This window comes from Solanum verrucosum, unplaced genomic scaffold (assembly GCF_900185275.1).
Source record: "Solanum verrucosum unplaced genomic scaffold, falcon-dt-bn FXZP01000255.1, whole genome shotgun sequence".
Lineage (NCBI taxonomy): Eukaryota > Viridiplantae > Streptophyta > Magnoliopsida > Solanales > Solanaceae > Solanum > Solanum verrucosum.
Genome location: NW_026020006.1, coordinates 130,966 through 251,701, shown reverse-complemented (window position 1 = coordinate 251,701; position 120,736 = coordinate 130,966). Strand labels below are relative to the sequence as shown.

At 32.6% G+C, this 120,736-nt stretch overlaps 13 protein-coding genes and 2 non-coding genes across 16 annotated transcripts in view; 9 read left to right on the top strand and 6 right to left on the bottom strand.

Moving 5' to 3' along the window:
* The first annotated feature begins 16,979 nt into the window (after nt 1-16,979).
* Nucleotides 16,980-26,656, top strand: LOC125819413 (scarecrow-like protein 13). Its single transcript, XM_049498846.1, has 2 exons — nt 16,980-17,081; nt 24,631-26,656. The coding sequence occupies exon 2, from the start codon at nt 24,770-24,772 to the stop codon at nt 26,447-26,449; it is 1,680 nt and encodes a 559-aa protein (XP_049354803.1). The 5' UTR covers nt 16,980-17,081; nt 24,631-24,769; the 3' UTR covers nt 26,450-26,656.
* Nucleotides 26,657-29,720: 3,064 nt separating this feature from the next.
* On the bottom strand, nt 29,721-35,526 carry LOC125819412 (ras-related protein RABA5a-like). Its single transcript, XM_049498845.1, has 4 exons — nt 35,302-35,526; nt 31,806-31,860; nt 31,089-31,718; nt 29,721-30,156 (listed from the first exon to the last, which is right to left on the bottom strand). The coding sequence occupies exons 3-4, from the start codon at nt 31,426-31,428 to the stop codon at nt 29,816-29,818; spliced, it is 681 nt and encodes a 226-aa protein (XP_049354802.1). The 5' UTR covers nt 31,429-31,718; nt 31,806-31,860; nt 35,302-35,526; the 3' UTR covers nt 29,721-29,815.
* A 1,093-nt stretch (nt 35,527-36,619) lies between these two features.
* On the top strand, nt 36,620-36,700 carry TRNAL-CAG (transfer RNA leucine (anticodon CAG)). Its single transcript has one exon. It is a non-coding gene; the product is annotated as a tRNA-Leu (tRNA).
* A 787-nt stretch (nt 36,701-37,487) lies between these two features.
* Nucleotides 37,488-42,335, bottom strand: LOC125819411 (uncharacterized). 2 transcript variants are annotated; one of them, XM_049498844.1, is made up of 7 exons: nt 42,153-42,323; nt 41,069-41,220; nt 40,227-40,336; nt 40,057-40,142; nt 38,932-39,033; nt 38,684-38,857; nt 37,488-37,812 (listed from the first exon to the last, which is right to left on the bottom strand). In XM_049498844.1, the coding sequence occupies exons 1-6, from the start codon at nt 42,260-42,262 to the stop codon at nt 38,722-38,724; spliced, it is 696 nt and encodes a 231-aa protein (XP_049354801.1). In that variant the 5' UTR covers nt 42,263-42,323; the 3' UTR covers nt 37,488-37,812; nt 38,684-38,721. The 2 variants fall into 2 exon arrangements, with proteins under 2 accessions (XP_049354801.1, XP_049354800.1); XM_049498843.1 differs by lacking the exon at nt 37,488-37,812 and having other exon boundaries at nt 38,663-38,857; nt 42,153-42,335.
* Nucleotides 42,336-47,519: 5,184 nt separating this feature from the next.
* Nucleotides 47,520-54,454, bottom strand: LOC125819562 (putative MO25-like protein At5g47540). The gene is made up of 11 exons (XM_049499008.1): nt 54,102-54,454; nt 52,979-53,140; nt 52,603-52,721; nt 51,166-51,240; nt 50,829-50,922; nt 50,335-50,394; nt 49,526-49,594; nt 48,680-48,778; nt 48,104-48,148; nt 47,914-48,016; nt 47,520-47,744 (listed from the first exon to the last, which is right to left on the bottom strand). The coding sequence occupies exons 1-11, from the start codon at nt 54,222-54,224 to the stop codon at nt 47,668-47,670; spliced, it is 1,026 nt and encodes a 341-aa protein (XP_049354965.1). The 5' UTR covers nt 54,225-54,454; the 3' UTR covers nt 47,520-47,667.
* A 2,567-nt stretch (nt 54,455-57,021) lies between these two features.
* Nucleotides 57,022-57,567, bottom strand: LOC125819715 (cysteine proteinase inhibitor 5-like). The gene has a single exon (XM_049499191.1). It carries the CDS (start codon nt 57,523-57,525, stop codon nt 57,124-57,126), a length of 402 nt encoding a protein of 133 aa, XP_049355148.1. The 5' UTR covers nt 57,526-57,567; the 3' UTR covers nt 57,022-57,123.
* A 1,920-nt stretch (nt 57,568-59,487) lies between these two features.
* On the bottom strand, nt 59,488-64,419 carry LOC125819714 (rho GDP-dissociation inhibitor 1-like). Its single transcript, XM_049499190.1, has 5 exons — nt 63,706-64,419; nt 62,368-62,434; nt 60,964-61,182; nt 60,745-60,869; nt 59,488-59,782 (listed from the first exon to the last, which is right to left on the bottom strand). Exons 1-5 carry the CDS (start codon nt 63,916-63,918, stop codon nt 59,705-59,707), a joined length of 702 nt encoding a protein of 233 aa, XP_049355147.1. The 5' UTR covers nt 63,919-64,419; the 3' UTR covers nt 59,488-59,704.
* Nucleotides 64,420-65,966: 1,547 nt separating this feature from the next.
* On the top strand, nt 65,967-70,110 carry LOC125819713 (uncharacterized). The gene is made up of 8 exons (XM_049499189.1): nt 65,967-66,242; nt 66,331-66,424; nt 68,228-68,347; nt 68,461-68,509; nt 68,653-68,752; nt 68,867-68,928; nt 69,106-69,164; nt 69,698-70,110. Exons 1-8 carry the CDS (start codon nt 66,088-66,090, stop codon nt 69,800-69,802), a joined length of 744 nt encoding a protein of 247 aa, XP_049355146.1. The 5' UTR covers nt 65,967-66,087; the 3' UTR covers nt 69,803-70,110.
* Nucleotides 70,111-75,473: 5,363 nt separating this feature from the next.
* Nucleotides 75,474-76,617, top strand: LOC125819716 (induced stolen tip protein TUB8-like). Its single transcript, XM_049499192.1, has 3 exons — nt 75,474-75,488; nt 75,901-76,207; nt 76,490-76,617. The coding sequence occupies exons 1-3, from the start codon at nt 75,474-75,476 to the stop codon at nt 76,585-76,587; spliced, it is 420 nt and encodes a 139-aa protein (XP_049355149.1). The 3' UTR covers nt 76,588-76,617.
* A 1,900-nt stretch (nt 76,618-78,517) lies between these two features.
* On the bottom strand, nt 78,518-86,442 carry LOC125819712 (E3 ubiquitin-protein ligase UPL5). Its single transcript, XM_049499188.1, has 3 exons — nt 84,490-86,442; nt 81,459-82,048; nt 78,518-79,021 (listed from the first exon to the last, which is right to left on the bottom strand). Exons 1-3 carry the CDS (start codon nt 86,303-86,305, stop codon nt 78,758-78,760), a joined length of 2,670 nt encoding a protein of 889 aa, XP_049355145.1. The 5' UTR covers nt 86,306-86,442; the 3' UTR covers nt 78,518-78,757.
* A 5,359-nt stretch (nt 86,443-91,801) lies between these two features.
* Nucleotides 91,802-93,516, top strand: LOC125819560 (60S ribosomal protein L6-like). Its single transcript, XM_049499006.1, has 2 exons — nt 91,802-92,393; nt 93,215-93,516. Exons 1-2 carry the CDS (start codon nt 91,860-91,862, stop codon nt 93,368-93,370), a joined length of 690 nt encoding a protein of 229 aa, XP_049354963.1. The 5' UTR covers nt 91,802-91,859; the 3' UTR covers nt 93,371-93,516.
* A 162-nt stretch (nt 93,517-93,678) lies between these two features.
* LOC125819730 (small nucleolar RNA snoR109) lies at nt 93,679-93,774 on the top strand. The gene has a single exon (XR_007442477.1). It is a non-coding gene; the product is annotated as a small nucleolar RNA snoR109 (small nucleolar RNA).
* A 4,075-nt stretch (nt 93,775-97,849) lies between these two features.
* LOC125819668 (UTP--glucose-1-phosphate uridylyltransferase-like) lies at nt 97,850-108,572 on the top strand. Its single transcript, XM_049499134.1, has 21 exons — nt 97,850-98,040; nt 98,988-99,035; nt 99,306-99,397; nt 99,653-99,743; nt 103,805-103,865; nt 103,945-104,022; nt 104,121-104,171; nt 104,282-104,355; nt 104,946-105,018; nt 105,132-105,189; nt 105,331-105,377; nt 105,469-105,534; nt 106,062-106,094; nt 106,778-106,830; nt 106,930-107,005; nt 107,089-107,145; nt 107,284-107,367; nt 107,464-107,565; nt 107,656-107,760; nt 107,911-107,982; nt 108,427-108,572. The coding sequence occupies exons 1-21, from the start codon at nt 97,955-97,957 to the stop codon at nt 108,451-108,453; spliced, it is 1,434 nt and encodes a 477-aa protein (XP_049355091.1). The 5' UTR covers nt 97,850-97,954; the 3' UTR covers nt 108,454-108,572.
* Nucleotides 108,573-112,851: 4,279 nt separating this feature from the next.
* On the top strand, nt 112,852-117,233 carry LOC125819688 (glutamate decarboxylase-like). Its single transcript, XM_049499161.1, has 7 exons — nt 112,852-113,055; nt 113,521-113,725; nt 114,568-114,768; nt 114,964-115,178; nt 115,943-116,196; nt 116,420-116,472; nt 116,567-117,233. Exons 1-7 carry the CDS (start codon nt 112,970-112,972, stop codon nt 117,044-117,046), a joined length of 1,494 nt encoding a protein of 497 aa, XP_049355118.1. The 5' UTR covers nt 112,852-112,969; the 3' UTR covers nt 117,047-117,233.
* A 1,030-nt stretch (nt 117,234-118,263) lies between these two features.
* Nucleotides 118,264-120,736, top strand: part of LOC125819681 (transmembrane 9 superfamily member 4-like) — a 5,130-nt gene continuing 2,657 nt past the window's right edge. The window contains exons 1-3 of the mRNA XM_049499151.1: nt 118,264-118,455; nt 120,225-120,265; nt 120,350-120,736. The exon at nt 120,350-120,736 is cut by the window's right edge and continues 199 nt beyond it. Coding sequence (XP_049355108.1) covers nt 118,289-118,455; nt 120,225-120,265; nt 120,350-120,736 — 595 coding nt within the window. The 5' untranslated portion in view covers nt 118,264-118,288. The remainder of the gene's footprint in view (nt 118,456-120,224; nt 120,266-120,349) is intronic.

The window sequence follows — 120,736 nt, the reverse complement described above, 5'->3', positions numbered from 1 at the left end:
TCATATTATAACAAAGAATTATGACTTTGTTTTTTCATAAATCATCTCAAATATATTATATTAACGTCTTATACAAGTATAAATATCTAAAAGAAAGTACAAGCAAAATCATTAGTTAATCAATAACATGAAAATGACATTTTAATCAAGTTAGAGTAGTCAAAATTTCAATATATGAATAATTAGTTTTGTATTTGTACTATTTTATATAATTGCTAGTATATACAACAATATACTTTGGTACTGTATTCATTGTTTTAGTTTATAAATACCGTATAACGTACTAAATATCCAAAGAAATTAAAATTAAAATACATATCAAATATCATAATATTGAAACTGTTATACCAAAAAATTTTATTCGATATGATAATTAGGCGTCAGACATAAACCTTACTTTTTTTGTGAAGCGATTTGAAGTACTTGATTAAAGTACTAATTTTTTTGTATGAGTTAGAATACAAATACATAAAGTTTTTTAAGGATATAATTTATAAGCTAGTTCCCACCTATACAAAGGGATCGTTACACCTAATGAACGCTACTTGTATCTTGACCAAACGAGCAAAATTGGGGTCCTCAGAGAGAATAGTGAAAAAAAATAGAATGTGAAGTAATAAGCAAACGAATAAGTCGACTCATCGGGTCCATGAGCTGAAAATTGTTGGTTTGAATCATGTTTTTTACCTAATCACTTAAAATGTACCTTTCGTATCAATGGTATTGAATAAAATCTTACGAAATACTTATTTATTTAGCTCAAAATGAAATAAAATATGACAAATGGACAAGGAGTGTGTGTGTATTGATAATCAAAAAAAATTTGAAAGTCTATGACACATTTATGAAATTCGGGTATTGATGGGGGCCGTTAAGATTAGATTCATTTGTCTACGACTCGATTTTGGTACAAATCCATAAAGATCAAAGTTGGAGTGTCCGCCTTGCTTCTCCTTCATTTTATTACCAGATCTATGTCACCGGCATAATTGAAACTCATTTTCATACATCTAACACGCACATCACAAGTTGTGCTCGATCGAAACCCTATACAGAAAAAATGTATATACGCAAACATATAGATCCCCTTTCTTCCCTAAAATGCATCTTTATTCCGATTTCACAAACATTCTTTTCAATTCTTTTCATCTCTCGTTTATTAGATCCTTTTTGTTATACTCGATCTTGATAATCAAATAGTAAACATTCTTATTCGTTCTTTAGCACATATATTTATTTGTTTATTAATCTTTTTTATACTTTGCATCAAAGAATAAAAAATGAAAAATAAATTACAACTCAATCAAATCAACAAATCAATAAAATTCTTACCTCCATGATAAAGATGATAAAAGGAATTTGGGGGATAAATTGAGGTGATAGAGATGGACTCTTGTGTGCTAATTTATTTTTGCCAATGTCCTTTGGAATGAATAGTGAATAAACAAATGTAAAGTTAAATAGTAGGGCAATTTTATCAAAAGACAAAAGAGCCCTTAAATTTGATGTAATGACAAGGACATTTAGGAGAATTAAAGTAGATGTTTCTAAATTTTGTTATTTTATGATTGCTCTATATTTTGTAAAGATGTTTCTAAATATCAAAGTTATATAAAAATATATGTGCATAAGATTATCACGTATTTATCATTAGAAAAGAAATCATTTGGAAGCAGTATCACAAAATTATTTATGGGCTAACACACACAAAATTAAAAAAATCGCTTGTTTTTTGTAAATTGGTCCCTTTATGTCATAAATGGACTCTAAAAATGGTGAGACTGTACGTACTATTTCACCAACTTCCTACGGAGGGTTCCATAATGGTTTCGCAAACATATCGTCCTGAAGTCATATCATCAAAATAGTCATGGGCTAACACACACGAAAAACTGAGAAAATCGCCTAATTCCTATAAATTGGCCCCAAATGTCCAAAATGGACTCTAAAAATAGTGAGATCGTACGTAGTGCTCCCCCAAATGCCTAACGAGGGTTCCGTAAAGGTTTCACTAAGACAACGTCCAGAAACCATATTACTAAAATATTCATGGGCTAACACACATGAAGAACTGAGAAAATTACCTAATTCCATTAAATTGGCCATAAATGTCCAAATTGGACTCTAAAAATGGTGAGATTGTATGAACCTCTCCCCCAACTTTCTACGGAGTGTTCCGTGAAGGTTTCACAAAGAAATCATCCGGAGTCATATCACCAAAATATCTATGCGCTAACACACACGAAAATCGAGAAAATTACATAATTGCAGTAAATTGTCTCCTAAATGCCCTAAATGGACTCTAAAAATGGTGATTTTGTACGTACAGCTCCCCCAACTCCCTACGAAGTAGTATGTAATGTTTTCACAAAGAAATCATCTGAAAGTCATATCACTAAAATATTTATAAGCTAACACACACGAAAAACTGAGAAAATTACATAATTCCTGTAAATTGTTCCCTAAATGCCCAAAATGGACTCTAAAAATGGTGAGATTGTACGTATTGCTCCCTCCAACTTCCTACGGAAAAATATGTAATGATTTCACAAAGAATCATCCGAAAGTCACATCACTAAAATATTCATGAGCTAACAAACATGAAAAACTGAGAAAATCAATTCTTGTAAATTGATCCCTAAATGTCCAAAATGTAAGAATGGTAAGACTGTACGTACTGCTCACCCAACTCCCTGCAGAGGGTTTGATAAAGGTTTCACAAAGAATCCGTTTGTAAACCATATCATTAAAATATTCATAGGCTAATTGAAAAAATCGTCTAAGTCCTGTAAATTGGCCCCTAAATACCCAAAATGGGCTCAAAAAATAATGGTGAGACTGTATGTACTGCTCCCCCAATTCCCTACGGAGGGTTCCGTTAAGGTTTCACAAAGAAATCGTCCATATCACCAAAATATTTATGGGCTAACACGCGAAAAACTGAGAAAATATTCTAATTCCTAGAAATTGACCCCTAAATGCCTAAAATGGACTCTAAAAATGGTGAAATATAAGAAAATCGCCTACTATTTTCCAATTTACAAAAATCTCTTAAATTTGGTGAAATCGGGATACATCCCTCAACGTCCTGATACATCGCGTCTCATTTTCCGATATATCACTCAACATCTCGATACATCGCGTTCATCCTGAAACATCGCGTAAAGTGATGTATCCAAAGATAGGAGAGAGTGGAATTTTTGTACTTTCAAATGGTAGGAAATTTTAGAGAATATATATCGTAAAATAAGTTGTGTATTTAGTTATGTATGGTGCCATTAGTTTGTCGTGTACTTAAATGAGACTTTTTCTTCCTCTTTTTGTCGTTTTTTTTTCTTTTTTCTCTTTAGCTTTATTTGTAGATTAGGTTAAGGAATGACTTATCATGTGTTTAGCAAAAATGCATTTTATTTCACTTCAAATTTTAAAAAATTTCTTTTCCTTTTTAAATTTCACGATGAGTTAATTTATGTCAGATATTAAAACGGGAATTAAGTACATTTTTTCATAGTGCAACTCATATACAATTTAAACAGGGTCTTTAATTTGCGCTTTTGCCCCTATTTTGTGTTGATTTTTAATTTTTGTCTCTCGAGGTAAATAATTATTTGCGGGCATTATTCTATATTTTTGTGTTATAATATATATGTCACACATTATGTCTAGTGCCCTTAAATAATGTATGCCTCACTAAACATAAGTTCGATTGTTGAAAACAAAATTAAAAATCCACTCATTTAAAGAACAAATTATGCAATTAAATATTTTAAACTATCAGGTCATGCATAAGATATCTTTGGTAATAAAAAACAAAGAGATGTGTTAAATAACATGATATAACGAATAAAGTTGAGTTGATACGGTAAAATTCCTTTCATACATCCTTCGTGTATGTATATAAGTTAAAACTTTCTTCACAACATGCATGAACTCTAAAAGCCAGTCAATTATAAATAATAGCTTGAAATTAATAATACTGATAAATATTTCAAGATATGTATATTATATATAGATATAGATATAGAAGCATACATAACTAATCCCAAGTTTTTGGGTTTTTTTCTTTTGGGGGAGAGGAATATATAGCTAGCTATATAACCATATCCTAAAAGTAGCTAGTAATATTTTTTTTTCTTCCTATTCAAAGATGTAGAGAAGTGAAAGGGAGTCTTGGAGTAGCGACAAGAGTCTTTTCACCATATGATTAAGTGGTCACATGCTCAACTCGTATGAAAACGGTCTCTTAAGTCTGTGTAGAGCAATCCCAACGTGATCTAACCCTTCATCGATCGTTCTTGCACATGACAGAAGTTTAGTACATCAAGTTGTTTTCTTCTCTCTTTCTAAAGATGTAGAGAAGTATCAACATCTGAATGAGAATTATAATCACGTTTGAGCTTAGAGGTACTCCTCACAATATTCCGCGATTTAATATCTGGCCATAGGGAGAGAGAAAATCGAGAAGATGACTTGTCATTATTTTTTGGAGAAACCATGTTTAATTCAGAGTGGAAATAAAACTTATTATTATTGTATGACTCCACATCATGATGATCAAAATGCATCAACATATTCTTCAATAGCTCTTTCTCTTGCCTCATCTTCTTGATTTTTTGCAATTGTTTGAACCTTTCTTGTAACAAAGAAATAGAGGACTTAACTTCCATTTGATCACTAGTAGTGTATTTTACCATTGAACTTATAATATATGATAGATCAAAATTTGAAAGAAATGAGAGATGAAATTGTTTTTTTTGTTTGTGGTATGAGTTTAAGTTGCATGGCTATTTATACAAAATTTTGTATAGGGGTATTTTGGTCTTTTGACATGATTTTTTTCTTGTTCAAGAATCAACAAAAAGGTACAAAGTCCAAAAGAAAAAAGATGTTTAATTTGGTCATGGCTAAGTAGTAGTGATAGTTTTTTTTTGTTTGGAGTAATATGTGAGGGTAAGTGGCTAAAGTGGAAAAGGGTGAGAAAAAAAGTCCAAAAATAGGTTAAAAACTAGTACATGGAATTGTGTGTTTGAAGGAATAATAATAGGTTATGTGCCAGATTGGTCCTCTTTTAACTTTTTGGGGAAAATTGGTCCCTTTTTTGGTGTCTATTTGGTGCACAACAACCATTTTTTATTATTCAAATTTTAATTATATATACCTTTAATATTATCAGTGTATTTTAACATGTTAATAATAGATTGAATGTCTTATTTTCTAGGTGATTGAAGTTATGTTTGTTATGTTATAATTACATGTAATCATATTGAGATAGTCGCAGAAATAGAACTTTCATTGAATATCACCTTCTTTTGTTTATGCATCTAGGATTCGACTCGTATTCAACCATTTTGACAATTAAAAGTTTGATTCAGAGGAAGAAGAGGAGGCAAACGTTGAAACAAAAACTACATTCGATTAATCCATTCTAAAAAAAAAAAGGTTTTTGTTGTCGAGTGACAAGTGAAAAATTTATCAAAAGTTACAATTCTTACCACGAAATAGTGTACCTACATACCTTCATTGATGTTGTTTTTCATCCTCGATTGATACCTTTTGACGTGGAACATATATATGAGTTCAATTATGTGTATATGCGCATGAGTATTAAAAAAATCACTTAACTTTTAATATGAATTTAAAAACCTTAAAAATTGAATCCTATTATTATCTTCTATAGGTCTGTATAAATGTTAAACTATTTCTCTTTTATTTCCAATTTATTTACCTTTTTTCTTGTTTCTATGCTAAAAATAGCTTTAATTTGTACTATATGAAACTTTTATTTCTAGTTATTGTAACATTGGAAGGTAGTGTTTGGAGGAGAAAATAAAGCATAAAATGCCAAGCAAATAGAAGTGGGAATTATCATAGGAGTCCATGATTCCTTACTTATACTAAAATACAATTTAAAAAGTCTGCCTAACATTCTTTCTCCCTATATATATAAGTTATATTATATAGCTTTGCTTTTTTGTAATATAAAAATATAATAAAAATAAAACCAAACATTCTTTCTTGCCTACCTAATCCCAAATTTTGGGGTTTTGTCTTTAAGTAATTGGATGATAGTGGCATGCAAATATGAAAGCTGCATATGCTAATGTTATGTTTATATTGTGGATGTGTTATTCGATGTTCGATGTCTGTTTTGAAATTCGATAGAATATAGAATTTGTAGGACTCATTTTTAAGGGTATATCAGTGCTCCTAACAAGATGTATTCCGCTTCAAAAGCTTGAGTCAAACTTTTGACTAAGGGAAAATGATAATGTCTATGATAGGATGTTTTCTTTCTTGATTATCTATATGTTATATTCTTTATTTATTTTTCCAACATGAACAAATGACAAGTTACAAGTATCTTCTTGGAATGTTTTGCTTTGAAGAAAGTAAATAAAGTGTGTTTTTTGAGAGTAGACAACGCGTGCACTTTATATTAAAAAAAGATTAAAGAAAATGTTAAGTTATATGAATTGGATAATATAAGAAAAAATGTTATACTATCGATGTAATTTAACTTGTAATTGCATATTAATTTCTCATTTTATTTTAATTTATGTAATATTATTTGATATTGGTACGAAGTTTAAGAAGAAAAATAAAACAGAAGAATACTTTTAAATTCATGGTCTAAAATAACTTTTAGATTTTTGTGTTGCTATAAATCATCTCATAAGTGCAAAATGAAATTTTTTAAAGTTAAATTATTTCTAGATATAAACAGGTGGATAATTCTTTGCAAAACTAAAAATACGAAGGGGTATCATGTATATATTGAGACAAAAAGAATACTAATTTTTACCAAGTCAACATTTAAATTTATATAACTTCATTAGATTACATCATTAGTCATAGAACTTAACTAAGCTTACATACAAATGATTGTGCAATCAACAAAGACGGATTTAAAATTTAAATACTAGAAACTAGAAAACATAACCTACTAAACTCTATGTCAGTTTGATCAATATAAATGAATCACAACATAAGAGGTAAGTTTTGTTTATTTCAATTTAGTTAAGTTTTCAATCTATCTTTTGTATTTTTTTGGTATGAAATATAAACTCGATTCATTCAATTTACTAGAATTAAAAATAGAGTTCATTTTAACCTACTAGAATTGAAGATAGGATTTCAACCACAAATATTGAAACAATCCTGACAATTCGTCAGAATTTTATCGTCAAAATCTTTTCGATCACCGCAAGGCAAATCGTATGACTGAATACCTTATTTGTGACTAACTTTGAATTCTGATAATTTTCACAACTTGTTATTAAGATAAAGCTTGCACAATATCAAATAAGAAATCCTATCGATCCTCTAGGCTTTTCGATACAAATCCTCGCAAAACGGCTATTTTGAAAAAAAAAAATAATGAGACCAAAATTGAAATAATAGCCCCAAGATCCTATTTATGCAAATCACCCCATCGACGGACCCCCTGCTGTTGGCCCAATAAGGTTTTATTGGGCCTAATAATCCTGCAGGTGCTAAGTAATCAAATGCAAGTCAGCCCAATGTATGACATTGTTTGGGCCCAATTACACAGTGATTGGGCTCAAATTATCTGCACTGTCCATTAATGAATCAAGTTCTCAACTATGCAAATTTTTTAGGAAAAACTATCTAATTATACGAACATTCCTACCATAAATACTAATTCACTTGATAGTTTGAAATAATTACATATATTTTACTAATTAATAATTTCTTATCAGATTTCAAGTTAGATACACCAGTATATCAGATTTCCAGTTGGATATATATATATTTGATACCAGATAAATTCTAAAATTCAGATACATAGGGAGAGAGGCGAGTAAGAGAGTCATTGTATATTATACATATACATAGGGAGAGAGACAAGTGAGATAGGAGAGAGGCGAGCGAAAGTGTATCCTAGATACATGTGAATAGTGCTTGGATACAATGTTTCTCGAACAAATTACACCTAATTTGACCTGCATGTAGCTGAGTGCGCCCGTCAGCTACATGTATCTGGCAAAGTTAATGCGGTATGAAAGATAATTTCAAAAACTATACCTAATTAGTCCCTAAACTAATGATTGTTTTTGCTCATATTCTTATACTTAGCAATAAAAAAGATAACTCGATGCACAAATTATCTTGCTTTCATACAAGATTTAGGGAAGAGTAACATTTTAAAGGAGTGTAATGTATGTAGTTTATCCTGATATAAACTTGAACAACTAATTGACGATTCAAACTCATGACTTATTAATCACACTAGAACAATTTTAATGTTGCTCAAAGATCCTCTTTTATATTTAACTATAAATTTGTAAAATTACATCTCATTCTAAGAACTTGCATGCTTACTATTTACCTTTATTAGAAGTACATATAGTGGAAACATTTTTTTTCCCTTAACAAGTTATCATTAAAAAAATTAAAGTAAAGTTATTATTATTATATTAATAAAGAGTAGTTGTTAAATAGAGAAAAATAGGTAATTTATACATTGTTTTTTTCCTTGGCTAAAAAGGTAAAAGGAGAAAAGGATTGAGCTACACGTCCAAAAAGAAAAAAAAATAAAAGAATAAAATTAAAGGAGAAAGTGATGGCACTTAAGTTGAGATAATAATAAAATTTTGCAACGATAGGATTAAATAAAGGACAAATTACTTAAGTACACAACATTACTTTACCTATTCTCAATATTTCCCTACTCTTTTACTAAAATACAAAAATCCCTTATTTTCCCCCAATTCAACTTAACCGGATACTTTATTAGTTTAAGTATCCGCCCGTTATTAATTAAAGTATCATCGCTGCTATATTATGCATCCGCCCGTTAATTTAAGTATCCGTCCGTTATTAATTAAAGTATCCGTGCCAACAACTTAATAATTTAAGTATCCGCGCTGCTATATTATGTATCCGAAAGACACTAAAAAAGAGATTTTTGGTAATTAATGAAAGAGTAGGGATAGGAAGTAATTTCCTTCTTATACTATGTGATTTGCCTAATTTTTACAATAAAGGGAAAAGGCTCATATGCCATTGAACTTTCAGAAAAGGCTCATTTATGTCATTCGTCAAAAATTTAGCTCATCTATGCCATTACCATTTAAGAAAAGGCTCATTCATGCCTTTTTTTTTTAACAGTGGTTTTGCAAAACCATTTTTTACACGTGACCAATTATAATTCGGCCATGTCATTATTATTTTTATAATAAAAAATCAAAATTCTGAACAAACATTTTAACGGTGGTTTTGCAAAACCATTTTTTACACGTGGCCAATTATAATTCGGCCACATCATTATTTTTTTATAATAAAAAATCAAAATTCTGAAAAAAATAATGACGTGACCGAACTATAATTGGCCACGTGTAAAAAATGGTTTTGCTAAACCACCGTTAAAAAATAATGGCATGAATGAATCTTTTCTTAAACGGTAATGGCATAGATGAGCCAAACTTTTAACAGATGACATAAATAAACCTTTTCTAAAAGTTCGATGGTATATTTGAGCCTTTTCCCTTAAATAAATAGTCAATCAAAAATCATGACAAAATCTTGAGTCATTTAATCTCACACGAGTTTTCTATAAATAAAAATAAAAATAGAAGGTGTTTTTTATTAAATAATTGTGTCAACTAAAGATGTATATAGATCTATTCAATTTTTAAATAAAGTTTATTAGAATCTTAATCAATAACATTCATTTTCTATTTAATAGGAATAATAAGGTGAGGAAAAATACGAGTAATTTAGTAAATTATGATTTATACATAATATTTAATAATTAATAAACGTGTTAAAAAATAATTGGACGGAATGCATAATTAATTTCTTCAATTAGTGGACTGGTCAAGTACTCAAAAATCAAAGCTTATCACATCAATTTGTTGAAAAATAGTGGATATATTAGTGGTTAGTGACTGAATGAATTAACTAGTTTCCACTTGATATTAAAATATAATAGAAGGATTATTATTATTTTAATAATATATAGTACAAGCAGCACCTAGTATTAAATTAAAAACCACTGTTTAAAAAAAAACGTAATCCACAGACTTTGAACTTTCATTGCTGCTAGAATTTAGTACATATGAGAATTGTTTTTGATTTCTATAAGGCGTTCGATGTTCGTATTAAATTTTGATTAAGTTTGAATTGATCTTCACGAAGTTTGAAACAAAGGAATTTAAAAAATAAATCTTTATGACCTCCCCTCCTTACAATCAAGTGTCTTTCAATAGATATTATGGCTTAGGGGTCGACTACGATAACATAAAAGAAATCTATAAAAACTTAGGATCCGACATCATGATAAAATACTATCTTCATAATTAGACCATTTTCCTAAGATTTGGTAAAAGAAAAGTTTATTAACATTTAACATGTTGTAATTGCATATGTTATTAGATATATGGCGAAATGAAAGACAAGGGAAAGAAAGAAAAATACACCAAAAGGCAAGTGTTGTACCAAACACTTGTGTTGTACTCGAAAAAATTTCATATTAATTTAATAAAAATGTTTTCTTATTCGTTTTGTCATATGGTACCAACACAAATCCAATATTAATTCCTATGGCCAAATAATTTATTGGAAATTATTTAAATCTTTTAAGTAGGACAAAAAAGGTTTAATGAAAAATGTCCACTAGTGAAAAAGAGCTAGAGAGAATATTTATGCGATCACTTTTAAATATTTTACACATTAATTTAAAAATAATAATATGGTCACTTTTTTCTTGCACAACATGTTCTACACGATGATGAGTCAAGCCATTAATTAGCTTTTATTTTCTCTGGCTTTTGTAGAATGGGTATATGTATGTGATAATTTAGGTGAATTTTATATCAAAATGTATTAGAAAAGAAAAGTGAAGAATTTTATAAAATATGTATTATAATACAAGTTGATATGGTATACATGTTTTTTGGGCACGATAATGTTGTAACTCATGAGATATATATTTCTTATAAAGCAAATAATACGTGACATGCATGTGTTTGAGTTGAGACATATATGATATCAAAGTCATATGTTCGCTTTAGTGATGATGCTAGACAAATTTTAGCAACATTGATTATACTTTAGGGTCCGGGGTGTACGTGACGGCTAACTATGAGGGAGGATGGGTTGACGAGTTGGTCAAATTAAAGAGAATGATTGTCAGACTTTTGAGAATAGGATGCAAATGATATCTTATAAGACAACTCTCACATCTTAACAAGAAATGTAAAAAAATTAAAACCTTATAAGATATAGAATAAATGTACACAGTACAAGTCTTTTAGACTTAATGATTATGTAACTCAAGAGACAAATTCGTAAAATCTGTCTTTTAGATATCAAGAAAGGTTTCACATTGACTTTAATTATCATTTTTACTTTTATTATTACAATATACTATTTAATATAATATTTTTCTTTCTTGTGTATTGTCAATATATCGTACGTAACTATGTTAGTCTGCCTAACTACAAAAAAGGTTAATCGTCTTCTATTATAGTCATTATCACCAAAATAAATAAAGGGAAAAATGTCTGAAATATATCTGAACTTTGATCGAAATTGTTGTAACAACATCGAATTTTGGAAAGGACCTTTTACCCCCTGCACTATTTAATAGTGTATTTTAAAGGTATATAGGTGCTCACGTGGACACATTATTATTTATAATGATGCAATATTTATGATGTCTACGTGGGCTAATATATACCTTTAAAATACACTATTAAATAGTGCAGAGGGTAAAAGGTCCTCCATAAAGTTTGGTGTCGTAACAACAATTTCGGTCAAAGTTAAAGTATTTTTCAGATTCTTTTTCCATAAATAAATAAAGTTGGGAACTAGACTTGCTCTTTTTTATTCTATATTGTAACGCCCATTGTAAAAGGCGAGTAAAAAAAATTTGATTGATTTCTAAATTGATTCAAACTTCCAAAGAAAGGCCAGAATGCATATAATACCTTATGCCAATTTTACTTGAAAAAGGAAAGAAAATGAGTGAAAAGTCCGATGAGCTATAAATATAAATTCACGTGATACATGCGTTTTTTAATTTTATTAATTATATTTTATATTGTATCTTTTTGTAATTTTATAAAATCTCTCATGAGTGCATATTATATGTATTATGAGGTTGGTTGATCATGGCATTTTGATGTGGTAAGCCATCTAGACATCAAAAGGTTTCATTTTTGACTTTTAATTTTTTCCTAGTAAATATTTCCTAACAAAAAAAAAAAACAAAAAAAAAACACTTATTTTGACTCACACAACAGAAGAAGAAATAAATATCTTAATAGCTACGGCCGATTAATTGAAAAGTATAAGACTATCGAAGAATATGGTATAATGAATTATAAAAGATTGATTTTCTTTCAATTAGAGATCTTTGTTTCAAGCGATGGGTATCTAAAAGTCTTTGATAAGAAGCACTTCCCTCAAATGGACTTTAGAAGTGCTAATTCGATTAATCAAACATCAAAACAAATGTTAAACACTGGAAAATAAATAAATATATAAAAAGGAAATGTATAAGTAAATGCCCATGTCAATTGTCATGGCTCCACTAGGACTTATTTAGCATTAGTGAAATCAATTTGAAAATGATATCTACTTGGACTTCTTTGGCAGGGAAATTAATTTTGGAAAATTTGGGGTCAAAAGTTTCAATTTGAGCTATATATTCAACATGATTTGTCTATCAAGATATGGTCAATTCAATCATATATATTTTGAGTACTCAAGGCATCCTTTCTTTTCTTTTGGCGGGTATCGCCACGTGGCTTAATCCCGGATCACTCCTTAAGGAATAAGACACAATAATATAGCGCACATCAGAGAAGAGAGTACCCCCTTTATTATAAGACAGGCCCCCTGCGTTTTCTTACCATAAACATTGGACTGCTATGAGGGCTTTTACTTATTCTAATAAGTTTTAGGTTATGTATTTTTGACTTACTCTTTTGTCAAATCTTTCTGCGTTTTCTATTAAATTAGTGGTTTTTCCAGGAATATTTTCTTTAATATATATATATATATATATATATATATATATATATATATATAAAAAAAAACTACCGAGTTCCTTATCTAAACACTGAAATTAGTAGAATGTACTAATAATTATATATCATTCACAAAAATTTACGGGCATCACTACTTACTAGTCAGTAGTCAGTCATATATAATTTTATCTGCTTTTTTATTTATAATCAGAAATTTTAAATTCGAAGTCTGAAAATAAAATTACTAATAGAGAATCCATCCCTTCCAAAGTAAGACCTTTTAACTTTGGACGTGAAATTATTTTTAATAGAGAATTTTATCCTCATTAAAATGAGATTTTTTCTGACTCAAAACGAACGTAAAACAACGTATGAAAAATAAAATAAAAAATTGTATGTACTTGGAACCTTCTATATCATGAGTTCATGACTGACCCCTCTACTTAACAAAATAAATTAGAGTATGACTTAAAGAAAGGGGATGAAAATGACAAAGGAAAGAACTTGGGAGGATGCTAAAAAATAGGCAAATATACTCTATATATACTATATACTATAAGAGAAATAACGTGGAAGATACATTAATGTTTCCATGTCATTATCATCACATTTTAGTCTCTTAGAAGCTACTTCTTGCATCACATAATACTTTTCATATTGCTTTAATTCATTTTACACTCGTTAAAAAAGAATATAAGATATAATTTACTGAGTTATTCTTATTAATTGAATATCTTTTTGAAAATTAAATACTATTAAAAAGAAGTAAACAACTTTTTAATATAAGGATATAACTAAGAATAATTACTATTTTTTATCTTGAATTCCTAAAACGACACTTATTTTGGATTATTGTTTTACTGGAGCACTACTTATTTTGGAATGACATGAGTATTATTTTTTTGAGAAGAAATAATATTTCTCATATAATTTTTGATTATTTAATTTATAATTTTAAAAAATAAAACATGACAACTAATATTAGACTGAGAAAGTAATTCAAACAACTAATTATTTTATGCATATAAGTAATGAATGAAGTTGATTAAAAACATGTGAGGAAAACTTTTTTTTTTTTTTAAATGTGTGTGTATTTTAATGTTTGTTTCCAGTTCCACCTTCTAGGAAGTAGGAACCAAACATTTTGCAAATAAAAACAAATTCAAACGCGGTCTTATTTGTCGGCAGTACATAATATATTACCATTAATTCTACGTTTTATTACGTGATTTGCCATTTATAACTTGCGTACGCAATTTCCCTGTGTTTTCGATTCTCTAATTACTTTATGTACTATGTTTAGAAATTAAATGCACACAGTGTTTAAAAATATTATCATATTCGTGTTGAATAGATGGAGACTTGAGATTTAAGCGCAATAGGGGAATAAAGGTATATCAATTACTAGCGATAAAATTTGACGTTGTTGTATAGCCTGTGCTGAAGTTATAAATGAGTAAACAAAAAGAGGTCATAGAGTGTCGTCACCAAGGTTCAAACTCGAGCTACCCACACACATCATCAAAAGCTAAATGAGTACAATGACGAACTGCCCCAATCAAATATGTTTGAGGGGTTCTTCGAAAATATATATTAAATTTTCAAGGTACACACATATATATATAGTTTTTTTCAAGATTAAAGGTACACGTGCACCCTCTCTCAACAATTTAGATTCGTACATGATGTCAAAATTTTCAAAATATACTAATTTTGAAGGATTTGATATACACTTGACGATATCGTTATTTTTGAAGAATTTGACCAAAATAGAATATAATATTAGAAAGGAACTATGAGTCTATGTATGAATTTAATGATATTCATAAATCTTGACTAGCTGAAATTTATCTTCAAAAATTCTCTTAATGAATGTCTGTGAGGATAATTTATTCAGAATATAGTAAGTAATAGTCTTTTGTAAAAGCTAGAACCCATAATTAGTATTTAACTTTATAATAAGCGGTTAACATATTTAGTATAAAGATGTTGATAGATATTTTTTCTGATTGAAATATGCTTTACACCATTTACAAAAATATAAATATAAAAGTGTTTTTACATTTTTAAAAAAAAAGATACGATTGATGAAAATATAATAGAAATATAGTTAGAAGTTATATTTAAGAAAAATAAAAATATTTATAAGCTGTAAAATCATAAATTAAAAATAATCAACAATTTGTAATGTTTGGCTTATTTTCAACTATAATCAATCATAGTATCTATCGAACATATAAATATTAAAACATTATTCATATCATAAATTAGTTTGACTAATTTATAAAATTAACCAAACACCCTTCGAAAGATTATTTAGTGGTAGCAAGTGAAGCGTACAAGTCAATTTTAGACATAGGGATGACCAATAGATAATTTCTTGCATAGTGTTTTCAATTTTTATAACTAATATAAATAAATAGGAAACCATAAGTCAAAATTGGCTCCTAACGAATATGTGACACACTTTTTTCTAATTGAAGATATATATAGAAAATATTTTCTCTATTTCATATACATAAAAGAAGATATGCGTATATTTTATACCATATCATATTTTAAGAGATTGTTTGATTCAAAGATAAAAACTATGTTGGAATTGTCTTTTTTGTTTGTCATTTTAATAAGATGACACAAAAAAAATTAATCATATTTATTCAAATTTAAATATCACGTGTCTTTATTTAATTCACTATTTTAATATGTTCTTAATGAGTATGTTATACATTTTTTACATATTTGATTGGATCAGTGAAAGTGCCAAAATGACATAGTTAAACCCTATTACAAATGTTTAGATGGTAGAGTAAAATTTTTAGTTGGATTGTCTATGTGAAATTTCATATCAAGTTTAAGTATTTATATATATGTTCAAGATTTGTAAAAATATGTATGTTATTACTATTAATTTTGAACATAATTAGTTATTCGACATGTGCGTGCAACAAATGTGCTGACAATTAATCTAAATTAAAACAAAATTAATTGTTTCACTCTACTTAAAAAGCATATTATGAATTGACAGGGGAGGAGTTTGTAACTCTTATTTTTGGATCTAAATATCATGTATCTTTATTTAATTCACTATTTTGATATGTCATCGATGAATGTATTACATTATTTTTTACATATTTGATTGAATCATTAAAAAGTGTCAAAATAATACAGTTAAACTCTACCACAAGTGTTTTAATGGTACCCGTTTTATTGAAGATATTCATGTAAAACTTCGCGTCAACTTTAACTATCTACATATATATTCAACTTTATAAAAACATATACTTTATTACTATTAATTTAATATATAATTATTTATTCGACATATACGTGCAAATGCAATATATATGTTGAAAATTAATCCAAATAAATATAAGAACAATCGTTTCACTCTACTCGAAAAGAATATAATGAATTGAAAAGGGAAAAAAGACAATCTCATAACTCATTTTCAACTATTATATTTAATTTAAATATCATATGTCTTTATTTAATTCGTTATCTTGACATTTTATCGACAAATCTATTACACACTTTTTATATATTTATTTGAATCAATGACAAGTATCTAAATAACACAATCAAACTCTATCACAAGTCTTTAAATGGTACAATTCTTAACTATAATGATTAAGTAAAAATTGATATCAATTTTAAGTATCTGTCATATGTACTCAAACTTAATAAAAACTTATACTTTATTACTATTAATTAATATTATGGATTGATGAAAAAAAAAAAAGACCAAATAAACAATGACTAGGAATTGACACTTCCCACGTGGTGCCATCATACTGTGGTCTACACTTTTTTTTGTGGAGGGGCAGTTTCAAGTAGTTATCTCCAAGAAACCAGCTCTTTATATTTCACAACTTTTTTTTTTTTTTTAATTGTAAGATTTTTCAATTAATTTGTTGTTGACTATATAATAAGCATAAAAAATTCTCAAAAACACTTTCATTTCTTCAGTCATCATAAAACAAAAGATCCCTTTTTTTCCCCTCTTCTCTTGTATTTAGCAGGAAAATAAAAGTCCCTTTGGAAAATATCTTGAATTCATCAAAAAGATTCAATCTTTTTTATAAGGTTAGTTTTCTTCTCTTCTTTTGTTTATTGGGTTTCTTAAATCTTGATTTTATTTGAATATTAGTAGTTGGTGTTGTTTGATTTTGTATGGAGTTTTGATTAGTCTAATTAGTGATTTTAATTGCTTATTATGTGTAAGTTCTTGACTTTGTTTATGGGTTTCGATTAAGTTTGTGTTTAGTGAATGAAAGGTTTGTTCTTTGCTTTACTGTCTTGAATGGAAATTTTCTGTTTCTGTATATATGAAGTTTGGAGTTACTCTTGTTTTCCCTTTTTTTGGTTGGTGGGGCAGATTCAAGATTTGAACTTTATGTGTTAAAGTTTGAATTTTTATCACAATTTATTTGATTTGTAATGGAGTTATTAGTTAAATGCAAGCTTTTGACTTTGCTTATGGTTTAATTAAGTTTCTGTGTTAATCTTGCAATCAAAGGTTTGTCCTTTGCTTACAGTTCTGGATGAAAAGTTTCTGTGACTTTTGTATGTATGAAGCTGTTCATTTGAAGTCCTTTTTTGGTGTGTGGGCAAAGGCGGATTCAAGATTTGAATTTATGGGTTCAAGTTCGAATTTTTATTGCAATCTGTTTGATTTACTGAGTTTGAAATTTATTACTTGTACTTGTTTAGTGAATATTTTAACACATATATAAGGTTTAAGCCAAAGCTACGGGGTTGAAATGAACTCGTACTTTTGTGTGCTGCATCTGCTCCTGTTTGTGGGGTGGGGCAGAGACGGAGCTACATGATCAGAACTCTGAAGGGGTTCATTTGAATCCCGTTAGTCGGAAGAATATACCATGCGAATAGAGTAAAATTTAATCCCCTTTGAATTAGGAAGCTTCTAGTGTATTGTGTGTTCAAATCTTAGGTGTGACATTCTTGTATTTTTTAAATTTTCCTTGTTAGACCTTTTTTCTTAATTCCTTTTTATTATGCTAATTCTTGCTCTTTATGTTGGTCGGTAAGAGGGATATTGATATTGGTCCCATAGTATTGATTCCTCACTTTTGCTTATGTTAATTATTCTTGATCTTTATGTTTTGTCGATAAGATGGATGTCAATATTGATTCCTATCTTTTGCTTATGTCAGTTATTCTTGATCTTTATGTTTTGTCGGTAAGATGGATGTCAATATTCATTCCTATCTTTTTATATGTCAATTTTGCTCTTAAAGCTGTAAAGTAAGTTTTTTTTTGTCTTTTGAGTAGTCTAGTGGCGGAGACAAGATTTTCACCAAAGGTTCATCATCTACTTATATCATAGAAAAAAAAAATATGATAAAAACTCTCTAGCTATGACTCTGGAGTAGTCATTCATGTTTCTTCTTCATGGTATGAGAAAACATTTTAACATGAAGGATTTCTGGTCTGTGTTTCCAATTTTTTCGGAAGGGCTTAAATTTTCAGTATTTGTTAGAAACTTGGTTGTGAGTTTGTTGCTGATATTGCTAACACTTCATTACGACAATTTGATTGCTTGTGAATTAGAAAAATTGCTCGTGAATTAGAAAAAGATATGAGATGATTCGGCCTACACGTGCAAGATTAGAATATTATTTCTAAGTTTCCCAATTCTGTAAAGTTAAAGATCATATTTAAAAAAAATATATGATATGATTAGGCATACACGTGCAAGACTAGAATATTATTTCTAACGTTTCCCAATTCCGTAAAGTTAAAAAATCATAGTTCTCAAAAATATATGACATGATTCGGCATACACGTGCGTTGCACGTGCCGAGAAACTAGTCTAAATAAAAGAAGAAGAATCATTTCACTCTACTCTATCACCTCAGATCATTTCAGTCTTTCACCGCCAAAAGAATATTGTTAACTGACAGGGCAAAACAAGATGACCAAATAAAGTATGACTAGGAATAGACACTTCGCACATTGTGCCATTAAACTGTTGTCTGCAATATTGATATAGAGGCAGTTCAAGTAGTTGTCTCCAGGAAACCAGCCCTATATAACAAGCACCAAAAACTCTCAGAGACCATTTCTTCAATCTTCTCTTGTATTTAGCAGAAAACAAAAGTCTCTCTGGGAAAAATCTTGAATTCTTCAAAAAGACTCGATCTTATTAAGGTTTGTAATACCATTTGATTTTATTCTTGCTTCTTCATAAACAAAAGACTCAATCTTTTGAAGTTTCTTTGATTCTTGTTTCTCGTTGACTATTGGTACTAGCTAATATTTTCTTTATTACTTCATTTAGTAGGTGAAGACGATGAATTAATCTTGTAGTGCATTAGCTGTCTTTGCTTGTTCTTTTCTTGAGGTGAGTTGGTTACATTCTATCTTTTTCAATTGTGTCTTTGCATATATAAACTTAAACCATCATTGTTTTGCAAGTTTCATACCTAAAATGTCGGGTGTTCATGAAAAAACCCTTGAACTCGTGAAAATACACCCCGAAGGAATATGACAGGCTATATGAATATCATGTTCCAAAAGCTCTTCCAAAGAGTTCCAAGTGGCGGTACGCATGGAAACTATTTTGCGAGTTTCATATGTAATTTATCGAGTGTTCACAAAACCTCTGAACTACCATGAACTCATTGTGTCACGTAAACTCATTTTAAAGACTTTTTTCATCTCCCATGTGCCTCTCAACAAGTTATTCTAAATATTTTGACACATATTCAATCAAGGGTTTTTAATCTTATGGGAGATATAGTCCAAGGATAATAGGAACACACAATAAACTAGTTTAGGTATGAAATTTGCAAAATGATATAGATTAGGGGGATATTTAACTTTTTCATTCTATACAGAAAGACCTAGAATAACATGCACTTTTTTCCCCCCAAAATTCAAATAATTTAATATTAAAGAATTTTAGCACGATATTAAACCCTAGCAACAATAAGAAGCACAAGAATCCATGAATCAAAGCTTAATTCGGAATTTCCTAAGTGCTTACCTGGGAAAAGAATCTATCACCGAGATCTTTGGAAGTTTTTTGCTCTCCTCGAAGAAATCTAAAAATGGAGTATTGTGTGTTCAATTGAATTCAACTACAGTTAGTTATGAGGCTTTGTGTAAAATTACCCCTTATTACCATTTTCTCTTTCTTGGTAATATAATAATTAACCATCTTTATAGAAATAGAATTTCTAAGATCACCAATATCTAAAGATTTTGACCCTGTGGCGAAGGACTGGTTGTAGAATGTGAGATATAAATACCTGTGGAATTTGTGAGCTGTAGTTGGATGTTTTGATTTGATGAACTGTCCATTGTCTTTGTGGTATTTGAGCCTAGATGAATGATAATAGCTTCATTTGTTGTTTATGATATCTGCTTTTTAGAAATTTGGTTGAGTTTGTTATGCGTGTGAATTAGAAAACTATGTGATGATTTGGCATACACGTGCAATGCACGTGCAGGACTAGCATGTTGTTTCTAAGTTTCCAAGTTCTGTTTATGATATCTGCTTATTATAAATTTGGTTGAGTTTGTTTATGCGTGTGAATTAGAAAACTATATGACATGATTTGGCATACACGTGCAAGACTAGCATGTTGTTTCTAAGTTTCCAAGTTCTGTTTATGATATTTGCTTATTAGAAATTTGGTTGAGTTTGTTTATGCATGTGAATTAGAAAACTATATGACATGATATGGCATACACATGCAACGCACGTGCAACACTAGCATGTTGTTTCTAAGTTTCCCAGTTCTGTAAAGTTAAAGATAATATTTTAAAAAAATATATGACATGATTCTGCATAACGTGCAACACACGTGCCGAGAAATTAGTCTAAATAAAAAAACGGAAAATAATTTCTTCAGTCTCTCGCCGTAGAATAGACACTTCCCATGTGGTGCCATCAAACTGTAGTCTACAATATTGGTGGAAAGGCAGTTCAATTAGTTATCACTAAGAAATGGTCCCTTTGTTTGACTATATAACAAGCACCAAAAACTCTCAGGGACCATTTCTTCAATCTTCTCTTGTATTTAGAAGAAAACAAAAGTCTCTCCGGAATAAAAAATCTTGAATTCATCAAAAAGACAAATCTTCTTAAGATTTGTAATACCATTTGATTTGATTCTTGCTTCTTCATAAAAAAGGCTCAAATCTTTTGAAGGTTCTTTGATTCTTGTTTCTCTTTGACTTTTGGTACTAGCTAGTTTTTGATTTTGTATGGAGTTTTGATTAGTCCAAGTAGTGATTTAATCATTTAATTGCCTATTAAATGCAAGTTCTTAACTTTGTTTATGGCTTAATTAAATTTCTGTTTCAATCTTGAAAATCAAAGGTTGTTTTTTGCTTTTTTTGAATGAAAACTATATGATATGATTCGACATACACGTGTAACACCCGTGCTGAGAAACTAATCTAAAATAGAGACAAGAATAATCATTTCACTCTACTCGGATAGAATATTGTGAACTGACAGGGGAAATGACCAAATAAACTATGACTAGTAATAGACACTTCCCCGGCGGTGTGTCTAAAATATTGGTGGAGGGGGGGTTCAAGTAGTTATCTCCAAGAAACCAGCTCTATATAACAAGCACCCAAAACTTCCAGAGACCATATCTTCAATCTTCTCTTGTATTTAGCAGAAAACAAAAGTCTCTGGAAAAAAATATCTTGAATTCATCAAAAAGACTTGATATTTGTAAGGTATGTAATACCATTTACCTTGATTCTTTCTTCTTCATAAAAAAGACTCAATCTTTTGAAGATTTTTTTATTCTCGTCTCTAGTTGACTATTGGTACAAGCATTAATTTTCTTTTATTACTTCATTTAGTAGTTGAAGATATTGAATTAATCTTGTAGTGCATTAGGCGACATCTTTGATTGTTCTTTTCTTGAGGTGAGTTGGTTACATTCTATCTTTTCAATTGAGTCTTCCCTCAATCAGGTACCTAAACCAACTTCATTGATTATCACCTTTTTTTCCCCTTTGTTCTTCCCTTCATATGTCTGACCAATTAGAGGTCTACTTGCTGAAGAGGTAAGGAATGTCTTTCTCCCCACTGTGTGTGTGTGTGTTGTTTATCATATTCACCTCAGTTCATATCGACATAGGTGTAGTATTTTGGTGAACGACTGGCCGTAGAATGTGAGATATAAATCAATATGGAGTTTGTGATGCTCTGATTAGATGAACTGTCCATTGTCTTCATGGTATTTGAACCTAGATGAATGATAATAGCTCCACATGCTGTTTGTGGTATCTTTTTATTGTATTTTACACCGCACTGTTTTTACAGTAGCTGTGTATTTTAACATGTTGTAGCAGCCAGCATGTCTCAAAGTTACTGATCTCAAAACTTGAAGGCATTTTTAGAAAATTATATGACATCACGTGCGAGAAACTAGTCTAAATAAATGCAAGAGTAATCATTTCACTCTACTTGGAAAGAATATTGTGAACTGACGGGAAAAAAAGGATGACTATACAAAATATTCAAAACATGAAGGTGTTTTTAGAAAATTATATGACATGCTTCGCATACACGTGCACGCACGTGCCGAAACACTAGCCTAAATGAAAACTAGAGTAATCATTTCACTCTACTTGGAAAGAATAGTGTGAACTGACAAGGGAAAAAAACATGATCAAATAGACTATGAGTAGGAATAGAGACACTTCCCACGTGTTGCCAACAAACTGTGATCTACAATATTGCGGGATATCTCCAAGAATTCATCTCTATATAAGAAACGCCCAGAACTCTCAGAGACAATATCTTCAATCTTCTCTTGTATTTAGCAGAAAGCAAAAGTCTCTCTGGAAACAAAATCTTGAATTAAAAGACTTAATTCTTTTGAAGGTTCTTTGATTCTTTCCCTTTGACTATTGGTACTAGCCAGATTTTGATTTTTGTATGGAGTTTTGATTAGTCTAAGTAGTGATTTAATTGCCTATAGAATGCAAGTTCTTAACTTTGTTTATCGTTTAATTAAGTTTCTGTTTTAATCTTGAAAATTAAAGGTTTGTTCTTTGATTTTTGAATGGAAATTTTCTGTGACTTTTGTATATGTGAAGCTGATTATTTGAAGTCTCTCTTTTTTGTTCTTTCCCTTTGGTTTGTGGCAGAGACGGATCCATGATTTGACGCTGATTATTTGCTTCGTACCTTTTTGTGTCGTCTTGCTCTTAATGTTGGGAGTAAGAGGTTTTTGTCTTCTGAGTAGTATGGTGGTGGAGGTAGGATTTTAATCGAGGGGTTTGTGGTTTATTATCTATATATATGCATAAAGAAAAAATTGTTATTTTCCAATGAATGGCCCTGTAGATCCGCCCTTGAGTAGGCGATTCTTGTTGCTTCTTCAGGGTATGAGAAAAAGTTCTATATATGTTGGATATGTTGTTTTCCATTTCATGAAAATAGTTTCTGTCTTTTCTGCCTTTTCCTCCTCCTTTCGAATCTGCTAATTTCCCTCAAGTTAACATAAAATTGACCTCACATGTTAAAAGTCATTACTGTATTGATTAACTTTTCAGTAGTTAATGATCTGAATATTTCAAGTTCGTTTTTTTCGTCTATTTCATTTTTGCTTTTTTTTTTTTTTTGGGGGGGGGGGGTGCAGGGTGCAGGGTGGGGTTGAAGATCTTTTTTTTTTGTCTGTATATTAATGGAAATTTGATGTTAGGCATAGCAATTATTCAGATATCTGAAAATTGGCTCTTTCTAGTACACTTTTCTATTTCTAAGAATGAATTTGATTTTAATTTTTAATACTTTTGTTGATAAGCTTGTGAATCTTTGGTAATTTTGTCACTTCATTTAATACTCTTTTTAATTACTTTATTTAGTAGTTACAGATAATGATAATGAATTAATCTTCATTAGCTGTCTTTCTTTCTTTTTCTTTTTTGGATGTGAGTTTGTTCCATTTTATCTTTTCCAATTCTGTTTCCCTCAATTTGGCATCTAAAACCAACTTCATTAATTATCGCCTTTTGTTTTATCCTTTGTTCTTTCCTTGATATGTCTGACTAATTACACATTCTGGTTTAGAGGTAAAGATTGTCTTTCCCCTACTGTGTCCGTGTGTGGGGTTTTATCCTTTTCACTTCTGTTCATATCACCATAGGTGTATTATATTTGGTGAAGGGCCGTAGAATGTGAAATATAAATATCTGTGGAGTTTGTGATGTTTTGATTTGATGAACTGTCCATTGTCTTCGTGCAGTTTGTTGTACCTGTTTATTGGATTTAACACAATACTGACTTTACTGTAGCCGTGCATTTTAAGATGTTGTAGCAGGTTACCTGCTTTTCTCGAGGTTACAAATCTCACTATTTGTTGTAGCGTAAATTCTTTTTTACACTGTCAGTCTATAGAAATTTGTTATTTTGCTGACACTTCTGATTCATACACTGTGATAAGAAGATGTGGATGCCTTCTTACTTGTGTTGGTGTGTCTTTTTCCGTCTGGTATACGTTGAGATTTTACATTTTTTGTTCTTTGAAAAGCTTCTTGGTTCTTTTATGAGAAATCTCCTGTTAGCTTTACTGCATTTTACCAAATTCTAGTTTCATCAAGTATACTGATACATGATTTTTTTTATTGGCAGATTTTGTTGGTTATGACATTCGACGTATCTGTTGAAAGCTTCTGAGACTGTCACTACTTTTAACGAAGAGACATCGATAGCTTGGAGCAGTTGTTCAGCATCTTAGCCAATTTGAAGAGAGCGCGTGACTGATCCCAAGATGCACGCATCCCAGATACCTCAATCATCAGGCGGAGTTCACAAGTTGTGCCATCAGCCAACGGCGAACTTTGAGCAATATTATAGCCCTTACCATGTAGTTAACAACAATTCCAGCGATACTAGCAGCTCGGGGACACAGCTCTCTTATCAGACACAGAATGAAAAGTTTTTCACTCTGGACTCACTGCCTGATGCTGGTTATGTCAGCTATGATTCGCCTCCTGCTGTTAGCGTCTCGTCCAACTGGAGTCCGTTCTCTCCTCAGTGTTCTCAGTCGTACATCTCGGATCAGCACCATTCCTCAGACAACACTTATGGTTCACCCTTGAGCGGGTGTTCAGTAATGAATGATGGCAATGAACTGAAGCATGTGCTAAGGGAGATGGCGAATAATTTGCTAGGGCCTGGTTCTGATATTGATGAAGACAGCAGTTGCTCTTTCAATGGTGAGGTCTCAAAACCTTCAAAGTGGAATCGAGTATTGGAAATTGCACCGAGCTTGGACATGAAAGAGCTGCTTCTTGCCTGTGCTGAAGCAATATCCGATGTCGAAGTCACAGCTAGAGATGCTCAGATGAATGTCTTAGGGCAAAAGGTATCGGATGCCGATGTCACAGCTAGAGATGCTCTGATAAATGTCTTAGAGCAAAAGGTATCGGTTTCCGGGGAACCTATGCAACGATTAAGCGCATACATGTTGGAAGGACTCAAAGCAAGAATATATTCTTCGGGAAGTAACATATACAAAATGCTCAAGTGCAAGGAACCAACTGGTTCAGAATTGATCTCTTACATGCAAGTCCTCTATCACATCTGCCCCTACTACAGATTCGCTTACACATCCGCCAACGTTGTGATCGAAGAAGCCATGAGGAATGAGAGCAGAATCCATATAATTGATTTTCAAATTGCACAAGGAAGTCAATGGGTGTTCCTTATGCAAAATCTTGCTCATTGGCCTGGTGGACCCCCTTCTGTCCACATCACAGGTGTTGATGATTCCCAATCAGCTCATGCACGCGGTGGTGGACTTCACCTAGTAGGTGAAAGGCTAGCAAAAGCTGCTGAATCATGTGGAGTGCCTTTTGAATTCCATGCTGCTGCTATATCGGGCTGTGAGGTTCAGCTAGAAAACCTTCAAATTAGACATGGAGAAGCCTTGGCAGTTAACTTCCCGTACGTGCTGCACCACATGCCAGACGAGAGTGTAACCACTGCAAACCATCGAGACCGTCTACTTAGACTGGTTAAGAGCTTGTCCCCGAAAATAGTCACCCTTGTCGAACAAGAATCTAACACCAACACTTCTGCTTTCCTTCCAAGATTCCGTGAAACTCTGGATTACTACACCGCAATGTTCGAGTCAATTGATGCAGGTCGCCCGGGGGATGACAAGCAAAGGATCAATGCAGAGGCGCATTGTGTGGCACGAGACATTGTCAACATAATAGCATGTGAGGGGGCTGACAGAGTGGAAAGACACGAAGTTTTTGGAAAGTGGAGTATGAGACTTACAATGGCCGGATTTACTCCATGCCCCTTGAGTCCATCAGTTGGTGAAGCCATCAATGGTGTGTTGAAAGAGTTTAGCCCAAATTATCGATTTGCAGAGAACAAAGGCGCGCTTTATCTTGGATGGAAGAACAGAGCTTTAGCGACTTCTTCAGCTTGGAGATGACTGTCGTCTAAGATGTAAATCTCTCCCTACATGATCTTGATATGTTTACCTTTTTTATTTTACGAGATGTAGGACAAACGAAAATCTTAGGCGTGTACATGTCAACATTGGAAATAAAATAGTGAACTTTGAAATAGAATTGTGCATCTTCACATTTGTGGACATGAATTTAGCAGAAAACATCTAAACAAAGTTAGACATTGGAAATGTTCTTGTCTCTTTTGCTTTCTATGTTTTATCTCTTTTTTTATTTATGAGTTGTATCAATAATTGCATCAAGGCTTACTAGTTGTGTCAAACAGTTACAAAGTAGTAGTGATATCATATCAAGTTTGATTCTTTGGTTGTCCTGTAGATCCTATATCTATCTATATGAAGATGAAATCATGTAACGAAGGGGATTCTTGTCTGTACAAATGGTATTTCGTGCTTGGAACGACCATGAAGTAATGATACTTCTTTATCTTTTGAGTGTTTTGCTGGATCGGTTGAGAATGATTCTAATCTAGTCTCTATCACAATAGAAGGAACTCCGGTGGGATCTTCATAGATAAAAATAGATCGGGTTATAATCATGTGTTCCCACATCGGATGAATGGGGAGCTGTCTTGGGACTTATAAATTACTTGGGCTCTCCCACCTCAATAGTTAACTTTCGGGTGTGAGTTGGGCCCAAGGTTGTTGGTATCAGAGCCAATGTTCAACTCATGGGGCCAAGGCCCGGAGTGGTGGCCTGGACTTGAAAGGGGTGCCAACCGTGACCAACGAGGTCATTGGCTCTCCATTCAGCCTATGTGTGACATTGCTTCTTTGGCCTGAACCGAGGTGATGATTGTAGCAAACAACATTAGTGTTCACTTGCGGATATTAACTAATTATACACTGACAATGTAAAGACGTCATACACAGATTTAGTCACATAACTGTGTGAAGTTATGTTCTGTTTTCTGCTATTTAATAGCTTAAACTAATGATTTTAGTACCAAATGATTGTAATAGTCCATCTGTAGCAATAAAATGCTTAGATCATTTCACCAGTTTTAAAAGTTACGATGTTCGGGCTCTTCAAAAATATTGTTGCATGTGTGTCCAGATCTAACAAAAAGTGAAGCATTTTTGGAGGTTCCGACATCAGTGTGCTTCAACATTAAGGAGAAAGGGAGAAGTAATTTGTGATCTTTGTGATATATTATTTTCGTTAAGTACTCTTTTTGTTAATCGTTAAAAAACCTTTATATAGCTAGTAGGGGATCAAGGTATACAACGAGTAGAAGTCATGACCTGATAGTTCAAGGTCGATATATTGTTGGTCAATGATTAATTTAACCATTATTTTTCTTGAATTTCAGAAAGTGAATCCTTCTTTTAATTTTGGATCTTGGCCTTAACCAAGGCAACATTTATGCAAACAAAAACATCTTTAATTTAATTTAAACAAAATAATTATCAATGCAAAATGTACATAAAATACACAATTTACAAGGATACACATACAAAAAAAAAAACACCTAAAAAAGAAAAAAAAAACAAAATTAAGAAAAGAAATTATTTATATTTTGGAAAAAAAATTCTACCTTTTACAAAAATGATACATCAAAAATATATTCAAGAATCTTTGATTATCTCCCCTCTTGTATGTCTTCAATCGCGATTCAATTCCCTTGTTGTACGTTTTACATCAAAAAAAAAATGTTCCAAAAATATTTGATTATTTCTTCTCTCGTATATTTTCACGATCACGATTTGACGCCCTTATACAAGGTTGTTGTTGTGCTTTTTACAAGCTTTTCTGCATTCTTTTTGGCAATCAGTCAATGTGAAAACTCTAATTTGCAAGCATTCATAATAACATTGTGTTAGAGAATAATTCATATTATTGCTCTTTTCAAGTGCTACATTTGTAACTTTTTTTGTTGCATTTGTAGCCACCAACAGGCAAAAGATCAATATCAAAGTAATCATTTTACTGCTGGCCATATTTGTAATAAACAACAAATTAGAGAAAATAATATATTTTTTGTGTGAATGATTTATAAAAAAATATATATGTTTTGTGTTTTGATTGAAAAGAGAAGAAGGAAAAAGAAAGATTTTTGTTTCTTCTTTCTTTTCCCTTCTTTCTCTTTGAAAGATTCTTGTTTGTGTTTTTTATATTAAAAAAAGAAAATGAAGGGATTTGTTTATATAGATTATTTTTTTTGAAAATAAAAAGAATGTGTAAATTAGAAGGCCAAAGAAATGAATGGTATAGTTGTTACAAATTTCTATGGTTTAAAAAGAATGTGATGAAGAAAATACATTATTTGGCTCACATGAAATTTTGGAATGCCAATAATAAATAGTGTATTATATACAATTAATTTCTTGAATTTTGGGTTGAAGTTGTTGGGGAGTTGTAACCTACTACAAACAAGGGTCATAAATTTTTCATCTAAATACATTAGAAAATAATATCTCCAATCATTTGAGAATTGGAGGGCATATTTTTTTATAACAGTGATATTCAAATAAGTGTATTTTGATTAAGTAAGAGGGAATGTCGAAGATAGGGTTAGTAACTAGAATGAAGTCGAAATAAAGTAGTTGTACCGGAAGGTGCGACCTAACGGCCAACTAAGCTGCGTAGGAAAGGCCCAAAGTTAATCCCAAAGAGAGAATAATGAAATTTCATAGGGTCTTTTTGTCTAGATGCAAGTAGTCCGTATCTTCACAGACATATCTATTTCATCGAGTCTCTCTTCAAGACCGTACATTACGATTTTTGTGCGGGTAAGAACTTACCAGATAATGAATTTTGCTATATTAGGACAGTTATAGTTATGACACTAGTCCATGCATGACGATATGACAATATAAATAAAATAAAAAATAGGACTTGGTAATTGAAATACAAGTTTCTAAAGTTTTTTTAAGTTTTTACTCACAAAACTTCAACTTTATTTTTATGTTCAAATAAAACTTAAACTTCTAAATATCCTTTTTCATCAACAAATAATACTTCTTTTTATTCAAATAATATCGAAACGCCTAATAAGACAAATCAGATTGAAGCACAGACGGAACAAATTGAATTATACAAAACTAGAAACTTCAAAAACAGTCAAAAAATGTTCTTCTCCCCTTGAGATCATTTACATTTTCTAAAGAAAAAGCTTGTCCTATAAACTTCTTCTTCAACCAACAAGAAACTGAATTACATCTTGGGAGAAGTGATATTGACATGTCTTAGGACTAAAAATAGGAATTGTTTACTTTCTTTTTTTTAACCTCTCACTCGGTGTCCAGTACCTGTATTCAGGCCCGAGTAAATCTGAATTCACGCCAAGAAGTCCCACATTGAAGACGACTCCATATAGATTATTTTACTTATGATGAACAACATCCACCTTTCTTTGTTTCTGCAACTGTTTCTTGATTTCCATCATCAGCCTGCAAAACCACAGACTTACCATTTGCTAGTCGGCCCGAGTCCTTTTTCTGGAGCTCTTGAGATTGAATAACTTTCCTGCTCAGAATATTATAGATCTCCCTAACAACTGTCTGGAAAGCAGAAGTTACATTCGATGAATCCAAAGCTGAAGTTTCGATGAAAAATAGACCTTTCGCCTCAGCCAACGCTTTGCCTTCAGCTGTTGTAACTTCCCTGGCGTCTTTGAGATCAGACTTGTTGCCAACGAGTATTATAACCACATTCATGTCCGAATGAGCTGTTAACGGAGTAAAGATACAAGTCAAAAATGATGCTATCAGTTACGTAAAGATCCTGAAAATTGAAGCTGTCATGTATGTTGCTTTATTTTATGAGCAATTTTAGGGACAAGTACATCAAGGATACATGCTAGGTTGCTCAGATTCTTTAAAATGTCGATGTGTGCATGTCAAAATCCTCCAAATCCATGCGGGTGCAACAACAATTTCATAGAGTCCGAGCAACATAAAACAACGGTGCCTTCCAAACAATCTAACCAGCCTAGAGAATCATACGGAGCACAATGCATAATCCAACAGATGAACTTAATGTACCGTTGGCAAAAAAGATTTATGCGTTAATGACATGGAATAATCTCTGCCGATACAAAATTCTCAACTACAACAACAATAACATACCCAGTGTAATCCCACAAGTGGCGTGTGGGGAGGATAGAGTGTACGCAGACCTTACCACTACCTTGGGAGGTAGAGAGGTTGTTTCAGCTAGACCCTTGGCTCAATGAAAAGCATATCAAAGCAGATCGAAAAAGAAATAACTGAAGTGAAGGGATCATGGCAAAATACTATAGAAAGCATGATAAAACATTTTGAAAAAAGGAATAGTAAGTACACCAAAAGTGTGATAATCCAAGTACAAGAGACAATAGATTAGTGACAAAAATTGACGGACAAGAAGTTACATGAGAAATAGTATGACTACTAGTAGGGGTGGGTAAGCGAGAAAATGCTCTACTGTAACCTACTAACCTTCTACCCTAAGTCTCAACTATTGAGCTATATTGAAACAAAATCCAGTGCAGACCTTCCTCAAGTACCTTAAACGTGGAGCATGAAATTTAGGCAATTTCAAACTAAAATGATAAAACAAACATCTAGTCAAACAAATATAAACTAAAACAACAAAATAAATCAATAGCATGCTGCTTACTCTGAAGCTCGTTAAGCCATCGACCAATGTTATCGAAAGTCAGGCGCCTACTAATATCATAAACCAGAAGAGCTCCAACTGCACCTCTGTAATATGCAGAAGTAACTGCTCTAAATCGTTCTTGACCAGCCGTATCCCATATCTGCGCTTTAACCTCCTTTCCATTTATGTTTATCTTTTGAGTCTGAAATTCTACTCCAATTGTCGATTTTGAGTTTGGATAGAATTCATCTCTAGCAAATCTAGCAAGCAAATTCGATTTACCAACTGCAGAATCACCAATCAATACAATCTTGAAAAGGTAGTCCTCTTTTTTTTCTTCCTCGGAATTGTGTGCCATCTTCTTCACCACATAAAATGGGAAGCTAGAACATCGTAACTACTTATTTATGCTGCGAAATAAAGAAAAGTAAAGAATGAGCAGGTATAGGCCCTCGGAAAAAAACTTCAAAGGCAGGGGTCGACTACAGAAGGAAATAGCTAAAGTAAAGAAGAAAGAAGTCTCAGCGGTAAAAGTTCTATCAGGAGCTGAGGAGTGGTGGAAAAATATTCAAAGTGGACTTGCAAAGCACCATGAACTAAAACTTCCCTCCAGTCACTGTAGTTACTTCTTCGAGTTCAAATTCAGTCCTAAAAGGAAAGTGATGACTTTCAAATATCTGCACAAAAGCAAAGCATCAGAATCTTAAAATTTCAGCAAAGAATAAAGTGTCCCACCCCGTGCTAAGCTCCCACTCCCTTGCTTCTTGCCGCCAAGTATTAAGCTCAAAACCTGAAAGCAATATGATGGAAATCAGTGGAACGTGGAAAATTAAGTTTTAGATTCTAAAATGACGTCGTCAACTAGCATGGGATTGAGGTGTAGTAGTAATTGTTGCTGTTGTAGTATTGTAAAATTACATACGGGTTGATTTCTTAGATGGTCACTCAACTAATAGTTATAATCTGAGAAAGTCACCTTTCTTGTTGATTCCAATTTTCTTCAACAAACAAAGTGACTTTCAGAGATAACAACTATTAGTTGAGTAACCATTTGAACAATCAACTTGATGACATACTTAAGAACAATCTTTTGGACCTAAAGAAGTTTCCAAAACTCACCTAATTCGCTATAGGTTTTACCTGATTATACCATGTTACGTTACAAACTATTGCTCAATAAAGTCTGTGAAATGACAAACAATCACCAACACACTTTGCATGTGCTTTTTTGGTGAGTAGGGAGAGATTGGTCACCTTCTCTGAAAAGAAGTAAAAAATCTCGGTAGTTGGGAAGGATGCTACGACCATAGAACTGTTGGTACTGTAAAATTTCAATAACTATCCGAAGACTATTAAATTTCATACATTAATGACTAGAAGTTTATACATGAGCTGTAATTGATTGAAGAATCTTGAAGTTCAGCATTGTACAGTTTACTACATTTCGTCCTCTTTCCCATATAACTGAAAATATTAGAGATTTAAATTGCAGTATTGTAAGGTTTTTGTCAAAATAAAAGGTTGCTCGTGTGTTTTTGATCATCTGCAAATCAGCCATAGCTGACGACTGATACAAAATTGGCACTTGTACTTCTGGAAACATACAACAACAACAACATACCCAAAGTAGTCCCACAAGTGAAGTCTGGGGAGGGTAGTGTGTACTATATACGCAGACTAACCCCTACTTTATGAAGGTAGAAAGGCAGTTCCTGATGGACCCTCGAACTGAGTAACGGATTTATAAAAACCAATATGAAAAGGTGCCCACCACTTCTAAAAAAGAGCTCTATGAAAATTAGAACGCCCACCACTTCTAGTTCCTCTTGAACACTCCATTTTAAGCTAAAGCCACCTCGACCATCAGAAGTTCTATCTCCTACAAACTGCATTATTTGAGATCGATGGTGTCTGGTCAACATACGTACACCTTGACTATGATTTAATAATTTACAAGGTTCCTGCTACCTTCCACCAACACATGTAACGAGTAACTCAGTCGACTTAGTCATAGGCAGATAAGAAAATTCACCTAGTTAGCATTGAAGCCTTATTTCCTAATGTCGCCACTCCAACATCTTCAACTGCAGGGGCAATCCCTTTCGGGGTACTACTTCAGTATGAATGTTTCATAAGGGCAAATGGAGCATAATCTCTATATCACAGTTGCCCTAGATTACAAGTACATGCATCTTTCTATGAAACTTAATCAAATCAATTGACTACACCTCAATCCCCAAACACTGGAATGCTATATAGATCTTTCTCTTTTGATCAGTCATCAAAGATTTCGTAAATGCTTGCTCTAAGCCAGTGTGATAACACATAATTATAGATTGTCGAGACCTCATATTGTATCCAAAATTGCATCAACACCGGGTACAATAATCAGGTTGGCCATATAAATCTTGTCTACCATTCGTTCTGTTTAGGTCTATTTCATTCCAATGCTATGTCCTTTATGGAATATCAAGGGTTCTATAAATCTCTACTTAACTGTAGAAGAGATAGTTTAATCCCAATTATTTTGTGTCGTTTATATAAATCATTTGTTACATGACTCTCCGTAATTAGCTAACTTCGTTCTTCCTATAACAAAGACTTAATATCATACCAATAAACAGAAAGTGCAACATTCTGCAAGTAGTAGTAGTACTCCCTAAAAATGGCTAACAACAACAACATACTAGTGTAATCCCACAAGTGAGGTTTGGGGAGGTTAGGATGTACGCAGAACTTACCCCTACCTTTATGTGGTAGAGAGGTTGTTTCCATAGACCCTCGACTCAAAATAAAAGTAATCAAAACATGATAGAAATAAAAAAAAAAGACAATATAATAGCAAGATAAATGGAACAAATGAAATAACAGACAATAGTGAAAATTAGTAGAATAAGATACTACACATATACTAACAGGCAAACTGGGCTAACAAATAGTTTAATTTTTTTTAACCTTCATTATGTAGTAGGTCCCTTACCAGGAATTGGAAAAAAAAAACATGTCTAACTGATCTCTCCAAATTTATTCGAAAATTGCTGCTCGGACTCTTAAAAAAAACTGATAAGTGTGTGCCACATCTTCAAAAAGTTGTGCACTTTGGAGGATCCAATACTGGTACAACAATATTTTCGAAGAGTCAGAGCAACATATTCCTTATCAAAAAAAAAAAGGAAAAAAAAAAAACACCCTCACTCAGTCTGTTCAACCATGAACAGGAAAAGAGGCCCATCCACATGTAAATGACTTTACCAATTAAAAGGAAATTGACCTTTAAGATAGAAGAACAGTATCCTACATGTTTTCCTATATGGGACCCTTGTAGTAAATAATTTCAACAATAAGCTACACTGCATAAGTTGTCTCATCATGTCTAATAAAAAGAACTTTCAAAATATTTTGTATGACTCAAACAAGACAGACAATAATTACTAAGTCTGACATAACTACTTCTAGTGCAACATCTTTTACTCCCTCCATTTCAAAGAATTTAAGAAAGCAAAGAGATTTTTTAATCTTGTTACGAGTACCAAAATGTGTTTTAATCTTGTGGTCTTAAACATATCAAGTGAAAAGTAGGAATTAAGAAGTTGTCAAAAAAGGAAAGAGACATTTTTTTCGGAAAGACCAAGAAGAAAAGTAAGACAAACAAATTAAAACGGAGGGAGTAACAATAACAACATCATACGGGTGGAGTTTGAGGAGGGTAGAGTATACACAAACCTTACCCTACCTTAGTAGGTAGAGAGGTTGTCGCCGATAGAACCTCAGCTCAAAGACAAGTATATCAACGCAGTTCGAGAAAAGAAATAACAAAAGTGAAGAAGCCAAGACAAAATAAAGAAAGCATTCTGAAAAAAATAAATAACTAAATACATAATATTACAATAACCAAAGTACAAAAAACAACATATAGTAACATAAATCGAAACTGAGAGAGTAACACTTAAAAATCATATAATTTTGGCATTTACCAATTCAAGAAAAAAATGGACATAATACTAAATACAATTAGCAACCACCACCCTTTTTTTAGGATATTCCTAAATCAACCCATATTTCCATTTCAGGATGAAACAAAGAAAAACTGGACAAAGCTGTAAAAAAAATTCAATCTTTATCAGTTTCAAGCTCAAAAAAATGCATATTTTACTAAACAATGATAATTAGAAACTAATAAGCAAGAGAATTGGGTAATAAAAGTTCAATCTTTTTGACAAAAGGCACATACCCAATTCTTTATAATGATCAAAATGCTACATTCATTTATCAATCTATAAAGTGGTGTGATCAAATCAAGAACACCAGATCAATGAATCAAACAGCTCTTAAAAATGGGGTGATTTGAAAATTTTGGTAGAAAAAAATATAGGAATCAAATGATTATGTTTTTGGGTTTTGGAGAGATTAAGGAAAATTTCAAGATTCAGGGGAAGATGGGAGAAGGAGAGAGAGACCAGATTTACAACATTTTTTACACTATACAATGATGAACAGATGGCAGCAATAAATGGGCTTTATTCAGCTAATGGATATATATTTGTGGCCCAATCCAATCCAAAATATTTTACTTCCTCGGTCTTAATTTACGTGACACCGTTTGATAATATGAAATTTCTTTTTTAAAAAAAGACTTTGTTAAGTTTAATTATTTGGTCTTATTAAAGTTAGTTGTTTGTTTTTAGTTGATTGTTCTTCACAATAAAGTGTTATTGATAAAATGAAGATGTTGTCATTAAATAGTTGTCAAAATAACGTTATTTTTGGGACGGACTAAAAAAAAAGGTGTCACATAAATTGGGACAGAGGGAATATAAATTTTTAGGTAAATATAGAGCCTTAGTATGTTGTGTCATGTAACAGAATTTCGTAAGTAGTGTTATTTTACCTTCAGATTTTAAAAAAATAGCGAGATTTTGTTTAGTTACGAAATGTTGAAGCATTTTTGGTTTCCAAACATAGCATAATAAATTATATTTGTGTGCATAAATATAGTGAAATACATTATAATAAGTATCCTCACGTATATAAATCTCTGTATCGAAATACACTACATTTGCATGCATAACAATAGTAAAATGCATTGTATCATCTTTCTTAATAAGTGTATCTATATATATATATATATATATAACTCCATTCGTGCGAATAATAAATGTATTCATATATATCTACAATAAAGACAAAAACTAGAGACCATTTATTTGAAGGCAAAAATTAAAGACTAACATAGTTTTGACCATTCACATGCCGAAAACCAATTAGCCAACGAACTAGCCAAATTTTTGTTTTATTTCTTGTTGATTGGAGTACTACCTTCTTTTTCTATTTAATCGTCTGGTGTTCGAAATTTACTTAATCAGCTAATTCATATACGATTCACGTAGGGGTCATCGAAAGTGCTCTCCTAAATATAATTGTTATATTAAAAGTAATAATGCACAAATGTTGCATCAAGGAAATTCAAGCATCAATATTTGAATTGCTAAAAAGAAATGGAAGAAAATATATGATATATATAATTGTTTTTTGAATTATTTAAATAAAATGTCAAGATGGCCGAGTTGGTCTAAGGCGCCAGTTTCAGGTACTGGTCCGAAAGGGCATGGGTTCAAATCCCATTCTTGACAATTTATTTTTTTATTTTTCTTTTGTTGTTTCGAGATAATCAAGTTCCTTCTCTTCTTTCTTTTTTCAAGTCACGATCAGAATGAGATGACATTCTATTTCTTTTAAATTAACATTACACTTTAGAAACTAAAGTATGTAATATAACACAATCGTTACAACAATGCATGTATCTTATTTGTGTTCTTAATATTTAAACCACAAATACACTTAAATGAAGAATATAGCCAAATGAATTCCGTGAATGTAGCTTTTGAACGTAGGTCGCTCTAAAGTCATTAGGTCGAAGGTACATTTGTCTGAGTAGGTTGCTCCAAAGTCATTAGTACATCTATCTCGGTGTCACACATCACGTCGCAAGTAATATTCAATTAATGATGATGATACAAACCAACTTGTACACACCTCGATTATTCCATCAAGTATCTTCTTCTACTAGGTGCATCCCAAGCTACTTTGCTTTTAAATGGTGTACATAATAAATCTGTCAATTTAGTGGGTAATTTTCTGAAATTGATCGGCTTATTTCCTGCTTTTTTGTTCTAAAGATGGAAGTTAAATGTCAGTTACGTTGCTGGCTAACTATTAGTTTGTGTTATGCACGATGCCGTTGTGTGACCACGTTGAACGAGGAGCTTTAGCGCAATGGTAAGAGTTGTGGTAGGTTGTGACCACGGGTTCAAGCTATGGAAACAATCCGACTCTCTTCGGAAAGCCAAGCATCTGTACTGCCCTTACATTTAGACTGATTGGAATGTAACATGTTGTGCACCACACAGAAAGCAGATCTGGTTTTACTTTGCCAATTCTGAGAAAAAATACAGCAATTTATATTGGCACTAGTGTCATTGAAACTAAGACAGTATTTAGTTGAGCAAAAATGAGATTACATTGATAAAGGATTATGCAAATTAAAGTTTCATCTACCTCCTACTATATTATCATGAGCAGTAACAACAACAAAAATCAGTAAAACGTTGGCCATCTTTACCGCTCCCTTCTTCACAAATCACCTCACGTCCAAGTTGTTGAACCAATTCTGTATAGTTTTGACATCCACCTTCGGGTCCAAATTTAATGCATGTAAAGTAGCCTTAGCATGAGAGTTGAGGCACTACAAAAATTTCCATGAATGTAGTGGTTAAGGACATGTATAACAAAAGAAAGGGGAGGGGGTGAAGGGCAATATGTCAGATCAAAGCATCAATACAAATTGGGAAATTATGGAAGTTGATTTGAGATGGGAAAAAGCATAAAAACACCGGTCACCCCTAAACTAGACCTGGATTCTTTGAAGAAAAAAAAAAAACGATACCTGGATTCTCTGTTACACACTACTATACTTAGCTATCTTGAAACGAAATGCTATATGTGGCGAAGAGAGTGCATTACACTCTCAAAGAGTGAGAAGCCAAAAAACATATCATAAACTTTTTTAACATCTTTTATTAAATTATTTTTCTGTCTTAGCAGTCCAGCACGATGCAACAACCATCTTTGCTCAAAGACGAGACCTTTCTCCTCCACCATCACCTAAACCATCAAATCTCTCACCACCACCATCAGAAAACAAACGGCACGAAAGAGCATCAACTTATGTTCGTTTTCTAGTAACTACATCCTTGAGCTTTCATATTTATCCAGTAAATCATCCAAAATACCTAAGGGACCAAGGAAAATGAGTTTAACCTCATTTCCCATTATTGGATTTTGACTTCCAAGTCCCAAATTGTTGTTGCTCCATACACCAAAATGAATCATCCTCTCCCTTGGTTGGATGTAGCTATTTATTTCCTTAACCTCTTTGTAATGCAGGAGGTATCATATTAATTATCCAAAGTTAAAATAAATTGGAAAACTACGAGTGGAAATTTATTTGAGATCCGAGGAATGAATGGAAGATCAAAATCAGAAATGTAATGAGCAGACCAACTAAGACATGAAAACAAAAACAAAAACAAAAGAACAGGAAATGAGTACCTTGCCAAAAAATTGTTGTGATGTATGCATACAATTAGCATATTCAGCTGTCTCTGCTTTTAGATTTTTTCGATTTCTTAATATGATTTTCAGATTTCAGCTTTTCCCTGTAGGGTACTAAGTTATCAGGCTCAAGCAATTCAGCAGCCCTTTTGTTGCCTATCCTCTTTTCTGTAATGCTGCAATATCAGAAAATGCATGAGGCGGAGTGATGGAATGAAATAAGTGAATAGAAACTTCACAGTTAGCAAACCTGTAAGCTTGAGACTCTTCTGCCTTCGTTTCCAACCATTGAATATTTCCTGTGTTATCTGGAATTAATGACCCACATATATGTAGTATCTCTTCATCAAAACTACAAATAAAAAGCACGACATCAAGTCTAATTCATCCTTTAAAGTAACCCAAAAAATAAAATGCAGAGCTGAAAGGAGAAGCTAAAGGGAATTAAGATTCAGTAGTAGAAAGATTGTAAGGATTACTATCTAAACACCGCAATAATTAAAGAACATGCAAATTCAGGAAATCAGTCATGCAGACAACCCAACAAATTAGGGCTACTATAGCCCATTGAAAATCTATATTTATCTATCTACTTATATATTAATAAAATTCTGGTCATAAGAGAGGTACTTGGCACTCTCAGTGACTGGACTATATATTTTTATTTTTTACTTAATTGTTGGTCTTTTTTCTATTTTTTCATTTATGTGATACTAAAAAATAAAAATGTCACCTCCTAAATTACACCTCTTTTAGCTATTACAATAGTTCAAAGTCATTAGTTATATGACTCTCCCTTGATTCATTGTCATATCTATGCACCATATTCTTAAATCTCACAATCTCTTTCTCTACAACACAACAACAACAACAATGCCTAGTGTGTAATCCCACACGTGCAGTCTGGGAGGGTAGAGTGTACGCAGACCTACCCCAACCTTGGGTGGTAGAGAGGTTGTTTCTGAAATTTGATAGATCCTCAACTCGAGGAAAAGCAATTCAAAGCAGTTGGAAAAGAAAATGACGGAAGTGAAGAAGTCATGGAAAAAGACTATAGAAAGTATGACAAAGCAGTCTGAAAAAAGTAGTAGTAACTACAACAAAATAATATGATAATCAAAGTACAAGAATTCAAGAACACTATTGACCAAGACTACTCTGCCACACTGAGACAAGCTTCTCTCAAATTCAAGATGCTGCCTTGAAAGCAGACTCATATACCTATGTAACTTGTCACTGGACCAAAATAACTGCATATATACTTCTTTTCTTTTTTTATTTTATATTACTTTTGTTATGTATCAATCCCTATTTTAGAGGAACGCAGGAAAAGAATTTCCAGAGCTCAAAAAAGAAATATGACCGAAGATCTTACTTCTTGACTGAGAACCGTAGAGTAGTTCCCACTTTGATCCTGTGTTTCTTGTTAGATCTGCTGACAAAAACTTCTTTCCCGTGTTTCTACGAAAAGAGAAACATATCCAAAGACAAATCAGTATCAAATCTATATCTCAACTCAAGGTCTCATTAGTTCAAAGTGCTTACAATTTTATACTTGAAATCTTCTCGAATGTCCTCATCTGCTATGACAGCAGAAGAAAAACCAAGAACTACTATGTGAATAGACTGCTCGCCAACTTTAACGACCTCACCTTCTGAAAAGATCAATATCAAAAGTAGGATTAAAGAAACAAAGTCAATCCAAATGAATTTACCATATTATACCTTGACACACACTCTTAAGCATTTAGGGGTCGTTTGGTAGAGTGTAGAAAAATAATGCTAAATAGAGTGTATTAGTAATGCGTGCATTAATTATACATAGATTATTTCTTATGCACTGTTTGGTTTAGTATATTAAAAATAGCATGCATGGTATAAAATATTTATTTACAAAAATGTCCTTCACAATTATGGTGAAAAAGATGTAAATTAAATATAGCATGCATTGTATAAAAATATTTATTTACAAAAAATCCCTTTGTAGTACTAATACCTAGAAATCCATGGTATTAGTAAAACACTCCTCAATACACAACAGGGTGTATAACTAATGCTACATAGCATGAAAAAGTGTACCAAACAAGGTACAACTAATGCATGCATTATTTTTGCTAATACACTCTACCAAACTCCCCCTTAAATATTTATATCTCTAGGGTGGGAAGTTGAACTTTGAGTTTCTGAAAAAGGGAGAACAATGAGGTTGTGAAATTAAGAAAATTTGCATTACTTTAGCATTTTACTCCAACTTCACTACAAGAACTAAAAGCCTGGAAAGTCACTGAGCTAGAGTACAATTTAACAAACAATTGTTTTTAAAAAAAAAACTAATGTGTTTGAATCCACATGATATTACGCAAATAAGAACTAAGTTGCAGGACTACCTAATAGCATTTCTGGCTTTGGATTAAAAAGTAGCAACTTTGCTTCAAGTCTCACACCAAAATAAGGGTGAATTCCTGGAAGAATTCTAGCCAAATTGCTACTGAACTTGGGTTCATAAGTCAATACCACACCATCTAAAGCTTCATTAAACCTGTAAAAAGAAAGGAGCCTTATGAACAAAAGTACCTAAGAAACAAGTGGAGCAGAAGGTCAAATACACTCAAACACCAAATTCCTTAGTGATAATGGGGGAGGGAAGAGAAGAAAGAAAACATTAACCCATGAAAAGTAGGAGCTTTAAATAGCAGGATTGTCAGCCCAAAATAAAACAGGCAGTAAAAGAAGCCACCATCGGATAATAAACCCAATAATCTGTTCAACTGATTGAACAAGCTGATAAGTAAAATTGTTTGCACAATCCATTTACAATCAACATCAAAAATAACAATAATGATCAGCCACACATCAATCCCTAACTACTTGCAAAGATGTAATCCAACCTTTCTAATTCAAAAAAAAAAAGAGGGGCAAAGCGCCGTTTGAAGTGGCGAAGGCCTATGCTACAGTAAGCAAAAAAGTAGGGTAATCAAACCTCCCTCTCGCCTTTTTTATCAGACACCCACCATGCTGATATAAGGCATGATGCCTAGACAAAGCCAATGTTTAGAGGACTCAACATATTATGACTATATTTATTTATGCACTCAGTCAACCTACCACAACTCTCCTCTTTTATGCTAGCTCAAAGCCAGCTATACAAAGCTCACATATGGGAAGTGCGAGACAAACTTCTTCAAACCTATGTTGCAGCAACATTTTTGGAGAGACCAAGCAATATAATTAACTAAACAATAAACACTCTATTGAAACAAAACATGCGTTATAAGCTAATTAATATCTCCACACTAAAAAATGTAACATTCACCAAAATATCTCATATCAAAACCAAAAAAATCACTTTTTTTGTTAAATTCGTTTGTAGATAGATTTCACTGAGAAAAACACAAAACTCAAAGTCTGCAACTTCAAATTGAACCGTACTTCAATTTCTAACACTAAATAGGAAGGATGATGAGGAATTACTTGAAAAGAAGAGAGCTGAGTTCGCGATAAACAGCGGTTTCGACGTTTTTGGCGTTTGATGGATGTAAATTCACAACCAAATTCGCCCTACACTCTTTCAGTGCCTCCATTGATGCCCAATTTTGTTAGGGTTTATGTTAAACCCTAAAATCTTAGAAGAGAAGATGTACAAGAAATAAATAAGTAGTTATTTGCACTTTTGACCATATTGTGTTGATGTTTAATTTTGCCTATCATGCTAAATAATTTATTTTAGTATTATAATATTTTACAAATTTTATTCAGACATGTTTTTGATTTCTCAATAACTTATGCTTTGCTAAATATAAGTTGGGAAAATATTAGATATACCACTCAACTTTGTCATTTAATATTGATATATTCTCGTTATAAAAGTGGTTCACTTATAACTACATCGTCATATCGTTATAAAATTGACTCACACATACTTTTTGTCATTACAAAAGTAGCTCGCATATACGCATACCATTACAAAAGTGATAAAAAAATCAATTTTAAATTATTTTTTTTATTTTCAATATTTGAAAAAAAATCATGTATTTAATATTTTTCACACATAAATTATTTTTTAACTTCTTTGATTATTATTATTTGAGTTTGGTATTCTTGTTTCATTTTTACTTTCACTATTTAGTGTAAAACTAAGCGAAATATAAAGAAATAAGTGTGAATGAAAAAAGAGAAAATAAATTAAAACTAATATAATTTTTCAAGAAAATAAGTGAAAAAATAAATTTGATCATCAAAATAATTCAAATTAGCGGTTAAATTAAAAAAGTAATAAAAAACATATGAGAAGGATCAAATATACACGTACATGGATTTTTTTAATATAAAAAAAATCACGCCCTATACACATTTAAGAGTCAATTTTACGGGTTTTAAACATACTTTTAAAAAATTCTTACTTATAACATTTTATTTACGAGTTATGACATATCATTTAAAGTTAATTTTATTTAAAAATTAATTTCCATTTATTTAATAAATGATTAATCTATTTATGGTTTATTATTATTAATTAATAATATGTAATTAAATTGATTTATGTTCCTTTTTTAAATCTGAAATTATCAGTTACATAGATATAGGGATTCACCTACAACATGTTTCCTTCTTTACCGTTACCACCTCCCATACATCAATCCCACCCTCCTCCAAATCGCCCATATGTCAATCCCACCCCCTCCCCCCACGCTCATCCAATTCTACACGCCATTAACACAGCAGCCCACTTTTACCTTCATCTATCACATCTTTCTCACCACCAAACTACACCAACTTCACAATCCTCCATTCAATTTAGTTTTTTCAACAAAATCATGTCAAAGAAAACGGTTGTAACTCCTCAAAAGATCCCTCTATTAGTCGAAGGAACTTATACAGATGAAGTTCATGCTCCATCTTTCAACATTTTGACTCAAACACCGTCGCCAAACATTGTTTGAAACTCCGGCTAGGGGTGATTCATCTCTATTGAAAGATCAAAAACAGAAAGAAAAATAAACAACTCAAATAAAAGAGTGAGTCCGATAAATCGAAAGGGAAGAAGAGGAAGGGGAAAAATGTTGAAACCCCTTCTGATTCTGATTCTGATTTTGTTACTGAATAAAAAAAGAAAAAAGGAAAAAAATCAATGAATGTTGAAGTTGTGAAAATCAATGAATGTCTATCTTGTAGATGGTTTTGACGACTGAGCAACACCTAAAAAAGACAATTAGGGTAAGTATTGTATTCAATTTATTTTCACATTATTAAAAGTACTGTTTTTTCTTTAAAAATATCACATTATTCTTATATTATTTTCGAAATAGTTGTTTAGATGAAACGTGTATGAAATCTGATTGATATGTGTATGATTTCGATTAAACAGTTGATTCTTGGATATTGTATGATTTGTGATATAATAGTGGTATACAAATGGTATGAATTGTGTTTTAATAGTAGTGTGATTGTCTATTAACTGTATATACAAAGAGTGAGGATGGCGCGATCAGTGAGAGTGAAGTTACTGGTACGGTTGCTAGCAAATTTGGTGGACCTCGCATAGCAAAAGAACATATTCCGGATACCACCAATTATCATACACCAAGACTACATACAAGAAATTTGGAATAGTTGATTGCACCTTCTACTTTTTTAGAATTACATGCTATTTTTTTTTTACTTTTGGACAACTTTTTTGTGTTTAAGTATTTCATGATATCTAATACCATATGTTTTCTTCCAATCAGTTATCATCTACATATGAATGACTATTTGGCTATTATAATTTCAGGATACTAGTAATATACAAGCTTCATACCATTTGGATTCACTATTTTAAAATATCAGTGTGTATCCAAATTGTACAATTAATGGATAAAATGTGTGTGAAATTTGATTAATATGTGTATGACACTGAATTTAATGTTTGATGGTTGGATATTGTATTAATTGTGATATAATATTGGTATACAAATGATATGCATTGTGTGATTATATGAAATTGATTTATTGTTGGTATAATATGTGTGATATAAGCTAAAGTTCGTGTTGGAATGAAACTTGAATAAGATTGGTATAAAATTTGTTATATATTTACATCATCTTATATATTAATCTGGAATACATTTTATTTCCAAGTATATTAAATCGGTATGAATAATTAATGAATCGCGTATATGAAATCTGGAATCTAAAATCTGTACAAATATTTACACTATCTTATATATTAATCTGGAATAAATTTTATTTCCAAGTATATGAAATCTGTATGAATAATTAAGGAATCACGTCTATGAAATCTGGAATTTGAAATCGGAAACATGTACAAATATTTACACTATCTTATATATTAATTTGGAATAAATTTTATTTCCAAGTATATGAAATCGTAAAGAAATCTACATTAGCTTTCTTTTGATCTAAAAAAACCCGCACACCAACATCATTGTGGATACTAACAGGGGGACATCTATCACTAACTATATATTTTATCTCTATATTGTGAATATTCGCATCTATCATTAGTTGCGATGTTATCGCACTTACTAGACCACTATAAAGACTAGAATACTCATATATAATCCCCTCCATCTGAAAACCAACATATTTCCCTGTTTCATTAAAAAAACAATAACAATTAGTCTTACATAATACAAAAATTAAAAAAAAATTATACACACTTATCATTATTTTTTTCATACAAAAATCATTCAGACAGTAAACTACAAACAATTTTCATTAAAAAATAAAATTTCAGATTTCATACTCACTTAAATACAAATTTCATACATACAATCATCATTTATACCAAATTTATACATTTCTCATACCAAATAGTTCATTCCTTTCACACAAATTTATACATAATTGACAAAACTTATATTAACAATAACATTTCAAATTTCATACCAACTTAAAACATTTTTCATACAATTATTCAAAATTCTAAATAACTTTTTTTACTAACTAGTTAACACACTTTCTTACCAACTTAAAACAACTGTCATACAATTCTTCAAAATTCTAAATAACCTTTTTTTCACATTAGTGAATACACCTTCATACCAAATTCATTACACTTATACTAACAAATTCATCAAAACTATACATTTTAATATTTTTTTTCAGGAAAAAAAATAGTAATCAATATTATAATTTTGATCTACGTACCCAATCTACAAAGATAAAAATATTTATATGTTATACATTTATACTCAAATCTTTCATATATTGCGGCAACTTCTCACAAAATCATTGTTTTGCCAGTATAAAAAATAACCAAAAAACAAAAAATATAATGACATTAAACCCCTACCAAAAAACAGAAACTTACCAAGAAAATCACTAATATTACAGTTTCACAACAACTAATACGTATTATGAACAAAATGTATTGTTTATACAAAAAAACATATCACATTCAATATAGTGACGATGTACAAAAACAAAATCACAAAATGTGATTTACAGTTTCATTTTTTTTTTTCATTTCACTGAAATCCAAATACAAATAGTAAACAATTAAAAATACTAACCTGAAGGATCCCATCTTCCGCCATGTTTAATTAATATTGATACGTAGTTGTCCATCACAAAAAAAATAGGATTTTTCAAACAAAAAAAAAACTTCAATTAGTCGCCAGTGACAAAATTTTTGGAAGAAAATTGAAGAGAGAGAAACGTGGAAGAAAAATGGATAAAATCAGATTTTTGAATTAATTTTAACAAATTAGAGTGAATTAAGGAAACTGAATATTCTTAGTTAGTTTGAGATTCCTTAATTCATGCTAATTAATAATTATCTTAAATTAATTCAAATTTAAGTGACACCCCTATTTCCGTTTTTTTTTCATTTTTTCCTTATTAATTACATATTATTAATTAATAATAAAAAACCATAAATAGATTAATCATTTATTAAATAAATGAAAATTGATTTTTAAAATCAGATTTTTGAATTAATTTTAACAAATTAGATTGAATTAAGGAAACTGAATATTCTTAATTAGTTTGGATCCCTTATTTCATGCTAATCATTAATTATCTAAAATAAATTCAAATTAAATTACAGCCCACAATTTCAGTTTTTTACTTTATTATTTCTAATTCCGTTTTTTTTAAAACAAAATTCATTTATCTTTTTATTTATTTTTTAAGTTTTTTCCAATTAATAAAAACATTTCTTTTTTTTTAACTTGTTATAACCTGAAATTTTTAATGTTATAACTTGAAAGTCTAAATCTACTGTTATAGCTTGAAAATAGTACTATAATATATGTCATATATGAAATTTACACATAAAAAACATATGAGAAGGATCAAATATACACGTACATGGATTTTTTTAATATAAAAAAAGTTAATAAAAATTAATTTCATTTTAATTAGATGCAAATAGTATATATAAGTTATTTGTAAAACAATAATGTATATATAAATCACTTTCATAACGATGGGTATATGAGCTATAAATAACAAAGTTTGGGATATATCATATCCTTTTCCCATATAAGTTGATGGCTAAAGAACAAAATTTTTAATACAAATTAGCCAATTTAAAAAACAAAACATGCAATTTTACGTAGTTATAATGCTCCAACTTTTATATAGCTATAACGAAAAGAAAGTGGAGGCTCTAGTTTGACCACTTAAACTACACAATAGTATAATTTTACTAGTGGAGTGTGAGGAAGGTGAGGTGTACCGTGTACGGTAACCTTCTATATGGAGTAGGGAGGATGTTTCCAGTATACAATCGGCTAAAAAAGAACCGATTTATCAAAATACGTTCGAATGAAATGCAACAATAAAATCTCCAAACCTTTCAAAAAAAAGTGTTTTTTGGCTCGAGAAAGAAGATGAAGGAAACAAATGACAAAATAACCACAAACAAAAAGTGAAGGTTAATTAATAATTTCAAGAGCTAAGTTCAGTTGAGAAAAAACATCATTCATATACACACACAGAGCCATAACCTTGACAGCTTAGGAACTAACTAGTACTGAGTTCAAGAGAGTTCCTTGGTTTCAAGGGCTGCAATTTCTTTGACAACTTGTGCTTTGTCAGCCTCAAATTGCTCATCCTCTGTAAGATAGGAAAAGATAAAGAGTTAGGAATAATGTTACGTTTTCGGATAATTGTTGTGTCCGAGCCAGCTTAACTGTGAGGTATCCTTTCACGAGATACAGTTCTGAGTTCATATTTATGAGCATGTAACATATTGGTAATTGATATTTACTTTGTATGTATGTACCTTTATCAGTCTTAAAATCGGCAAAGAGGCGCAGAAGCTTGCTTCTATTTGCGACGAGGATGCTAATAATATCTGAAGGCTTGTTCTTGTTTGCAGCAAATAACTGCAAAAGACGAAAGTCAGAGACGAAGCTGTTGCTAACGGAACAGTCAGCGGACGTGGTTAAAAAAAGTCAAAATCAATAGAGTACCTTGAAAACATGGAATGCTTCTATCTGGATACTCTTGCTTGATTCCTGCCAAATGAGGAAATCAGCAATCAACAAAAAATCACAGAAATTCAAGAAGATATTTTGATGGCGTAGCGTAGCCATTCTTCTCGGTGCGAGGCTGGCTTTTCAGATCATCAGCTAAAGTGATGGGAAAAGGGAGCTGCACAACTTTCTCTATACACGTAAAAGTTGCCATCCGAGTCTCTAAACTTGTTCAAATGAGTGAGTGACATTCGTTCAAGTCTTTTGTGCTAAGTAAAAAGTAGTCCATCTAATTTTACTCATTTCACAAGTTAACGATTTGTCCATTGGATTGGGTTGGACTTATCACACACAAAAACTTGAACTGATGTTGCAAAGCGAATATCAACTGCAACCATTTCATGATAGATATGGTAAAAACCCCACCACCCACAAAATAAGAAGACGATAAAATCAAATGCACCAAAAGAACTAAGAAACTTCAAGAGAATACAAGATTAAAGAATAAAGTAGAATGACGGTCAGGAAGAGAGGGCTGAAATAAGAACAATGCAACAAAATATAGCTCAATACCCTGAGAAGATTCATAAGGATCCTTAAGTTGTCTCTTGAACTAACGTAACGCGTCATTACTGCGGCATTTGAGCGGTCGAGCAGGATGTCTCCCAACAGCTGCAACAATAAAACAAATATCTTTAAAGATTAAAAGAAAAACAATGAAAAAGGGATACCTGTCAGGCAACAAGCTACCTAAATATAAATTGGAAAGACTCACTGTGTGAAAAAAATGAAGAAAGACTCCAGAACTATAATGACCTATAGTGGTGTATAACATTATGAATTTTCGGTAGAAAGAAATGACAGAGAGTCTGAATAAATGGAAAAAAAGAAGAAAAAACCTGAACCACTGGAAATTTCTCTTCAAAGTCAAAAGGTTCTATTTCCCGTCAATCAACAGATTGAATCACTCCATTCTAGTGAATCTGTAAAACTGCTAAATTTTGAATACATGAATTTCATTCAATTCTCTCTTATCCAAGACCCTCAATTTCCTCCTCTTCCCTGCTTTATCGTGGACAGAGGATATCTGCTGAGCCCAACCCAAAAGGTACATATAAAAATGTTTTCTAAAGAATTTACGATGTCAACTACAAACACAGCCCTGAAAAGGAAGTTGCAAAAACAACTCTTTCAACAAAATGAGGATCAGTATACAAGGGATCAAGAAAAGATGTTTTCAATGTAATATGAGGAGGGCTTGAGGTAGAAAATGCACATCAAACATGTATGGATACTATGTACTTGGTTCCACCGAGATACATACCAAAAGATGTGAAAAAGTTTCTGAAGAAACAGAATTTTTCGGAAGTATATTATTCAGCACAAGTTGTCTACAAGAAGAGCGGAGGCTTCCCTTACCTTGATAGCTTGCCTTCTGGTGATGTAATTACTGGACTCTAGCAGTTTGGAGTTATACTCAGCAAAGAACTGAAAGCAAAACCAGCACAGAATAAGTTCCTCGTGATTCATTTATCGAAGAAAGAGTACTTGATGAGAAAATCCAACAAGAAAACCGGAAAAAGCTATTAGAAGTTAAAAAATATATATCATACAGATAAATGTTGAAAACGTTTATGTACCAATCATTAACCCCAAGTACAAAACACTGAGAATTCATGTAGCTGGCACTAAAATCCTCCTTACCGATATCCTTCAGATAATAACAGTTGATCCTATTCTGCCTACCCTCAACTACACAAACCTGGGTGAAAGGAAAAGGGCAGAAACAAGAACAGACTCTAAGGTTCTTAACACAACTTCTCTTTCCAATTACATGTCACAATTTATCACCCCTTTGTTGATAATGGAAAGGTGTCTCAAGAGGCACCATCGGGTGAAAGCAAGAGTTTCTAAGATTAATAAAGTAGACTCTGAAAGCCATAAAGATGAAGCCCCAAAACATAAACGTAAAATGTGCATAAACTGAGTGTTCCATCAGTACTATAAGAATCATTTCACTGTAATAAAGAAAATAATAGTGCCTACAACAAAACACGTTAAGTATCAAAGCTATATTAAGCAAGAAGTTTCTAAAGAACAACTTTTAACTATAGATAACAAAACAAGCAGCAACAAGTTCATAGAGAACTCCTGGTAACTATGGTACAAACAATTCACTTGCATGTGTACAATAACAAGCAATAAGACAAATATACTAAATCTATTACCCAGTCATAATTCTTCGAAAGAAACTCAGCTACTGTTGATTTGTGCCTCGTCAAGAGTTCCTGCAAAAAATATTGCAACCAAATTGGGATAATGCTGCAGTAGGCATGAGAAGCAACTCTTAAGAAAGAGCAAAAGCTTCTCAGAACAACAATAAATATGTTAAGACCACTATTAGCTTTAAATGACCATAGTACGACCAATCTACTGAATTTCAGTAGAAATTAATTCAGCAAGTTCTTACAGCAGACATTAAGAAGCCCCAATTATTGATTTGATAAAAGCAAGCTAACCACACCCTATACAGCCAAGGGTTCATGTGGAGTACAATTAGCTTCTCTTTCCTTCTTTTCCTAAGAGGTTTGCTAGTGCAATAGGGAATAAGATTGATGCCATATTTGCTTGAATAGCCATTGAAATGTCAACAGAATATTTTCAGGGAACAACGATGATCTATCAGATATTCATTCCACTAACATAATTAAAAGGACCCAACCTTAAAAGTTGCAGCGGCATCAGCAGCAATGTCAAAATTTGGCAGCTGAATATAATCAAAAAACTTCTTCACGTGCTCTGATTCCAAGACATACCTAACAACAGAAGCACATATATATGTTCTCAAAAAATAGATCCAGCAGTAGCAGCATAAGGTTGCAACACGTTTCATTCACACTCAAGAATTTAGAAATAGATAGCAAAAAGAAAGCAATTACGTACTTCAATTTAGATCAGATATATGAATCCTCTAATACCAATCAATTCAAACGATATATAATTGTTTGAAAAAAAAATGAAGAAGAAAAAAGCGCATCAGATAGGTTCATGTGATTCACCTTGCAACACTCTGGTGTCGAATGCATTCCCTTAGCATCGTACCATAATGCAAAGCCATTTCTGTATTCTCATACCTAAATGGCAAGGAAAAAGAATCATCAGAAATCCATATACCAATAGCCAAAAGATTGACAGATGATCTTCAAAAACGTCTTTTCTTCCTAGGAAACAAATTTTGTAAAAGAAGCTATCCTATCAAGGCTTTAAAAATGACAAAAAATACTACCTCAGCACAACTAGTGCAAAGAAACTTGACTAGATATGTGAATCAACGAGTTACTTTGATTACAACAACGCCTCAATACCAAACAGTTGGGCTCAGCTATATAAATCCTCACTAACCATGTAGCTCTATTAAAGCTTATCTCAGACCAATATTATACAAAATAAAAACAACAACAACAACAACATACCCAGTGAAATCCCACTAGGTGGGGTCTGGGGAGGGTAGAGTGTACGCAGACCTTACCACTACCTCGTGGAGGTAGAGAGGCTGTTTCCAGGAGACCCTCAGCTCAAGAACATCAAATCTAAGTGACAGGAGAGCTATATATAAAACATAACAACCAATCCAAAAGATAGTGTATAATCAACAAATGATACAATAACATCAAGAAAGTAATGTGAGGAGTGAAACGCAGTAAACAGCAATACGGCTAGGACTACTCCAAACGCTAACAACCCATACCCTCGCGAGGGACGGCAACACGCTAACCCTACTAACCTTCCACCTTAATACGCGACCTCCACTCCTTCCTATCTAGAGTCATGTCCTCTATATATATAGATTGTTTTCTTCCATCAAGCCTTATTTTTCACTTAATATGCATCGATTTCAAAAGATTGTATATCTTTCCAGACAACTTCGTCCCAAGTGATTTTAGGTCTACCTTATTCCACTTTGACACCTTCATTCATCATGATTTCATACCTGTGGATCAGTGCATCCGGAGGAAAACACAGGGCACGACCAAAGTATCTCAAGCGATCTGTTCTCATTCTATACTCAATATGTGCTACTTGCACCTTCTGTTAATCTGAATACGGTCTTTTTCAATCTTGTCTAATATAATATGACCACACATCTATCTTAGCATTTGCATCTCTGAACGCTTATCTTGTGAATGTTTGTTGGTCTTAAAATTGTTCTATAAAACTTACCTTTCACTGATGGGCATCCTACTATGACATAGCACCGAGTAGCATTTCTTTTTGGCCATCCTATTTTAATTCTATGTATAACATGTTCATCTATCATACCATTCTTTTTGTTGATTGCCCATGCATAAGAATCAGCAATTTGTATTAGAAAGTAAAAGCCCAAAATTAATTCAAACATTTTAAAAACTCATAAAATGAATCAATTTGGTAATGCAATAAGCACATGATAATAACATGCCACCATATTCCTAAACTTCTTTTCTGCCACTGCTTACCCTGTTACTAATATATCCATCAGATCAATGTTTGCTTCCAAGTAATGACAAGCAATCAACCGCGATTGAACCTGTTGTCTTTGCAGATTTGCAACTACTTGAGTAGCATCTTTACGAGCCTGCAAAAAGTAAATCTCCTTGTAATAGAAAGACAAGAGGATGGAAACAACAAGATCTTATGTGTAATAGGGTCGATAAACATCAAAAGCCAACACCAAATTACCAAATCACATGCAGTGAAACCAGAAGCAAAAACTAGAGAACCAGATGATATTCTCATGAAATGCAGATAAATGCATAAGAAAGCCAATTGATCCAATAAGAGTGAGACAACATGACCACAAGAAACTTCATGCATTCAAGGGTTAAGTATTACCTCTAAATTCAGTTTTGGAAGAATATTAATCAGCAGCCGTAGAGTGTCTTCTCTAAAGAATTCTTGAGTCAGCTGAGAACAAGCATCAGAGACAGGTTCTGATTGACCATTCCCGTAAAGAACACACTTTAAGTCTCGCATTGTCTTGCTTAACTCCATCATCTGCAAATTCGGATGAGGAAAGAAGTACACAACTCAAATTTATAGCCAATTCATGTATGCATATTCAATTAGAAACAGAACTACATATGGTTGTTCCTTCTTCTCATCATGCAATTCATATCAATGGAGTACTCCAAAACCTAAAGATAAAACCAAGTCGAAGGATAACACAACTTTGAAAAGTTGTCCCACTACAACTAGCACGTACACCAAGTAACTTCTATCTACCAGTTTCATCACATATAACTGACCAAACAAATTCGGACTAAGGCATAGTTGATTCATTGGATTGAATTTCTACCAATTTAAGCATCCAATGAAAATCAAAGTAAAGACTTAATTATATTTAAAAAACAACTGATCTAGATCCAAATTTAGCTAACTAAGGACATCCAATTCTGACATTGCACAAAACTATCCAGATTCAAAAGCATACAACCAAAAAAATCAAATAAAAATCAAACCGAACAAACAAAAAAGCAAGACAAACTCGATTTAGGGGTAAAACTACAGTTCTGCATAGATTTTGCCTAAACCACGTACTCCTTCTGTTTAAATTTGTTTGTTTTACTTTCCTTTTAAGTCTGTTTCAAAAAGAACACCTCTTTACTTTTCCATCAAACTCTTTAATCCTAACTTTCAACATGACATGTTTTTAAGACCACAAAATTTAAACATCTTCTTTACTTCTTAAACTCCGTAGCAAGTCAAAATCACACAAACAAATTAAAACATAAGGAGTATATGTGTTGAGAAGATTCACTTAATCTGTATAAACAATTTAATCACAACACCAATAAACTACGTTTCTCTACAATTCAGAACTCATAAACTCAAAAGTCTAGCTTTACCTCCGACTCAAATCACAACTAAACAAAAAATTTAAGCATGTCTAAACACTACGATTGAAAAAAATAAAATAAACAGCAAGAGCATTCTATTTTAATAAACAAATCATTACCTTTACTTCTCGCTTGCTCTCGCGAATATCAGAATTACGCTGTGTATAGATAAGGAGATCACGAGTCTGACGAACAAGTTCAACCGGAGTTTTCGGCTTTGATTTGAATAATAAACCCTTCATCTTCACCCGACCTGTGTCTCCGGCGCCGATTCTATTTTCCGGTAGCGACAAAGCTGCCGCTGCCGCTGCCGCTACTACTGATACCGCCGGCGACCGGAGACTGTTGAACCACCGATCTGCTCCGTTAGCTCTCTGTGCACCGAAGCTACAGCAGATTCCTGTTTTCAGTTGAATCTGATTGGGCCCCACACCCCGAAATATTATCACGGATCTAACATTTTTTTAGTAAGTGGCAAGTAAAAGTATAGTTGCATAATATTATTAGGATACTACTACTTTATTTTATTTATCTATATAAATAAATATCTAAATAGCTAAAATAATTAGTAGTATATAAAATATTTGAATTTTAGAAAATAAAAAAAATCAACCTAAAAATATTCTTAAAAGAATTAATAAGGGTAATTTAATCAAATGAGTAATTTTTATGACGTGCAGAGCACACCCAGATTATTCAGCGAGAAATTTGTGATAAATACTTAGTTGTATCGAATATTTATCTTTAAATAATAAAAATAAAAAGCATGAACATGTTTCTTATACGTAAGTTTATTATGTAATCATGATAAAGTATACGTGCTTTTATCTTATTTTTTTAGCTAATAAAGATTTAAATGATTGTGTTGAAAACTTTGGATGATGATACTTGATGCGGTAAGGATCGATCAATTGTTATTTGTTATCTTTCAAAAAATTTACTTACTAAGATTTTAAGAAATGGAGAAAAATCACCTAATACTTTGTATCGTATGAAATTTAATAGTGAGATCTTATGGTTCTTCTTAATTTAACCATTAGATTACACATTTGAGCGCAATTTAGCCAAATAACTCTTATCGTTAAGACTTACATAAATGTGCTCTTTAACTTGGCTTTAACTAACATCTATGTCCTTCAATTTTAGGTATACACAAGTAGACACTTAAACTAATATAAAATTGAACAAGTAAACACACACATTATACATGGCAATTTTCGTCATATGTGTATTATGCCACGTAGAACGCGTGTGTTTACTCATTCAATTTTATACAAGTTTCAATGTTTATTTGTGCACACCTAAAACTAGAGAACATACATTTTTATTAAAACGAAGTTAAATGACATATTTATGTATTATTCTTATTATAAATGTTGCCTTAGGGAGTGAACAAAAGGCAAAACGATAAATAAATAAAATTGTAAAGAGTGAAACATTATTCTTTTCCTCTTTATAAATCGCATATTAATTTAAATTTTTATTAAAAAAAATTTATGAATTCAAATCAAATATCCAATTAAGAATAAAGCGATCACAATAATATCAAGTTTATTAACATTTAAGGAAGACTTTATCTTCCTCTATAATTTCACATCAATTTTTATTTTTATTTTTGAGAAAACGATCGATTTTAAATGACTTAATAATTAATATTAGCATGGGATCCTATATGATAATATTGACACTTTCACGTGAAGCAACAAAATGTCCTTTTCCTCACAATGAAGACAAATTAATTTTGTCATATTCTCTTAACTAATTCATAGATCCATAATTAAAGGAAAAGGGGAGAGGCAAACAAAAGATAATTTTAATGTGTTCTTTTATTTATTTATTTATTTTGTTCCACTCAATATTTAATATTTATACTGTGATTTTAATATCTATATCCAGTGAGAAAATTGAAATCTCAATATATGATATCTATATTGTGATTTTAATATTTATATAGGGTGGGAAGGTTGAAATTCATCCCTCTTTAATTAGAAATTTTTATTTTCGAATTTCTTTGAATGAAATAGATTCAATTATAAATATTGCATCCATAGACAAATTCTACGATGCATAAATTTAAAATCATTATTTCAGATAGAAAATAAAAGAAAAAGAGTTCAAGTCATTACAAATAGTGACACTTACTTGCACCATTTAATGAATTTAATGCATATAAATAAAAGTAAAAAGGAGATTGATAATTCCAAGCATCAAATAAATGGCTCAAAATTTAATGAAATAAAAAGAAATTTAAGACTTATCCACTCAGTACAACTTTATTTCAACAAGTTGTGCATCCATTCTTTTGAAAAATAAAAATAAAAATCATCTTTTGAGTTAAAACTCTATGTTTAATCGAGAAATTGAACCATTTTTTATTATGCTTATCAAAAAAATTAAATATTTTATATATAACATGATTGTATAAATAATTTTTATTCAAACAAGGCATAAAACTTCAGCTAGATAAAAGATCTTATTAGGAGCAAATATAAAAAATTTAAACTCTTCAAATTCAATATATATACACGAAACTTATATTTTTAGAATTATACATTAAACTTATATTTTATTATAATTTTAATTTTAATAACTTTTTATATATAAATTTATGTTCTGCAATAAAAATACTAGATTTATCTATAAGCCTACAGCTAAATAATTATACCCATTTATATCCACCTTCGCCTAAGAACTTAAATTATATGCATTATCGAAACCCAAAATAAAAGCTATTTGATCATTCAAAAATATGTACAAGTTAACCTTTTTAATATGAAAATTTATAATTTCAAGATAAAATGAATTACATATTACAATAAGTAAAATATGATCAATCAATATTAAGAAAAACAATTAATCATAAAGATAGTATATAACTTAAACTCGTTTGCTATTATAATATCTTCCAAATTCGTGCAATGAGCTGGATCGAAAAAATATTTAGAGGGTTTGAACTTAAAATCCTATTGAAAATCTTCTATTCAACCAACTCGATCACTTTCACGATAAACAAAATGTAAAAGAAAACCAAATAAATTAACAGTAAACAAAGTCACTAATCGAACAGTAATATAAGAAGCATAACAATCACAATAAACACAACTTTTTTTACAACCAAAACAGCAGAAAATTAAACACTTTTTATAATTTTTTGAAGGAAGTGAGATTTCTAAAATTCTCCCATGGCTTATCCCAAACTTCCGCCAAGTACTTATTGCCGCTACGGCTACGACGACCGCCGTCTGTGGCGGAGATGACCAGTCGGTAATTTGTCCCAGCGACGACTTGTGTTTCTCCTTTCACCACTTGTTTAAACACTAATTTGGATTTGTATTCAGACTTGGACTCCTCGTTGTACTGATCCACTGCAAATTTCCCGATCTCCACTACCTTACTGTCTTTTGTGTCGGTTATACGACTCCAACCGCCGAGTAAACCGCCTTTTCCTCCGCCGAGTGAAGCAGAGGCGTGGAAGAAGAAGGAAGCGATCACCACGGCGGAGAAGAGAGTTCCGGCGAGATTGCGGTTGAATTTTAGGGCCATTTTTGTGTGTGAGAGAAATAGGGGTTTTGAGAATTTAATGCGGGGAAATGTTAACGTGTGAGAAGTTAATATAGAGGGTGCACCTTCTTAATGAGATCTGGTCACGTAACTTGGTTTTTTAATTAGATGTCTCGAATTTAAATTTTTTGATATAAAAAAACTCTTATGTTAAGAGTATCGAACATAAATGAATTTGCAGTATGTAAATTCAACAAAAACTCTTATATTAAGAGCAGGGGCGGCTCTATGCTTTAGAAAATAAGGCCTTTGCCTTAGGCCCCCAAATTTCAGGGGCCCCAAATTATTGTCAAGAATAAATTATGTGTTTAAACTTTTATAGAAAAAATAATTATTTATGATAAAAAAGTATAATTTTTTTTAAAATAAATTATTTTATCCACTTTAATATCTTTTGTACTTTGTTAAAAATAAAAATTAATAGTGAAAAGTGTTGAACAAAGTGAATTACAAATTCTTTTTTATTTCTTTTTAAATTTTAGTTTCAAGCATTACTATAAGCATATTAAAATGAGGTATATCAAGTCATCAACTTCTTGAGTCAACTTCTATGGTTCTAACTCTTATTTTTATTTAATATTTATCAACTTATTACTTATAGCATTATGTTAACAATACATATAAATTGTCTCACTTAAAGCATGTTTTTCAATGTTGAGTTGATAAAATCATACCTAAAACTAGTAACTGAAAAAAACAATATTAAGTACTAGTAATTTTCATCTAAATATTGTAATTTTTTTTTTTGAATAAATACATATATGAAGTATATTTATTATTTTAGGCCGCGAATTGAAATTTTGCTTTAGGCCCCCAATTACGTTGAGCCGCCCCTGCTTTCTAGTGTACACGATTCAACTCCAATACGAATATCGAATATAAATTATTTTTTAAAGTTTATGTAAAGTTCTTAAAGTCAAGTTCACATGGGTACCATGTCATGGTCGGGTTCATGGTCACGGGTGGAGTTTTTATATTTGACTTTAATAAATATATTTTTTATAATCTTCATATCCAAGATAATTATCAAAAATATAATGTAACTTCAACTGATTGAGGATATGACGGTAAATAGAAAGGTATAAAGGCCATTCACCTAGTTCAATTCCTTGCCTTTTGTTATTTATTATTGTCTGTTGTTTACTATGTTATGGTGATCACAATATTTTATTAATGTCCTCATTCTTTGCTTGCTTTTCTATTAGTTGCTATATTTCTCACGATTGTTTTTTCTTTTCATTACTATTTTGATTTGCTTCATTTAAGTCGATTTTTTTAAAACAGTCACTAGCTACAAGATTATAATAAGGTATGCATACACTCTATTTTTCCCATCACTGTAATATTATTGTTGTGCCAGAACTAACTTGCTCACACCTAGATTAAATTCACAAAATACTAGTGTAATCGTAAAAAAAAAGTCTGAGAAGGACATAGTGTTTGCAAGTCTTACCCTTACAAGGTAAAAAAGTTGATTTCAATAGATTCTCAAGTAAAAGCATTACAAAACAAATCGACAAAAAAGAAAACAGTGGAATAGAAGAAGTCAAAGACAAAATGTTAAAGAAAGCATGACAAACCACAAAGTAATATGATAATCGAAGTGCAAGAAACAGTAAAATAACAAGAAACTCAGTATAATACTATGAAAGTATGAAAGAGTAAGCTTGATATAATATTTGGCCTCACAGTAAAAGGAATAATCTAACTCAGATAACTCCCAACTATGATTCTCTAAGAAGAGAAAAATATGGTGACAATGGTCAATTTAGTTAGAAGGTAAGTACAGGGATGCAAAAACCATAACATGAAAGATCAAAATTTGATCAACAAAATCTTTTGGTTTCTCAAGATATCTCAGTTACTGGACATTCAATTAGAAAAACGACGATACCTATGCACGCGAAGAGAAGGAAAGAGATAGAAAGAGAGCTCATTGTTAAGCAGTCATAGCCAAAGCTTAACTTTATTCAATGATACTCAATAAGTAAGAACCTAACTGCTAAAGTTAACTCCTTCACATCATTGAATAATCAACTGCAGCAAAATGTTATCTTTTTCTTTTCCTCTTCTCAAAAAACTATCAGACAAGACGGGACAAAAATTACGAAGAATGAAAACAGGAATAGTCTTGGTTTGACAATTCAAGCAACATCTTTGTTTATGTTGCCAGCCACTCCTTCTTGATGTCAAATGTGTAGTTGATCTCCAAATAGCACTTGTTATCATCATCAAGGAACTGAAACAAGAAAAAAAGGAAATTTTTAAATGAATACCCGTAGATCAGCCTCTAGAATGATGTCTGTAAGATGCACAAGCTTAACTTGATATTGTCATATTTGGAGAGCTATAAACTGTAAATACGGACATGGTATTAAGAAAGAAATCTCAGAGATGTGGTATGTTGTTACATAGATTCTTTGTGTAATTAGTTGCTTGTTGGATCGGAGGCGTAATACTTCATAACACCCTACCTAGAAGATGGTTGTGAAGTTTAGATGCTCTTTAGGTGTTTTGGTTTTTGTTGGTTAAGGGTAATATTTACGGTTGTTACCCAAAAAAAGAACATGAAAGAAAATATCTAAAAATGCCTTCAACTTCAGGCTGTGCTGCTCGAACTCTTCAAGAAATGCTATTGTGCGTGCGTCAGATCCTGAAGTAGTGCATTTTTGGAGGATCATAGATGAGGCAGCATTTTTGGGGAGTCCGAGCAATATAGGCTTTAGGTGCATGCTTGGATCTTAATGTTGCTTATGGTACCAACCTAATAAATCTGTCTTTTGGCATTATCATATTGCGGCTCGACTAGATGAATCAACCTCTAGAACAATAAATTTATGTCCTATCCACAAAGACGAAAGGAAATGACAACTGATTCTCCAATATGGGATAAAGTTAGGGATTTAACTTATACACAGTGAAATCTTAACGTGTTGCAGTACGTAACTTGTCCTATTTTCCAAGTTACTAATTTCGCTTTTTATGGAAGGTTACATGTAGTTATCACTTATCAATTAGAATTCATATACATTAGCAAGCAACTGCAGTCTCGATCAGTCCATAGTATTGAAGAACTTAATATTCACCAAATTCAATAATAGCAGAAGATTTTCAGTACTGGCGTACAGTATATAGTATGAGGGTCAAGTCAAATAATAGACGAAGAATATGTTCAGAGCATGTAAGGCAGAAGATAATCACCTTTGTCCTTGCTGAGTAAGATCCTCTTGCAAACATGCCAGAAGGGGTAGTATCCTCTGGCATTTCATGTGTATAAGGCTCTGATTGAGGACTGAAGGCCCCAATCATTTGTTTTGTGCTGTCAACTGAAATAGGTTTTGTGAAAAGAAAAAAAGCATTTTGATCAGAAACATCTTATTTAGATGTCGCCACATTCACATAGATAGAGACAGATAGTACCTTTGAGACCAGTTTTCCATACTGTGTTTGTGTATTTGAGCCCTGTCACTATATTATTGGTGACTAGAAATGAAAATTTTAGGCTGTATTTGCTCCCTTCTTTCAGTGTAAACCATGGACACTGGGGTTTCCCACCCTCGGGGATTGGGAGAACAATATCAGGTCTACCAGGTGACTTGATTTCAAGGCTCAAGATCTTCACGTCTGGATCCAGGGATTCTACAAATTTAAAACAGTGTATAAAATGTGAGAATTTCTGTCAAAATACTTCTTTCATAGTCATCAAGACTTTGGTAATCTCAAAATGTCCATGAAAAGTTCTAACGTGTCGTTTTTGAAGAACATTGACTGTACTAATAAGAGCTAAATTGTGCATAGATATAGTGAATTTTTTACCTTTACTACACCACATATTACAATTAACAGACACTCAGAAGAAACAGTTAAAAATCACCTTCCAGAATGTCGTATCAGGACTTATGACGGAAAAATGAAATTTGGTGCTGTGAGCAGTGAGCAGTGAGTTAAGAGAAAGAAATAGTATTAACACTATGTATATATTCAGTCATCTATACCTATGCTTCAAAAGGGGTGGTCCAGTATCGAAATTCTATTCTACTTTACTGAAATTCGTGAAGATGAAAAAGAACGCTCCTCACTTGAAGATCACACCAGAATTGTTATCTAATTTGTTTCTATGACTCAAAAACCGAGACAATAGCATTTATCAGATGATTAGTCAAACTACAAATGTTCCGACAAAACAGAATCCAGGAAATCATTTCATTTTCTTAATTGTATGTGCATATACCTCAATGGAATAGTTGAATACACTACCTTCGATTAAAGTCAATTAAAAGCTAACAGACATTTCGCGAGAAGGATTTGATCCTGGAAGAACAAATTAGGATTGCAACAAATATGAAGTCCACAAAATTTGTTCTTTAATATGACATTCCAAAATGCAATCAAATCAATCAACTACACATTTGTTTCGCCCAGTACCAAAAATTTCAAGTCGGCTATACAGATCATCTGCATTTGTTTCGCTCTATTCAGATCCATTTCATTCTCATACTAAACATATTCCAAAAATGAAATAAAACCAAGAGAACTTAAACAATTATATTTCTATCATGCCTTATATGCATTAAAAAGCAAATGTAGGGAAAAGAAGAGGACCATTACTAAAAGGTAGGATCCCAAAGTTCACATTTCTATTTTCTGGACTTACTCAAACCCCACATCATACAATATGCTATTTCAACCTGTTAGTTATTGTCACGGATACTCATCCCCATCATAAACAAGAAAAGGAAAAAATCTCAAATTTCACATGTTAGTTATAGGAAATTCCACAAAGTTCATTCATGAAGCAAATCTTGAAACCAAAAGAATGGTTACCTCCAACAGCATTGATATCCACACTTCCAAGAAGCTGCTCCTTCCATCTTCTCAAACTCTCATCATCCTAAAATTCCAAAAAACATGAAAAACATAACCAAACATTAACACAAAAAGAAGGGGGAAAAACATTTGGTGAGACGTAAAAATGCAATCTTTTTGGGGGGAGGAATTATTACATTTGGCCGCTCGGTCAAAAATATTTACAGCCGCTAGCCAGTACACATATATTATACACCAAAATTATAAATCTATAGACTATTTATTTATATATGTTTTGGATGGGCAGCTATTCAAGATAATTTCCCATATATAAATGGGAAAGACAGAAAAATGCAATTTTTACAACACCAACAACTACCCCTTTAGTCCCAACAAATTGGCATTGGTTATATGAAGCTTGTTTGGATAGTTATTACCTATTGTATTAAGTTATATCATACCGTTAAATTCATCGTTAGGTAATGACGAAAAGTCTCATATTGCATAACGACCGATATAGTGTGATCGCATCGTTACCTTTCCCCCATCATTTTGTCTTTACTTATTATTTAATAGTCCTATTTTATCCTTTATCTTACCTTTTTATATTACCTCTACCAGGTAAACTACTTCTCTTATAGATTTATATAACAACGGAAAACGATACAATCTATCCAACCATTATATTCATTATAACAATATAATACGCTACAATACAATACAACACAATACGATACATCATGATAACAATACGTAACAACCGGTAAGCACATTCCATATCATTGTCATCCAAACATTGTATACATTAAAACAATACAATATCATACAATACGATACATCATGAAACAATACGTAACAACTAGTAAGCTCATTCCAAATCATCGTCATCCAAACACTGTATACATTAAAACAATACAATACAACACAATAGATACATTATGAAAATAATACATAACAACCGGTAAGCTCATTCCATATCATTGTCATCCAAACATTGTATACACTAAAACAGTACAATATCATATGATACAACACAATACGATACATCATGAAACAATACATAACAACCAGTAAGCTCATTCCATATCATTGTCATCCAAACATTGTATACATTAAAAGAAAACAATATCATACAATACACCACAATAAGACACGTTATGAAACAATACATAACAACCAATAAGCTCATTTCATATCATCGTCATTCAAACAATACTGTACGATAAAATACAACACAATAACACATCATAAAACAATACTTACGTAAAACCAGTAAGCTCATTCCATATCATTATCATACTAAAAAATAAAAATGGAAAAAAAAAAAAAGAAGTTCAGGGGGAGGGAAAGAAGCACCTTATCCTTCTCAAATTGTTCTTTGAGAGTGCATTGTGGTCCCAACTCAATCTTATTATGAGTTTCATCTTCTTCCTCATCCTCAGTAGTGTAAAGGGAACTCTCACTCATTTGCCTGCTAACATTTTTCTCACCAGGCTCATGCTCAATCTCAGAATCAGATTCAGCAATTGAAGTTGCAGTTCCCCCTTTACCCTCCTTATCAGAATGCATAGCTACTGCTGCTACTAATTCTTCTTCTTTTTCTCTTTTTTTTTGGGAATTTCAAACAAACCCCAACAGCCGAAATTACAGAAAGGACAATTCTTGACAAGAAAAAGAACAAAAAGGGGCTACTTAGTCTTGTTCAATCAGAACATCAAGAAAAGCCCAAAGCTCAGAGACCCAATAAAAAAGAATCTCTTTTTATTGAAAAACAAGAAAATGGGGTCATAGAAAAATGGTTAGGATGAGTGAAAATGAAGAAAAAAAGAATACCAAGAAAACTAATACCCAGAAAGGATAATGCAAGTAAGAAGAAAAAGACAAGAAGAAAAAAACAATAGATGAAAGACACAGAGAGAAATATGCAGAAATAAATGGGGTAATGTGGTGATCCTTAAATTGTTGAGAATTAAATTGAAGAAAATGAGAAATAATAAAAGGAGAGAAAGAAGGAGAAAGGGAATGGTGGTGAGTTCATGAAGGTTTTCTTTACAAGGGATTCCATGAAAGAAAAATTATAATATGGTGGATGGTAAGAACCTCCCTTTTTGACTTCTTCATATTGAAGAACTAAAATAATAAGGTTTTAATTTATTTGTCTGATTTTAACTTATCTGATATAGAGTTAAAGAAATTTAAAAAGATTTTTGAGCCGTATTGTTATAAACATGTCATATGGAAAGTCGGATCATTCAATTTGTTTGTCTGATTTTTGACTAAATTAACACAAAGTTTAGGAAATTAAATAAGATTTATCGTGTGGTCTTAAGTATGTAACGTGGAAAGTGAGATGTTTTGAATTATTTTTCTTATTTTTGACTAATTAAACATGAAATTTTAGAAAATTAGAGAATATTCTTGGATCATATGATCTTAAATATGTCATGTGGAAAGTAAGACATTTCGATTTGTTTGTCTGACTTTGACTTATTTGACACGAAATTATAAGATTTAAGAAGATTTTTGGATAGTATTGTCTCAAGCACGAAAAGTCAATCATTTCAATTTATTTGCTTGATTTTTATTTACTCGTTACGGAGTTTAAGAAATTAAAGAAGATTTTTGGACTGTATGGTCTTAAACATGTTATGTGGTGTTATGTGGGAAGTTAGGATTAGAGTTGTCCAAAAAGGAAAAGATATATATATATATATATATATATATATATATATATATATATATTTAAAATGGATTAAAAAGATAAGTAAGACAAATAAATCAAAATGAAGGGAGTATACAATAAGCTTACATGTTCGAGAATAATATAAAATGAATTACTCCCTTTGTTTTAATTTTTATGTATAATTTTGATTTGACACGTAGATTAATGAGGTAAAGAAGATTTTAAATATGTCACGTAAAAGTTGAAATTTAAAAGTTGTCAAAAAAAAAGAGACAATTTTTTATATTTTCCAAATGCCTATCTGATGTTATCTTCGGGTTTGAACCCACAACACTAGTGTGGAAAACATTTTCACAACCCCTTCCTTACAACTGAGCCATCAATCAATTTTGTCAGGGGTTTACAAGCTAATATACATATATATATATACTTAATTTTCTAATACAAATATACAGTCTATAGAAAAGCTATTAGGTTCATCTGAATCCACAAACCCCACTTAGCTCCGCCTCTAGGTAAGACTGAACAATATATAAATAAACATTAAACCCAAGTCTAACATTATCTGAGAAAGTGTTCTCAAGGATTATATTTACACCATTTTCATATTCAGTAGTTTAGACCATAACTACGAAATGTAGCTATAGTTTGTCTATTTACGAAACATAGCTACGATTATTGTATCAACAGGTATTAGTTGTATCAACAAAATAACAAGTTGCAAATATCAATTATATCAGATGAAAAGGTTGTATTCAAGCCGCAAGTATCAATTATATCAAACGAATATCAACACATATTGTATCAACACATTTGTATATTGTATATTTGCTACATTACATAATCGTAAATACAATCTAAATATTTGTCACGCGGTGTAATTTTTCTTGACATTTGCATAAATCAGCCCATATATTAGTCTATGGCCCATTATCAGCCCAATAAGAAGAACAAACCATCTTTCTCCAAAATTAGCTGAGCAAAAGATCCGAAGAGAGAAACTCCAATCCCAAATTCGATCGAAAGAGAAAGAGAGAGATCTATCGAAGGCGAAAATGGCGGAAGATTTGGTATTGGATACAGCCATTAGAGACTGGGTATTGATTCCATTATCAGTGGTTATGGTTCTAATTGGAGTACTTCGTTACTTTGTCTCAAAGCTTATGAAGGGTTCTTCTCAAATACCTGATCCTAAAATCGTCAAAGAAGGGTTCTTTTCTAAGCTCTTTCTATTAGGTTTTAACGAATTTTAGTTTTTGTTTTTGTCCTGCTGAATTTGTTAAGTTTTTTTATTTCAGGCAAGTGATAATTAGGGCAAGGAATTTGAGAGCTGGGGCTAATTATATTCCAGCTAAATCGTTTCGTGCAAGGAAAGCTTATTACAGCAATGAGGTTAGATGTTATACAACTTTGTATTTAACGAAATATTTTTAGTTTATTTGTTTGCTTATTAAATTCATATATGTTGATCTTGTGAAGGTGGTTGTTTGATATTGGTATTTTGTATAAGCTTGATTGTAGAAATTAAGAATTCATCTAACAAGTTGAACAGGTTTATTTTTTTCTTAAAATGAATAAAGCATGAGCAGATGGTGGAAAAGTTTTAAAGTTGAGATAAGTAAGATGAATTGGAACTTTGATAACTTAGGGAAGATGAGGGATAGTAGGAGAGAGATACAGAAAACTGAAAAGAGTGGTAAAGGAGGGTGCTGGTTAAAACTGGACCAAGATGGTTGGTGCAAGTAATCCATTACCCTTTTGGTTTCTGGGTCTATGGAATCGAACATGAGAAGCTCTCAAGGTCTTTTTGCTATTACATGTGTTATAGCAGCCTCTTATTAATGCATAGATGTAACACTCAATGCTCCTATCCTGATCTGATTGTTTTAGTTTGACTCATACCTAAAACAAGAATAAAGCTTGAAGTAGTGTTTTTGGAAGAAAACAGATTGAAAACCTGTTACAAAGGCCACCTTTTTTACAAGTTTGAGGTGTTATCAAGATAAAAGTTGGTTCTGCTTGATTTTTGAGGTAGTATGATGTTTAAGTTTTAACAACTGATGATTAATCGATGAGAAGGATTCTTAGTGAGGAGCATGAACACCATTTTGGGAAGACCACACTAGACTATAGAAGTATATGCAATTATCTTTTCCGGGACAGGGGGGAGCATCAGAAAAGGTTGAGTCTGCCAGTTTGGACATGATTCTGCCTTTTGTTGTTTGATAGGGTGTTTTCAGGCTTCCTTTACTACACTTATCTTTTGTTGGCCTAGTAGTTAGGATGCAGAAGAGTTGTACAACAAGGAGGTTAAATAGTTGGATTAACTAGTGAACACTAGCTAATTACCACCTAGAATGATGATAAGGTACTTTAAGTGAAGAATATGGAAGCTAGTAACTATTGATTGGTGGAGTGAAGGTGAACATGATATAGAAAAGTTCAACTAAAGTGACCGCAAGCATGTCTATGCTCAACACTGAAGTTTATTTGGTCGAATTTGAATGTCTTTTGTAATTGATGCAAAGAGACCGGTAGAAAACTGTTGCATGCACAAATTTTGAAAAAATAGGGGGACATGGTTTGTATATGAGTAGAATTTTGTATTTATTTATGTGACTTCTTTATTATAATATATTCAAAGTAGTTACTAAAATACATATAGGTATATACACCATCAATTTAAATTGTTGTAAGCTAGTAAAAGAAAATCGTTCAGCATCACATGTCAAAAAGAACATCAACATCTATGCAATACTTAAACATATTGATAGAGGCTTCTCATACTTCTCTTTTCAAGGGAGTCGAAGGGGTTGGTCAAATAAGGGAACTGGAGATTCAACTTTGTCGTAAGCTGATTATACTTTAAAATAATTTTGTTGGTGTCCCATTGGATGACATGAGCAATTGTGCTTTAAGAAGTAAAAGAATAATTAGGAACTGGCCCCGAAGTGTCTGAGTGTTGTATACCATTTGTGTTCAATTTGAATAACTAAATAGGTTGGTATATGAGGTTTTTTATTTAAGAAAATAAAATAAATTAACCTGAAAATACAACTATTGTCCAGTAGTTCACTTGTCAGTAATTACATGGTACTAGCTGTAAGAACATGTTGTTTAGTTTGAATACATTGATGGAGGGCCTTTGGTTTCTTAGGAACAAATAGTTTACAAATATTACATATGACAATGCAGGAAAATGGATTACTCCATGTTCCCAAGGGCCAAGCTGCGAATCCACAGGCACAAATGTTCTCTGACCCAAACATGGCTATGGATATGATGAAGAAGAATTTGTCAATGATAATCCCTCAGGTATTATACTACTAATTCATCAGCTAAGATATTTTTCATAATAATCGATTGAATGTTGATATATAAGAATTTGTGAATCTAACTACTTTCTTGTGTATTCTCCATCTTGCCAGACTCTTACATTTGCATGGGTCAACTTCTTCTTCTCTGGGTTTGTAGCAGGTATTCCTTTTCCCAAGATTTGAATTCCTTATTTTCTTTGTCAATATTAAAATCTCGGTTGCATAGTGCATTCTTATCTTGAACGTGAAACTTTATATTATGTTTTCCTTATATTAACTCAATAAATTCGGGTGTTGTTTCAGCGAAGATACCTTTTCCATTAACTCAGAGGTTCAGGGCCATGTTACAAAATGGCATTGATCTAAGCACAGTTGATGTCAGTTACGTCAGCAGTCGTTCATGGTAAACATTAGCATTCATGACTTAATTTTAATCTTCTAAAGTACTAGTGTTTTAAAAGCTACGTTCTGTAATAGGCAACGCCCTGTATCTTATACTTTCTATGAAACTGCTCAGGTATTTTCTCAATCTGTTCGGATTAAGGGGTTTGTTCAGCCTCATTCTCGGAGAAGAAAATGGTCAGTAGTTTTTGTAGAAGTTTGTGTAATTTCTTTTTTCGCAAGTAGATGTCAAGAGTCAAGACGTGGCCAATAATGTCTGTTTTTAATGTATATTGAGAAGTTTTAATTCCAGAGAAGCATTCACTTGGTTTTATTTTTCCCAATTTAAACTAGTTATATCGATATTTGATGCAGCAACTGATGATACTCAACGCATGATGCAAATGAGCGGATTTGGTATGGACCCCAGCAAGGTAAAACTCTCTTAGGCTACATGCTTGTAATCAAATTTTTCCATTGATATTCTGCGCACATTATGTTAATCAAGACCAAACTAACTTTCGTATTCTTACCTTAAAATGTTAGCATTTTGTGCTTAGTTCTTAAAGAGTTCCCTTTGGGACCAAGAAATATTTAGTTCGTATCAGCCCTTCTTCGTCCTTAGTTTTTCCCCGTTGCATTTTCTCTGCCACCCTGAAACTAGATTCCTTTTGATCAAGTAGTTAAGGAAATAGTCTGTCAGTGGAGAAGGAAAGGGGGCGTCCTTTTGGCTTGAACTCATTATGGAGACATTGGTCCTGACAAAATCTTGAATCTATCCTTATATGTCTAACTTCACTGATTAGCACCTTGGCTAATGGATATTAGGCTGCTAGCTATTTGAAATCAATCTCAGCTGAGCAGGACCAGGAAAACTAATCATTCGACGATGTCTGTTTTGTGAACAAATTGCACTTCTCCTATTATATCTTGCTCTGCGTTTATAGATGTTAATTTTCTTCTACAGACTTTGGGAGCAGAAAAGGACGGATTAGACATTGTTCAGCATGATTGGGTGCTACCTAAATTCGAGCAGCGAGCTGAATCAGTCTTGCGGAAACTTGTGAAATGAGGATCTGCGTTGGCGTTATTTCGTATTTGGATATGCAGCATTTTGCTTGCTGATCGAGCTTCTTCTCGATGCATGTGGTCATCGTTGCTGAAGACGGTATACATTGTTCAAAAGCCAAGATGCTTGTCATAGTAACTTTTGTTTTCTCTTTACCGAAGTTGGTGAATTTGCTGCCACTTTCATGTAGTAATAGTTTTGAAATTTCTCCAACTCTATAATTTTGGATGCAAGTTAGTAACTGTAAGCTTTGATGAATTAACCATTTTGGTTGTGATTTATGATATTTTCCTACTAGAGACCACATTGAATTTCTGCAAATGTTAAATTGTGAACTTAAAACTGACTTTTTGTTATTCCTGCTATGACTCATGATCATAGTTGTCCTCATTGGAATCAAAATCTTTAGTTAGATCGCTATTGTGTGTATGTATGTGTATTTGATACGATACAAAACTCATGTTATTTGCCATAGGTTCACCTTTTTGTTCACCATATGAGGACTCATTGGAATAGTTTTGGTTAATTCTGGGCTAGACATTGAGCTATACGTTCGTTTGTCTTTAATTTATTATAATGGTGTTGTTTGGATCAACATGTGTGCATCTCAACTGTCCAACAAATACATGCTTACTTCCTAGTTCCTACTAACATAAATAACGAATAATTCTACGTATCAAAGACCTAAATAGATAGAAAGAAATTACTTAATATTTTTTTCGTTTGAGGCCTTGTGATTTTCCTCCTTGACATACTAGGGTTTATGATCTATCATCCTAGAAACTTTAAAATGCTTTCCAAGAAGAGTTTATTTTACCCGACTCTCTTCTTTTAATAACAAGGCAGACATCCTCGTCCCCATACTTTTTTAATTTCGAATGAAAATAAAAAGCGTCCTTTTTTAGCTTTTAAAAAGCGAGTGTTTACCAAACAAACAAGAGTCTCTTTCTATCATATTAGTTAAGCGCTAACGGGGACGAAAACTAACGAAAATAAGCATCAACTTTCATGCAATTGCTAAATTCGATTGGGCTGATCGTAGTTGTGTAGCCGACAAAATATAATTGGAATTGTATATACACCGATCAAATTTTGATCAGGATTGAAACATAATTATTATTGTATTTGGACTAAGGCATAGTTATATATGATCGAATCAACCAAGTTTAATTGAGATCGTGACATAGTTGTTGTTGTTGTTATTATTATTATTATTATTATTATAGAAACAAACTTAATTTTTAGAAAGTTTTTTTTTTCTTTTGTAAAAGACACATTCTAAAACATTTTAAGAAATCTAAAATCATTATAATACTACAGATATTTAAAAGTTTTATTTTTGAAATTATATTTTTCTTTTATGATACTTGGTAGTTGGTACATATTTTTAAAATTATAAAAATCTTTAGATTTCTACCTAAAATTATCATAATCATCGAATACTTGCTACAATTTTGCACCTTTAATCTATGTACTCCCTCTGTCCTAATTTATGTGGCATTTTTTCGTTTTTTGAGAGTCAAACCGTTTAAATTTATCCGGGAGTTTGTGCATGGAATCTTCATTTTAAAAAAAAATGAAATTTATGTATTTGTAAACTACGTAACAAGTACTATAAGTCACAATAATTGATAATTCAAAATGTTTAAAAGATCTATGAAAAATTTACGGTCAAAGATAGACTTGTTTGAATCTCGAAATCCGAAAAATGTCACATAAAATGAGATGGAGAGAGTACCATTTATGATTTACACACTATTTGTCTTAATTTTTATAATTTCCCCCTAGTTTATCAGTTCATATTTTCATTTAACCACTTCTGCTAATCACGAAAAAAAATTCATCGTTGTCAAGAGTCCGAAAAAAATAATGTCATAATAAAGCGTAAATCATCGATTTAAATCTAACTTTTGCAACTATATCATCAATCTTTAATTAATTACATAATAAATAAGATTTGAATTATATTTTATTTTTTTAAAAAAAAAGATAAAGTGTTTTAGTCTATTTAAATAATTCTAAAAGAAGTAGTAATAATGAAATTTAGATTTTAGGAATCATAGATCTAGGTGGCAATGACATAATTCCAGCATGGCAAAAAAGGAGTGGGGCCCAAGGTCCACGAGATTTATACCTGAAAAAGCATCTTAGGGCCCCACTTGATCTAAGCATCTTTAGAATGGGCGGTTTGTATGGGTCCCACATTGTAATATGGACTTTATTATAAAATTTAATAAAAATAAAAGTTACCACGTCAGATTATTCATGTTGTTTTTGCATAGTCCAAATAGGACGATGCTATGCGCGGAATTTAGGAAAGGATCGAATCACGAGAGTTTTACGTTGTTTTCATAGTATGAACTTGGGAAATTGTGATTATGTGCGAGATTCAGGAAAACAACGCATTTACGTTGTTTTCACAGTTTGAACTTGGGAAATTGTGATCGTGTGCGAGATTCAGGAAAGAATCGTGTCACGAAAATTTTAAGTTGTTTTCACAGTTTGAACATGTGAGGTTCTGACCTCTTGCTACATGTCAGTAATTTTATCAGTTACATCAAAGCTCTTCCAGGAGGAATCCTAAAATTTTGTTTGTTTTCTAGGTTCTAAAAAGCATGAATTCTTAAGAACGTTTAGTTTAGTTCTATAGTTAAAGTAAAAAAAATACTTAATTATTTTGAAATTAGGGGAAATGTAGTAAAAACTTACGGTTTAACATCATTCCACTTAAAATATAATCAATAAATGCAAAATATTAGGTGATTTTTTATCTATTCAAAATACACAATGTAACTCAATATCCTCGATATCAATACGTATAATTAATCAAGATGCGTGTAAATTAATCCAGCTGTGGAGTTGTTAATGATCACAATTTGTGAGTGGGGATTGAATAAGCGCCGGCCTAGTGCCCCCTCTTAACGTTAATGTCCATTTTCCCCAATATGAATCTTTAACATGGACGTATACAATATGATAATGACATGAACGTTTCAACTTCTAATAATTTTTTTAAATAAAATATTTTTTATTTGAATTTAAAATTTTTGTGTTTGTTTTCATTCGTCTATTAATTAGGTTGTCAAGTTAATCACATAAAATATATTATTATTTTCAATTATACGTGCTTTTGTCTCTATAATTTGCAAAACACCAAACATTTTCTACTTGAGATTGATGAGTTAAATTAAAAAAAATATGACATTTGTAGTTTGTGGTTAGCTTAACTACCTAATTAATGGGAAAATGAAAACATTCACAATTTTTTCTTCTGAAATTTGAATCTAGAGTGTCTAATTTAAACAACGTATTAAGAGTAATTGAAACAAATTTAATAGGCTGGCGATGTATTAAGCTTTTATTTATTTACTTTTAATTAGGTGGTAAGAGGGTGAATGATTGTTGCATGCCGTAGACGAAGGGTTGGTAGTAATTTAGTTTGCATTGCTTTTCATGATGGCCAACACTTTCCATGATCCAATAATACTCATCGAAAATTGCATCAAGATAACTTTTTTTTCCATATATATATATATCAACAACAACAATATATCCAATGTAGTCCCAATCTAGGGAGGGTAGATTGTACGTTGATCTTACTTCTACTTCAGAGGTGAAGGAGAGAGGTTGTTTCCAATAGACCATTGATTCAAAACAAAAACAGGCTAGAAAAAGACTTTATGAAAATACAATATACAACGGATAGTAACAAAACAATAATTAGGAACGTAATGGTACTACTACAAACTACACAAAATAATAGATAGTCACAGAAATCAACAAACAAGAAACTTCAAAGTAGTTCTACGACTACTAGTAAGCACAACAAGATAAAACACTCCTATCTTCCTATCTAAGCTTGTGTCCTTGATAAGTTGCAATTGTGTCATATTATGTCTAATCACATCTACTCAGTACTTCTTACGCCTACCTCTTCTTCTGAAACCGTCCATAACCAACCCCTTACATTTTCGCACTGGGATATCCGAACATGTCTAAACCTTCTCAAATGTAAAATTTTATACATATAAAGTAAATTTTTTTAACATACATATAAAATTTAATCAAAATTATTGAATTCTGTTGAATCCACAGACGAACCAAACTGCAGCAAAACCAAATAAACAAAAAAAATAAATAGTACTATGTAACTAGTGTAATTATAATTAATTAGAAGAACATAAAAGTATGATAGTCCTACAGTCACCTACATACTAGACACTGCACAAAACACAAAATAATTTAATTTAAGAAAAAGATATGATAGTTGTTATAGCAAATGGCCTCCAACACCATGTGGATTTGTCATTTCCAATAAATCATACAACATGGGTTTACACTCTCTAAAAATAAAAATTAGCGATGAATTATCAAAAAAATTTATTTAACAATAAGGTGTATTTACTAATAAATTAACGATGAATTCATAGCTAATTTTTATTTCAAAACGAATGTTGTAACTAAGTGTAAGCTTGTGTGCCAAAACCAAGTGTAAATCAAGTTAGATATACATTTCAAAACTCATAACGTTTAAATTCTTAATCAATAGAATATTTTTTGAGATAAATGAATCAATTATTCAATAATATCCGCAAAAAGGAAGACTCTCATCTTATTTTTATATTTTTTTCAAAAAAAAAAACAATTATTATCGAGTTGTTTGATAGTACTAATTAATACTACTTTTTTTTCTTCTTTTTAGTCTATTTTATTTTTTTATAACGGTTAATTTCAACTTTCCATATAACATGTTTTAAGTTCATTAGATTAAAAGATATTTTTGTGCATTTTACCTGATTTAAATGTTTTCTTTATTTTTTTAAATTTTGTGTCAAGTCAAAACCAGATAAATAAATTGAAACGAGGGATGTAATATACTTTTTTTTTGGTTTCTTATCCTGTGTTTGATACTCACATTGGAACTTGACTAAATCCGAATTTACGTCGGAAAATATCACATTAAAAAATAAAACGCTCCTAACAAAGACGACTCCGTACAAAAGTAATATACTTTTATATGTATAGTAAAGAATAATAAAAAGAATAAAAACATTAACAACTAGACATGCAAAATTTGTCCTAGCCTTTTATGTCAAGTTGAGGTGAGATGTCATTTTGTATATCCCTCAATATTCTTCTTTTCACTTTTTTTTTATAAAAAAATTCTCTTTTTTATTTTTTATATTAATTTCATTAAATATTGTACATTTTATTTCCCTATAAATAGCTCTCTCAATTGTTCATTTCTCATCACCATTCTTACTATCAAAAACACTTTTGCTCCCTTTTTTCATCTTTTCATATTCTTCACATCTTATTAGTTTCAATTTTATTTCAAAAAATGGCCACTGTTGAGGTACATTTTTCTCTAGTCATTTTTTTTAATTGTTTTCAATTTATATAATCTTTTATCTTGTATGATTAAATAGATTTGATTTTAATTTCATTCGAGCATTGGATCTCCTCTCTCATCTCAGTACCACACATTTTTTTCTATGTGTTTTAGTCAGAAGCGGAATCATGATTTAAAGTTTACGTGTTCTGAACTAATAGTTGAACTCATATAAGTTGCTTGAGTTCACAAATTAAATTATAACACATATTCAATGAATTTCCTAATAAGTCTAAAGCTACTCGTATTTAATACTTAGATCTTAATATGTAATAAAAAAAAATGGCCACTGTTGAGGTACATTTTTCTCTAGTCATTTTCCTTTTCTTTATTGTTTTCAATTTATATGATCTTTTATCTTGTATGATTAAATCGATTTGATTTTGATTTCATTCGAGCATTGGATCTGTTGTCTCATCTCAATACCACACTTTTTTTCTATGCGTTCTTGTCAGAAGTGGAATCAGGATTTAAAGTTTACGAGTTCTGAACTAGTAGTCGAACTCATTTAAGTTTGCTTGAGTTCACAAATTAAACTATAACACATATTCAATGAATTTCCTAATATAGATACATAGTCTAAAGCTATTGAGTTCGTCAGAACTCATATTTAATACTTGATCTTAATATGTACTCACCATTGCATTTCATGTCAATGCTAGTCGTCCTGCTTCTATTTTTTCACCGCGTTTATTTTTTGGTTATGAAGATTCAATCCACACCAGCAACAGAAGTAGGAACTATTCCAGCTGAAATCGAGGCGAAAATCACACCAGAGACGATCAAAATTGAGGAAGTAGCCCCCGTTACAGAAGAAACAGCACCAGCACCAGCACCAGCAGAAGAAACCGCTTTAGTTGAAGAAAAAGCGGTCCCTAATGTGGAAGACACCGTGATCGAACCAGCACCAGCACCAACACCAGCACCCGAAGAAGAGAAATCAGCCCCAGCTGTTGAGGAAGCAGTGGCTGAAGAGAAAACAGAGGAAACAGTAGCTGCAGAACCAGAAGTTGTTGGTAAGATAAAAATATTTCTATTTTTTTTAACTTTATGATTAGTTATTAAATTAGATATTTGTTTTTTCTCGCGGGCCAAGCCTTTAAGTTGTTTAAGTAGATTTGATCTAGGGGCACCAGGCAATGGATACTGTTCTCACACAGTTAGTAGGTTAATAAAGGAAGCATTAGAATGTGTTTCGATAGAGAAAGACTTGTTTAATCCTGTAGAAACGTTCACATTGTTAAATAGGACAATGTTTTACTCATATTTATTCAATATTCTTGTTGTTTTTGCAACAGATGATGAAAAAGTTGAAGTGAAGACTGAGGCAAAAGAAGAAGATGAAAAAGTTGTTGATGCATCAGCTGTTGAACAAGTTGAGAAGACTGAAGAGTAAAACTGATTTTGACTCTTTTTATGATGAAAAAGGATGGCGAATAATGTGGGGTGGGGGATGGGGGATGGGGGTTGGGGGGAGTGATGTTTTAATATTTTAAGTTAAGGTTTTATATATTTATTATTAGTAGTATTTAGTATGATATCTAGAATGAAGGAATATGTTTGTTGTAATGCATATATCCTTGTGTCTTTGGTCTATGGTTTGTGGTTGGGGGGTGGGGGTGTTGAGTCTATCTTTGAATAATAAAAGGATTAGTATATCTTTTTGCCTATTTATGATTTTTCTTCTCTTTTCTTTCTAATAAACGGTGATATCCAGACCAACTTATTTTATTTTGATTATTCTAAAATTATTTACGAGCTTTCATCAGTATATGTTTTGGGTAATTCTACTCACCAAGAATTTAATAAATGAGTAGAGATCACTTACTATCTCTAAAATTTTCATGACTATTCGCTATTAAGTCACATCCTTAAATGCTTAGGTGATGCTTCTTTACAAAAAAATAATTGGATTTCTCATTCCTTAGACGTATAACGAAGTTTGAAGAATATTTTCATACATTAAGGTTCACCTTGAATAGCTTGTTTTGTTGTTATAGTTAAACTATCTTTGATTTTAAATTGTGACCTTCTACCTCTATACTTTAAATTAATTAGAGGGTACGATAAAATAATTGAAATTTCTCAATTCTTTTAAAATAATGGTTAAACACTCTCCTCCCAATCTAGAATAAAATAAAATTATAGTACCAATAACTATTCTTCAATCACAAGAAAGTCACAATTGATTATAAGAATCTTTATTTATCAAGTCGTTCTAATTAGCTTAACTCAATATATTTACATACAAATAAAAACTACAAAGCATCTGAAAATTAATACAGAACATGACCAAATCATCTTAAGAGATCTCTTATTTTATCTTTCATGTGGTACTTACAAACAACACCTTCTGTCGTGGATCTCATTCTTTTATTTTAGTATACTTGTAGGTTTATCTTAACATTCACATTTGTACAACACTCATGTTGTCGATATATCGAATACTATAGCAACCCAAGAGCCTCAGTATATGCATCTCTCTATCATATATGATATGGTATAATATAATATTCTCATAGCACTTCTGCATTTCAACTATCCTATTTTGATTTGTGTAATGTATCCACTTATCGTACCACTCTCTCGAAACATAAAGTCCGGATATCTGAAAATAAGTGAATGCCTCATCTCTCTTTCTCCCCGATCTCGTTGGACCATTTGTATCTATATGCATTAGGATTTCGATTCATGGATCTCTAGATTCGTGAAATCAAAATAAAAGGCTCAAACCATTTCTTCTGATAAAAAAAGAAGAGAAAAACCCAACTAGTAATACCATTCTCCACAAGTTGGCTATGAATGGTTCCAAGAGAGGTAGACTGAAGAAGTAATGGAGAGAGGTGATTTAACCGGACATGACGCAACTTCAACTTACTGACGACATGACCTTAGATAGGAGATTATGAGGGACACACATGCATTAGGGTAGAAGGTTAACGTTGTCCCGCTTATTTCCTTGTGCCGAAAATCTACCGAAAATAAATAGTCTATCTATCTACCTCCAAGATAGAGGTAAGATCTTCGTACACTCTACCTAGTGGGATTACCCTATGTATGTTGTTGATGTAGTACCATTCTTCACAGATTAGTGACATTGAGTCCAGAGGGTGTCTGGCATATCAAGAAAAGTTGATGATTGCAACCATAAAAGAAGTGAAATGCCAAACAAATCTGTACTCAATACAAATATAATACATTTGCTAATCTAACTCAAAGGAGAAGGCAATATTACAATCACTTCCCAAGGCATGCTCTTTTTAGCATGACAAAGATTGAAAATAAACCCTAAGCTTTACAAATATAAACAACAATCACACATGAACAAATATAATTAGAAGTTAAAAGAAAAAACTTGACCCTTCTTACTTTTTTTTATTAACAGATATTATACCTGTATAAAAGTTAAATTAAGGTGAGAATAAACTACAACCTTCCACCATTTAAACCAACTAGAAAAACCTTACCAAAGTTAAGTTCCAAATAGGAGCATACGCTATACATATGTACAAGTTGATTACATAACTTATGTGCAGTCTGATTCAGGTCCAAAAAGATCGATGGTGTCACCACGTACCAAAGCTGCAACCGACATGCTCTTGGGTGATAATGTGAAGTCGATCTTGCATGACATCCATGGATGGATAAGGAGGAAAGCATAGGCGGAAGAAGCATGTGTGTGAAGAAGGCAAACGATCATTTGACTCTCTGGTTTTGTAGATGTAAAGCCTAGAGGCCAAACCTCCAAAACCCTCGACAGGAAGATACTTTATTGAAGTCCAAAAGAAGAGGAGAACCTTTCTCTGCTCAGCTGACATGCACCCAACAATCTGCAGGAATGAAAGAAAACAAATTTTAAATTGGTATGAATCAAATCTCATAAACCGAGGTTCATCCTCATAATATTCGAAGTAGTAACAACCAAGTCCCCAAGTCCACCTTAGGAACAATTAGGTAATCCAGGACTTATATCCAATGACCATTGACCACCAGATACTTTGTTTGCTTGCTTTCTCCACCTGTGTCTTTTACAGAAAATTGCAGTAATCCGAGCCCCAGGAGCATGTTAAAATGGATCCTTGCGTAGCCTATTACCCAATTCATATTCACAGAAAGTGAAATGCAATGGCACAACACTACTAAATGCAAAAGGAGGGTAGCTCTAGATGTGCATGTATGCTCAAACTATCGATTTGTCGGAGCAGAATAAATAAGACTCATCTTATGGCACTGTTCAACTTGTTTGGTTATCTACTTGAACAAAACTTTGCACCTCTCAACAGAAAAATCCTTTCTTAAGTTTTGTAGAATGACAGATGAGGTGACATAATATCTCCATGATGACTATAGATGATCAAAATCAAAAGATTGCAACCTCTCCAAACAGCACAACCGACAGCGGGGTATAGCTTTTTAGAGTTGCTTTCATGGATAAATTCCTATACCCAGAATCAAAGCATTTAGTTTTTAGCCTGCAAAATGCTCTTCACAGAAACCAACAGTTCTTCATTGTTAATTCTTATTCCACCTACAAATATGATAACGGTGTGAGCCAAGGGCGGCAACGGGTCCACATCCTAATATTAGCCTCTAAATTTGCTTCGTGCTGGAATTTCTGGAGAAAAAAAAAAGATAAACCAATTCTAAAAAGTAATTGCTTCTCTCTATCCAAGCATTGAGCAATCAAAGAAGACTACGAACAATTGTTTATGGAACTTTTTGTTCGTTTTCCATTACCTTCTCATACTCAAGCATCAAAGAAATATCAAAGGGTATCATTTTTACCATCCTAGTATAGACAAGATAGAGAATATCATAGAGCTTAAAATCATAGTTAAATCATATCATTAGAGTAAAAAGGACGACAACCCCTCTAGATTGCCTATATTGGATATCCCTCACCCTTATTTTGAAAAAAAAAAAAAAACAGTAACCCACTAGCTTTTTAGTGCTATTTGGCACACCTATGTATGACCCTATCTAGTCAAAAAGTATCTGAAAGTTGTCGATGTTGCACAAAATGAGAAATTTACAACCAAAATACCCTTCTAAAGTAAGCTACTATTCACTAATTATGCATATCTTTTTCTCACACACATTGTTTAGCTTTATAAGCTAAAATTCTAGTTCCTTTTTCAAGCATCTTTGGCTAATGCTTAATTATATATTAACTTCAATAAATCCAGACCTTATATTAAAAGGTAGAAGGAAAAAGAAATTAATGGAAGTACCTTTTTCTAGATAAGTGGAAATGCCTAGTCTAACATGTCATATTAAAGTGCCTAAAGGTCAATGAAGTGGGTTAAAGCCTCAGGTTCAAATCCCAGCAGAGACAAAAATACTAGGTGATTTCTTCCTTGTTGTCCTAGCCTTTGGGAACATAGTTACGTGTTGCTGGCAGGTACCCCATGGAATTAGTCGAGATGCGCACAAATTGGCCCGGACACATGGTTATTAAATATATATATATATATATATATATATATATATAACCTAGTGTATATATATATATAAGCTTGTATTCTCTCTATTAATATAAACTCGAAGATTTGCACATTGAAAATTACGTTTATTGGCATATGTAGGCAATCATCATTTTTTGCACGTATAAGTTGTAAGATGGACTAAATTTGTTTCGAAGTTAGATCTTTCTTTCTCTTTCACATAGTCTTCAATTATTAAGCACAAAGGGCATATTGGCCATAGCATACTCGCTTGCACACTTTTTAGCAAAAGGGTCTAACAAAGGTGTCACTTAGTTTCACAAAGCAGTAAGGTATCTGTAACTTAAGTGGTTTAGCAAGGGTGTCCCTGTAGCTTATCCTAATATTAATTAAGTTTATTATATTATATGTCAAAGAGAATTTGCTAAGAAACTACAGAAGTAAAAACAAACAGTGTAGTTTCAAGCGAATTATCTAGTGATATAAATAGGCATAGAAGTGAAACGGGCTCTTCCTTAATGTTTCTCCTTCAACAGTGGCCATTTGATTCAGAATCTCTTAGGAAAACCAAAAAAGAAATATTAGGAAGGTACAGTCCCTCATCCCCACCAGGAAAAAAAAAATCTCCCTTCTCCGAAAAGAAGAAGTAAACACATAAAGAGAAGAAAGAAGAAAATATAGATTTTTGCCTGGTGCAATACCTTTGAAAAGAATCAAGCTTCTATACAGAATGTTAACAGAGGAAAGACTGACATGAAACAAAAGAAATGAAGTCTCCAAATAAAGGAAATGTACAGACTGCAAGACTAGAAACAGAACATACCTTCCAAAACCAAGATATTTGAGGATCACTTTCTTTATAGCCATTATAATCAGTATGTGCTTTCCAGTCTTCCACAGAAACAGCAGTTTCACTCCCGTGGAGCATCCAATCAAGATCTTCAAGATCTAAGCTCTGGAAAAAGGATTTCTGGAGCCTTACAGTAGTTATAATGTCAGCAAAACCTTGAGCAAAATGAGCTACCTGCTCAGCAATGGATGTGACAAAGCGGTGCTGAATAAGAAGCTCAACATACTGCTTCCTATTTTTACTATTCACCATGGTACTTTTCCCATCAGGGCACAGCTCGACAACCTTCCTGGATCCTAACTCTTCTACTTCACGAACAAATGTCAAACCAAGAGTATCTTGATCTACCATCTCCGGATCCATCTCCAATATCTGCCTGCAGCTGCTGTACAAGAATGGATCTGCATCCCTTATGTCATCCAAGGAAATACTCTTGCCCGACAATTGTAAGAAGAACACGCGGTCAAAGACAATGCCAACTTGTATTTTATGCATCAAGGCCAAAGCAATTACCCTGCCAGAGAAGCTAAAATACTCAAGGTGCAATGGGTCCACCTTTGACGCTGCAATACGAATATGTAGAATGTCAATAAGGCCCCAATAATAAGAGTAGTATCAGTGTCTTGCAAAATAAAAAAAAAAATCCAACAAAACATAGGCATTGCAAGTTCATCCAAATAAATGGAAACAATGATGATGAATGAAAATTGTCAGCTTGTCTAACCACATATCTCAAAAAGAAAAGAAAATGATACTATGACTTGGAAGTACTCCATATATAGTGCAATACAAAGAAAAGTGGACCATGAATTTCTAACTTTGTCTAAGAAAGTTTGCTGGCTAAGGATCAGCATGGTCATCCATCAGCCAGAATGTTGAACTCTATATCAGTGTTTCCCAGCATTTATCTGATTCCCCGCAGAAGACAACCAGATGGGAACTTCAGAAGAAAATCACGAAGAGGACAAGAAGAGTATTTAAATCAAGAAAACAAAATAATATTTAGTTATTGCATGTTAGAATACCTACCACTAACTGATTTGGAATTGGTGCAATTGATTTATTTGGTGCCAGAATAGCTGAATCTCCTCAAGTTTAAACGAAAATAATTATGAGCTACACATTAAATACTGGAATCTTTTAGTTTCTCTGCACAGATAGGGACCTGGACAGGCAGGAGAAGCCCTGATCCCACCTTCAAATATTTGGAAAATGATACATTGGTTATCAATCAGCAATTGTTGAAGATAATTCAAACCTAATGTAGGTCAAAATTGCTAAAACAAGATGGGGGAAATACTATGAACAAAGATTAAAAGATTCTAAATTAAGACAACTAGCTTGCCAAGTGAACTGCTAACCCCCTCACGCAAATTGGTCCACATAGTAACTACCTACCTATTTACCTATATAACTAATTTGTGGACTGACGAAAGACTTGGGGAATATTTTTACAAGATAATCATTTAATTTTACAAATTTTAATGACTATGTCTCTGGTGTAACTCTTCTCCAACAAAATCAAAGTCGATTTCCTAGTGTTTGGTCCTTCCATGGAAGGTCGAATTTGATGCAATATGAAGTGCAACTTGACTATCACAGAAGTTTTATCTAACTAGTCCTTGAACTTGATACCAATACGAAGAGACTTTAAGGATATGACTACATGACAAGGACGACACAAATGTAAAAGGGCCTTAAGTCTAACAATAAGAGCTCAATCAGTGATGCTTGAGTTATGCACACATTATCGGTTTGAGCCCTACTGCAAATAAAATCTTGCTATTTAAATGGAAAATGGTAGAGGGGTGGGCCCATCATCCATCGAGTTTCAAACCGTGCCACTAGTCCTTGGAGATTTCTTGATTTTAAGGGGAAAAAAACGTACAAAGGCTTAAGAGCAAATATTGACAACTCAAAAAGATACCAAGATGATGATTACGATAAAAACGAACACTTAATAGCCCTTCAAAGATAATGTAGAGGACACAGTTTTGCAATAAAAGGAGGATTGAATCAGAACTTGTATACCATGACCTTGAGGAGGAGACATAGGAAATGTACACATAGGATCCATTTGTTGTGGGTCATGTACGACCACAAAAAAGTCAATATGGTCAACCTAGGAAGAGGATGTGAAGAATTACCTGAAGAAGATGGCATTGGCAAACATAATGTACCATACAAATAAGTTGAGGGCAAAAAAGCGATTGGGTTCATGCCTTCATGTGGCTTGAAGCAAAAAGCATGATGAAGCACACACTTCTTCGAAGTAAAGTGTACAAGTTATACAAGTAAAAATCACCAAACACATATTTATCGTGCAATCTATAGATCAAATTGCAATTAAAATAACTAATTTCAAACATCCATTAAACAATAATGATGATATTCTAACACATCAAAGTTAAGATTCAAGTAAAGCTAGAGTATACTTTCCTTGTAACATGTTTTTGATGGTGGCCAGCATTGAGAATGCTGAAGAATACAACAGTACTAATTCTCAAAAAAGATTCAAAGAACGGACTGATTTTCATTAGGATAGCCTCACACATCATTGTGTGAAGTCTTACACTTATCTAAAACACACGGCCAAAACCATGAAGCGGTAACCCCTTGATTAATTGCTTCATCGCTTTAAGACACGAAGTGATGACTTCTAATAACACTAAGCAATGGTAATCCTTACTAAATGGATAACAACAAGGAAATAGACACTTAAGAATAGGGTTCTTCACAGTTCAAATCCCACTCTCAACAGCTTTAGCATTATTCAATTCTCAAAAAGAGAGTAAGGGTCTTTACAGTTCAGTTTTTACATAAAAATATTAGGAATGCAAGTTCAATTCATTCAATCCACTAAAGCAATGTACAAAGTGTCAAATGCAAATACAATATCCACATATAGAACTTTGAAATCAAATACTATCAAAATGTGAAGATATGCGAGTTTATATAGAAAAAAATGTCAGATGAATTTAAAATGAAGGCAAGAAAAGCTTACCTGGATTTGGAAAGAACCTTCTGCGGTCATTTGGACAAGCAACAAACAGTGCATTCTGAGGGTTGAAGATTGCTCGACATACCAAGAAAAACCACTCCCTCAAGACGCCAGGCCCCGTAGCTTCTTCACTCTTGAACTCCATAAACAAGCCACCACGTAATGACTCAGGATCTGCATGTGCAATGTACTCAAAAGATTCTGAGAGCAACTGAGAGCGGTCAATGAGCATCTCGTGAAGCTCCTCGTACTCGTCCTTCACTTCTGGAAGCATCATCATAGCCAGATACCTCCTCACCTCAAAATTAGTCACTTCCTTGTGCTCCAAAATCCACCGATGATCTTCAGATCGTTTGGCAAATCTAACAATCAGAAAACACAAAGAAACTTTTCTTTGCCTCATTCTATTCCAAAATTCATCCTCCGAGTCCTTATAAAGTTTTGATATAGCATTTATCTCCTTCAGAATTGCAAAATACTGGGACCACCCGGATACAAGAGGCTCACCTTCTCCTTTCTCTTTCAATGCTAAAGATTCTTCCATTTTCTTTAGACATAGCTCTAATTTCTCCAGCAAATCAAAGTAAATATCATGCAAACATTTAATCTGCTGTCTGTAATACAACATCTCAAATCTTTTGCTTTCCTCCTCACTGGTGCCTTCCTCCTGCAACGGGAAAGTGATTGGACTGCAAATCGCTACATGATCCCCTATCAAATTCATGATAGGACCTATAAATGCAGTAAAATCACGCACATCACTCGAAGAAGGCCCCATTGCGGTGTCTGATCCCACACTTGATTCTAAAGCATGTGATAGCTTAGCTGCTAGTTCGCGAACAAATGGGAAAATGTCTTGCAATTCCATTACATCCTTACCATCAGTCTTCTTACTCTCCCAACTTACAACCCCAACAGACTCTACTATACCCCCTAAACTACTCCGACAAAGAGCATATAAAGAATCATCAACACCAGCAGACCTACTAAGCAACTTACAGAATTCTAAAATTATAGGAGCACATTGCGTATATATAGGATTAGGCAAAACAGTCTTACTCGAATTAATAAATTGACGAATCGATTCATCAGCAGTATCTTTGTTCACTTTAGCTTGAGACATATACAGCATCACCAAAGCTGCCGGGGCGCACGAAGATAGGAAAATCTGAAGGTGCTCGGCGGATTTTTCAGTAGCATTTCGAGGTGTCATAGTAAGAAACTCAATCAGTCTAGTCTTTATACGATTCGAAGGGCGAGGATTACCACTCTTACACAGATCAAAAATCTGAGAAACCAAGTCATTTATCAGCTGCCATGCTTGTGGATGCCCTGTGCTCCGCATTCGTCCAACCAATTGCAATCCAGCATCATTTTGAATGTCGCAGCTGGCTAACGTTTGCTCCCACTGTAGCTGCTTCCCTCTGTAGATTAATCTCTGCTCAGTTATGGGCATTCCGGTAATGAACTGGATTTTCTCATGAATTGATTTTACTGAGTCAGTAGACTCAGCTTGAAGCACCAAAGTATTCCCGCCGGATAACAACCTGACAAAAAACTGAAGACGACCCAGAAACCTAGTTGACTGAGTGAACACCGACGATGAAGATGAAGATGACGGAAGCTGTTGCGGCGATGATGAAGCTGAGTCAGAGCTGTTGTTTTGATGATGACGTGGAGGGGAATCGGTGAAAGAGGTAAGGACAGATTGGTCTTTTCTCATCCTGACGGCGGAGTGTACTAAGTATAGTTCCGATGAAACAGCGTCTTCGTCGGCGGCATAATCTTCAAGCTTCCGTTTGGGATTAACGCCGGTCATTGAAATTCCGGGGTTTTACTCCATAGAAGAATCATAACACCAAAATTCACCAAATAAAAAACTAAACCCACTATTTTTTTCTGCTGAGTTCAAAACTTTCCTCAATCAAAACTGAAAACAACAAGAGGAAGAAGAAGAAGATGAAGAGGAGAGAGAAAGTGTAGAGAGAGAAAATGGAGAGTGAGAAAAAAATGTTTGAGAAGAAGAAGAGAAAATGAAAATGAAAAGAAAAGAAAAAAGCTTTTTGTTACGCTAAGTATTGTGAAATGACCAAAATAGGTTTCCCGCGAGCTACATGCTTTTTCCTTTTTCAGTTACTAGCACATAAATATTTATCTCCCGTTCACTTTTACGTGTCCACTTTAGACTTTACGCGTATTTTATTTTATTAATTTTCTATATAAGTTATGACCAATTTTGAGGTTTATAAACTTGATCTCAACCTCTAATTTTAGATATGTACTTAAATTTGTATATTTATCTTATACGACGTTCAGGAGTCACCTTATACTAATGGGGAACTTTTTTTGGCAGAAAATTATATTTTTTATACATGGTTAGAATAATTTTTTATGTTTATATAGTATATCCAACCACCTTCGGCAACTTTGTATGTCTATTTCTACAGATTTTGAACCCCTTATTGAAAATTATGACTCCGCCACTGACGACGTTGTATACAGTAATTTGAGTTTACGTGGCTTTCAACGTATACTATACCACGTAGGACGGTATGTTTACTTGTTTAATTTTATATAATTTTGAGTGTTTATTTATGTATACCTGAAAATGGAGAGCATAAATATCAAATGAAATCAAATTAAAATATATATTTAAGTATTTATGCCTTTTTATTAGTAGTGAATATAGTTATATTTGGTAATTTGTTCATTAAATTTCTGTATTGAGGTTTTGTAAATCATATCTCGTAGTACTGATTATTGATTTGCAATATCCTGACTTTAATTAATTGAATTAAACATTCCACTTTACAGAATGTTCATTTACTTAAATAAAAATAATCAACTTGTTTTATATTGCAAAAAAGTAATAAAAATAAGTGAATCAATATAAGTATGGTGAGATATTCAAAATCTCTTTTCTTTTCTTGATAGGTTTTTTATTTTATATTTTTGAGAATAAAAGAAAATTATTGAAAACATCCGCTTATAATGGACTCTATAATATTCAAGTTTGAATTTGGAGATTTTTTGATAGGTCTTTGATTTTATATTTTTGAAAATAAAAGAAAATTATTGAAACATCCACTTATAATGGACTCTATAAATGCAAGTTTGAATTTAGTCAAATTTCAATAGAAATATCGAATATCAATAGTGAAAAATAAAATTTCTTTTTCCCATTGTTGGACTTGTTCACATTAGGGGCCTTTTGGAACTTTCCACCGACATGCAATATGACAACACTATTACATATTAAAAAAAAAAAAAACTAACACTCGATATATATGAACCAACGCAACAAAAGAAGAAAAAAAAAGGAAAATAACGTGATACAAGGTACATATTTTGTTTTTGATAATTATAATATTCGTGTCAACTTGCGTGAACCTGAAACGATTCAATTACAATAAGCATTTGGTATTTTCGTCAGCTAATATGAATTATTTGAATATTTAATGTTCAAAATTGAAACGGGTTGTTTATAATACAAAAACTTTTATTTTCATATATATATATAAATCCAAATTTTGAAGGTCGAAGGAATCATTAGGTCACAATTTCATATTCATCTTCGTATTGAAAATTTATAACGAAAAGGGTTTTACCTTTTTGTTTTGTTATTTGAGTCGTTGTTTGACGTAGATTAACGAGTTATATGTATGTATTGCAATGTGAATGTATGGTGCTCGGTCCGTGTAGTTAATAAACGAGGCATTACCCCTCTTTTTAAATTCAAAGTATATTTTTTACAGATTGATCGAGTAAAAATGATAGTAATTAAAAGAGATTTTGAAAAGAATAGAAATTGATTTTTATGTATAATATTACTATTGGCCCCCAAATTTTACTTTAGTTGAGTCCTCACTTTTTGTTCAAAGTGCATTTCTTCTTTACACACTCAAAAAGCATAGATGAACATTATATGTGTATTGTATAAGTTAACTAATTAAAGTCAACTCATAAGATTACTTTTCTAGAAGAACTTTTATACCGATAAGTATTCATTCATTTTTAATACATCAAATATTTTGGACTCTAATATTTTGGATTTAGAGTCGTTTTTATTAGAGAATGTTCTACCCTTAATATATATTTTTTTACACAAATTCAAATTTAATTGAGCTTTAATATGAATGTATTAGGTTAGAAAACCAAAATAAAAATAAAAACCTAAACATGACTTTAAAAATAGAGCAAGAATTTTAATTATAAATTTGACATAAATTAATTTTAAAAGTGGAGGGGGAACAAAAGAGGTGAAAGGAAGATATTTTTTTATTTATTTTTTATTATTATTCATTTAAAATTTGATATTCGTATTAGAACTGGTTAATTTGAATTTGAGCCACATAAAATTTATTTTTTAAAAAATATTCTTTAAAGAAATATTGTTTATATTCAAAACTCATGCTTAAGATAAAACAATCTTATTCATTCATTCATAACCGATCGTTTTTTATGCCAAAGAGATATTTTTTCTACCTTCTTTACTTCTTCTAGTTTTATTTTCTTCCATTTGCATAGTATGCTATCTTACAATTTTCTCTCTCTTTTTGTTTCTTTTTAAAATGCATGCAATATGTATGAAATTGGGTCATATTATAAGTGTTTAATATAATTAAATATTTTTCTTCTTCTTCATCTTTTTATCAACTATCTTCTTGAAAAAAAATAAAAATATAATAGAATGGAAAATTTGTTATTCAATAGCAAAAGGAGGACAATGGAAGGCTAACTCAAAACTCTTTTTGGGTCAAATTTAAGCAATTAAAATTTATTAATATCTTGCTTTAAGGAGGAATTTAAGTAAAAATGTAATATTAAAATGAATTAAAAAGTTAATTATTAGGTATACAAAACAAAGTATATATGACCAATTGACCATATTAAGTCAAAAGGCAAATGTGAACATGTTCATCCTATTTGATATTTTTTCAAAAATATAAAGTTGATTACTATTTTAATCGATTTATTATATAGCAAGTCGATAAAGTGAGGTTTAATTGCTACTTGGAGCCCAAGATATAACATTTATCTATATTGATGTACTAACAAAAGATTTTTAACCTGGGATATATTTAGGAGAATCTATGTAATTGGGCATATTTCACGAGCATATATATTATTATTAGGTAGAATTCATCGGTAACCCCCTAAAGTTGGTACGAAGTTTCACTTACCTCAACTAGGCGATGTTCATTTTAAACCCCTTATGTTGGATCTCGTTATGTCATTTTGACACTTTTTGCTGACATGGCATGGTGAGTGTAATACACTCAAAGTCAGCGCGTGAAAGGTTTTTTTATCAAAATATTATTTTAAAAACATTGTTCATCTTCTTCCCTCTTTCTTTGTGATTATCTCATCCACCACACACCATCAACCCACCGCCGCTGTATTATCGCCATTAATCCTATTAAAATCGAAGCAATTTTTAATTTTACAGATCTGAAAATCACCACAACCATCATCTTCTTCTCATTCTTTTTCTTTAGATCCAACAATTAAATTTTAGTGCCACGAAATAATTACTCTATTTCTTGTTCACATATTTGAATTCTCTGCACATTCGAGAAATGCAAAAAAAAAACAATTCTTCCATTGTTAGTTATAACTGATTCTTTTTAGAAGTAAAGAAGAAAAAAAAATTATGCTTTTATAAATTAATTTTTTCAATGTTATTAAATTCTTTTAAAAATGTTTCTTGAAATGACGATAGAGTGAAAAAAGGGTTGAGGTTGGGGTGGGTGGGGGTAAAGAGGATGGACGATCTAGTGGGGGTGGAGGAGCGGTTGGGGTTGAGATGGGTGGAGTGGAGAAGACGCCTGGGTTGGTTGGGTGAAGAAGACAAGGGTGAGTTTCTTGATGAAAATTAGAAGTGATGAATTTCTTTTTAAAAAATATTTATTATTTGAGTTTGAAATGCCACATGTCATCAAATTAGTGGTTATTTTTCTTTTTACTTAAAAGTCATTAGTTTAGAATTATTTTTTATATATATGACATGTGTCTTTGTTTAATTTGTTATTTTGACACGTCATCGGCGAGTGTTTAACACACACTTTATATTTTTGGGTGATTGTTAAAAAAGTGTCCAAATGACACAACAGAACCCTACATAAGGTGTCTAAAATGAACAAAATTTAGTTAAAGTGTCTAAGTAAAATTTGGTGCCAACTTTAAGGGGCCACCGATGGGTTAGCCCTATATAATATTTTAAAAATATTATATATTTTATCATTAATTAAGAATTTCTTATTATACATTAAGAAAGATTCACCTAGTTTTTTGCTTCATGATACACTAAAATAGGGAGAGAGGTGAGTGAGATGATCAAGTATCTCAGAAACATGCGAATGACAGTAGATACATGTATGTATATGTATCTGGTGTGATTTACATGTATATGGGATACCAGATATATAGGCGAGTGGCGAGCGATATTTGCTATATATCACAGATACATGTGAATCCATTTGGATACAATGCATCTAAAACAAATTACACCTTAATTTAGACCCCATATATCCCGAGATACATGTATCTAGACGTATTCGTAATATTGCAAACTAAAGTGCATTTAAGTAATTGGCTCCTAAACTAGAGAAATTTATGTAAGTTTCAGTCCTCTTCCATATTACTTAAAAAAAGTGAGTCACCGGTTAAGGTAAAAGATACTACCATTACTGTCTGGACAATTAGACATCATACTCGTAATTTCAACGATCCAATTGCAAGATTGATTACCCAGGTCAATTTATGAGTTAATCAATAAATGATTTTTATCTTCAAAACCCATTTGGAAAGGCGAATGCAAGAGAAATCATACAAAAGTGCTCGGATACTAGGACGCCCCAAAAAAAGATATAAGGTGCTAAAAAATGATCGAATTGGCTGAATAGGATCACTATGGCTACAAGCTTTATATTGGTAAATTTTCGTTTTAATTATCTGGAATAATGCATGTTACAATCAACTCTAATATATGCAATGAGAAATAACTTTTATAGTCTCATAAAATTTCTATACATATGTAGCGATAAGTACTTCTTTATCTTTAATTAAAAACTCTGACTTCGAGTTTTAGATATGAATTCATCTTTGATAAAGAACATTTTAGTTCTAATGTTGTAAGTGGAACTTTCCAACGCGAATCTACCCAAATTATTTTAATCGAATTCCAAATATCGGGTGAAAATCTGTGACTAGCCCAAACATGAAAAATTACATGGGCCAGCCCAATATACACACGGGCTTTCATCTAATTATCCATTTTACATAAATTAGAGGCTGAAAAAATCTCAGCAATTCTCCATTTTTCAAATCTAGGGTTTTCACTCTTTCACCAGAGCTTCTCAAGCGTTTCTCCAATGGCGGCGAAGAAGACAATCCGAAACCCAGAGCTAATCCGTGGCGTCGGAAAGTTCTCACGTTCCAAAATGTACCATAAGAAGGGTTTATGGGCAATTAAGAAGAAAAACGGCGGCAAATTACCCCTCCACGAGAAAAAACCCGCCGCCGCCGTCGCCGCTGTAAAGCCACCAAAATTCTACCCTGCCGATGACGTGAAAAAGCCCCTTGTTAACAAACACAAGCCAAAACCTACAAAGCTTAGGGCAAGTATTACCCCTGGAACAGTGTTGATTATCCTTGCTGGTAGGTTTAAGGGAAAGAGAGTTGTGTTTTTGAAGCAGCTTACTTCTGGATTGCTTCTTGTTACTGGTCCGTTTAAGCTTAATGGAGTTCCATTGAGACGTGTGAATCAAGCTTATGTTATTGGTACCTCGACGAAGGTTGATGTTTCTGGAGTGAATGTGGAGAAGATTGATGATAAGTATTTTGCTAAGCAGGTTGAGAAGAAGCAGAAGAAGGGAGAAGGAGAGTTTTTTGAAGACAAGAAAGAGGTTTGTTTGTTTGTTCATTTTCTGCTTAAATTTGTCTCCTTTTTATGAAATTCTGTATTTTTCACTCAATTGGACTTAGTATTATACATTGGTATACTCCCTCCATTACTATTTGTTTGTCCTATTTTGATTCGACACAGAGTTTATTAAATATACGACAAATGTAACAAAATGCTCGTTAATCTTGCGGTGAAGTAACTAAAGTAATGATATAAAAGAGTAGCAGACAAACAAATTGAAACCGAGGGAATAGTAGCGTATATGCTGTTTGAATGTTGCAATGATGTAGTACTTATTAGTGAGCTTTTGGTACATGAAGATATTTATAGTCATGGGACTTAGTATAGATATCGGATTTATTAGAACGATTGTAGTGTGTGTGATTAACTTGCTTTGGGGATGAATATATTAATAACTTATATGCTGTGGGAATGTTGAAATTCTGAAGATGGCGCTACTTATTGTTCGCGAGTGTTTAGTATATAAAGATATTTATTGTTAGTAAAAAGTAGCTAATGAAATGAGCATCACATTTAGAAGTCTATTTTCTATACAATTTAGAGAAAAATGGAATTGTGTTGTTATGATCTTGGTTAGAGATGGTTTTAGCATTTACTTTCGAAAAAAAAGTTCTGACTTTTAGTTTAATATATATTGGTGAGAACTGATGCCCTCGGTACTCCCTTGTAATAGTGAGTACACGCTTTGTTTAACCTACATTGTTAATATTCCTCAGCTTTGTGTGATCTAGTTTGATGCGGGAGAAGACATTTGAGCATTGTTTGATTTAAATATGGTTTGTATTTGTTTGTTGAATGCAGGAGAAGAATGTGCTTCCACAAGAAAAGAAAGATGAGCAGAAAGCTGTGGATGCTGCATTGCTCAAGACCATTGAAGGAATTCCTGAATTGAAGGCGTATTTGTCTGCAAGGTTCTCGTTGAAGTCAGGCATGAAACCACACGAGCTTGTGTTCTAAAGGAAGAACACCTACAACATTTCTGTTGAAACTGATTTTTGTTACTACTATTTTTCTGTTTTCTTCGGTTTGAAGTTGCGTTAAGAGTTCATATTGAGTATAAACATCTTTAATTAGAATTTGCAATATGGGAATTTTCTTGTTTATCCTTCTGATATTATGCAATTTGTTTTCTTTAATATACTATCTTGTTCAAATCTGAGCTCATTGATGTTCTTTTTGCCATGTCAAGATTTTCCTATGTACTGAAGCTACATGTTTACCAAGATGAGTGTTAAGTTGGGTACTCTTCTTCTTGACTGCCATTGTGGCTGTAGCTTATATGTGATGAATATATCGAGAAGTTTAAGTGGCGGGTTGTTGTTGATCTGTTCACATATCTGCTTACCGATCTTCTTACATTGTGCATACCTGTTGAGAAGGGGAATTGCAGGAAATGGCGTAGTAATTTGGCTTGTTGGTAAGCCCTTCGTTATAACCAATAATCTCTACACTTATCGCTCACTCTGCTGGTTCATATCGGTTTGCTTATATAGGTGCTTCTCCTAAATATTTGTTGCTTCAATAGTTGCTTCTTCAATATCTGTATTAGGTGATTCTTATGCTAAGTATCTATCGGAAACAACCTCTCTATGTTCACAAGGTAGGGGTAAGGCTGTGGACACACCACCCTCTACAGACCCCCAAGTTATGAGATTACATTGGAATTATCTTGTTGTAGGTGATTCTTGAGAAGACGGTCACTCCCACTTGTTTCCTTTCTACTATAGTGAAAAATCTTTCAGTTCACCATAGCAAGAACCTCGCTAATCTTCTCAACGAGTTAGTGTAACAAAAGAGAGCCCTTCATAACTATATAGGAGTATTATGTTATCTATTTTTAATGAATGCAAAATAGATTGAGTTAAACCATACTTATTTTGAAATGTAGTTAAATATCCTTGACGAAATGAATTAACTCTAATTCTTTATTTACTCTATTTCAATTTATATGATTCACATTTTTTTAAGTCAGTTTTTTTTTAAAAAAATAAATTTATATTTAATAGCAATTTACTCTAAATAATCCAATAGCCATACAAATATTATAACATCTCAGCTTTATATTTCTCAAAATTTTATTGTAATTCATATGGATTTTTGTGTTTCAAAGTCGAGAATAGTGAGCTGATATAAAAACTTGCACTAGGCGCTATTGACATACATGGATAGTGACGGAATCAAGATTTTTATTAAGGGGTTCAAAATTTGAAAAAGTGAACACATTAACTAGTTGGAGAGGGTTCGACATCTACTATATACACGTAAAAAAATAATTTTAATCATGTATAAAAGGTGTAATTTTTCATCAAAGGTGGTTCGGATGAACTCCCTAACTACTAGTTGGCTCCGCTTCTCTAAATAGATCACATGATCATGAGAAACTATTGACAACATAGAAGGATAAATGAAATACTTCCTCCGTTTCAATTTATTTGACATATTTTTACTTGATACCAAGTTTAAGAAAATAAAAAAGATTTTTGAATTTTGTTGTCTTAAACTAAAGATATGTCAATTATATCAAAATACCTTGGGAAAAAGGACAAATATACCCCCAAACTTTGATAAATGGTACATCTATACCCTCCGTTATACTTTTCGTCCATCTCAGCCCTTGCCGTCCAATAATCGGTGCACATTTGCCCCTCCCACTAACGGCACCCTCTTTGTGTACACATGGCGAAATCCTAAGCCACTACCCAGTTGACCAATTCTTTTAACCCAAATCCTATGAACCCGCCCCATAACCCAATAAACCCACCCAATTTGTGGGTAAAATATACTCTCTAAAATCTAAAAAAAGATCCAAATCCTAAGTCACTTTCGTTTATCTCACAAACCCTAGCCTAGTTCATCAAATTTTAGAGAGTTCATCGATGCACCTGCTACCTCAAATGCAGACGGTTTCTTAGAAACACACATTAATGTATCATTTTGTCCAGCCTCGTCCTTAAATGCAGTTGAAGGGTTAGATGATTCATAAGCTAAAGTTGGATGTCTGCTACTACTGATGCTTGTGGTGCCCAAATGCAAATGTTGATGCCTGTTTTTGTTGCTTTTGTAGTGGAGGTTAATGAATTGGTCTTTTTCGGTTGTTGAACTCTTGCTTGAAGCTAGATCATAGAAGGATTGCTGTTAGTTAAACCTCACTATAACTAGATCAGTAATTTGAATTCTCAAATGTGTAAAACATACTATTTCTCTAGTTTGAGCAAATTGCTCAAACTATCCTCTTAAAATAGGTAACTGCTTTGAAATACTTTTGAATTCATAGACTCTTTTTAGAAATCAAAGTTTCTCTTTCTCAATGTAAAAATGATACATTCCGGAATACTTAGTTCCCTTAAACTTTACTCAAAATGACTTTTTAAACTTTCCTCAAAAACTCAATCTAAACCTTATTTATTGGCTTTAAAAGATTCTCAAGATTAATAACTCAATATAGAGTTCATGCTGAAATATAGTCATGAACAAATCACCTCAAGGATCTCAATGACAATATAGGAAACTCAATATTCAAAACTCAAGAACTTAGAACTCCACGATCGTACTTATCTCAAGAATACTCAATTCATAGGGTTAATGCGGGAATATGGACATGAACGAATCAACTCAAGGATCTCAATAACAACATAGAAACTGAATACATAGAACTCAATAAAAACTCTTGAACTTTTCTCTTAAACTCACTTTAATTTTGAATGAATATTAAGACATGTGATTAGAACATGTAAGAACTCTCAAGGATTAATGGAGCCTTTAGGAGCTCATACAAAGAAGAGAACGTAGTCACGATTCAAAGGAACACGTTCGAAAAGAAGCATGGAAAGAAAAAGGACCAGACATTCTTGGCATACTGGTGGCGCGTTGCCCCAACACTCCTGGCGTATTGGCGCCGTGCCACGCCAGGTCCCAAAGTACTGGGGCTAGATTTGGGCGTACTGCTTGCGTATCGCCCCAGCACTCCTAGCGTACTGGTGGCGCGCCGCCCCAACCCTTTCCCAACGATTTCGACGATTTTTTTGGTAAAATTCAAACTTTAAACTAGTTTAGAATTGGGGAATTTCTCCTAAACTCTTCTTGTTTCTCAACCCCAACACAAATACATGACTAATTTCATACAATCCCTTTCAAGAATCACAACTCATATTCAAGATCCTCAACCCAAGAAACTCAAAACCTCCATTGTTAAAGAATGAAACTAAAATCAAGAACTACTCAAGAATCTCTTAATATAACGATTTCATGGATGAATTAGATGTATGGCGTGACGACGAATAAGTTTAACACTGTGAGAAGCCTTACATACCCGGAAAGAACGATGCTCTTGGCGAATTCCACAAATCTTGAAGAACACTTGAACTTATCCCCTTTTCTCCTCTTGAAACCTCGCTCTAAATCCCTAAGTGTTTAGGAACGTGAATAAGTGATTTAGAATCTGATTAGAGCCTTAATTGGGTCAAGAAAAATGTGCTAAGACTAGTGGAAAAAGGAAAAGACCAAAATACCATTTTTTTAAACGAATGAAGTGCCTTAAATAGAGAGGCTTCACTCGAACGGGCATAACTTTTACCCCGAGCTCGAAATTTAGCAAATTTGGTGGCGTTGGAAAGAGGACTCAAATACTTTCAATCTGGTAGGTCATGGACCACCTAATTATGTTCTAAAAAGATATGATCATTTGAAGTTGACCCAAGTAAAATTTCATAGTGAAACTCAATCGGAAAGAAAACTTCCAACTCAACTTTATGCTAGGGGATTCTAGTGACGTTAACACCTAAGAAAATTTAGAATCACTCGGTACAATCTTATTCACAATGAAGAATGGTTCGATTCTTAACTTAAAAATTTTTGGGATGCTACAAATACACTAGGTAATGTCAATAAATATATATAATTTGAATTTCATCTAAAATTTACTTTGACTTATCATATCAAAAGGCCAAATACAAATTCAATCACAATCTCTTGATAACATAATGATGGATAATATACATCAAAGACAAAAGTTTAGGTTTCAAAAGTTTTGAAACACGTAAACTTGCACAAAAATCATATGAACGATTAGGTGACCGAATTGTCAATCCCATCAAGTCATTTGTGACTTGAGATCGCTATAGGAACGCTCTAAACATCGAAAAAAACACAGAAAGAAAAAAAATGACCTAAAAAATCATTATAAATATGACTAATATCAACATAAACAAACATTTTTTAGGGAAAATATTTTCCTACGAACACACCCATCATTACAATTTCTTTTTGAGTCTCCAATAACTAATTCATTACAAGTCATAATATTCTCCTTGTGTTTTCTCAATTCTCTCTCACCCACATATTTTTTACTTTTACATTTCTTACAGATCCCGATGAACTTTTTCTTTACTATATAAATACTCCTTCCCTCTTCCCTCCATCTCTCACATTATTTTTTTTGCTTCACTTTCAATTCACGCAATTTTAAGCTTTCGTTTTAGTTCACGCTCTTTTTTGAAAAACTTCATACTACAGATCGGAAAAACTCAATTCTCTTCTACAATAATGTCTCCGGTGCCTGCTCTCAGTCCTGCTGATGCCGAGAAGCTAGCTAATCTCAAATCTGCTGTTTCCAGCCTTACTCAAATCAGGCAAGTTTTTTTGTTTTTTTTTTGGAGATTATACGTAGTTTTTCTTAGATTTACTTGCTGTAAATGCTAGGATCAATATCTATGATTTTCAGTTTCTCGATTTCTGGAGGTTTCATTGATATATGATAGCAGCATTGCGTTTTTTTCTATTTTTTCTCAGTTTCTCGATGCTTTTGTTCATTTTTTGATCTGGAGCTGATTTTTTTTTTGTAGTGATAATGAGAAATCTGGATTTATTATGTGTGTGTGAATATGCGTAGTTTTGGTTAGATTTACTTGCTCTGCATGCTAGTATCGATTTCGATGTATCTCAGTTTTTTCTATTTCTCGCGGTTTCATTGCTACACGATATCAGCATTGCGTTTTTTTTTTTTCTATTTTTCTCAATTGCTTGATGTTAGTTCATTTTTTGATCTGGAGCTGTTTTTTTTTTTTTTGCAGTGATAATGAGAAATCTGGATTTATTATGTGTGTGTGTGAATATGTGTAGTTTTGCTTGATTTACTTGCTGCATGTTATTATCATCTTCGATGTACCTCAGTTTTCTCTATTTCTGGCGGTTTCATTGCTTCACGATAGCTGCATTGTCGTTTTTTTCTCCTCTATTTTTCACAATTTCTCGATGTTTGTTTATTTATTTTTGGATTTGTACTTGATATAGTGTGAACCTTTTTCTTTTGCAGTAATAATGAGAAAATCAATTTTCCATTTCTGATTCCGGTTGTGTGTGTAGTTTTGCAAGATTTACTTGCTCTGCATGATAGCATCATTTCTTATTTATCTCAGATTCTCCATTTCTGGATCCATGGCTCATTTAGTATGGTTTTCCTAGATTTTGCTTGCTGCATGGTAGTGTCGTTTGCTTTTGAATTGTTCGATCTTATCCAGACCTGATGATTTTTTTTTTTCTCGTCTGATTGTTTTTATGGAGTTTTTATTTTTTGCAGTGATAATGAGAAATCTGAATTTCTTAACCTTGTCACTCGCTATCTAAGGTACAATTGGATATATCTCTGTTTACTGCTTGTAGTTAGGCTAATCATTTTAATTAACTGAACTTTAGAATGTGGTTAATCTAATGCCCAATTTCTTGAATGGATTTGTGACAGTGTTAGTTGATTTAAGGTAGTGATGTATTAGTGTCAATTGATTTAGATGATCTCGGATATGGTTTAAGTTTTGGAGAAGATAAGTCTAGTTTTTAGCTTGTGAAACTCAAACAAGAGCAGATAAACTCATGATCTATTTTGGCATTTGAATTGTAGTGGTGAGGCACAACATGTCGAGTGGAGTAAGATCCAGACGCCAACTGATGACGTGGTGGTGCCTTACGACAAGTTAGCCCCTCTCTCTGAAGGTATTATGATTTGCTAAATTGCTCTTCTTGTATTGATTGGCTACTGTATTGAGGAGTGAGAATTAGTGGCAGATGTGTATATAAATTGGTATTTATTTGTTTGTACATGTGCGCACACATGTTTTTAAAATTATTTTTATATTTGTATACATGGTAAGTAATGAGTCTAGTTGAATTTGCACTGAGGAGCTAGATCTGCCTTTGCTGTGAATTGAAACTGTTTCTGAAGAAGCTTCACTATCTTGATCATTGCAGATCCCGCGGAAACAAAGAAGCTCTTAGACAAACTTGTTGTCCTGAAGCTCAATGGAGGCTTGGGAACAACAATGGGGTGCACCGGTCCCAAGTATGTATTTGCCACAAATATAGCAGTTATTTTGTCTAAGTTCTAACAGGGTTATGCTATAGATGTGGATTATACTTTTGTTTTCATTACTGGACTTAAACTCATGTTTGTCAGCACATATTGTTCCAAGTATCTTTCTGTTCTATTACATGTCACTGGAGAGTGAGTACTGTTGGTGGATCCAGAGCAGTGTTCTGAATCTTCTGTCTTTTTCTTGGCAACATTATTTTATTGATTCATCAGTAAGGGTCCAGGAAACTTTCTGAATGGTATGCTGAATCTTGTTAGGAGTACTATTTTATTTTACCTTCACATGATACCCTTCTTTCAATCTTTTTTCCTTACACATGCCCTCAATGAAGGCTATAAAGTGATAAAACTTGGTTATTGGTTTCTCTTTCTACTCTGTGTTTGATTGTTTTCTAACGCTTTGAGTCATCAAACATGAATAGAAACTACTTATTGGGCTGATTTGAAGTCATTTCCTACCGCAACTTGTATCATTTGGATATGAAACAGTTCAAATGCTGCCTGCATGTAACAAACTCAATTTTCAACACAAACACTGATATATATATTGTTATTACGGAATACAAGTTACAACGTATAATACCCACAACACATTAACAACACACTAATTATAGATAGATAACATAGAAGAGGGTAACTAGAAGGGGATGAGATTCTAGACCATAGAAAGGAGATGAGAGGATCAGAAAGCCAAAGCTTCACATAATTTGCATAATCCCTAACTCACATATCACTACCCTTTTTGATGGAACCGTTTCATGCCCACTACTCAACCCGGATCCCAAATCAACCTGACCCTATTCCTCGTTCTCGGCCCAATAGCTCTTGTTAGCCCAATAACAACTTGTATGACATTAATATCTACATTGGGCTTGACTCGGTTCATAACAATACCCCCATCCCAATTAAGAACCTTGTCCTCAAGGTTCAAGTCATGAAATCTATCCACAGCTTTCTCAATTATCTGAAGAGTAGCAACTTCCACGTGCTGCAATGTCTCAAGTGTGAAGTTGGACAAAACTTTTCCATCCAGCAATAACAGCCCAAGAAAATGATCTGATGCAAAGTGCAACTCTATGCTGTCTTCCAAGAGTAGTAAGGAAATTGGCATTACTCCTATTTCCTCTGTAATAACTTGGCCAACTTTAACCAGAATCATAACACATCTAAAGTGACAGATGTCTCTGCAACATATTCCACTATCAAGATTGAAATTAAGATGCATTCCCACCGCATCAGTTATCAAAAACCAATTTTCTAGAAACAAGATCTCTTTTCCAGTTTCCAAAGGTACTGTTGCAATTGGAGGTTGCTGAGATAGTGTGAGATCACATACAACTCCGAGAAGCCAACCAGCTGTGCCATCTCCAACTGCAACAATAATTCTCATTCTCTCGTCAATTTCGGTGGAAAATCGATCACCATTACCCTTGAGCCTTTCTATATTCAAATACAGTCTACGTAAAACACTATCAGGAGCTTCGTCTCTCAAAATCAAAAACTCTATATTTGTTAAGAAGATGACGAAGTGTACAAAGAAGTTCTCCTCCAAGTTGACCTCCACATTTAGAGTTGATGAGCACTAGCACCGGGCATGTATGTACATCAATTAAACGTAAATTGTTGCTTGAAGCATTCGGAGCAAGAATATAAGTAAGAATATAAAAGTTTTTATGGATGTGATTGTGCTCAGACTCAGAATCTGTCATTAACTCCAACATTTCAGAGTTATTCCCATTGTGCACTAGCTTGCTATCCTGCGGTTTGTGTCTGTGTGCTGAATGAACAACCATTCCAACCGTCAACCGTGCCAGTCTAGCATTCCAGCCAATGGTAGAAGCAGATGTGGGAATATCATCTACAAGCAAATAGATATTAGTGAAGAAAGGAGATGTGTTATCCACTGTTTCATCTACGTCCTTCAATACAAATTCCTTAAAAATAACAGTCCAACTAAAATTTGGATCTCCAATCAACGATTTTGCGACCTTGTGGCCACAACCAATGACACACGACGACCAAAGATTGTTGTCAAACACCCTTGTTGTACTCATGCTGAAATATTTGATAGTTTTCTCGTCCATTGCAAACAGTCCCAAGTCATCAAGAAGCTCACAATTGTTGTACTCTTCCCCAACAACTACCACATTTCTGTACTTTGCAGCGGTGATTGCTTCCACAAGCTTAGCATTATCAACAACTTCACGCATGAAAAAAATGTTCATGGAATGATCAGTGTGTGCACCGAAGGTAGACAACAACAGATTAGTGGGGTACTCTTGTGGTGGAGGTGTTTCATAGGATATTGGACGAACATTCTGTCCTCCTTCTCGACTTGATTGGTCATTATCATACTGAGACAGTTCGGAGAGGGATTTGTTTGGAAATCCAAGTGCTTCATCTTTAGTAGGGTTCTTAGATAAATTTGGATTTGACACCATTTCATCATACAGACTAGGTATTGAAGAAATCGGTCTACTGTCCATATAATCAAAACTATCAATATTACTTCCAACAGAGGAATTGTCCAAGAAATCTACTTCATTACACTTCTCGGGCATTTTATCGAACATGTGGTCTGCCTCAGAGTTTTCAGCAAGGAGATCATACGAAATTTCTAGTGAAACCGAGATGTTGTCCTGTTCAGAAAGATGACATACCTGGGTCTCTGGTAACACCATAGTTTCATCTCTAAAGCAGTTAGTTTCCCCATCCGACATCTCCTTGAACAATGTGTGTGCTAGGCTTGGTTTGTTGCGATCTGAGTGTTCATTCAAGTATTGAGGCAAGTATGAGTTAGTTATATAATTCTCCGCTGCCTCATGTTGCTTGGGAATGGATACGAACTCGCTATAGGTGTCTCTAGTACGGGAGCGAAAACGAATCAACACTTTGTCCACAAAATGATCCCAACCAGCGAGTTGTTTGTTGCGAAATAACCATCGATACCATTCTAAAGCATCACCATCAAAATAAAATGAAGCCAATGACAGTTTATGCTCTGATAAAATGGTGTGGAATGCGAAATACTTCTCTGCCTGAAGAACCCAGACTGCCGGATTATCACCACTAAATCGTGGAAGGAAAACTGAATCCGGTATACGACGAGGAGTTGAATGGGATGACTGGAGGAAATCAAATTGTTGGCGGAATGCACAAATAGATTCATTAAGGGAGGTGAGCGAAGTGTCCACCATGGTAGACAAATCAATGAAAGCACCAATGTAACAAACTCAATTTTCAACACAAACACTGATATATATATTGTTATTACGGAATACAAGTTACAACGTATAATACCCACAACACATTAACAACACACTAATTATAGATAGATAACATAGAAGAGGGTAACTAGAAGGGGATGAGATTCTAGACCATAGAAAGGAGATGAGAGGATCAGAAAGCCAAAGCTTCACATAATTTGCATAATCCCTAACTCACATATCACTACCCTTTTTGATGGAACCGTTTCATGCCCACTACTCAACCCGGATCCCAAATCAACCTGACCCTATTCCTCGTTCTCGGCCCAATAGCTCTTGTTAGCCCAATAACAACTTGTATGACATTAATATCTACATTGGGCTGGACTCGGTTCATAACACTGCAACTAGATAGAATTTGGCAGAATTATAATACTGAATGATCAATACTAAACCACTTTTCTGCAAGTGACACCTTTTCAAGAATACAGATAGGAGAAATAAAAAAAAGGGCATCCTGGTGCACAAAGCATCCCGCATTAGCAGGGTCCAGGGAAGGGCCACCTCCCAAGGGGTGTGATGTAGATAGGAGAAATATGATGGTTAATTTATAAGTAGATCAGATTTTACATTTGTTGGCAGCCGAGGTGCTACCTCCTTACCTTTTACCTTTGTGGTGTTTATGATGATGCATGGGTTCTTGAGAAGTTTGTCTAGATATGTTAAAAACCTCTCCTTTCTCATCAAAAAATGGAAGTTTTAGCTGGGTTATTTATTGATCTTTATATCTTCTCAGAGTCTGAAGTTTGTATTTCTTCCATGCAGATCAGTTATTGAAGTTCGTAATGGTTTGACATTCCTTGATTTGATTGTCAAACAAATTGAGGTATCTATGATTTTATGGATCAATTTAGTTCACCATGATGTTTTATATATATTTACCAACAAAAGGATGCTGTCTGTAGGCTCTCAATACCAAGTATGGATGCACTGTTCCCCTGCTTTTGATGAATTCATTCAACACCCATGATGATACAGCAAAGGTGAAATAATATCATTGTGATGCATAGTAATCCATGATTGTTCTCCAGTGTTTGGATTTGATTCAACTGCTGATTTTGCCTTTGCATTCTCTACGTAGATTGTAGAAAAATATTCAAACTCAAACATTGAGATTCACACATTCAATCAGGTTAGTGGGGCTGAACATCAATGATATTAAGTATCGACTAGCTTGTTTTTTCACCCAAAATTTTGGATTTGAATAGGTTTATTTATTCTTTCATCTTTAAATTTTTGTAGAGTCAGTATCCTCGTATGGTTATTGAGGACTTTGCTCCACTTCCTTGCAAAGGCAATGCTGGCAAAGATGGATGGTATTTAAACTGTTTAATGTGTGGACTTTGTGATTACGATTAAAAAATGGAATCAACTCACCATTTGAAACATTTACAAAAAAAATTCTTGTGGGTGTTATACTGAATTATAATGTCAGAATCTGCATCTAATGATTATCTTTTAAGTGATGATTCAGTTAGTCTAACTGCTCTTTCTTAAGTATTAATTTTCACGCTCTTTTCTTGTCACTTAAGTTAAACCTGTAATTGGTGATGAAGTTTTCCTCCTTCAAGCTGCATCTATACTTGTTATTGTAGTTATCGGAAAATAAAAAAAAATCTGTACTCATATTGTCTGTGACCAAGTATGCCACTACGTTTGCTGCTGCTAGAATGAGAGTGCAAATTCTGATTCATTTGGCTTTTCTGTGACATAAATCATTCTTCATAAAACAATCCATTTCAAACATAGGCTAAGATTATCAAATTCTTAATTCTTCATACTGAATCTCAACTGGAGTAGATTGTGCATGGGTTCTGATCGTCTGGTCCTGTTCTTGTACTCCTTTTCTATTTTGTTGGTTTCATTTTAGCATTTCGCTCAGCTAATGCAGTGTTCACATGTACAGGAACCCCCCAGGTCATGGTGATGTTTTTCCTTCTTTGATGAATAGTGGCAAGCTTGATGCACTTTTATCGAAGGTTCTGCTCTTCATGTTACTGCTTTTTTCTGATTCTGCCTTGCATTGGGCTTGTCTTTTATATATTTACTGTTTGTGTAACAATGGCTAATTTGCTTTTTCAATCTGTTACAGGGAAAGGAATATGTCTTTGTTGCCAACTCAGATAACTTGGGCGCTGTGGTTGATTTGAGTATCCTTGCTATGATTCTCAAATGTGTATGAAAGCCTGAGTTCATTTATTAACATCTCAATCATAAGAAGCTTCCAATAGTGATAGACTTTTCTCAATCACCGCCAAGTGCAGTGTAGTTACCTTAATTCAACATTACAGAAATCCTAAATCATTTGATCCAGAACAAGAACGAGTACTGCATGGAGGTAATGACTGTAATGCCTTTTAAGGCTGTGTGTTTGGTAGGTAAAAGCTGTTTCTAGTTTCTCTAGTTTTAAATCTTTACAATTTTTGCAGGTGACACCAAAAACATTAGCTGATGTTAAAGGTGGCACCTTAATCTCTTACGACGGAAAAGTACAGGTATGTGGCCTTCCCCAAAAAAAGTTGTAGGGTGTTGAGGTTATTTGCTATGACATCCTTGTCTCTGCATTTCATCATCTGAAGATGTAAATATTTCAAACAACATTAGGACCACCACCCGTATCTTTTCTCCTTCACTAGAACAACTGAGTACTAGTTTTAGATGGGTTAAGGGTGACATCAATTGGTCAAATCTCCAGTTATGAGGATTTTCATCATGTGTCCTAACCCTTCCCATCCCTCCTGCCTACACCACACAGGGGTCCAAGAAAAGGTAGCACCTGCGAAGTGAAATGTACTTTCTTTGCAGTACTTCTAATCACCACAGTTCCTGCTTATTATGCTTGCTGTTAAACACCATTTGCAAACCTATGATGGATGTCCAAATTCAAGTGTTCTGTTACTCTTTTTGGTTTTCCCTTTTTGTGAGATCTTAGGATAATTGTTTTGCTGCATTAAAGCTATTAATTATGAGTGAATTTCACACAACTTGCTTATTAAGCTTCTGTGTTTGTGTGGTGGTGCAGCTTTTGGAAATAGCTCAAGTTCCTGATCAACATGTGAGTCATGCCTCTTCTATTTCTTCTATTGCTATTATAGTATGCATTGACGTTGAAGATGTTAAATTGCAGCTGACATAAGGAGATAGAGAGCAAAAAAAATAAAAATAAAAGAACTAAAAGAACATTTTAAATGACTGATTCTGTGTCAATTTTTTCAAGTTGTACTGTGACATACAGCTCAATCAATACCCGACGTATTTATCCAATTCCGATGAAATTATCTCATTTTTATTTCATTCACCGTTCTGTTTGATGCTCTGCATGAAACTGTTATGAATACACCTGAAGACTGCCAGAGGGTTTCAAATATACTTTCACTCGAGTTATCTAATTGGATTAGCTCAAATGGCTGAGTAACTCTACTAACTATAGACCTGATAGTTCTTTGTCTGAACAATCTAGTTTCCTCTGCAATTCCCTTCTATCAAGATGTTTCTTTCTAATGAAATAGCTAATTCTGTTGCATGTATTTTATATGTAAACATTAAAAGTTGTGAGCTGCTTAATGTTCCTCCTAGATTAGTATTTGCTGCTGTTATTTTAACAAGATTAGTTAGTTGACATTTTTCTTGCAGACGTATCCAATTCCGTTTTTCCTTCTAACCTTACCGTGCATATGATTCTTTCTAATCCATCCCAGAGGTGGCACATCTGATGTATAAGAAACTTGTTTGATACAGGTCAATGAGTTTAAGTCAATAGAGAAGTTCAAGATTTTTAACACCAACAACTTGTAAGTTGAGATGTCTTTTTTAACCTACTCTAAGCTTTATGTTCTTACTTCCTTTTCCTTTGAAATGTGCACTGATTGAACCCTTGGCTATACAAACAGGTGGGTGAATTTAAATGCTGTTAAAAGACTTGTAGAAGCAGATGCACTCAAGATGGAGATAATTCCAAACCCCAAGGTATCGTTTTCTGCTAGTTGAGGCTGAAGTTGAATGTTTCAGTACTTCGCATAAGATCACGATGTAGCTAAGTTGATTTGCAGGAAGTAGACGGGATTAAAGTTCTTCAACTTGAAACTGCTGCTGGTGCTGCAATTAGGGTATCCCAAAACCTTAACCTCATGCTTTTAAATCATTAATGTCATTCCTTTAAGTCTTGATATTTTTGTTGAACTGTTTCCTCTTTCTGATGAAGTTTGGCTAAGCATTTACATTTTTTCTTTTCTTTTCTTTGCCAGTTCTTTGATCAGGCTATTGGAGCTAATGTTCCTCGATCTCGTTTCCTTCCAGTGAAAGCAAGTTCAGATTTACTTCTTGTCCAGGTTAATTTCCGTGTTTGTCATGATTACTGATAAAATTCATCCCCTGTTAATCAATGTTCTTTATAATATGTTAATTCACCTGCATAATTTTTACAGTCTGATCTTTACACCTTGACTGATGATGGCTATGTCATCCGCAATCCAGCCAGGGCAAATCCTTCTAACCCTTCTATTGAGTTGGGACCTGAATTCAAGAAGGTTGAGCTTACTTCCTGAAATTATATTTAACATGGTAGATTGGTTGGTCTTTCGTTGAATGCCAGCTAATAAGTCTACTTATCTTTTCAGGTTGCCAGCTTCTTAAGTCGTTTTAAGTCGATTCCCAGCATTATTGAGCTAGATAGCTTGAAGGTCACTGGTGATGTATATTTTGGAGCTGGCATTACTCTGAAGGTAATTAACAAAGTTTGTCTTCATCTCCCTTGATCTCACGTGTTCACCGGTAGAGTTGGTCTTCTTAGACGATGTTCAGATCCATTAGTTCATGGCATTTTCATATGACTTAATAGTGTTTAATTTTTTTTTTGTTTTCATACCTTTTAGGGGAATGTGACTGTCAATGCTAAATCCGGAGTGAAGTTAGAAATTCCAGATGGAGCTGTGATTGCAAATAAGGTAATTCCATGGATCTAAATGCATGCGAGCTATTCTATTTAGTTGAGATTGCTTTTCATCAAAAACCTATTTGGTTATACGTTGTGTCAATTTTTCACTCCAAACTCGAAAAGAGTTTTTCAAGTTAAAAGAAAAAATTCCCATCCCTTTTGGGCCGGTTGTGGGTGAGGAGGGATTCGAATCCCCCAACACCATGGTTCGTAGCCACATACCCTAATCCTCTCAGCTACAGGCCCCACCTCATCTCCTCCGGATCTGTTCCCATGAGAACCCAAAAAAGAACCTTTCCTCTCCCCAGCCATTTCGGATCAAGAAGATGTATATCTCCAAACTTAACTTCAACAACCAAATACCCTTTTTCAACTTATCTTTAATAACTATTTTTTCTAATATCACGCAATTCATGTCCAAACGTCTACTAAAGTTTGTTACATTGATTTCCAGGATGTCAATGGTCCTGAGGACATATAGGAGAGTTGAGTTACTGGTGTTAAACAACATAGGATGTTCCAAAGAAGCAAGGAGTAATTTTTGGTTGCAGTTCATAGAGAATTATCACATTAACGAAAATAAATGAACAATTTTGTTTTGGCTACGGTAATCGTTTGTAAGAGTTCAAATGATTACAATCCCCATATCTTGAGTATTAATATTTTTCTTAAAGAAGTTTAGTCTCTCTTAATTCTAATTATAAGCAATTAAACTTCGATTTCGTTCTTGAAGTATGTCACTGTATTTTCAAGATTTTCTTCTTCTTGTTTTTGCCCAAAAAAAATGCTCCTTCCCTCTCTTGAGACTTTTCTTTAGAAGCGCAGATCTAAAATTTGAAATTTATGAGTTTTAATTCGAATTTCTATTACATTTAGTTTCATTTAGGAAAAAAATTACCCAACAAGGCAAACATGTAATATGTATTTACGAGAAAAACTATAGTTTAAAATATTACAATTTGTAGCTATATGTAGGGTTTTATTGCTAATTTCTCTTTTTTGTCCCTTCCCCCCCTCCCCCCCCCCCCCCCCCCCCCCCCTCTCTCCCGTCCAAACAATTGCAGCCCAAAGAAATATTCCACATTAATATGACAGTTGTATTTTGTGTTATGTATCAAATGTATTTGTATTTCATATCAATTGTATGCATATTTTGTATCAATTGTGTTATGACAATTTGTATTCTGCCAATAGTATTCGTTGAGACAAATTGTGTTCGTTAATACAATTGATACAAATATGTTCGATATATGATACAAATCAATTGTATTCAGACAATAATATTTGTATTAATATTTGTATTTGTATCAACTGTATTTGTATTCTTTATCAATTGTATTCGTGATACAACAATACAACATTTATTCATCCTCTTTTCTCCCTTTCTCGATCTCGCTCGCCTCTCTCTCCCCTCTCTCAATCTCGCTCGCCTCTCTCGATCTCACTCGCCTCTTCCCTAATTGTATTCATTTTGATACAAATCAATTGTATTAGTGATTCAACCTGATATAACGAATACAAAATGTATTCAACTTCTCTCACATCTCTCCTCTCTCTCCCAGATCCGGCTTGCCTCTCTCCCCCCTCTCCTAGTCTCGCTTGCATATCTCCCCCCAACACGTAGCTATAATTTGTTATTATGCAAACTATAGCTATAGATCTCTAATTAAATCCAAATTGTAGGCATTTTTGAAAGTTTTCCTTTAATTTATTGGGTTTGAAATGTATTATTTATACGTTTTTACTTCTTAGTACTGTCTAAGCACGTATAGGGCTTAAACAAAAAAACATGAGGTTCAGATGAATCCATAACTTATTTTCTACTTGCTAGATCTACCCACCCTTGCTAAACGTCCCAATGGCAATCTTTGGGCGAGGCAGAGTTACAGTAGTGCTAACAGGTTAACTTTTAGTATCTTTGAGCTAAACCCATATTTATGCTTAGAAATCCATTCAATATGTATAAATATTTTATAAAAAAATTCAACAATCATTTTTTTACAACTCAAAATAATAAATTTAAAATTCTAACTTTGTCTCCGTCTTAAAATGAGTTAACATTTAAACATCATGAGATGACCATTAATGGTTAAAGTGACCTTATGAAACTAATGTCAAAACTGGTTTCCTGTTACGTCTTGGTCTATATTCCTCCAACATATCTATATAACAATGTTTAATGAAAAGTTGGCTGGACTTGATTATGTGCGGAATTTAAAAGGATCACATTACGCTATATGTATGAACAAACAAACTTTACTCAACAAACGAAAAGAATCACATTTCGCTATATGTATGAACAAACAAACTTTGCACAACTACCTAATGGTTAGTGAGAATTGAAGTAATAATCCTAAATACATGACTTTTCATGAAGGTATGCAATCAATAAGACACAACTATAGTCCTTGGAAAGTGTCATTTTCACTTTTGTTTTCTACGTTTTATTCAAAAATAGTTGGAAATGTCATTTTAAACAACGTAGTCAGACCTTATCCTTATCTTGGGATGCAGAGAGGTTGTTTTTGATAAATTCTTGGCTCAAGAAAAAGCATATTGAAACAAGAAAAAGCGGAAGTGAAGAAATCATGCTAAAAAAATACTATAGCAACTATGACGAAACATTCTGAAAAAAAATGGTAACAATAACAAACTATCACAATACTTGAAGTACAAGAGACAAAATATAGTAACAGAAATCGAATTACAAGAAGCACAAGAACAATATTGCAACTATGAGTATGGAAGGATAAGTAGGACACTGCTCTACTATGTCCAACTAACCTTCTATCCTAATCTGTGTCCTTCACAACCTCCTATCTAAGGTCATGTCCTCGACAAGCCGCACTTGCATCATGTCCTGTCTAATAATCTTTCCCCAATACTGCTTTGACCTACCTCTACCTCTTTAGAAATCATCCACTGTCAACCTTTCACACCTCTATATTGGGGGCATTCGTGCATTTCCATTTCACAATATACTTGAACCATCTCAACCTCACTTTTTGCAACTTGTCCTCCATCGAGGTCACTTCTACCTTGTCCCAAATATTTTCATTTCTAATCTTTCCTAATATGCCACATAATTTTTTTTCGCAAATATATCTTCTGAACGTGAGAATTTTTGGTTGGCCACTCCAACCCATACATGATACATCATAGTAATTGGTCTGATCATTACTATATAGTAATTAGTATTCATCTTTAAATTTTGATGGCACCTTCTTATCACATAATACTCTCGATGCGAGCCTTCTTATTATTATCTTTAATATTTCAAAATCATAAAAAAAAGTTAGCTCAATAGAGATTCCAAGTTAGTTTCCTCGTGATAGGAGTTGATTTCTCAAATGACCACTCAATTAATAGTTATTATTTCGAAAAATCACATTTATTGTTGATTTCAATTTCCTTCAATAAAATAATAATAATTTTCTAAGATAATAATTACTACTCTAATTAACTAAATTATCATCTAAAAATTCAACTCATCATTATATTAGTTGTATTATTTTGACTTAAACTGCCAAAAACTTGAGAGAAGAAGTCTGCATTATTTTATTGGGTGATTGGTAGTTGGATTATAATATATCTAATAATTCATTGAAGAATATATTCTGTGGAAAATAAAAAAATATGTGCACTTGATCGATCTACTTATATTTAATAAAGTCGCATCTTTATGCGTTTCATTTAGTATGAATCGTTCAAACTAATTATGTTCGTAGAGTATGTTCTTTTGTTTCTTTAATATTCACTCCTTTCGTCCATATTTACTTATGCAGGTCTAATTTGATACGCCTTTTAAAAAATAAATAAGTTTATATATTACCTCTAATTATTATAAGTATATAGTATAAGTCTAAATTATTGATGAAATAAAAATAATTAATACTTAATACTAATGTATAATAGATATAAAAAGGTAATTAATTTTTAATTTTTTGTGAACAGATAGAAATTGAATTTCTATTTTTTAATATAGCGAACATTAGTGGACTATTCTCAACGTTAATTCATTGGTTGGATCAGTTGCTTCTTATACTTAATTAAATTAATGACATGTTCCCACATGATGAAAGTCAATATATTAAATTGTTTAAGCAACTATTATTGGTACAGACGAGATTTAAAATAATAATACTATATCTAGGTATTTTTGGAAAGCTCCATGAAGAACGTTAGAAACGCGTTGGAATAGTCAAATATGTGACTTAGCTGTCAATAAAGTTCAACAAAATTATGAAAGACTAGCAAAAAAAAAAAAGTAGACTTGAGTTTTTCTTAATTATTTGTCTAAGTCGTACTGTTCATATTAGACAGTATTAGTGGAAGGAACAAGTACTTTATAAAATATGTGAAACGAACAAATTATAAAAATATTATTAAATTGATAGAGTTACGTGTCATGTGATCAGAAGGTCAATTTGAACTGTAAAAACATGTCTCTTACCGAATGTAGAATAAGATTGTATACAAAAGATTCTTGTAGTTTAACTTTTTTCCGAATTCCACACATAGCTTAGTACACCACACTTTCCTTTTTAAATATATACAAATTTCTTTAAAATAAATTAAACATGAAAAGAAAAAAAAATACTATTGGCTTAACATTATGTATGAAACCATTTAATTTCTTTTTAGTAAAATCTTAGAGAAGAAAATAAAAGTGCAATTTTTTTAATCAACTAAAATAATAAAATTTAAATCATAAACCAAAATAGAGAATTTCATGCTACTTCACTAGTAAAATTATTACACCATCTCCTCTATTTTTACTATAGTCTCTCTACCCCTTTAAAAATAAAAAAGAAATTCCTATAAATATGCCTACCCTTTGCACTATCTTTTTTTTTTGTTTATAAATAGTAACCTCTTATCGACCATTTTTTTTCAACGAAGGAACGAAGAAGAAATTAATTCTCTCAAAGTCGTTCCTTCTTGAGAAAAAAGAACACACACTCTCTCTCCTCCGTCCACCACCATTCACCACCACCATGGTCATATCCAAGGCTGCCTCCGAGTCCGATCTCTCCGTCCACTCCACCTTTGCTTCACGCTATGTCCGCATTTCTCTTCCTCGGTAAATTAATCTATTATATAATATTTTTTGCTTTATATCTTAGTACGTACATCAAACATTTACTTAATATTGAAAGTTGAGTGTCTTTTTCAGTCTAAGTCATTTTTTATTTCGATTGATTAGCGAAATGAATGCTTGCTCCGGTTCACATCAAACATCATTCTTTTCTCTTTTATCTCTATCTTGATGTTGACCCTAAGTTTGCTAGCAATTCATAGATATACCTTTAAATTTCGAACATTTGTAGCGAGATTCACACAAACAATAGACAATAACATTCGGATCTATTATTACTCATGCAATTTGAATTTTGGATTCTTTTGGTCAACTCATTGTGGAAGATCATGAACATTTTTAGGAGAATTTCTAGTTTCGTCACTAATTTAACAATCATTTCTTTTCTTGGGGTTTAAGATTTTTGAAAAACATTTTTAATTTATTTATTTTGCAATATTTTTATCTTAGGTTTAAGATGCCGGAGAATTCGATACCAAAGGACGCAGCATATCAAATAATAAATGATGAATTAATGTTGGATGGAAATCCAAGGCTAAATTTAGCTTCATTTGTCACAACATGGATGGAACCAGAATGTGATAAGCTAATCATGGATTCAATTAACAAGAACTATGTTGACATGGATGAATACCCTGTCACCACTGAGCTTCAGGCAAGTTTTCTAAATTTTTTTTCTCAACAATATATTTGACCATACGCACATCAATTATTTCATCGAGTATATGTGGTCTCCACATTGTCTTTTCAAAATATTGTGTTTGATCAAGTGATCAGTTTGTGCACTCCTCATAAATTATTTTATTGAGTATCAATCTACCTTACCCACAATTGTTTGTTTTCTCTCTTAAAATATTGTATTTGATCTAGTCAGTTTGTGTTCACGTTGATTATTTCACACACTATCTGTGATATCCCATGTTGTCTTTTCAAAATATTGTGTTTGATTGGCGAGTCAGTTTGTGTATACCTCGTAAATCATTTCATTTAATATCTTAATTCCTTGCACAATTATTTGTTTTTGTTTTAAAATATTGTGTTTGATTGAGTTAGTTTGCGCTTATACCGATTATTTCATCTAATATTACGCACCTCAATTATTTCATCGAGTATATATCTACCTCACACAGTCAACTTGCAAATATGTCAATTATTTTACCAAGTATATATGATCTCTCACATTGTCCTTTCATAATATTGTGTTTGATTGAGTTAGTTTGCTCTTATACCGATTATTTCATCTAATATTATTTTACGCACCTCAATTATTTCATCGAGTATATATTTACCTCACATAGTCAACTTGCACATATGTCAATTATTTTACCAAGTATATATGATCTCTCACATTGTCCTTTCATAATATTGTATTTGATAAATAGAGTCCGTCTAAGCATACCTCAATTATATCATCGAATATCTACTACTTCGGCTCCCACGTTATCTTTTTTTAAAGTAATTTGATTTTTTCGATGTTTATTTATTATTAAAATGCAGAATCGATGTGTAAACATGATAGCCCATTTATTTAATGCACCATTGGGAGAGGGAGAGGCTGCTATTGGAGTTGGAACTGTTGGATCCTCAGAAGCCATTATGCTTGCTGGATTAGCCTTTAAAAGAAAATGGCAAAACAAAATGAAGGCCCAAGGAAAGCCCCATGACAAGCCCAATATTGTTACTGGAGCCAATGTCCAGGTATGTTCTCCACTAAAAGCCCATTTTTTTTTTTTGGAAAAGTTACGCTCGATCAAGAACACGTACAATCGCTAGTTAGTATACATAAAAAAAAGATAGAGTAATAACATATTAAAGATGATTAAATTGCATTGATAATATTTTCTTTTTTTACGCTTTCGGTGCATATAACTTAAGTTTTTATTAATTATGTAGGTATGCTGGGAGAAATTTGCAAGATACTTCGAAGTAGAATTAAAAGAAGTGAAATTAGAGGATGGATACTATGTGATGGACCCTGAGAAAGCTGTGGAAATGGTTGATGAAAACACTATTTGTGTTGCTGCTATTTTGGGTTCCACACTTAATGGAGAATTTGAAGATGTCAAACGTTTGAATGATCTCTTGGTTGAGAAGAACAAAGAAACTGGGTAACTTATCTCACCTTCTATGTTCTAACCTCGCATACATTATAATTTTTCGACGAAGGAAGTTCAAATAGACTCTTTGACTATATACACATACATATATCAAATAAGTTGTGGTAGAAGTAAAGACAAATGTAGCTGCTAAGTTACATGTTTATTTAAATTTCAGTAACTTTGGCTCAAATATATAAACACACCAAATTAAAGAAGTATGACTAATAGATTGGAAACTTAGTAGATGGAATAGGTTTTGAGAGAATTTAAAATCTGAACTCATAGTATTTAAATCTTGGATTCACTTCTGAATAAACCCGTTTAGTTCTAGAAAACAATTACTTCCTAGTGGATATACTTGAAATTAACTCAAGTTCCCGTGAATATTATAAGAATTTAAGTCATATACATTGTAAGTTACTCATTATAACTGTTAGTTAATCATATTTCTAAGATTATAAATTTCAAATTTAATGAGGCTTAATTATAAATATATTTTAGATGATATAATAGTTTTTTTTTTTTTTTTATTATAGTAACAACCTATATAACTTAAACTTTTTATATAATGTTCATATTTTTAATTCATGTTCGTAACTAAGTGTTTGAGCCAAACGTCTATCGAAAACAACCTCTTTACTTCGCAAAAATAGGAGTATGGTCAATGTACATCTTATTCTTTCCAGATTCAACACGTGAGATTACACTGTATATGTTATTGTTGTTGTTGTTCATGAGTAATTAATAGTTGATAATTGTTATTAATTTAACAGGTGGGATACTCCAATTCATGTGGATGCAGCAAGTGGTGGATTTATTGCCCCATTTATCTATCCAGAAATTGAATGGGATTTTAGATTACCATTAGTGAAAAGTATTAATGTAAGTGGTCACAAATATGGTCTTGTTTATGCTGGTATTGGTTGGGTTATTTGGAGGAACAAAGAAGATTTGCCTGAAGAACTTATTTTTCACATCAATTATCTTGGTGCTGATCAACCTACTTTCACCCTTAACTTCTCTAAAGGTAATTATTACTAATTAAATTATGTTCATCTTTACAAAAATGTTTTCAATACATAATATATAATATAACATAATATGAAAACATATTATTGTCAAATTTTAAAAGGTTACTTAATTACCTCCTTTTCCAACATTATCAAGTTTTCCTTTTTATAAATTGATAGCATAAAAGTTCTATTGTTAATATATAAAAGTTAAATTTCTGATTTTATCTTGACTCGCAGGTTCTAGTCAAGTAATTGCACAATATTATCAACTTATTCGCTTAGGTTATGAGGTAAGCTCAAAATTATGAAAAATAATATTTTTTTAATTCAAGATTATTATTGCAATAAATAATAATTGTTATTATGAATTATGTTATTAACTAGGGGTACAAGAATATTATGGAGAATTGTCAAGAAAATACAAGGGTACTAAGAGAAGGACTTGAAAAGACAGAAAGATTCAACATAGTTTCCAAAGAAATTGGAGTCCCATTAGTAGCATTTTCTCTCAAAGACAGTAGTAGACACAACGAATTCGAGATTTCTGAACACCTTAGGAGGTTTGGGTGGATCGTGCCAGCTTACACAATGCCAGCCAATGCTGAGCACGTGACTGTGCTCAGGGTAGTGATTCGGGAAGATTTTTCCCGAACACTAGCTGAGAGGCTCGTGGCAGATATTGAAAAAGTCCTCCACGAGCTCGACACCCTCCCTGCTAGAGTCACGGCTAAATTGGCCGCGACCGCGGAGGGTGAAGGCTCATCAGGGCATAAGAAATCCCCAATGGAAGTGCAATTGGAAATCACCAATGTATGGAAGAAGTTTGTTGCTGAAAAAAAGAAGACCAAAAATGTAATATGTTAAAAAGAGAGTTAACTTTGTTCTTGTTTTTATTTGTGTGTGTTTTTTTATGAGTGTTTTAGTGCTAATGTATTTTGAAGGTTCAATTAAGTTTGGACTTTCTTTTGGTGTAATTTGTTTTCTTTTGGTGGTGTTTTGACACCTCTTGAAAAAAATTTATTATTATTTTGGTTTATTATGTTTTTATTTTACTTTTAAGTGTTAATTTTCAAATAAGTAGTGTATATTTATTTCGTTTCAGAGTATGAGAACTCAAAATACTTAATTTTAACGTGATGTATATAAATCATTTAAACTTTTAGAAGTAAGATTTGTATATTTGGAAATTATATATATATAAAAATAATATTTAAAATATTATAATAAACAATAAGAAGAACCTATTCTTTACATGGAGTTGAAAAGAAAAAAAAATACAAATATTAATCATAGAAGAGGAAAACTAAATACATTAAATTATTATATTTTGAAGAAATCTCAACCTTATGAAACTAATTTACAATGTCAAAGACAAAATTTCACCTTTTTCAATTGGTAGGTAGGGGCACACTTTCATTTTTTGTTTACTAGTAGAGGGTCCATGGTTTAATTTAGTGAATAAATGTCAATTTTATTGCTTGACAGTATGGAGTATTAAGACAAGTGAGAAAAAGAAAGTAACTATTTCTTATACATAAAACCTTATTACAAAAGAATTTTTTTATACTAAGGATTTTACGAACTCACGTAATCTCACGACTAACACATTCAATAACCCATGTCAGACTATTCAATAATACTGAAAAAATAACATCAAAAGGTAATAGCTAGAGTAGAAAGTTGTTTGCCTTTGTAAGCCTTCACTTGTAACGTTCTTCGATAAAAAACTATTTTTATTTAAAAATCATCGTCTTTTTTTTTGTTTTTATCACTGAGATACTCAAAGGATCACATATTGTGGCATCAATTATTTAACTAAATTCCATTACCAATTAACACTATGTTAACCTCAAGACGTTGATCTCTAACTCGAAGAATTTTACCAAATCAATTTATTGAAAAATATATTTTTTTTAAAATTGTATTTTGTAATTCGAATTAACCTCCCACGTTTCATTTCACAGTTACAAAATTACCCTTTTCTACTGAACAGAAACTCGAGATCTGAGCTCCTCCACCCCACCCCCCCTTTACCCCCACCCACCCCCAAAGTTCTCTATATCTAACAATATATACATACACAAAAAGTGATACATATATATATTCATGTATACAACGGAAATGGAGAAGAAGATGACGAGTTACGTCGTCGTTTTGATCGTTTTGTGTTGTTGTGCTACTCCGGCGAGATCGGACGGTTCCGATCACAAGTACAAGGCCGGAGATCAGGTTCCTATGTATGCTAACAAGGTTGGTCCTTTCCATAATCCAAGGTAATGTTTATACATTTGCGTTTAACATTTTTTGTAAAATAGATAATGTGAAGCTGAATTTGACATTTCGTGCAAATTTGATTTTTTTTTCATGATCGAGTTATGTAATTTGTGCTTTTCTGGATTACAAAATGTAATATGTATTTGTACATATTGAGCTTCGGTAGATGTTATAATGGATAGAGTTACCTGGAATGTATTCCGTTGAATTAATTGAGGTGCGTGCAAACTGAACCTGACATCAAAGAAAAAATGAAGTAGTTTATGGTGTGTGTATATATGTGCATTATCCCGCGCCGGAGTTATAATGTCCTTGGTTAATGAGTAGAAGTAAATTCACGATTTGAAGTTTATGGCTCAAGTTAATATACAATAATAACTGGGTGCATAGTTCGAGCCAAAGTTATAATGTCCTTGGTTAATGAGAGGTGGATTAGGATATGAAGTTTATAGGTTCGTGTAATGGTTTTAAGTTAATATCCAATAGTGATTGGGTTGGGTTCACAGTTGAAATATTTATAAATATTGAGTTAATTCTTAATGCATAAATAGGGTCCGGGCAAAAGGTATTGAGTTCACGTGAACTTAGGTGACACTCTAGATCCGCTCTTGTTAATGAGTTGATGGTGCTGACCGGATTTGATGAATTTCTCTTGGTATACAGCTAGTTGTTAGAGATTAAGTTGAAGTCCCTGACAGATTTGATGAACAAACCTTGCTGCTTCTGTGTCCTAGAAAAGAGCTAAAGATAAGAAATTGGGATATGTAGATTTTAAGACTAAATATTTACTTATGTAGCATCGTCTTAAAGGAAACAGCATATTGCAACGATCTTGAGTACTGCATCTTATGTGGCTGACTTCATCGAATGAAAGGTGTCTATGTTCGATTACCTAAGTATATCAAGATAAAGAGAGTGATGATGCAACTTTAGGTGGACGATAATTCTACTGGCTTAAGTCATATGGGAAGTTATATAATTCCGTATGTATGACTGTTGATGTATGAATGCTTTTCGACTTTCATGCAGATTGATAAAAAGTTAACAAAAGAGCAGTCGCCTCCTACTTTTGCCTAAGATTGATCCACAACAAGTGTAATTTTTGGTTTGCTCTATTTGTCCTTCTCATGGAATTTTAATAACTAATAATTGTTATATAAGTTGTTGGAGGACTTCAAAAAATTTCTTTCTTCATGTTGGTCTTATATTATACGAGAAAGTGAAAGAACAAAAGAGTGTGTCTATATGCATATGGATGTTTGAGCAAACTTAAGTACTATCACCTCATAATAGTACAAACTGCAAACTTCACATTCAAAATGTTTCAAACAACTTTAAGCGTCTTGATAAAAAAGAAAGATTCGTAGGACTCTTAAAAAATTAATCCAGACATGCATGTTTGGCCCATAGAGTTGGTTTTGCATTTGCCTTGTCCTTGTATCTCCAACACGCAACTTTCTGTTCTTTCTTTGAGTCATTGTTGACAAAACGAGTCTCTTAATTTTTCCTTACGAAGAAATTTGCAAGGCCATGCAGATAGATGTAGATAAGGAAAGATGGACCCAAATCCTAGAGTGAAGTACAATGGGTTTTAACAAGTTGACAAATTGGAGATTGATGTACTTACAGAATCTTTATCCTTCTGTCACAACATTTTGTATTGAAATTGATTAAAAACAAATATATTTGCCCTTGCATATGTCCTGTATTTCCTTTTTGTCTGTGGAATAGCTCATGAATTGTTCTCTTTTTGCATTTTTCATTCCAGTGAAACGTACCGTTTCTTTGATCTTCCCTTCTGTGCACCAGGTATGCAATCAATGTTGTAGTTTCCTTCGTTTAAGTCACTCTGTAGATTTTAAATTTCAAGCTTACCGAAGGATGTGTTTACAGCTCACGTGACAGAGAAAAAAGAAGCTCTTGGTGAAGTCTTGAATGGTGATCGATTGGTCAGTGCTCCTTACAAGCTCGACTTTATGTACGACAAGGACTCAGAAATAGCGTGCAAAAAGAAGTTATCCAAGGAAGAAGTTTCTCAATTCCGTAGTGCCGTTGCAAAGGACTACTACTTCCAAATGTACTATGATGACTTGCCCATTTGGGGTTTCTTAGGGAAAGTCGATAAGGAGGGAAAAACAGATCCCAGCGAGTACAAATATTACCTGTTTAAATATATCCATTTCGAGATCTTTTACAACAATGATCGTGTGGTTGAGATCAATGCACGAACTTATCCTAATCCCTTGGTTGATATCACAGAGGACAAGGAAGTAGATGTTG

Excerpts from the sequence above, each read along its gene's own strand:
- LOC125819413 (XM_049498846.1), top strand. The coding sequence starts at position 24,770 with ATGCACGCATCCCAGATACCTCAATCATCAGGCGGAGTTCACAAGTTG.
- LOC125819412 (XM_049498845.1), bottom strand. The coding sequence starts at position 31,428 with ATGGCACACAATTCCGAGGAAGAAAAAAAAGAGGACTACCTTTTCAAG. Across the intron at positions 30,157-31,088 it reads ATGGCTTAACGAGCTTCAGA|CTCATTCGGACATGAATGTG; the intron begins GTAAGCAGCATG and ends CTCCGTTAACAG.
- LOC125819411 (XM_049498843.1), bottom strand. The coding sequence starts at position 42,262 with ATGGAGGCACTGAAAGAGTGTAGGGCGAATTTGGTTGTGAATTTACAT. Across the intron at positions 39,034-40,056 it reads CTACGGTTCTCAGTCAAGAA|TTTTGATGAAGAGATACTAC; the intron begins GTAAGATCTTCG and ends TTTTATTTGTAG. Across the intron at positions 38,858-38,931 it reads GAAGAGTCTCAAGCTTACAG|CATTACAGAAAAGAGGATAG; the intron begins GTTTGCTAACTG and ends CTGATATTGCAG.
- LOC125819562 (XM_049499008.1), bottom strand. The coding sequence starts at position 54,224 with ATGAAGGGTTTATTATTCAAATCAAAGCCGAAAACTCCGGTTGAACTT. Across the intron at positions 50,395-50,828 it reads ATGCCGCTGCAACTTTTAAG|GAACTCTTGACGAGGCACAA; the intron begins GTTGGGTCCTTT and ends TATTTTTTGCAG. Across the intron at positions 48,149-48,679 it reads TCCTTATGAATCTTCTCAGG|GAATCAAGCAAGAGTATCCA; the intron begins GTATTGAGCTAT and ends CTCATTTGGCAG.
- LOC125819715 (XM_049499191.1), bottom strand. The coding sequence starts at position 57,525 with ATGGCCCTAAAATTCAACCGCAATCTCGCCGGAACTCTCTTCTCCGCC.
- LOC125819714 (XM_049499190.1), bottom strand. The coding sequence starts at position 63,918 with ATGCATTCTGATAAGGAGGGTAAAGGGGGAACTGCAACTTCAATTGCT. Across the intron at positions 60,870-60,963 it reads ATGGAAAACTGGTCTCAAAG|TTGACAGCACAAAACAAATG; the intron begins GTACTATCTGTC and ends AACCTATTTCAG. Across the intron at positions 59,783-60,744 it reads CTTACTCAGCAAGGACAAAG|TTCCTTGATGATGATAACAA; the intron begins GTGATTATCTTC and ends TTCTTGTTTCAG.
- LOC125819713 (XM_049499189.1), top strand. The coding sequence starts at position 66,088 with ATGGCGGAAGATTTGGTATTGGATACAGCCATTAGAGACTGGGTATTG. Across the intron at positions 68,929-69,105 it reads CATTCTCGGAGAAGAAAATG|CAACTGATGATACTCAACGC; the intron begins GTCAGTAGTTTT and ends TATTTGATGCAG. Across the intron at positions 69,165-69,697 it reads TTGGTATGGACCCCAGCAAG|ACTTTGGGAGCAGAAAAGGA; the intron begins GTAAAACTCTCT and ends TTTCTTCTACAG.
- LOC125819716 (XM_049499192.1), top strand. Across the intron at positions 76,208-76,489 it reads TGCAGAACCAGAAGTTGTTG|ATGATGAAAAAGTTGAAGTG; the intron begins GTAAGATAAAAA and ends TTTTTGCAACAG.
- LOC125819712 (XM_049499188.1), bottom strand. The coding sequence starts at position 86,305 with ATGACCGGCGTTAATCCCAAACGGAAGCTTGAAGATTATGCCGCCGAC. Across the intron at positions 82,049-84,489 it reads AAGGTTCTTTCCAAATCCAG|CGTCAAAGGTGGACCCATTG; the intron begins GTAAGCTTTTCT and ends TTCGTATTGCAG. Across the intron at positions 79,022-81,458 it reads AAATATCTTGGTTTTGGAAG|ATTGTTGGGTGCATGTCAGC; the intron begins GTATGTTCTGTT and ends TCATTCCTGCAG.
- LOC125819560 (XM_049499006.1), top strand. The coding sequence starts at position 91,860 with ATGGCGGCGAAGAAGACAATCCGAAACCCAGAGCTAATCCGTGGCGTC. Across the intron at positions 92,394-93,214 it reads TTTTTGAAGACAAGAAAGAG|GAGAAGAATGTGCTTCCACA; the intron begins GTTTGTTTGTTT and ends TGTTGAATGCAG.
- LOC125819668 (XM_049499134.1), top strand. The coding sequence starts at position 97,955 with ATGTCTCCGGTGCCTGCTCTCAGTCCTGCTGATGCCGAGAAGCTAGCT. Across the intron at positions 99,744-103,804 it reads ATGGGGTGCACCGGTCCCAA|ATCAGTTATTGAAGTTCGTA; the intron begins GTATGTATTTGC and ends TCTTCCATGCAG. Across the intron at positions 104,356-104,945 it reads AATGCTGGCAAAGATGGATG|GAACCCCCCAGGTCATGGTG; the intron begins GTATTTAAACTG and ends TCACATGTACAG.
- LOC125819688 (XM_049499161.1), top strand. The coding sequence starts at position 112,970 with ATGGTCATATCCAAGGCTGCCTCCGAGTCCGATCTCTCCGTCCACTCC. Across the intron at positions 113,726-114,567 it reads CTGTCACCACTGAGCTTCAG|AATCGATGTGTAAACATGAT; the intron begins GCAAGTTTTCTA and ends ATTAAAATGCAG. Across the intron at positions 115,179-115,942 it reads GAGAAGAACAAAGAAACTGG|GTGGGATACTCCAATTCATG; the intron begins GTAACTTATCTC and ends TTAATTTAACAG.